At 38.0% G+C, this 144179-nt stretch overlaps 6 protein-coding genes and 1 long non-coding RNA gene across 8 annotated transcripts; 4 read left to right on the forward strand and 3 right to left on the reverse strand.

The window, feature by feature from the left end:
• Nucleotides 1-3328: 3328 nt before the first annotated feature.
• Nucleotides 3329-5311, forward strand: LOC121982927. Its single transcript, XR_006112333.1, has 2 exons — nt 3329-3522; nt 5093-5311. It is a non-coding gene; the product is annotated as an uncharacterized LOC121982927 (long non-coding RNA).
• A 330-nt stretch (nt 5312-5641) lies between these two features.
• On the reverse strand, nt 5642-13006 carry LOC121980683 (polyadenylate-binding protein RBP47-like). The gene is made up of 6 exons (XM_042532835.1): nt 12610-13006; nt 9146-9599; nt 6610-6677; nt 6401-6531; nt 6205-6301; nt 5642-6079 (listed from the first exon to the last, which is right to left on the reverse strand). Exons 1-6 carry the CDS (start codon nt 12925-12927, stop codon nt 5915-5917), a joined length of 1233 nt encoding a protein of 410 aa, XP_042388769.1. The 5' UTR covers nt 12928-13006; the 3' UTR covers nt 5642-5914.
• Nucleotides 13007-35939: 22933 nt separating this feature from the next.
• On the forward strand, nt 35940-37041 carry LOC121982928 (cyclin-dependent kinase inhibitor 7-like). 2 transcript variants are annotated; one of them, XM_042535930.1, is made up of 4 exons: nt 35940-36240; nt 36335-36378; nt 36455-36634; nt 36794-37041. In XM_042535930.1, the coding sequence occupies exons 1-4, from the start codon at nt 36007-36009 to the stop codon at nt 36870-36872; spliced, it is 537 nt and encodes a 178-aa protein (XP_042391864.1). In that variant the 5' UTR covers nt 35940-36006; the 3' UTR covers nt 36873-37041. The 2 variants fall into 2 exon arrangements, with proteins under 2 accessions (XP_042391864.1, XP_042391865.1); XM_042535931.1 differs by having other exon boundaries at nt 36110-36245.
• A 3574-nt stretch (nt 37042-40615) lies between these two features.
• LOC121980684 (60S ribosomal protein L26-2-like) lies at nt 40616-41957 on the forward strand. The gene has a single exon (XM_042532836.1). The coding sequence runs from the start codon at nt 40690-40692 to the stop codon at nt 41143-41145; it is 456 nt and encodes a 151-aa protein (XP_042388770.1). The 5' UTR covers nt 40616-40689; the 3' UTR covers nt 41146-41957.
• Nucleotides 41958-42939: 982 nt separating this feature from the next.
• Nucleotides 42940-43809, reverse strand: LOC121979680 (proline-rich protein 36-like). Its single transcript, XM_042531669.1, has one exon. The coding sequence runs from the start codon at nt 43807-43809 to the stop codon at nt 42940-42942; it is 870 nt and encodes a 289-aa protein (XP_042387603.1).
• Nucleotides 43810-76439: 32630 nt separating this feature from the next.
• On the forward strand, nt 76440-78397 carry LOC121979681. Its single transcript, XM_042531670.1, has 3 exons — nt 76440-76615; nt 77544-77665; nt 77735-78397. Exons 1-3 carry the CDS (start codon nt 76440-76442, stop codon nt 78322-78324), a joined length of 888 nt encoding a protein of 295 aa, XP_042387604.1. The 3' UTR covers nt 78325-78397.
• Nucleotides 78398-94051: 15654 nt separating this feature from the next.
• On the reverse strand, nt 94052-95604 carry LOC121980685. The gene is made up of 4 exons (XM_042532837.1): nt 95448-95604; nt 94987-95195; nt 94836-94899; nt 94052-94713 (listed from the first exon to the last, which is right to left on the reverse strand). The coding sequence occupies exons 2-4, from the start codon at nt 95154-95156 to the stop codon at nt 94432-94434; spliced, it is 516 nt and encodes a 171-aa protein (XP_042388771.1). The 5' UTR covers nt 95157-95195; nt 95448-95604; the 3' UTR covers nt 94052-94431.
• Nucleotides 95605-144179: the final 48575 nt, after the last annotated feature.

Here is a 144179-nt window from a genome sequence, read left to right on the forward strand (position 1 = left end):
GTGAACCTCTGGCACATGACCAGACTCTCTACCCAATACTATGAATAACTAGGAAAACGTAAGTGTCGAGCGGAGATAAATTACGAAAAATAGAAATACAACACTTACCCCAGTCGGCATCTAAGTATGGTTGTCTACGAGCGCCCCCGGAGACATCATCGTTGCACGGGCTCAAGCGTTAGCCAAGATCTGTGCAAGCGGCCCCTGGATAATATTTAGTGCTCGGGGGCTCAGGATTCAGCGCTAGTCGACTCGCGCCATTCTTCAGTCGGCAGATGGAGAACCGTCCTTATATGGCGCTGGCCGCTCGGGGATGACTGGGTCGATGTCACTCATCCGGACAGTCGATATGAGGACGTCGGACGGATGCTTGATTTCTTGACCTTCGATGGTGGGGGCATGAAAGCCACTGGCGGCGCGCAGACAGTCCCTTGCGGTAGACCGGATAATGATGGCATCCGATCAGACGACGTGGGGGTCGTAGTCTCTTGAACTGGTGCGGGGGTCGGCGTTTCAACCCGTTTGGCGGATCGCACCACCGAGGATGTGGAGGGTGATGAAGGCTCCGCCCGACGCCTCTTACGCCTAATCAGCGGCTCCCCTGAGGAGGTCGTGCCAGACACCCCCTCAACTTAAACGACCGAATGTCGTTCGGAGGGGAGTGGTGATCCGCCAGTCACTCCACCACTCACCAAGACTAGAGCCGCTTCGCTCTCGTCTTGTGGGTCTTCCTGAGAGCCGACCGACTACAGACCGTGGCTCTCTAACTCCTCCACAATCATCTGCAAGTTTAGCCTTGCCGGCCAGACACGCACGTAACATAACTTCGGCTGCAAAAGAGGAAGAAAAATCAGTTAGAATCAAAAGGAGTGAAGAAGTTGCATACCTAGGTTGGACAGAAGCCGAGTGCGGATCAGACTCAATCCGAAAATATAGAGGACACCCTCCAATAACAACTTGTGGATGTCATACTTCTGACCGACCAACATTGAAACTGCGTTGAGGTAGTCCGATCGACTCTTGTACTGTTTCAAGGGAGGTTGACTCGCCACTTCAAGCTGCCAGTAGGTTGGGAAGTCTGGCTGCTCGGGAAGGCGTATAAAAAAGAAGTATTCCCTCCAATGCTTGTTGGAGGTCAACATTTTGTCAAAGAAAACTAAGCTCACTCGGGCTTGGAAAAGAAAAGTCCCCAGCTCGGACAATTTCGAATAATAAAAATAGTGAAAATTCTGAGAAGTGAGAGGAATGTTGTGCAGGTAGAACAGAATAACTACCCCGCACAATAGCCGAAAGGATTTTGACACTAATTGATGAAGGGAGATGTAAAAGTATTTACAAACGGCGGGAAAGAAGGGATGAATAGAAAACCGCAGACCGACGGTAAACTAATCCCTAAAGAAGGTAAGACAACTGGGCGGTGGAGAGTTTGGCCGATCGGAAGGAGAAGGAAGAACAATTTTGTATCCAGAAGGAAACTCAAACGCGTCGGTCAGACTCTCAGCATCGTCGGCGTCAAACCTGGACTCAATAGAGGTGCACTAAAGTCAGGGACGCCGACAGGCGGCTGTGAGGAACACAAAGGCAATGAAAGGATGCGAGGGGAAGGAAGTCTACTGGAATATCGCCGGAACACAGACAAAGAAACACTGAAAAACTCGAAGACGGGTGCGATTGGAAGGAAGCTTACTGGTAAAAGGTCGCCGGAGGAGCAAGAGAGGAGAAACGTCACCGGAGCACAGACTGAGTTATCGCCGAAGAGCTCGGAGACAAAGATACGCAGGAGGAGGAAGCAACGCGCATGAGCTTATAATCCTCGGGGCCGGCCGACCTGAGCCATCCGATCTAGGTCGCGGAAACCCAGGCAGGGATCGGGCCGTTGAATTTGAAGCGTCAAACGTCACATCGCCAGCAGATATCCGCCTGTCACGTCAAGCGTGCGGTGGCAGCGGGCGGGACATGTGGCGCCTCGCCACGGGCCGACATTAATGAAGGCAATTAAGGAGGCATGGGATCGCACTCAGCCATTATGAGTCGGGATTTGCACGATCTCCCATAAATATGGCTGACGTAAGCCCGGATCGCGCTCACCCAAAGAAGCCCAAGAAAATATTTCCAAGTATGGATGTTCATTGTGTTGATCAGCTTAAGGGAGTAGACCTATGGTCGAACAACAGTGTTCAACAGGCCGGTCGGCGGAGAATAGTCACATAGCCGACCGTTGGGCCACGTTAGTCCGATCAGAAACCAAGGAGTGTCGAAGTCGATCGGGTGGAAAACTTCCCAGATAATTTTGTCCAGTTAATCAGACTTGCAACCTCTTTCGACTAGACTTGAGGAGGAGGCATGTGATGCAGTGATGAGAGACCCCACCCCGCGGAGGATAGTGGTCACAGTAGAGGTCAAAATCAAGGCGGTCAACGCGCAAATAGCATCGGCCGGTCCAGCGAGCATGCCCGACAGGGGGAGAAGGTCCCAGTCCAATCCCACCTTCGATACGGGGAGGTGTCAAATGACAGATGCTCAATGAAGTATTGAACACCGAACGGAGGAGGAGATGGTGTGCTGAAGCCGAGCAGAGCGACTACCCTGCTCGCCTAGACCGTAGGACTCGACAAACAGAGTGAAATTTTGACCGAGCGGACGAGATACAAATAGTATATTTTTATTAGAATCAACGAAAAATATCCAATTTACTACCTCAAAATTTATTGAAATAATCACTGGTATAGTTACCAGTTATGTCAACTAGTAGGTATAATTCAATTATGAATTGTAACAATTACCAATAAATACTTCCACTCTAATGACACTAATAAATTATATTATAATAGTGATAATTCATAGCTACTATAATATAAATATTTTATTTTATTTTTATCAAAACTAGTCAATATTATATTATAACAGTATCTCAACTCTAACTAATAATTGTGTAACAATTATAATTCATACCTCTTGTAACATGAAGATTTCATGTTTTATCAACAATGAAAAATATTGGTCTATATGTATTATCCTAATATAGGAAATTTATTTCTAATTAATACTAATGAGTAAATTATAGTTATTAGTTGCAGTTGTTATAATTGTGTAATTATAATGACATCGATATTGATTTGACTTAATATATGTCACATCTCGATAAAAGATATATAATGGTGTAAAAACTAAAATTAATTTCGGAAAGTAAAACGTGAAGGCATATCATTTAATTTTATTTTTTGCCTTTTGTTTTGTACCTATAAAATTTCTCATGTATATATTAATTTAAATGAATAAACAAAAAAATAAATAAATATGAGAAAGCAAAAAGGGTAACGACACTTTCAGGCTCCCGCTCTTCCTCGAGCCTCCACGGCGATCTCCGCCGCCCCTTTCGCCGGCCTACTTCGGCGGCGCTTAAGCTTGCACGCCTCACTCAGATTGTCGGGGTCACTCTATTTTTCTGAGCCTCGTCTCTCTCTAGCCGCCACCGGCTGCAGATCTGGCCGCGCCGCTCCGATGCTTCCGTTTCTCCCTTGGGTAAACCACATTTCCCCTTTGTTGGATCTGGGATTCGAAGATGTGTAAAATAATTTTTGGAAAAGATTTTTTGCGACGTTTTCTCTCTTCTTCGGCCTCTGCTATTCTTTGTTAGTCTCGCACTCTCTCTCTCTCTCTCTCTCTCTCTCTCTCTCTCTCTCTCGGGTCCCGCCGATCTTCCACCTAAAACCCTAATCCTCCGCCCTAAATCGGTTGCGGCTTCCGAGTTCTGCCCGAAGCACCAGCTGGTCTCCCAGAGGATGCTTCCACTCTCCCGGCCTCCCAAGCACACGGGACTTCCATTAATCGCGGATTTCATTTACACCAGCCTCAAGAACTTAGTTTATTCGCCATCGAGATTCGTTATAGTAGTTGCTTCTTTCTATCTATCTATCTATCTAAAAAGGTGTTTGATGATCCTAAAGACCTCACCTTGGGCATTCAAGATCATGTATGAATTGGAGAAGACATTCTAAACACTCACTGAGGGTTATTTAGATCCCAATTGACTAAAAGTGTTTGATGATTTTCAATTGTCAACGCAGTCAATTGAAAACTGAGTGTTGGGTGAACACAAAGCAACTTGATGTGACCCCAATTACTATATTTTGATACTTCTATCTATTCAATCCTCAGTCAACTTGGTGCGACCTCAACTGACTATATTTCCTCAAACACTTTTTCACAAAAATGCTTCATGTTTAGAACATTGTCTATTTTTCATAATTGGTCTTGGATGTCCAATGTAAAGAGCAACTACTTTATGAACAAAAGTGTTTGATGGCTAATGTGTTTAACCTCGTTCAAATTGTTGTAGGACGTAAAGAGGCAAATTTTGTGCTGCAAAAAAAGTAATTCAGTAGACAAACATCCTAATTAGCCATCAAAGAGGAATAATTATGGCATTTTAAATACTGAAAATCTGTATTACATAGAGTTATTCAGACTCATGCCACATGATCATGGGCATAAAGTTTCCATTCGAGTTATGCAAATTTTTTACTTTGGTAAATTGAAGGGTCCAGACTTTGCATATGTTTGTTGTCGCGAGTATCGGGTCAGTTTATTGGTGGGGTGGCAAGGTAGAAATAGTTGGATATTGCATCATCTCTCACCTATTAACCTTGTTGTTAATGTTTAATGTACTACTTCCATGGATAGTTGTTACATTCATCCACTCATCTTGAGTTTTTTGAGCTAAGAAAGCTAGTACTACTTTCAAAGAACCTTTTTGGATCTATGGTTGTTATCTTGAACATGTAAGCTAGTACTACCTTCAAATTTGAATTTTACGAGCTAATATTGTGAAAGTACATTTCTAGTTTGAGTCTAGATCTGAAAATTTGTTGTTTTAACTTCCTTGCAACCTCTAAATACTAAAGATATCCAGTGTTGAGCAAACAGATTTGGAGGAATTATTGATAATAATGACTCGAGAATCTCTTCTTGGTTCCTTGACGGAACACATCAAGTCAATTTATGAGTTTGAGTCCCCATCTTGAACATTCTAACCCTGTTTACATTCTCAACCCTTGATTGTATCGTTAAACTAATCCTAAGATTGTTGTAGGATTCCTGAAGCCATTGCATCACCTATCACTGGTGGTCATACCAAGTGCCTTGAGTGGAATAGGGACAGCACTAGGGAGAACTTAGAAGTGATGCGAACCCGATTATGAGACGGTATGAAATAGCTTGGGTGCGACGAAGAGTAACTTTCCTTACATGTTCTCTTGCCACTCTTTAATTTATTGATTCAAATATTTGGTTGCTTCTGCATTTGGCTATTCGTTTGATGTTTGATCCAAAATTCTAATCCACTGAACCAGCTAGGCTTTCATCTCTCGAGCTACCCAAATTGGGCCAATTGGTTCGGTTCAGGAAGCACCAAAAATCGAAAGTTCTGAAACTTCCTGGTGTTTTATATCATTTAAATCCTAAATTCTGAATAAAATAAAACATAAATAGCTTAAAATACTCTACCAAGAAAAAAAAAACATAAACAATTTCTGCAAATATTCAATACCAGAAGCATTAACAGAAAAAACTTGTGTTCTCTAATCTATTAGCAATCAATTGGTCCATTGCATGCAATGATGAAGTAATTATGGGCTCCATGTATAAAATATTTGGTAATTACTTTGATTCAGGAACAATGTTTCCTTAAACTAGCAAACTATCTATTAATCTATTGGCATACACTTCCACACAAACAGATGTCTAATTTAGTTATGACCAGTGACAAAATCTTTGCGAGAATCTTCAGTTCAAACTCTTTTTAAGTGCATAAGTTTACACGACACACAATAGGGTTCTTCTGACTAACTCACCAATTACTGATCACAGCTACAACTGTGCTTTGCCTTTGAAGAATCAGCAAGAAGTATTCTTCTCAGTTCACTTGCTGTTGGTTTCCATAAAATGCATAAGCGCCATACGGCACAGCATACATGGAGGGGTAATGAGCAGGTATGCTATATCCATCGTACGTCTGCCCCCCATACGTCTGCCCCCCGTAGTAGGCTCCACTCCACCTCCTGCCTCGTTCAACTCTCGACTGTAAAAGTAACAGAGAAGGAATCAAGAGATTAGATTGTTTGGGCTTGAAATAACTACACATTTGGATGGAAAAATGACGGTATTATTAACTACTTGATTTAGAGTGTGGAGTCAAAAGGTTACCTGTTTATTAGCAGGGTTGCGACCCCATGATAGACGAACTGTTTGCTTGCCGATAGTTGTACCATTTAAATGTTGCATTGCTTCTTCAGCATTGTTTCTGCACGGATTCGAGAAAGTGAACTCAGATAATAACAACGTATGTTGAGCTTCTTGCTCTTATGTTTGCAATGCTCAGAACTAAATCAGTGATACGCACCTGTGGACAAAAAGAACAAAACCACATTGTTTTCCCAGAGGAATTTTAACAGAGGCGATTTCGCCATACTGAGAAAAAGCTTCTTTCAAATCATCTTCACTGACATCTGGATCCAGCCCTCCAACAAATACCTTCACCAAGACAACAAAATGTAAAATCAAAATGCAAAAACAATGCACATATGTGTTGTGTAGTGAAAATCTTCTTACTGTTGTATTCGCTGAATCTACATCGGATTGGGACCCAGCTGAAGATACACCATTTGGTCCAAAACCACCTAAAGCATCCAGGACTTGAGATTAAGATGGCTTTCACTTAAAAAATAATTAGGATGAAATATGAAACTAGAATCTGAAGGGGTTACTTGCAAAGTGAGCCCTTGTACAGAAAAAAAAATGTAAAATAAATGAGTGAAGATAAGATTTAGTCTATTGATCTATAAATAAGTATTGAAGCTACAGAAGGAACTGTTGATACAGTCCCAGATGACTGAGTTAGGATGAGTCAGTAATACACTCAACAGACACCTAGGTATGGACTCGGTGTCAATATTTTTTTTTTCCTAAAACACAAGCGATCGTTTCGATCTAATTTCTGTTAAACATAAACAAACAATAACCTCAAGTCATTTAAAAAGGTTGCAATCTACAAGCATTTAGAATGGATGGAGACTTTTCCTTGTTCTTCATATAACCTTTTTCCATTGTTTTTTCCCTCTAGGATCACAAGCAAACAACAAATGATTAAACCAACTCAGCCATGATCACTTGTCTGAATGGATTTAATGAATCACTTTCATGCATTCTCTGATGTGGATTTAACAGCAAATAGAAAGGTAATCATTTCCAGACAATTTAATCAAATGGATGGTTTGATAACAAATTCGTAATATTAATGATGCAAGAATAATTAGGAGGTTTTTTAGTAGATCCTTGTAAGATTTTATTCTGATTAGTAATAGCACACTAGGTTAACATAGATTTTGCTTTGGGTGATCAGATTAGGTCATTCATTACAATGTTTTTAATATAAAAGGTCATTGTTAGGGCCTTGAAGAAAATCCCAATAGGTTTCGTGATATAACACGGAAAAACAAAAGGACAAAGAAAATAAACTTTTTAAAATTGAAAATGATTAGACAAGAGGAATTGAGGTTTCTTATCTATACACCTCATAACCTAATTTCAAAAAACTAGCTAATAAATTACTTATTCCCTAAAATTACTTATTCCCCTAAAGTAAGACTTCAATAAACTGAAGATGATTAAACAAGAGAGATTGGAATCAACCTATTCCTTAAAATGTCTCAATCCCCTAGAACAAGATTGAAATGTACCTAGTATATTATGACTGATCAAAATAAAAACTTAAAATATCTATAAAAGTAAAACTTCTATAATTAATCGTATGTCTCACAAGAGGAAATAATTATGGAACAAACCTAAATCATAAACAACTAAAAAATATCTTTGAAGGCACCAAGAATGAACTAAACTTGGCAATACAAATTTATTCCTAAATTTTGGTAATAAATAACATACTTCCTAAGACCTTGGCAATAACATAATCTATTCCCTATTTAATTTATTCTCCTACATCAAGATCTAAATTTACTAATTTATTACAAATAATCAAAACTAAATAGTAAAAATTCTGAAAAACTTAAATTTTAAAGCATTCCAATTGTTCTTGCCTCTGGGATGTTGATTAAGAAATTAATACAGAGATGAGCATCTAATAATGCATAGAATGACTGAAAATTTATCATGATAGTATGGACATATATTCAAAAAAGACCATGGATTTTAAGACAGGTTTTGTCAATTAATATAACAAAAAAATTTAATTGATTGAAATATTATTAGTGATACGGACTTATAGTTCAACGGAAATGTAGGATTCATATAGCCAACTCCTAATAGTTGGGGCTTGATGATGACGATGGAATTTTACAATTTACATATCTGAAAGTGGTTATTTGCTTACAGATTGTGAGATAAGAAGATTAAAATGGCTGCAGACATTTATTTATCTTGTATCATACTTCTGTGACTGAATTAGAAAATTTACCCACAACTAGGAATTCGTTTAACCTTGAAATGTTCTACACCACTGAATAACATGTCAAATTCATTTAAGATCATGTTTTAGGTGTCTGTATGCATTCAGTTCAGCAGAAGCATAGGTTGTTTGAGAGGTTGTTACATTATGCTGATTACAGAACTCGCAGGTATATGGATCAAATCCTCACTAAGCCATTTGGCAGTAACATCATCTATCACACTATGGCATAAGGGATGAAGCCGTGAAGAGAAATGCTGTCTCTTCCATCCATTTGATGTTTCCTATTTACCTTTCCAGAAACTGGCTTGCGGTCTCTTACTATAATATTTTGAGAACTACCAGTTAAATCACTTTGTAACACAGAATTCAGAAAGCTGAAACATTTGATCTACAAGTGTAGCAAATAAATAAATCATACAAATTGAATTCAGTAGTAATTAAGAAAAAAGAAATAGTAACATTTTGGTAGAGCATAGTCCATAACTACTAAGCATGTGATTGAAGACCTCACATGCAGTACACAAAAATACATAGCAGGTATATATGATTCAGCGTCTAACTACATTACTTAATGCTTAGAAAAGTAATTCAACAACAAACTAAGATCTAAAGTTCTGAACTATGTTTATTGAAGGAAAAAAGGAAACCTCAAATGAAGAATATTAGTTCAGTCACACATACCAGAAGATTTTCTAGGAGTAGCAAGGCCAACACGCATAGGTCTAGTTGAACAATAAACACCATTCATCTCAGTAATGGCAAGCTTTTTTTCATTCTCATCCCCAAATCTAACAAACCCATAACCTTTTGAACGCCCAGTATTTGCATCAATAACTACTTTTGCGCCTTTTACTGAGGAGTATTTTATAGAAAATGTTTCATACAGAAGTGTATCTGTAACATCAGAAGCTAAATCGCCTACAAAAATAGAGTGATCAGAAGCAAGATCTGAGCGCTTGTCACCCATGCTAAATGATGCCCAATTTAGCCGGAATGGCTGGTCTGTGTTTGGCATAAGATGACTGCTGAAATTCTGAAGAATATTTTCAGCAGTTGCATGTGAAAGAAACTCCACAAACCCGTAACCCTCTGATTGTCCAGTCTGCTTATTGCGAATAACTTTTATGGAGACAACCTGCACGACGTGTAACAACACAAAATGACTGAGTATAATCTGATTCACTATACATGCGGCATTAAGAAAAGATTCATTTTTGTTTAAATTTGGGTAGGTACATGTGTAACAACACAAAATAACACGAATATACTCTGATTCCCTATACATGTGAGTGTAAGAAGAAACAAAGATTGGAATAATGTATCTTCTTGTACTAGGGGAATAATAAGAAATTTCCATTTTCATTTAAATTTGGCCTGGCAATCCCTTGACAATTAACTAATGTCCACTCTACCAGAACTTGTCTGTTTACACAATCAGCAGCAAGAGGAGCTTAAGAAAATTGGGTATATTGAGATTCTAGATAACTATCATCAGTTCCCATATAGACCAGCTAATACAGATTAGGAAAGGCTGTACACCAACCTTGATTTAAATAAGATTAAATTCTTATTTCATGCAAGCTATTCAAAAAGGAAAAAAAAACACTTTTCCTAATTCCATTTGAGTGGACACCATCGACGGTGAGCCTTGACGCAACGGTAAAGTTGTTACTTTATCACCAAAAGGTCACAGGTTCGAATCCTGGAAACAACCTCTTGCAAAAAGTAGGATAAGACTGCGTTACAATGGATCCTTCCCCACGACCCTGCATAGCAGGAGTTTCGTGTACCGGGCTATCCTTATTTGAGTGGACACCAAGATTTAAAATTAGTTTTGCTGCAAATTTTGATCATACTAAAGAAATTACAGAATCCACTCAATTTGTGCTAATTAGCAACATATCATGCACACTAATTTTGTATTAGACTGCATTCATGTTATGTAAAACTCACTTCTTATCTAAAAGAAAAGAATAACACTCAAGTTAAGAGGCAATTCGCCAAGTTTCAACCATTATTACCTTGTGGTATTTGTTGAAAAGGTTCCTGGCAATAGAATTTATTAACAAAACACAGATTGGGATTGAAAGTTAAATCATGCATAACTGAGTGGAAAACACTTACTGTGTTGTTTATATAAGATGGGAATATGATGAACGTACATAAGAAAAACAGATTTGTTAGCTTCAAAAACAGGCAAACTTGAAAAGACGGTTCTCTATCAAGGCACATATATTCCTTTACAGAAACCATGTTAAAAGAAGAATAGCATTTAAAAATTCTAGCCATTAGGTACAAAAGATAGGGACATAAGCAGTATCAATTTTCCAAAAAAAACCTCTTTCTCCTGAGTCCTGAATATGATTTCCAGACTTTAATCTTAGTACAATACATACCCTCAACCTGATTTAAACTACACAGCAAAATTAGAGGCAAAATGAGGACAATGCTATTGATAACAGTAGTTAACCCAGCAAGGATGAAACAAATAAATGATACGTTACCACTGCAATCATTATACAATAAGGCACTTTTGAAGAAAGTTGTTGGGACGAATGGGTAGTATCAAAGTCAAACTGTGGGAGACACAACTCAAGGAAGGCAAACAATTGAGAGGTTAGTAATTAACTGAAGCTGTCATAACCGTGCAGCCACTTATATGTTTGGAATCCATCTAGCAGTTAGCTTATCTTATCTGGTTTGGGCATGTGTTCAACTAGCATTACGTGGGTAACATTTGAATGCGGGGAGCAATCACCCTAAAGCATGCTTTTCATTCTGAAGATCCTATCGCAGTATGAATACTGAATCTTGGACTTGCAACTTGACTGTGAAAAACATAGTGGGATAGTTACTTTGACTAGGACCAAGGAAAAAGGCAAAGGAGAGGGTTCTGTCGTCACAAGAAGGAAACTCATGACTTCCATGTCTTACACCAGTGCCATTTGAGTAAAACAAGTAAGTTTGCTGCCAATGTCATATGTGATGAAAGGGAACCAAAGAGATGAGCACTTTAGATAGTTGTCCAGTGAAAGACTATAACTTATGAGAGGTATATCCGATCCAATTGAGTTAGATAACAAGATTCAAAATCTGAGAGAGTAGTGCCAACAAGCAGGCAAAGGCATACAACTGCACAATCAAGATTACATTGGAACTCTTCATAAAAAAAAAAAGATTACATTGGAACTCAAACAACAAGCGAATGAACCATTCAATTTAAGGGAGCAAAATCAGGTGAGAAACCATTCTTTCTATTGTCTCAACAACAGATGTGGCAAATTGATGAGCTGGTGATGTTTTCTTCCTGTTATTACAAAGGATCTCCCATCTAGTCAAGGTAATAAAACACACACGAGACCAAGAATAAATTCTCAAAGAAAGCAAGTCCTGTTGACAGTTCAGCTTATCCACTTTATTTGATAGTCATCATTGAATATGTAGAAGCTAATTAAGAAGTACTATTTTAAAATAAACCCACAATATTCTCACAATTATCACAGATGACAAAGCTCTAAAGTTGAAATTCTTAAATGTATAGCCAAAAAATATATATTTCACTATTCTTCTTATTGTTGCCTTCCAATCCCCTAATTACTGAATGTGCTGCATTGCAAAAAGAACTAGCAGGAACATTACCAATTGTAACATGTTTATGTTCAGTTTATCTTCTAGGTTCAACCTTAATCAGCTACCACTAGCTAAATTTGTTAGAGATGAATTCAGAGCACGGAATCCTACATCAATGGGCATTATGTTTTCAGGAATTAATATGACATATATGAAATTACATCAGATCCAATCCAAGGAAAGTAATGCAAAGGGCTATGATATCTGAATCTCAAAATTTACCTAATTGATATTTCTTGTTATCAAATCTAGCGATTGTTTGCTTAAAATTTAAGAGTTCTATAAAACTTGTAACAGAAATTACGAAACTGTCCAAATTCCATGCAAAAGCACTTATATTATTTTTCCTATACACCTGATGCATGGAAAGTAAGAATACCTTAACCAACTCTCGTAGGGGAATCGAACGGATCAGGAAGATCCAATCCGTCATAAACACATCCATTATTAATAAGTGACCTTTTCATCAAAAGAGAAGAACGACGCCATTAGAGGACGAAAGGATAAATCCTAACCTCGCCGGTGTGGCCGAAGCAGCTGTGGAGGTAGTTCTCGTCCATCCAGTACTGGAGGTCCCCCACCCAGATCGTCCGTTTCTCGTCATCCGCCACAGCTTCCCCACCTTGTTGGTAGCGGTTCGATTTCGAAGGAGGGAGAGGAGGAGTCGGGGTCTGGTGGTAGGGCACAAAAGCCTGGCCGTAAGGGGGCGGAGGAGGCGGCGCCATCATGGGATGCTGCATGACCATCGCCGGCGCCGGGTATCGAACCGGAGTCCAAGCCTGTGGAGGAGGTGTCGGTGTCCACCGTGGATCTACGCCACCTGCCGATTGCATCTTCGCCGCCGTTGCGCTAAGGTCGGCGAGCGAAGCTGAGCCGCAATGAGAGGGAGATTAAGCAAAGAGATCTCCCGGAAGGTGATGAGAAGGGCTTAAATAGGGAGGCGGCTCTGAGGCGAGGTATGATAATGGCCGTCCGATCAGAAGATATACATCACCAATGCCGTTGATTGTCGCACGTGACCCGGTCGGCGTTCAAGGGCCGCGGTTTTTGACCAGATCCGCGTCCGTAACGGACTGCAATAAATTGAGATAACAAACGTACCGGTTTAATATGTGGCGACAGCGCCAGCGGCTCGTTTTAATTATATAACGTGGTTGCCGGTTTAATTAGGTATTACCTCGAGCTCAAGCGTAACTCGAGTTTGAACTTGTCTTTGTAACGATTAATGATTATAAAATTTTGTACTTAATACAGATTAAAAAATAAAAAATTATATTTATTTTAAAAACAAATAGAGGTTTATAAGGACTATATTTTATTTTATTTGTATAAATTAATGATTTTAACTTTTAAATAACACTTTTAACTAAATTATGCGCAATTAAAAATTGACCATGTAAAAAATGAGTAATCGCTTAAATTTATTTAAATATTGAGATTAGAATCTTTCTTGTGCATTTCCTTTTTTACCTTCTTATTCTGTTTTTAAATTTGAAAACAATATTTTTTTTCTATTTTAAATGGTCATTAAAATGTTTAAGTACAATATATAAGTTTCTTAAAAAAACAAGATATATATGTTTTAAGATTGAGATTTTTTTTTCTTTAATTCGATCATTGTAATATTGAACTTGCTTCAAATATAATCAAATATTTTATTCCTTTTTAAAATCCACCTATTAATATTAAAAATAATTAATAAAACTCAATAATAATAATAATAATAATTTAACATATATTTTAATAATTTAAACTTGCTAATTAAAAATATTAAATAATAAATAAATTGCGACCCTCAAATCCAAGCTCGAGTTGGAGTTGCCCATTACTCTTTCGAGATTGAGATGAGCCCAACCGCATGCTTCCGGCTCGATCTCGGCACCTCTAATTTGGATGGCCTGCTATTGTTCTAGTTGGGCTTTCTCAATTAGGCCCATTATAAGCCCATTGGTTGATCTAAGAAGCTACCTTCTCTCTTCTACTAAAACGTTAGGCACTACCAATGAAGAATTCTTAGTTGAGCTCTCTTATTCAAAGTTTAGGCTTTCTCCTACTCATTCAACACCCTGTTTTAGCTGTTAAATTGTTTCGCCAAACGACTTGATGTAAAATAATTCGCGTCAAAATTATGTTAAAATCGAAGAAGATGATAATTGCTCTATAAGTCATTGAGCCATCTTATAAATGTGAAGATTTATAAACATGCCCACCACTTAATCAACTAAAAGAATAGCTCTACTTCGGGCTAACTAAAATTATGCATAGCATGCAAATCGCTTGGTGCATGATCGCGTGAAAGAGGTGTTTTTCATCTGCATACGAATTCACTTTAAGATTTGCGTGCGAATCGAATCTAAAAGAAGCTAATTGGGATAGGACCGCAAAAACACTAGAGATAACCTATTTCTCATGTCTACTCTTCAAGTTCAAGAGTTTTACCGCTTTCTATCGATGTTCTCTTCTTTTCATGTTACATGATCAAATTATTCATGCACGGTAAAGAATGCCTTCGTGCGAAAATATTTTCAATCTTTGTCGTTCACTTGAGGACGTCAATGTTGGTGAATATTTTATATAAATATTTGCATTGTAATGTTGATGGTAAATGTTATGCTATTTTGATGTAAACATTATAAATATATGCGTACAACTTCAATGAAAAATTAGGAGTACAAGTTTGAAAAATAGAGACGGATGAATACATTTTCATTGCAATCTAGAGTTATCGATATTTTAAAAGTAGTCTCTAAGTTAAAGACCGAATAATAAATTTTCATCGCTAATTTAGTTCTTGGGTCATCTTAGACCAAGTAAATGTGATGTGAGTTATAAACATATCTCCTACACTATCGGCTAAACAGAATAGAGGACAACTTTACGAATTGATAACTTCACTTTGTGCTAAAATTATGTTTAACATACGAATCGCTTTGTGCATGATCGTGTGAAGAGGTGTTCTTTCAGCTGCAAGTGAATTAGCATTCGTGTGCGAATCAAATCTAAAAGAGGCTAATTAGGATAGGACCACAAAAATACTAGAGAGAACAAAACAAGTAGATTCTATTATTTATCATGTCTACTCTTCAAGAGCTTTAGTAGCTTTCTATCCCTGTTCCCTTATTTCTATGTAATATGATCCAGTTATTCATGGGAGGGACATCTTCGTGCGAAAATGTTTTATCTTTGTTGTTTACTTGAGGACGAGATATGTCGTTGAATATTTTATATAAATATTTGCATCATGATGTTAGTGGTAAATAAATTTTTATTTAATGTAAATATTATAAATAGAAGTAAAAGAAGGTGAGTTTCATCTCAAATTTAGAAATTGATATACAGTTAGATTATATGTATTTATTTATTTATTTATTTATAATTTTTAAAATAATTATTTTTTTCTTTTCTATTTAGGGTTTAAGTTTCTTTAACTTAAATATATAAAATTTTATACTTGGTATTTCTAATATTCTTTTTAAATTTAATAATAAAGTTAACTTTTTCTCTGATATAATTTTTCTGCTACCCCCGTTGCTATTTTTCGTTTTTGCTATCGTCTCCTACTACTGATGTCGTCTCCTATTACTACTATTGATTTCAATGTCAACATTCTTTTCTGTCGATTTCAGTGTCGACGTCATTTTTTATCGATTTCGACTCTGATACCCTTTTCTATCGATTTTGGCCCCAACGTCCTGTGATGTCGATGTTGGCACCGACGTCATTTTCTGTCGATTTCGACACCAACACCTATGCTACCGATTTCTACGTTGATGTTTTTTTTGTCTCGGATTCTTCGTGTGACCACAGATCATCCCGACATCAGTTTAACCCCTTTGTCTGCTCTGCATCTTTTTTAGGATATAATATTAGTCAAAAAGGATATCGTTGCTTTAATCTTGTTAGTCAAAAATTGTATGTTTTTTTATCATGTTGTGTTTCTTAAGTATATTTCATTCTTTTCTATTCCAGCTAGTTCACATAATATGACAAAGTCAGATCTTCTTTGCATTGATCCTTTCAATATCGACACTGAGGAAGCTTCACCTATAGCTCTTACTAGTAGTTCAACTGAATCTGGTACTTTGGTTTCCGAGATATCCGCTCCACATACTTATATATCCTTCTGTCATTACCCAATCATCTCCTAAGGTTATGGATGATTCTTCTCTCCACCGTCATCAATCTACTCGTGTTCATAAGTATATTAAACTATGAAATTTTGCTTATTCTTATTATTCTCATTCTTTTGCTTCATTTATTGCATCTGTTCATTGTCTTTCTGAGCCTGTATCCTATAGAGAAGCTATTCGTAATACACTTTGGTAGAATGATATAGTTGAGAAATTAACTTCTTTGCATCAAACTCATACATGGGATTTGGTATCGTTGCCACCAGAAAAATATACTATTGTTCTCGTTGGGTATATAAGATCAAAACTAAATATAATAGATCTATCGAATGATACAAAACTTGTCTTGTTGCAAAAGGTTATTCTCAGGAAATATGATATGGATTATGAGAAAACATTTGCTCTTGTTACAAAAATGATGAATGTTCCTACTCTCATTGTTGTTACTTCCATTTGTCGATGGAGAATATCTCAGATGGATGTCAAGAATATATTTTTAAATAGTGATCTTCATGAAGAAGTTACACCTCCTCCTGATATTTCACACTAACCTAATGAAGTTTGTAGGCTTCATAAAGTGTTTTATGGTCTCAAATAAGCACCTCGTGCTTGGTTTAAGAAGTTCTCCACATTTAATATTCCGCTTGATTTTCATCCTAGTAATCATGATTCAACATTATTTGTTAGATGTATGAGTGCAAATCATATTCTTTTATCATTATATATTGATGATATGATTATTATTAGTGATGATTCTGATAGAATTAGTTCCTTAAAGTCTGAGTTACTTGTTGTTTTTCTATAAAAGATTTGGGTATACTATGCTACTTTCAGGGCATTCATGTCGCTTATGTGGTGCAATAAACCTAAGTTTGATCGGGTACGATCATGGTTTTGATGTGTGTGTTAAAAAGTTTAAGTTAGATTTTCATATGGATTTGATATATGTGCTTGAGTCATGCAAGACTTGGTGAACCACACATGAGAAACTTAGTGCGGCCAAGTTTGGTATGTACATCCTATGGCTCGAGTCCTTGAGATCGGTGAAAGATGGTGCATTTGAGGGATCGTCGGATGAGGAGCAATGGAGTGGGTTGAGGGAGTAGATGTTAACGCATTGTGAAAGATGGCACAGAGAGGAGTCACGGGCTCAAGTGCATCTAAGGGACGAAGGTCGAGGAAGAGGGCTTCAAGGGTGACTCCGGAGAGGATGAGTGTGAGTGAATACAATGTATCAGTTGACTTATACTTGTTGGTGTGGTTACCACTAACGGTCTAATTCAAGTTTTGATGAATGATAAAATAGGTTAAGTTAGTTTCATTGTTATCTAATGTTAGGACCAAAAGTAGCTAGAGGGGGGGGGGGGTGAATAGCTCGTCGCGTTCGCTCGGTGCTCGGCGTTGCTTGTTCCTTCAAAGATGTGCAGCGGAAAATACAGAAACAAACACACAACGCTAACACGGTTGGTTTTACTTGGTATCCACATCACAAGAGGTGACTAATCCAAGGATCCACACCAACACACACACACCCTCCACTAAATAAAACTCTCCTTTATGGTAACTACCAAGGGCGGAGAAGCCCTACAAGACTCAATACAAGAAGAGAGGGAAAGGATACAAGAAATACAAGCTTACAAGCTTACAATGAGTATAAACCCTAACCCTAGCTTCTCTTCTTGCCTTTGATCCGCCTCTTGACTTGGAAAGCTTCCAAGATCCTTCAAGAACTGGCGATCTGATCTTTGAGAGCGCTGTGGAGGAGCTGGAGTGAATTGGAGAAGCGATGCCGCAGCCATCACACGCCTGCAGCTATAAACGACGCCAACGGTCGGATCCCGATCGATTCGAATGTTCCCAATCAATCGGGGAGGCTTTGGATCGATCCACGGATCGATCCAAAGCGCCTTTGTGCTCTGGAAACGCGCCTGGATCGATCCACGGATCGATCCAGCGCTTATCGCTCGAAGCAGCCGCGTCCCAATCGATCCACTGATCGATTGGGACCTCTGGATCGATCCACGGATCGATCCAGAGGCTCTCTGTTCGCTGGGACAGGTCTGGATCGATCCACTGATCGATCCAGCACTTGATTTTTGTCCAAAACCAAGTCCTAAACCTCCCAAACCAACATCCGGTCAACCTTGACCTGTTGGTATGTCATGCCTAGCATCTAGTCACTCCTTTGACCTGCTAGGACTCCCTTACCAAGTGTCCGGTCAATCCCTTTGACCCACTTGGACTTTTCTCTGTGCCAAGTATCCGGTCAATCCCTTTGACCTACTTGGACTTTTCTTTCATGCCAAGTATCCAGTCAATCCTTTGACCTACTTGGACTTCCCAGCACCAGATGTCCGATCATCCTTGATCCATCTGGATTTTCCCTTCACTCACCGGGACTTTCACCTAGCTTCACTCACTAGGGTTTTCCATCCGCCTAGCTTCACTCACTAGGACTTTCACCGGCTTCACTCACCGAGGATTTCCATCCGCCTAGCTTCACTCACTAGGACTTTCACCGGCTTCACTCACCGATTTCCATCCGCCTAGCTTCACTCACTAGGACTTTCACCGGCTTCACTCACCGGGATTTCCATCCGCCTAGCTTCACTCACTAGGACTTCCTTGGCTTCACTCACCGGGACTTTTCTTCCTGGCTTCACTCACGGGACTTTTCTTCTGGCTTCACTCACGGGACTTTCATCGCCTAGCTTCACTCACTAGGTCTTTCATTTTGCCTAACATCCCAGTTAGGACTTCCCAGTCAAGTATCCAGTCAACCTTGACCTACTTGACTCTTCTTCAATCAATATCTTATTGTCAAACATCTAAACCCAAACCAAGACTCAGCTTGGTTACCCAGGTCAACCTTGACCTGAGGGATATTGCACCAACAATCTCCCCCTTTTTGATGTTTGACAATACCACAATAACACTTACAATCCCATATGTAAGTTAGGCTAATCCCATAGCCTCCTTCTTCATGCCACTAGGTAATGAAAGCATAAATTAAGCTCTTCATTCTCCCCCTAAGAGGGCAAACTCCCTCTAGGTAATGAAAGCCTAACTTACTCCCTTTCATGAGTCCTTTCATGAGTCCTTTCATTCTCCCCCTATGACCTTCCCATAGGTAATGAAAGCCTAAACTTAACCATACATTCTCCCCCTATTGGCACACATCAACCCATCGTTGGACACACATCAACCTATGCTCCAATTCTGGGCACACTTTAACAAATCCATTTGTTGAAGACTCTCCCCCTGAAGAGTTGCTCATCGTTGTTCACAACATCACTCGTTGTGATCAACACGATAATGAAGGTCTCATACCCTTCATTTATCCTTAACTTCTCCCTCAATGTAGACAACTACCCAACCTTGAGCATTATCTACCACTTGAGTGTCCACTTGAAATAATGAGGATATCCGCTCCCCATTTCTTCCCATTTCAAGTTTAAATGCTCAACCTTGAGCAAGTTCACAACAGAAGGTTAACCACCTTCCAAGGTTCATGAAAAATAATTTTCATGTCTTTAAAGAGTCCCTCCCCCTAAAGACATGGTGGTAACTTCTGTCATTGCACCAACAATGACTTGGAATCCCTAAACCTTTAGGAAACCCAAATTTTAGAAGTTTTGAGGTTTAAATGTTCAATATTTGAAACAACCACAATCTAAACTTCTACTTAGTCTTCGTTAGCCAATCCATCCTTGTTTTCAACATGAAAACACCCTTTGTATGTATACAAATGTATTTAAGGGGTTTGGAATGGTTACCTAGACTCAAAGAGCTTCAAAGATGCTGAAATCAGGCCCTCCCAGCCAAAACCAGCAACTTGGATCGATTGAAGTTGGGTTCCAATCGATTGAACCTTTCTGAATCGATCCACTGATCGATTCAGACTCCCTGGATCGATCGGCTGATCGATCCAGCGAGCTTCTGCTCGCGGGAATTGCCGTTTGAATCGATCCATGGATCGATTCAGGAACTCCAATCGATCCATGGATCGATCGGAGCTCTGATAGTCGCTGAAATTCCATTTCAGTCAACTTCAGAAACCCCTAGAAAATTCTATAAAAATCCAAAAATTATGAAATTTCGTGTAGACATTATTTAGGGCATACTTAATCATGGAAAAATAGCTTTCTATGAAAATACATCATATTTTCAAAGATTGACACAAACTTGAAAACTTGCAAAAACTTTAGTGGTTTTCTTCAAGTTTGTGTCTAACTATTCAATGGTGATTACTATCAAAAGATAGCCTTCACCAAGGTTTTCCAAAAACATTTTAAAAACATTTTCAAAACCAATATCCCATCACATTCCTTGGGCTTAATGCACATGACTTGTACATTAGCTTTCCCAATGATGGGAAAACACATAACTATGTGTTTTGATGAACCTAAAACTCAAAAGAATGCACTAAATCAACATCTTGAGCTTTGTTCATCATCCTAACATCTCACTAGTATATAATATGCACTAAAACACATACAAGTCACCTTATAGTCTTTGTGAGATGTAGATTTTGGTTTTTGCCCTAATCTAGGGATCATGCATATTTATCTAGGTATTTTAGAAATATTAGACATCCACCTAGGATGTCACTTGTCAATAAGTGTCGTTAAATGTCATTTGTCCTTAATTACAAGGAAATAAACTTAATGCATGATTATGTTATGGCATACATCAAAAGAAAATAATTTTCAAAAGAAAATATCCTATTACTACATGATGTATGAATGTCATGACATGGTATTTTTGGATTTTTCATAATAAAACATGAATGCAAAACTAGACATGATGTCATGGCATATTATGGGCAAACAATCATGGCAAGATTTAGCATAAATAAAATATACCTAGATTAACTATCTAAGTATCCTTAAAGTCTTAGCTAAACTTACAACTTACACCTAGATTGCCCTAAAGTGCTACAAGAGAATGCCAAAGCCTAAATTTGGCATTTCTAATTTCCTTGATTTAATGTATGCCAATTGAAAATAAACATGTCCTCAAATGTTGGCATATTCCATTTTTCCTCAAGAGTAGCACTTTTAAATTTAAGGCCCGGATTGCCTTAAATTGCCTAAGAACATACCAAAATCTCAACTTGATAGTTCTTATGAATTTCCCAATATGTGCCATTTAAGATTAAAATCAATTCTTCCACCATTAGACACATTTTACTCTTTCAAGGAGTAATCAATAGGTCCATTTCATTTTCAAAGGTTAACTAAAACCTTGAAAATGCTCCTTGAGTGTCAATTTCCTCAAAGTTGGGTTAACTACCCTTCTAATCGGAGTTGACACTCTCTAACCCATCTATGGAGTAGAGAAGATGCTCCTAGGAACCTAACACCTATTGGTGCTCCTTGGATGCTCTAGGTACTCACTAGGGATAACTTCCCTAGATACCTTCCTAGTGACCTTGTTGGGCTTCTTAGAAGCCTTGGTCACATTTTCTAGGTCAACTCTAGGGATAGCCTCCCTTGTAACCTTGTTCGTGACTTTCTTAGACTTCTTAGAAGTCTTAATCACTTTGGTTGCAAAGATACTTCTAGGGATATCTTCCCTTGTATCCTTGACTTGACCTCTAGACTTAGGATTCGTTCCATAACTATATGGAACCCTATGATAACTAGGCACATCCTTCTTAGCTTTTGGTTTGTATCCCAAACCTTTATGGCCATTGGATGGCTTTGATTTTCCTAAACCTAAGTTATGCTCACTTTGCCCTAATAGGATATTTTCCATCATTTTTAGGGTCTTCTCCATTTTATCAAGTCTTGACCTCAAGACTTGATTTTCTCTCACTAAGTCCTTAGTATTTGATCCATGAGCATTTTTGTTTCTAGGCTTGTATCTTACATCCTTAGAGTTATCGCCTAGGTTTTTACCTACATTCCTAGCCTTAGGGATAGTAGTTTTGGCATGTAGGGCCACATGCTTTTCCTTAAAGCCCTCATGCTTCCTATTCTTATGGTAAATCGCATTAAAATGATAAAAATTTGACCTAGCATGCTTTTTACCATTTTGCAAGGGAATAGGCTCAATGAAAGTTACCTTCCTTTTTACCTTGGAGGCTCCCCCTTGACTAGTGCCTCCTTGAGCCTTGACCATCTTCTTCCCCTTGGGGCATTGACTTCGGTAATGCCCTTTTTGTTGACACAAGAAGCACACAATGTGCTCCTTGCTCTTCTTTGTCCCGGGGGTGGTCTCCTTGAGCTTCTCCTTGCCCTTTTTTGCCATTTGGCCCTTCTTCTTGGCCAATTTAGGGCACTTGCTCTTGTAGTGCCCACTTTCCCTACACTCAAAACATATTATATGATTTTTATTTTTAATTGAAACATTTATACCTTCTTGTGTAGGAGTGGTGCTTTCTCCTCCATGTGATGTGGATGTAGGGGCTTCCTCTTGATCCGATAGTGATGCTCCTCCATTTGATTTTTCTTGACTTGTGGAGGTGGAAGCTTCTTCATCCTCTTCATCTCTTGACCCGGATGTAGAAGCTTCTCCTTCTTCTTGATCCGGTGTCACCAAGGATTACTCCCCCTCAATCCTAGAAGTGGAGGCTTCATCATCTTGAATATGAAACAAGGAGTATGCTCCCTCCTTGTTCCCTTCGTTGCATTCCCTTGAGGATGAAGCTTCTTGGATTTCCTCTTCTTCGGAGGTTGAGCATCTCTCAACCTCGGAGTCCTCCTCTTGGTCTTGATCCAATGAGTCGCCCTCTTTGGATTCTCCTTGATTTGATACAGTGGAGGGGATCTCATGAATTCTTGCCAATTTGCTCCAAAGCTCCTTGGCATCTTCAAACTCTCCAATTTGTTCCAAGATGTTGCTTGGCAACAAATTGACCAAAAGCTTGGTCACTCTGTCATTGGCCTCACATCTTTGGATTTGGTCTTTGCTCCACTTGCTCCTTTTGAGTACTTTGCCCTTGGAATTTGTGGGAGCTTCAAAACCTTCCATGAGAGCAAACCATTGCTCTATCTCCATCATAAGAAAATTTTCGATTCTTGATTTCCAAGAATCGAAGCTTGTAGATGAATATGGTGGAGCCACCCTTGTGTCAAATCCAAGTCCATCTTGGAATTGCATCTTGAAGTTGAGCTTGATAGAATCTTGAACTTGAAGAATTTGCTCCAACTTCTTCACCCTCTAGCTTTTCTTGATATGTTTGCCCCTTCCGGCGGTGATTCCGGTGAAGAGCAACCTTGCTCTGATACCACTTGTTAGGACCAAAAGTAGCTAGAGGGGGGGGGTGAATAGCTCGTCGCGTTCGCTCGGTGCTCGGCGTTGCTTGTTCCTTCAAAGATGTGCAGCGGAAAATACAGAAACAAACACACAACGCTAACACGGTTGGTTTTACTTGGTATCCACCTCACAAGAGGTGACTAATCCAAGGATCCACACCAACACACACACCCTCCACTAAATAAAACTCTCCTTTATGGTAACTACCAAGGGCGGAGAAGCCCTACAAGACTCAATACAAGAAGAGAGGGAAAGGATACAAGAAATACAAGCTTACAATGAGTATAAACCCTAACCCTAGCTTCTCTTCTTGCCTTTGATCCGCCTCTTGACTTGGAAAGCTTCCAAGATCCTTCAAGAACTGGCGATCTGATCTTTGAGAGCGCTGTGGAGGAGCTGGCGAGTAATCTGGAGTGAATTGGAGAAGCGATGCCGCAGCCATCACACGCCTGCAGCTATAAACGACGCCAACGGTCGGATCACGATCGATTCGAATGTTCCCAATCGATCGGGGAGGCTTTGGATCGATCCACGGATCGATCCAGAGCGCCTCTGTGCTCTGGAAACGCGCCTGGATCGATCCACGGATCGATCCAGCGCTTATCGCACGAAGCAGCCGCGTCCCAATCGATCCACTGATCGATTGGGACCTCTGGATCGATCCACGGATCGATCCAGAGGCTCTCTGTTCGCTGGGACAGGTCTGGATGGGACAGATCTGGATCAATCCACTGATCGATCCAGCACTTGATTTTTGTCCAAAACCAAGTCCCAAACCTCCCAAACCAACATCCGGTCAACCTTAACCTGTTGGTATGTCATGCCTAGCATCTAGTCACTCCCTTGACCTGCTAGGACTCCCTTACCAAGTGTCCGGTCAATCCCTTTGACCCACTTGGACTTTTCTCTGTGCCAAGTATCCGGTCAATCCTTTGACCTACTTGGACTTTTCTTTCATGCCAAGTATCCAGTCAATCCTTTGACCTACTTGGACTTCCCAGCACCAGATGTCCGATCATCCTTGATCCATCTGGATTTTCCCTTGCCTGGCTTCACTCACCAGGACTTTCACCTAGCTTCACTCACTAGGGTTTTCCATCTGCCTAGCTTCACTCACTAGGACTTTCACCTGGCTTCACTCACCAGGATTTCCATCTGCCTAGCTTCACTCACTAGGACTTTCACCTGGCTTCACTCACCAGGATTTCCATCTGCCTAGCTTCACTCACTAGGACTTTCACCTGGCTTCACTCACCAGGATTTCCATCTGCCTAGCTTCACTCACTAGGACTTCCTTCTGCCTGGCTTCACTCACCAGGACTTTTCTTCTGCCTGGCTTCACTCACCAGGACTTTTCTTCTGCCTGGCTTCACTCACCAGGACTTTCATACTGCCTAGCTTCACTCACTAGGTCTTTCATTTTGCCTAACATCCCAGTTAGGACTTCCCAGTCAAGTATCCAGTCAACCTTGACCTACTTGACTCTTCTTCAATCAATATCTTATTGTCAAACATCTAAACCCAAACCAAGACTCAGCTTGGTTACCCAGGTCAACCTTGACCTGAGGGATATTGCACCAACATCTAACACTCTAATCGAGTGTGCAGGAGAAGTCCAGACTGGTCGACGTGCTGACCTAATGTCTGCACAAAGTCCAAACGGGTCGATGGGCTGACCGGATGTTTGGCACGAAATCCAGCTAGGTCGACAGACTGACCGGATAGCTGGCACAAAGCCCAGACGGGTCGAATAGCTGACCAGACGTCTGGCAGGTAAGTGAAGGAAAGTCACTGGAGGGGAGTGACTATGAGGACACATTCCCGGGAAGGGAACTTAGGTGTCGATCCGACTTAGAACCATTTTGGAACTCTAAGTCAAGATCTTAACTACATTCCGATATCGGAAAGAAGGAATCTAACTAATATTCTAATTGTTTAACTTAAACTGTGCAAACACCTTGTTTTACAGGATATTTATTTGCCTCCGGACTAACGTTTTCTTGCAGGAAGGAAGCTGCTGGAAAACTGGGGTCCGGGCGCCCGGGATGGATCCAAGTGCCCAGGATGGATACAGGCGCCTGGAGGTCCGGGCACCCGGAGGTGAAAAATTATCCTCAACATCATTTTGCCGTGTGGAGCTCCCTGGTTGGCTCGGCTATGTCATAATCAGGGCGCCCTGAAGGTTCCAGGCATCCCGAACCTCCTATATAAGGAGGGTCAAGGCTGAAGCTCCAACATCAACTCACGACTCGATCTCTGGTGCTCCTGTGACGCTGCTGACAACACTTTGCTTTTCATTCTTCTTTTTCTTGTCAGTATTTTTTATTTATTAGCATTCGTGTATGTTGGAACCCCAAGGTGTTTTGATGTGATCAAACAAGCTAAGTTAGGTCCTGCATTTATTTAACCCTTGTGTCTAAGTGTGCAGGAGCTTAGGAACACAGGAAGTCGAGCGGAAGACGCGGCTAGCGAGAAGGACGGCACCGGGAGAGAGCCGACGGGCTCGGTGCGTCCGAGGGACGAGGTGACCGCGGAAGAGTACACCGGTGGACGAGAAGAACGTGCGCGGCGTTCGAGGGACGAGAAACCGGGAAGGAAGGCTGCTCGAGGAGAAGGCCGGAACTTGGGTTCGGGTGAGCCCTATTCCGGATGGCCGAGATCACCCAAGCTAGCGGAGCCGGAGCGAACAAGACCCGGACCGAGACGAGCTGAACCGAAGGCGAAAAAGTCAACATTGTTGACTTTGGGCTCCAGGGCGCTCGGAGCAGTCCGGGGCGCACGGAGCCCTCCGGGGCGCCCGGAACCCTCCGGGGCGCCCTGAGCAGTAAAGTTGACCAGATTGAGTTTTGACTCGATCTGAACGTTGGGGGATAAGTTTTATCCCCCCCAGGGCGACCGGAACCCTTCCAGGCGCCCCGACCAAGGCTATAAATATAGCCTTGGTCCAGAAGCTTCAGAATAATTAACTTGTAATCAATTCTTTCTGTGCTTTCAATTCTGTTCTTTTCATTTGTGCTGTCAACGTTGTAAAAAGGCTACTCCGCCCAGAGGAGAATCAGATAGTGCGCTTACATTCCTTGGATTAGCAATCCCCTGATTGCAAACCAAGTAAAACTCTGGTGTCTGCTTTTCTTTACTTAGTCTCTTTTATTTATTTATTACAAGTGTTCATTATATAGTTGAAATCTGAGAAAGGTTCGAGTTTACCCCTCCCCTCTTGCCGGCCTCCAAAGGGATCAACAGTGTACTTTAAGTTGTAAACATTTTTCGAATTGCTAGTAAATTGCCTATCGAAAGCACCCTTGTGTGCGGGCCTTGGAGTAGGAGTCGCCAAAGGTTCCGAACCAAGTAAATCCTTGTGTTCTCTTTGGCTTGTTTACTTTTCCGCTGTGCTTACTCTTTCCAAAATTTTTAAATTGCTATTCACCCCCCCTCTAGCGAAACTCTACGATCCAACAAGTGGTATCAAAGCTGGTACCACTCTGATTTGGTGCAACCACCAATCAGACAGGGGGTGTAATTTTCTTTCCTTTTCTTTATCGGTTTTCAATTTTTCGTCTTAATTCCAAAGTGGTATTATTACCTTTTTGGAAATTCTTTTCGTTGCTATTAATCTGATTTGGTGCAACACCAAATTAATTTTTTAGTTTACTTCTTCTTATCCCGCACTACTAATCCAAGACCTAGTCTTGAGACGTTCTTTTGTCTATTTTTTTCGTTTGTGTAAGATGTCTCAAATCGAAGGCTTCAGTACAGTACAACCTCCCCTGTTCAACGGGGATGATTTTTCATACTGGAAGAAGCGGATGGAAGTGTATCTGAAGACGGACTTCGACCAATGGTTTAGCGTCACCAGAGGCTACAAGGTGCCGGTCGACAACTTTGGAATTCCACTAGAGCCGGAATAGTGGACTCCAGATATGAAGAAGAATGCTTCAATAGATTTCAAAGTCCCCAACAAGCTACAATGCGGGCTGACGAAGGAAGAGCTGAACCAAGTAGGACCTCACCAGAATGCGAAAGAACTTTGGGACAAGTTGATCGAGCTACACGAAGGAACGAGCAACGCCAAGGTAACGAAACGTGACTTGTTTTTAAATAAATTATTTAACATTAAAATGCAGGAAGGAGAAACGACAAGTCAGCTCCACGCAAGGATCAAGGACATCCTCAATGAACTCCATGCAATAGGGCATCAAATGGAGAACCAGGACTTAATAAGGTATGTCTTGAACGTTTTTCCACGCAATAATTTGTGGGCATTTATCGTGGATGTCTACAAAATTTCTAAAAATTTATCCAAACTAAAATTAGACGAGCTTTTTTGTGAATTTGAATTGCATAAGCAAACTAATGTCGGGACCGAGAAAGTTGTAGCTTTAGTTGCAGGTTCCTCCAATGAGAGATCTAAAAACAATCCTGAACCCGAAGAAGATTCTGATCAAGAGACTGAAGATGAAGAGTACCTGGTGAACCTGGTAAGGAAGATGTTCACCAGGAGAAAGAACAGCTTCAGCAAGAAGGACCTGCAGAAGATCAACTCTCCAAACGAACCAAGAAATGTGACCTGCTTCGGATGCAACAAAAAGGGTCACTACAAGAACAAGTGCTCGAAACTGAAGAGCGACAAGACAAAGGCATCCAAGTAGAAGGCTCTCAAAGCGACTTGGGACGATGACTCAGATGAATCGGAGGCCGAAGATAGAAGCACCAAAATCATCTCGCCCTGATGGCCCTCGAAGAAGAATCGAACGAAGAATCGGAAGACGGGTTCGAACCCGAATCGAGCCACGAGTCCGTACTCGTTTCCGAAGGCCCCGCCGAGGTAAATGTTAATTTAAATAAAAAATTCTTTAAAATTATTTCGTGCTTGAATAAGAAATTGATGACATTAGAAAATGAAAATAAAATGCTCCTTGAGGAAAATCAAATCCTCAAGGAACAAAGCACAACATCAAATCCAACTCAAGATCTAACACTTGAGGAAGAGAATTTATCACTAAAAATAAAAATTAACAAATTAAAAGAAATGTTAGAAAAATTTACAACTAGATCTAAGAATTTAGATCTAATATTAAATAATCAAAAAGTAATTTACAACAAAACTGGACTTGACTACAAGTCAAGTTCGAATAAAACATTTAAATCGCTAATAACCCAACACAAACAATCAAGGAAAGCTTGGGTTCCGAAAGCGTGCTTAACCACGCAAATAAGACAAACTTGACAAGATCGAAAAACCAAAAGAAATACAAAGTCGAATCATAAATCCGAAACCTAGAATCGTTATCCTCTTGTGTTTGGTATTTCAAGATCTAAACAAAAGAATAAACTAGTTATGATGCGGAAACTAATAACTAGTTATACCTTTTGTAGCTTATAGACCTCACGATCTTCTATCGTATTTCTCTTCTTATCTCGGACGTCGTGTGGGCGATGATCTACCGAGACGAGAATCCACCCAAGCCTCCTTCTTCTCCTTGCAAGTTTCGGCCACCAACAATCTCCTTGAGATGAAGAATTTTGGCCACCAACCAAGCTCCAAGGGATGCTGAGAAACAAAACCTCCTTTCTCTACTTCTTCTCCAAGCAAAATCCGACCACCAAAATCTCTCCAAGACTAGATGTCACCGACCACCAAAGAAGAAGAGAAGAGGAAGAGAGGAAGGATGAGGGCAGGCCACCACCAAGGAAGAGAGGAGAAGAATAATAGATGTGTTGTTAGGTGAGACACCTCTACCCTTTCTTTTATATTCCTTGGTCTTGGCAAATAAGGAAAGTTTTAATTAAAACTTCCTTAATTTCCTTGCCAATGAAAGGAAAATTTAATAAAAAAAATTCCTTTTATTCTATTAACAGTCGGCCACCTCAAATCTTCAAACAAGGAAAGTTTTAAACAGAAAATTAAAACTTCCTAATTTGTTTCCAGAAATTTTTAAAATAAAAATTTCTCTTTTAAAAATTCCCTTCATGGTTGGTTATAAAAGGAAACTTTTATAAATTAAAATCTCTCTTTTAAAACATGTAGATGGTTACAAGAAAAGTTTTCTTCAAAATTAAAATTTTCCTTTTCAACTACAAATAAGGAAAGATATCAAATCTTTCTTTTAATCTTTTGTAGAAAGCTATAAAAGGAAAGATTTATAATTTTTAAAACTCTTTTTTAAAACCATGAGGATAGTTATAAAAAGGAAAGTTTTATCAAAAATTAAAATCTTCCTTTTAGCTACAGATAAGGAAAGATATCAAACTTTTCTCTTAATCCTTTGTAAAAAGCTATAAAAGGAAAGATTTATAATTTTTAAAACTCTCTTTTAAAACCATGGAGATGGTTACAAAAAGGAAAGTTTTATCAAAAATTAAAATCTTCCTTTTAACTGCAAAAAAAGGAAAGATATCAAACCTTTCTCTTAATTCTTTGTAGAAAGCTATAAAAGGAAAGATTTATAATTTTTTTAAAACTCTTTTAAAACCATGACTTCCACACAAGAAAAGATTTAAAATTTAAAACTCCTTTTAATCTAATGTGGCCGGCCACCCTACTTGGACTCCAAGCTAGGGTCGACCACTACTTGAACCCATCTAGCCTTGGTTTGGCTGGCCCTAGCTTGGGCTCCAAGCTAGGCTTGGCCGACCACCTTAAGGTGGGTAAGAAGTTGAGTTTGGGTGGATATAAGACTTTATAAATAAGAGGTCACGACAGGGACCGAGAGGAGGAATTTGTTTTGGTCTCCTGATGAACTTGAACTTCCCGTGTTCGTCCCGAACACCCAACTCGAGTTCATCAATAATAAATCATACCACTAAAGAATTATTATTGAACTACCGAACCAATCCCATATTACTATATGGGCTCCTTCTTATCATGAGTGCGTTAGTCTCCCTGTTTTAAGATATCGAATGTCCATTAATTAAATGAGTTACTGACAAATCACTTAATTAATATCTAGCTCCAAGAGTAGTACCACTCAATTTCATTGTCATGCCGGATTAGGTCCATCTGCAGGGTTTACATGACAATCCTTATGAGCTCCTCAAGGGGACATTATCAACCTAGATTACTAGGATACATTTCATTCTATAATCAACAACACACCATATAAATAATATCATTTCCCAACTTATCAGGCTTATTGATTTAACGAGCTAAATCGCACCCTTTGATAAATCAAAGAAAATAACTATTAAGTATACGTGCTTGTTATTATATCATGATTAAGAGTACGCACTTCCATAATAATAGAGGTATCGTTCTTTTATATAGTTAGTATAAAAGAATACTACCTCAAATGGTCCTGCTCAATACACTCATAGTGTACTAGTGTAATTTATTAGTCAAGATAAACTAATACCTAATTACACTACAACTACTCCAATGGTTTATCTCATTCCATCTTGGTTGTGAACAACTGTTTATAATTTATAAGGAACTAATAATATGAACTTCTGTGTGTCTCCTCACACCATGTTATATTCAATATAAATTAAATGGACAACTACACTTAGCATAAATGTAGGCATTTGACCAATGTGATTCTTATATGTTTATACAAAAAGCTAGATTTTTAGTATATATTCTAATAAAGGGAACTTAGGCGCCGATCCGACTTAAAACCATTTCAGAACTCTAAGTCGAGATCTTGACTAGATTTTGGTCTCGGAAAGATGAAATCTAACTAATACTCTAATTGCTTAACTTAAACTGTGCTAACACTTTGTTTTGCAGGATATATATTTTCTCCGAACTAACGTTTTCTTGCAGGAAGGAAGCTGCTAGAAAACTGGGGTCCGGGCTCTCGGGATGGATTCGGGCGCCAGGAGGTTCGAGCGCTCGGGAGAGATCGGGGCGCCCGGAGGTGAAATATTATCCTCAACGTCATTTCACCTCGTGGAGCTCCCTGGTTGGCTCGGCTACATCATAATCAGGGTGCCCTGAAGGTTCCAGGCACCCCGAACCTCCTATATAAGGAGGGTCAAGGTTGAAGCTCCAACATCAACTCACGACTCGATCTCTGGTGCTCCTGCGACGCTGCTGACAACACTTTGCTTTTCATTCTTCTTTTTCTTGTCAGTATTTTTTATTTATTAGAATTCATGTACTTTAAGTTGTAAATATTTTTCGAATTGCTAGCGAATTGCCCATCGAAACCACCCTTGTGTGTAGGCCTTGGAGTAGGAGTCGCCAAAGGCTCCGAACCAAGTAAATCCTTGTGTTCTCTTTGGCTTGTTTACTTTTTTGCTATGCTTACTCTTTCGAAAAATTTTAAATCGCTATTCACCCCCCCTCTCTAGCGAAACTCTACGATCTAACAATACTGATACCAGTCGACTGGTTCAAATTCACAATAGCACAAAATGGTTCTGTGCTTAACGGTTGTGAAGAACAGTCGGCTGGTAATGGTACCAATCGACTGGTAATGACACCAGTCAATTGGTAGAAAGTCGTTGGCAAAATCCCAGATTCTACGAAGTGTCATTGGCTGTGTCCAACAGCTACACCAGTCAACTGATGCAGAAAATGAGTTGATTCAAGACCAAGTCTTTCCTCTTTATTTAAAGGTAGGGATGTAAATGAGTCGAACCGAACCAAACAGTATTAGGCTTGAGCTTGGCTCGTTTAAGTTATATTTAGGCTCGAGCTCGAATCGAGTTTTTATCATAAGGCTCGAGCTCGGCTCGTTTTAGAATTATCAAGCTTGCGAACAGTTCGAGCTCAGCTCATTATTAGCTCGATTAGCAAAGTTAACGAGCCTAACTCGTTAAGCGAACTCGAGCTCGTTTTCGGGCTCGTTTAGAGTTCATTTTTTGGCTCATTTTAAAGCTCATTTTAAGGCTCGTTTTAGAGCTCATTTTTTTGGCTCGTTTTAGAGCTCGTTTTTATAGCTCGCGAGTTTATAAACGAACATGTTCACGAGCTCACAAGCCAAATATCCTTAAGTTCGAGCTCGACTCGATAAAACTGTCGAGCTCGAAATCGAGCTCGAGCTCGGCTCGATAAGATAAACGAACGAATTCGAATGAGTTTTTTTACCGAATCAAGCTCCGAATAGCTTGCGAACCGTTTGGTTCATTTACATCCCTATTTAAAGGAGATTTGAGGGATAAAGAAGGTTACTCATACCTATTGAATAACTCTTAAGTCATTGCCTCAAACTCCCAATGGCTACACTTTTCTTCCTACTCTAATTCTCCATCTTATAAATAAAAAGAGTGTCTTGTGAGAGGTTTCACGCCACCGAGAAGGAGTAAGTTTTAGCCAGACATTGTCAAAGGCTAATCTACCGACAGATTAAAGGATCATCTACATCAAGGATAAGCTATGGAGTAGGAGCAAACTATTTTTGAACCACGTTAAACAATCTTATTAGAGTTTGTTTTCTCTTCTTACTTTTTTTTATTATTATTCCGCTACACACTTACGAATTGTAGGAAGACAAACAGTTTGGGGTAAACAATTATTCAACCCCCTTCTAGTCGGGCCAACGATCACCAACAGCTTATTCCTTGAAAGATTATATTTTATCCAATCAAAGTATATATCTGATCTGTTTGAGCATGCATATCTTACTGATAATAGAGTCGTTGATACTCCTATTGAAACTAATGCTCGATATTATTCATATGATAGTTCATCTTTGTCGGATCCTAGTTTGTACAGAACTATTGTTGGAAGCTTGGCTTATCTCACCATTACTCGTCTAGATATTGTGTGTGTAGTTTATGTGGTTAGTCAATTTGTCATTGTACCAACTATAGTCAATTTGTCGTTGTACCAACTACAATTCATTGGATTGTTGTTTTTTCATATTCTTAAGTATCTCTGGGGATCTCAATTTCAAAGTCTTTTATTTCCTTCTACTTCATCTCTAGAGCTGTGTGCATACTTTGATGCTAATTGGGCTGATGATCATACGGATCGCAAATCTACTACCGGCTTTTACATTTTTCTTGATGGTTTCTTCATTTACTTGAAGAGTAAGAAACAAGATATTATCTCTGGATCTCCCATAGAAGCTAAGTATCGTATCATGACCTTAACTACTTGTGAGATAGTTTGGTTGCTTTAGTTGCTTGCGGATATCGATATCTCTCTTCATCAACCTATTCTGTTATATTGTGATAATCATAGTGCTATTCAAATTGCGCGCGATTCAATTTTTCATAAGCGGACAAAACATATTAAAATTGATTGTAATATTACTCGTCATCATCTTCATATTGGCACCATCACATTATTTTTTGTTTCTTCAAATATACAGATTGTTGATATGTTTACCACGATACATTCCACCTCACGCTTTCATTTCTTGTCTTACAAACTCTCAATACTTTTAGTTGTAACATCGTGAGTTTGAGGGTGGATATTAGATTATATTTGTTTATAGCTTTTAGGGTAATTTAGTCTTTTTATTTTTCTTTTTCTATTTAAGGTTTAGGGTTTCTTAATTTAGCTATGTAAGACTTTATACTTTGTATTTCTAATATTCTTTTTGGATTTAATAATATGACTAACTTTTTTCTCTTCTTAATTTCTACATATATACCCTCTTTCCCATCCCCGCACGGTCAAATGCCCTTTAAGGGTCCTAGTAGGCTTTGGCTTTTTCCGATTTGCTTGACTACAATGATCGCTAGAGAGGAAGGATCCACTTCCAAGTGGACTTTCTTTGGCCTCAACATCTGGCATTTCCTGACGCAGTACTGACCCTAGCAAGATATCCAATGCCGAAGGTGACACTCGGATAACATTTCAATCGTGCTAGAGATATGGCCCAACGACTATCGTTAGTGGTCGTTACCTTTCTGCTTGTGTCCAGTTTATGGAGGAGAATTCACTCATGCAGTAACCTATGTGGCTCGCCTAGGCGTGATAGCGTACATCGATATATATTCCCTCTTATCGACTACATAATGTTCGAGCTAAAGTAGGTAAAGATATGATTTTCTTCTCTTAAGTGGAGGTTGTTCTTCTCTCTTACGTCGTACATGTGAGTTTCGTCTCTCTCCGTCCCCGGGGCTATGGTGTCGCGGTAGGATATCTAGGTTGTTACCTAAACACTTGCGGTTCGATCCCCAGTTATGACGTATTTATAGAAATTTTTTCTCCAAATGAGGGGTGCAACCAAAGGATATTATGTTTCTGGACTAGTCACTGAGTGTGCTTCCTGATTTACCCTGATGATTAATAGAAAACTTTCATAAAATAATGTCAATCATCACAGAAATAATTAATAAAACTAAATAAGATTATCATTTAAAAGTAGGTTTAAAAATAGGTGAAGATATGATATTCTTCTCTTAAGTGGAGGTTGTTCTTCTCTCATACGTCGTACACGCAAGTTTTTTCTCTCTCCGCTCAGAACTGGCCTGACCATCCGAGGGCCACTTCGGCAATATCAACCCCCACTGATACACTTTTAACTCATAGGATACCAAAATCCAACTAACCGGAGGAATAAAGGATAAATTCAGCCACAACTCCCAAGAGAAAGGGAGAAGAGCGGCCCAAGAGCGAGTAAAAATATAATATCATCAGTTGCTAATTTTATAATCGATATTCTTAAAAGTAGTCCCTAAATTAAAAATCAAGTAATAAATTTCCGTATTAATTTAGAAATAGATATATTAAAAATGGTCTTCACCTTAGAGATCGAATTGTGTACTTCATTTCTTTAAATTTAGCAATCGAATTCAATTTTACTATCAACAAAAAAGTAATCAGGGACTCTTTCTGCAGCTACTCTGTCACTAAATGCATTTAGCGATATACTAGCAATTGAATATCATGAAATACCGCGGACACTTTTAGTGGACCTAGCAAGGGGTCTGTATGTAATTCTACGAGAAGAAAGCTGAATTGGCTCTCAAATGATTGGAGCTTAGGCCAGCAGTCCCAGCAACCATATAACTAACATGTTGGAGGATCCAAAGCTTGTGCAGTAGCCATTGGCAATTGGTCCCCCAGTTCAACCACGCCACTGTTTAGAGGAGAAAGGCAAAAGAGAAGAACCTGCGGTCCATGCATCAGTACTCTGTTACCAAACCACAAGAGTCCTCCCCCCAACCGGGAAAACAGACAACAAGGGGAAAAAAAGGGCAAGACAATGGCCAGCTTGTTTTTCACCCTTCAGTTCAGGTGGTCCACCGACGTCTGCTGAAGCCATGGCAATGTGTCACTTGAGACCCCTCTCCTTCCATGAAAGATGTAGCATACATCTCTCAGCTGTGGATTCGTGTGTCCTCTACTCCTTTGCATGGAGAGGAGGAGGTTTCCACTGGGTCCTCCATGAATTTGGAGTTTGGTATTTTGGGATTGGGGTTTAGGAGAGGGAGAAAGGAGCTGAGCAAGTAGGCTGGAGGCCCACGTGGTTTAATTGGGCCCGGTTAGGTACTAACGGCGCCGTTTGAATTCGAAAGCCGCCGTCAAGTCGGATGGGCGTCTGTTACATAAACGCGGAAGAACGCGATGGGGAGGCATTCGAAGCGTGGTAGGGAGGGATCGGGGAAGCAGCGGGAACGATGGAAGCGACGGGTGCGAGGGCGGCGGTCGAAGGGCGCCGGCGCTCGAAGAGGAGGAGAACGATGGTGATGGGGGAGGAAGGAGAGATCGAGATCTCGTCGACGTTCTTCGAATGCCGGAGCCGTCGTGGCGTCGTCGTCGTCGAGCCTCCGATCTCGAGATCCGAGGCGGACGCCGACCGCCGATGGCGTGGCTCCGGCAATGTCTGCTGCGAGGCGCTGAGGTCGGGGGAGGTGAGGTTGTTATATTTGTTGTGGCCCTTTGCTTGTGATCTGTACTTGTTCTCAGCCTCTCTGTTCTCTCTTTGTGTTTATCTCGATCGGCCAGGAATTGGACGTGCCGAAGCTTTTTTTGGGAAGCAAGCGAGAAAGGTTTTGCTCGATTCTTCTCTTCAATTTCGGCTCCATTTCCGAGTTTTATAATTTGATTCCGTCGGAATTCTCGTAGGGAAGAGATAACAGATTCGAGCAGCGACGACGAAAATCAGGAAGCCGGCTTCGATCTGGAACCGACGGCTGAGCGGGACTCGCATCGGAGATGGCCTGCGGAAGCGATGCCGACGGAGGCGGAGCTCGAGGGTTTCTTTGCGGCGGCGGAGAGCGAGTCGCGGCGGCGATTCGCCGAGAGGTAATTTTAATTAATTAATAGAAACTCCCACTCACTTCCGTGCAGGTTAGCCGGCGATTCCCCGTGCTCGTTCTAGCAAGTTCAGAGCTCGATTGGCTAACCTGAGCCGCACGCCATCTGTCAATCTGAGTAGCGTTATTATCTTCCACTGTGTCGCAGGTACAACTTCGACGTCGTCAACGACGCGCCGTTCGCCGGACGCTTCGAGTGGATTCGGTTAGCACATGGGGACGAGTGAAAAGCCGGAGAAAAGAAATTCAAAAGGGGCAAAAAAAAAAAAACATGAAATTAATAAAGTTGATTCTCTTTTCCAATTTCTTTTCTCTCAATTTTCAAGAGGTAAAAAATGTCCTCATCTTAAAGTTAATTTTTTTTCCATCAAATAAAATAGTGAAATATAAAGCTAATAAATGCTTAATATAATAACATTTAGCAAATTTTTTATTTAAATTTTGGTGCAAGCAAGAGAAGGATAAAAGTTGACGTACATTAATTTATCTTAAAAGTCGTTCGAATTTTTAATACAATGCTTTTTTGAGTGTGTGGGAAAAGGAGTCTGAAATGTTACATAAAAGGAAAAGGTAGCTGGAAGTGGGAGGAGGAGAGGGAGTTGATTTGTATGGCATCATGTGCCCACGTGATGTGATGGATGAGGCATATATGTCACCGAACGGGCCCCATGCATCTCTCTCAAATTTCTAAAATGTTTAAAATGTTATTAATTATTTTTTTTTCAATTACTTCATTTTAATATTCCCTTTTGACAAAAGTAAAAAGATATCATTTTAGTTTTCTTTGTTTGTATTTTATTATCAAAATAGTTTATATAGTAATATAAAATCATAAAATAGATACATTAGTCTTACTGGTCTATTTTGACAATAAAATAAAAAAACTTTTACATTTGATATAACAAACAGTAGACAAAAAACTTTATTATATTGTGAATATTAAATATATTAAATATGGATGGATAGTCATATATCTACAGTGAAGTTAGAATGATTTTAATATTAAAATGCAAAACTGAATAAGTTGATTTGAATCGTTAATTTCCTAATAATATTAGAAGTGAAAAGTGATGAGCAATAAAGCTACCGTTTGACCTATTTATATATGGATTTATATAAAAAAGATTTCTTTTTCAATTTTCCAATAGTTTTATAAAAAAATAGGGATATAAATAATTATTTATGAATGTTTTTTCCGTAAATTATTTTTTAGATATTCTTTTTATTCGAACGGAAGAATTTTTCCTTCCTCTCTCGTATATTATATTTCTCACGCTGACAGTGGACCCTACGCGGCCGCTTCGGCCGCCCTTGACTTAAAAATAATTGACCATTTATTTAAATATTTAACGGTTATTATTTCTTTTTTTTTTCGCTTGAAATTAAAATCAACCCATTACTAAATAGCTGGCCAAAGTTTATCAATCAATTAAATCATGTATATATAAATTTTAAAATTATTAGATTACATACTCAATTTTATTTTTATTCCTCCGTATTTCCTTGTGCATATCTCTAATCAATTACTATAATGTAGAAATCAATTTGGAACACTAGCAATAAACAGCGTCAAATCAAATTTTTTAATCATTTCGATTGAAATATTATTTTTATAAGTTAAATACGTATTAGAAACATGGGACATTACTATTACGATGAACTGAATCGATTGTTAATTGAATAGGATGGTCGTGAGCGACTATGGATTATGGAAGGGTAAAAGCTGAATTGGGTACGTAATTTTTTAATTTTAAAATTTAGATTTAGATATTCGATAATTTTAACTATGTAATTCAGTAATTTGCGGAAACTAAAATTCACAACCCCGGCTACCAATTTTTTTCCTTTCTTCCACCATCCGCGGTTCAGGGTCAAGTTGGCATAAAAAGGGTTCTGCACTCCTTCGTTCCCACTTTACTACTCATGGCCCGACGTCACGGCAGCGGCGGAGGCGGAGACCCATCCCCGGGCCCAAACGGATGGGATTTCCGATGGCAATCCGGTGAGCATGGGGGCCGCGGAAGCGCGTGGGAGTATTTCTGGGGCTACGGCTCCTCGCCCGGTGGTGGATCTGCCGGTTTCGGCTTCGGGCGAGGATCGGCCGGCCAAGCGGAGAACGGTGCTCACCAGTTCGGGTTCGGATGGGGCGGCGGCCGAGGAGGAGGAGGAGGAGGAGGTGCCGGTGGTGGAAGCGGCGGAGGCGGGGGATTCGGCTTCGGATTCAGCGGCGGAGGTGGAGGGGGAGGATGGAGCGGCGGGGGATCCGGATTTGGGGGCGGTCGCGGAGGCGGCGGCGCAGGCTACTGGAATGCTCCGCCGCGGAGCAGCCTACCGTGAGTGTAGTTCTTACATAGTTACAAAAATATCCCTTGTGTGTGATATTGTGCTAAAATAATAAAGAATAATGAGGATGTATTTGTAATTGCAAATATCTATTGATAGGATTATGTAAATGAGATTAAGGCTGTCTTAGGTCTTAATCATAACTCAGTACTGATATAATTATGCTTAAGGGTTCTTATAAGGCCTTGATCCTAAATTAAAAAGCTTGTTAAAATTATTTAACTTGATTTATAATGTAGAAGAGATTTTTTTTAATCTACATGACGGTGTAACGATTAGACTCTTCAATTGATACCTAAATGATCTAAGGTTTAAGTTTTAATTATAGTGCACTACGGAAGATTTTCTCTCTCGAAGCGAACCTAATAATGTTGGTTATTTAGATGAATTTCTCTGAGTTTTTTTTAATTTATTTTAATAGTTTGTGGGAAATTTTCATTGGATTAGATTGATCATTTTTAAGATTAGTTGGCTCAAAAAGTTAGATACCTGAATTATAACAAAATTTATTACCTCAAGGTAATTATACACTGGTAGAATATTTTCATAATTTTTCATGCATAAAAGAATTAAGTCATAGTTTTGATGAAGTAACGGATAAATTTTTTGGACTGATATCATATGTCACTCATTACAAACAGTTAACGATTTATCTTTGACAGCAAATGACAAATTTTCATGAAATCAAAATAGTCACCTCATAATCAATCTATGTAAGTTGAATGCAAACTTAAAAAACAATGGGGCAGGGGGAGGGGGTTCCCCTTTGTGCAAACTTTAAAAAAAAATGGGGCAGGGGAGGGGGTTCCCCTTTGGGCTATGATGTCTATCAGTCAAGTTAGATATAACATATTATAGAATTAATTTTCTCCGATGGAAAGATAATTTTGGAGTACTAATTATGAAGTGATAAGTCTATATCCTCCCTAGCACACTACATTAGTGGTGGTACGGGTGTAATTAAAAGATGTTGGACTTTTAGATTGGTCATCGTGTGCATTTCCTAATTTATCCTGATAACCAATAGGAAACTTCCATGAAACTAAATCGATCATCTCATAAATAATCAATGAGATTAATTAAAATTATCATACTATTATGTAGTTATAGGACATTTATATAATTTCTTAAATACCCGCACAATCTCTCAAGGTGGTAAAAAGGGGTCAACACGGAAGAGGTAAATCACGGACGGCTACTAACCTTTGGAATAGTGACTAGCACATGAGGGAGACATTTACCTCGATTTTATCGAGATTCAAATTTCAGACTTCATGATGACAACACCTCATGCGCTAGCTGCTAGATCCATCCAAGAAAACACCCGTACAATCTCTCAAGTACCTATAGTTCGAGTCCGCGCTACGGGATATTTTTTTTTCTCAAATCTCAACTGTTAGGTGAAAATTCTTTCATACGGTCTAATTCTTTCATACATCTAATTAGTTATTCCTAGAATTAATCCGGCCGAAGGGGTGAATATACGGGCCAGCTAAAAAAAATACAAGCGGTGGTGGTGGTGAAATCTAATTAAAATCGTAAAATTTGAAAAATCAGGGGCATTTTCAAAATAAGGAAGTTTCTACTAAACCCTAGGTCAAACTTCCCTATATAAGCCCATCATTTCTTCCCGACCAATCCACTCAGCCGTTGCTTGCCCTCCCAATCTAGTCGTCTCCGCAGTCGTTGCCGTCTGTCGCCATGAAGTTCAACCCGAGGGTTTCGAGTTCCCGAAGGAAGTGCCGGAAGGCCCATTTCACGGCCCCGTCCAGCGTCCGGCGGGTGCTCATGAGCGCGCCGCTCTCTACCGATCTAAGGAACAAGTACAGCGTGCGGTCCGTCCCGGTGCGCAAGGACGACGAGGTGCAAGTGGTGCGCGGCACCTACAAGGGCCGCGAGGGCAAGGTCGTGCAGGTCTACCGCCGGAAGTGGGTCATCCACGTCGAGCGCATCACCCGCGAGAAGGTGAACGGGTCTACCGTCAACGTCGGCATCAACCCCTCCAAGGTGCTCATCACCAAGCTCAAACTCGACAAGGACCGCAAGGCCCTTCTCGATCGCAAAGCTCGAGGCCGCGCGGCTGACAAGTCCAAGGGCAAGTTCACGGCAGACGAGGTTGCTGCCGGCGGTGCTCCTTCTCTCCAGGAGATCGACTGATCTCGCCCATCTTGATCGGTCTTCCCCCTCTTGCATATCTACATTTTTCTGCTGCATTTTCTTTCGATGTATTGATATCTAGGATGATTTTTGGATTTGAGATTCTATGAAGCTCTAAACTTATCTTGTTTAAGCTAGCGCCTTTGCTACGTTCTTCCTAAGATTTTGTTTGATTCTAGATATGTTAATTTGTGCGATTCTTCTCTTTCATATCTATTGCACTTATCTTGAATTTTCTAGGGTAAGTAATTTCCTAGAAATGTTTCTTCTTACCTAGCTTTGCTCTCTTCTTGAACTTGAAGCTTACTACTAGCTGTTAGGATGAACTTACCGAATAGCTCCAGGACAATTTATCAAATTGATTGGTTGCTAAGGCTAGAAGTTATTGACATTGCTGTGGATTCTGTTAATTACTTAGTTTCTGCTACGACCAGCATCTTCTTGCCATGATATTTGGTTGGCGCTCTAACTTTTAATTGATCATGGTGAATCATTTAGAAGACTGTATTTTCCCCTAAGTTTTGAACATTGTAGGAAGTTGCATCTTTGTTGATGGTATGGTATCACACCACTTAGAGAAGTAGATATTTAAAATCCTTAAGTGAAGTTAGTAAACTCATCTTGCCTCTAAAACCTTATAATTAGCTCAGATTCTCCATTGTTGGCTATGTTGTAGTTTGATGGAATTCAGAATTGGAGGAAGAAGAGGGGTGATCTGTCTTCTGAATCGCTAGACTTCAAGGAAAGCCAAGAAGAGAGACCTGAAAGTGCGAGAAAGTCTCCGATCAACGATACTTGCTAGGCCGCTAGAAGAAACAAGAAAGGAAATGGAGTGCTAGGCCGCTAGAAGAAACAAGAAAGGAAATGGAGTGTTAGATGGACGACCGGAGGTGCTCCGACTTGTCCACTCCGACACTCAAGTCCATGGTGTAGATTTGGAAGAAATGATAGATGAACAGTAGATTTGTGTAGATGTAAGTAAAGGTCTCTGCATACCTTGGCCTACTCGGGAACGGAGCTTTTTATAACATGAAGGAGCGAGATGTCATATTGTGGCTGTCAAAGTGAAAGATGTGCTTCTGACAATATATTGTGGCAAAAAGGCGAATATGCTCGCCCCCAGTGTCCCCGCCAATCCGTCCCAAGGCCAACACGGAGGAGGTAAATCACGGGCGGCTACTAGCTTTTGGAATAGTGACTAGCACATAAGGGAGGTATTTATCTCGACTTTGTCGAAATTCGAACCCCAGACCTCATTGTAGCAGCACCTCATGTGCTAGTCACTAGACTCATCTGAGGGGACGCTTCTGACAAGATATTGTATCTTGGTATGGAGGATGTCCAATCACCGTATTTGAGGGTATTATCACTGATGTTTGGAACTGTAGGAAATTGTGGGGATCATGCTATACTAACCATACCACTCCATGTGTCATGTCGGTGTACGCATTATTGAACAACGGGATATTTGAGCTTGGAAAAGACATCTGGTCGCAAAGACATCTGGGAAAAACAACGGGATAGGTGAGTTGGAGCGCCCGAATGATAAAGTCGATTGAAGATAAGCTGGATGCTCGCTTTGCGGAGCTGAACGGAGAGCAAATCAATGGGGCTGAATGGAATGTTGGATTGGGATCGACTCGGTTTAATGAAGAATTGAATCGGGCTCGATGGGGTTGGCTGTTCATGTGGACTGTGGAGATCCGGTGATGGAGGGTGTGTGATGGCAGCGTGAGGCTGGCTGCTGCGACAGGATCTGGCCTGTGGGAGCAGCCTCAGCATGCGGAGGGCTGGCTAGAGATCAGCCGACAGAGGGCTAATGTGGAGCGAGGAGGTCTGCGGTGAAGGTGGCATCACTTGTGATGCCGCAGAGGTCAGCGAGGAATGTGGCGTCCGAAGACGGAGGAGGGAGCGATGTGCTTCGATGGCAGTGGGGGCGATGCATGGAGTCCCGGAGATGGCAGCCTCGAGGTGGAAGGGGAGAGAGTGTTGGAGAGGCGTGGCCGGCGGCGGAGCACTGTCAAGGCATGCGGCTAGAGGTGGCGGCGGAGCACTGTCAGGGTGTGCCGCTAGAGGTGGCAGCGGAGGTTTATGGATAGTGGTGAGGGTGGAGATCCGGCTGGACGGCGGTGAGGGAGGATAGGAGGCTACGAGGGAGCCAGGGAGATGACAACATTGTAATGGGGGAGGCGAGGGAGGTTGAGGGAAGCGGCGTGGAGACAAGGGGTCGACTAGATAGGACAGTGAAGCCCTCGATGAAGGCAGTGTGAGCGTCTGAGATGTCGAGAGAGAGAGAGAAGCCTCGACGGATGGCAGCTCGTGAGTGGATAAAAAGGGAGTGTTGGCATTTGACAATGGCATTGGAAGAGGTAAGATGATGGGGCCATGTATTACAGCATGCAATATTCGAGGACAATTCTGGTGTTCTTTTGAAAGCTCGATCAGGCGTGGCATGTTGAACTGGTCACCAAGGACTCTCGGGTTGAACTTGCAATCTAGTAAATGTTGTCTTTGATCAAATTGGAGAAGGAAATGCCATTTGTTTTTCCACATCAACTGTCTTTTTTGGGAACCAGTTGGATTAGTAAAGACACAGATGGAACTCAGCTTCTGATTGTTCAACGTGGAAACCTTAAACTTAGTAGATGTTTTTTTCACTGCCATTTGTTAATCTCATAAAGAATAAGAATAAACACTACTTGGTGAAGGAATATAAACACTAGTCCCGTGAACTCAGGAACAACGCAAAATTGGGGAAGGCAGTGCCCTTTCTTTTTCCATATCAAAAGTCGGGTTTTCTGAAGGACCAATTGGATTAAAGAGTAAAGAGACTCGGGTTGAACTCAGATCTTTGGTCGGTTCAACTCTGAAACCTGCAACCTTGTAAATGTTGTTTCTACGTCTTTTTGATAAGTGTTAGAAAGAATGGAGCATAAACACTAGTAGATGCGGATTCATGATGTTTGAACAAATCGAATTGGAGAAGACAATGTCATTTGTTTTTCCACATTAACAGCTTCACATCAATTTCTTCGAATAATTAGCAAAATTAGATATAATCGCTTACAATATTGGATAAATTTACTCCATGCAATCACTTAAATACTGGTTAAGTTTATTCTAATATAACATTACATTGACATGCCAGATCTCTGCACTAATGGCAAGGTAATGGAATACTTCGACTCATGAACCCTAAAACCATAGAAAACATACATGGACTGCCAAATAGTGTGCATACCTTGCTCCCATTAGAAAGCCTCTTCTTATTATCATGGTGCTCCTTCAGGGACTACTGCTGCGAAGGCAACCATCTGATTTTGCTGGGGCCACGCCGGTTGGGAAGTGACCTGAGAGTCGTGTCGCTGTGGATGGCTGACGGTGGTAGGAATCAATTGAGGTTGCAACGCAGAAGTTGCAGTTGATGCTGTGATATGCCTCGTTGAAGATGGTAATGAAGTTGTATCACTTTAAGTTGAGCTGGCCTGCTGCCCAATTGAAAGGCGTGGTATCATGTACAGGCATGTAGAACATTGGAATTTGGGAACTGAACGGGTGAGCTTGCGGCATTTGCGAGGGGTAATAGGGAAGCACAGGTAGACACATAATCAGATGGTGTATATAATGGGCGTTCGCCAGGCATGAGCTGTGGCTTCTGTAGATGATGAAGATGGAGGTGAGTTGCTGCTGATGATGCAGTTGCACCGATTGAATCGTAGGCATCACATAAACTACTTTAACTGAAGGCATCTTTTGAATCGAAGTTTTGAACCTAGTGCATGGCTCTAAGCGAAGGAATCAAGATGGGATTAAAAACACATTTGGTAGAATCCAGTAATTGGAAGAAAATTCATACCTTGATGCTGGATTGGAGGTGATAGCATCGTTTTAAATAGGATTTGGTGACTGCTTAGTCTTGATTGTGACTATTTTGGCCGGAGGTCGTCATGTGATCTGACGTATATGGAGTTTCTCCCAAGCGCTTAGCCTCACTTCCCTATTTGCTAGCCTTCTTTTCCAAGCACTCTTGACTCGCCAATCTTCTTTCCTGAGCACTCGGCGTTCATCGAACATCGTCCCTTTCGGATTCAAGAAGGCCACTCGGATCTATGCTCTCGAGCAGTCATCGTTCGTCCAACAACGTCTCACTCGGAATCGGGAAGGCCACTCAGGTTCTTCGCTCCTAAGCATTTGGCTAATCGAGCGCTTGGCTTTACTTCCAGACCATTGAGAATCCTCTCTTGAAGCGCTCAGCCTTCATCCAATAGAATTCCACTTGGACTCGGGCCATCTCTCGAGTACTCGGAATCGGGAAGGCCACTCAGGTTCTTCGCTCCTAAGCATTTGGCTAATCGAGCGCTTGGCTTTACTTCCAGACCATTGAGAATCCTCTCTTGAAGTGCTCAGCCTTCATCCAATAGAATTCCACTTGGACTCGGGTCATCTCTCGAGTACTCGGCCTTTGCCCTGCGACATCCATTTAGACTTGAGTAGGTCATTCGGAGTCGACATTCCCGACCACTCAATATTCATCTTGTGATTTCCCATTTGGACTTAGGAAGTTCAGTTGACTATCAGTGACAACCTACTATTCGATCTCAATCTCAAACAACTTGTGCACACATAGCCAATGACCCGACAACCTCCGACAACTCGTGCAAAAAGTGACACCTGACCAACGACCCAATAATGTCAAAGGTACAATCCAACAGTTGCTGTCCTAACTGCCCTTCAAGCGGCTAGTTGGTGGGCATCGTCTCGCCCGTATGATTGCCTATGTGGCTCATAGAAATTGATTATCTTAGAAGAAAGCAAAGAAGGGATCTGTTCTAAATTATCATCATGCATTACAAACTCCTCTCTCGTCAATAATTCTTCAAAGAACTTCACCCCAAATTTTTGAATGAGTTCAAGTTTCTTTAGACAAATACCATCTTCCCAAATCCCAAATATGTGACTAGTCATTTTCCTTTTGTTCACCATATTATGAAATAGTTTTGTATTTCTCTCCCATCTCCAGCCCAGTTAACATCAGCTATTTGCTTCCAGAACATCTCCATATCTAATTGTTCAAAACATCTCCATATCTAATGTTTTGAACAATGAAGCTTTTAATTTTGAACAATGAAGCTTGATATTGAGCCAATTAATATTGTTTTCCACAGTAGGAGCATCATCATATATCTTTTCAGTTTCAATTAACCTTAGCCTCTACCAAATTGGCATTGTCATGTATATCACTAAACACATTTTTATTCTACCATTTTAAATGAGCTTTTAATCTCATTAATTTAATCTACAATTTCTGTAGACCACCCCCTGAAACTGCACTACAAAAAAAAAAAAGGCATTCTGGGACAAAATTGGGGATGAATTTTATAAAAAAATTCGTTGCAAAAATTTTTGGGATAAAATCAGGGATGAAAATTTTTTAATTTTCGTCCCAAACTGGTTGATGCCAACTTTTGGAACGAAATATGGATTGTTGCAAATTTAGGAACGAATTTGGGGACGAATTTGGCGACGAATAAAATTTTCGTCCCCAAATTCGTTGTAAAAAAGTATACAAATTTGCAACGAAAATTATTTTTGTTGCAAACTTAGGAACGAATTTGGGGACGAATTCACATATTTTTAGGGCAAATTTGTCTCTATTTTTGCAACAAATTTGGGGACGAATTCGGTGACAAATTATATTTTGTTGCCAATTTTGTCCCTAATATTGTAACAAGTTTGGGGACAAATTCGGTGACAAATTTTTTTTTGTTGCCATTTTTGTTCCTAAGTTTGGAACGAATAATAAATTTGTTGCAAATCTGGCAACGAATTTGATAACAAAAACTTGTCCACGATTTTGAAAATCATATAGTAAATTTTCGTCCCAGAATTCGTCCCAAATTCTAGGACGAATTTTGGGACGAATCCACAAAATTCGTCCCAGATTCTGGGACGAATTCTGGGACGAAAATAATTTTGTCCCAAATTACGATAGCATTGGCTCAAATAATTTTCGTTGCCAAATTCGTCCCTATATCAAATATTTTTTCCAGATTCAATTTATTTCTACAATACAATCCATTAATACATAAACAAATTCAAATAACAAATAATATGTATTCAACACATCCTAATTTAACATTTTAACACATCCTAATTTAACATTTCAACATATCAACTCATAATTCAAGAAATATAAAGATTCCAACAAAGTTTACAAGATCCATCCAAGCTACTAGAAAATATGATACAAAGTTTACAAGATCCATCATCCATCCAAGCTACTAGAAAATATGATACAAAGTTCAACAACCCAATGTTTTAAAAGTCCATCATCCATCCAAGAGCACTAAGAATACATATAGTCATCTTCGTGTGCCACAAAAATCTTTGATCCCCATCAAATCTCCTTTGCCTACATAATAACAAACAAATAAACCAGATCAAGTGTAACAAGAAAGCTTTTAAAAATTATACGATATGGCCATGTAACAAGAATAATTGTATACAAGACCCATGATATGCATAGTTTACATTAATTAACACAATGTTTTACTGTGTAAACATGGACATATCATACTTGTAGTATCCATGCAGGGCACCAGTTCTTTTAAGATTTGTTATCATATTTTTTTAATCATACACATTTTGAGAACAGACCCATGATATGCATGCATTGTTCAAAGGTCATGAAATTTATTTATTTCGCACTCCATTGGCTTAGTGAGGTCTTCATCAATCAATTATCAACTTGAATTCATTAGAGGATAATGAATTCATGTTCACAAGATCAAAATAATTTTTCATCTTCCATTTTCGCTCTCCAAGCTTATACAGTCAGATTCTAAGAGCAAAGTGAATCAAAAGAAAAACATATTTTTCTAACAGAAATCGTAAGCCTCACCTCTCCGCCGCTACCGAGTGCGGCATCCATCGAACATCTGGCGATCGCAACACCAAATCCATCAAAACTACAAGTATGTATAGTTTTGTCTTTGGTTGGTATTTAATGTAAACTAAAGGATGTTTAAAATAAGTGTTCATTTCATTGTGTTAATTAGTTGACAATTTCATATGAATAACTTTAGCACATTTTTAATAACTCTTTGCAAAATATTAAGATAGGAGGATGGATCGTTATCTAGTAAAGAATTTTAGAATAGTGTGATGTAATTCTAGATGAAATATAGAACTTTTATGTATCTATATAGTTTCGAGACTGTACATAGATCAAATTCAGAACTTTTATGCATCGTTATCATTGAAGACAAAACAAGAAAGAGCAGCTTATCAAAAAGAAGGCACACAATTAAACAACTATTTAAAGCTAACTTTAACATAATTATTTAAAGTTAACTTTATATAATTAAACAACTATAACATAATTATTTAAAGCTAACTTTATATATAGATCAGTAAATGCATATTAATGAACTTAGGAATACCGAAAAGAAGTGAACAAATACAGCTATCTTCAACTACGCTGAGATCACACCAAATTGAGACCTGTACAAACAACATTATCAAATCAGGACAAAAATAAAGTCAGATTATTAGAGACTCCATTCATATTGCCTACTTATGCTTTAATTTTGTTACTGGTACACAACTAAAAATCATATAGATTAGTCTACGTCAAAGATAAGTCATCTCATACATTGACAGTGGAACAGTGCAAGACTTAACCTACAAATGACAGAGTTGAAAAATTAAAAAACCATTGATTAATGTGTAAAGCAGTAAACATGAGAAAAAAAATTCATTATACATTATTAAAATCATCAAAAATCATCACCGCCATCATCGTTATCATCGTAGGCATCATCATCATCGTCATTGGGAGGATTCTGACTTTGAGCGGAGCTCAACTGAAGGTGTTCCATGATTAATTCTTGTTGTCGGCGCATATCTCTAATATCTTTCTCCAAATTAGCTCGTTCTTTGTCTCTTTGCACCCTTTCTTGGTCTCTTTGCGATATTATTTCCTTCAGATGGCTAACCTCATCAGTCAAGGTATTTATTTGGGTCGTAAGTGCTGATGTGGAGGAAGAAGTTCCAACTAATCTTTGGGTTCTACTCAAGGAACCCATCCCTAATATCCTTCCCCCTTTTGGTCCTCCACTGGCCTCTAACCATAAACTCAAATTATTGCCAACAGACTCATCAGACCCCTGACTATCGTTACCAGCTTGTGAGCATGTTTGGGCTAGCTCGAGTTGATCATATTTTTCCTATTTTGTAAAACACATACGATATTAATTAGATATAATAGAAACACATATAATATTAAGACAATAATGGTAGGTAACTAATTAAATTTAAATCATATATTAAGGTAAAATAAATATTAAATCCAACCTTGACTGCTTTTGCTCTCGCCCCACTCCATGTGTCATCCTTTTTTTTAAAAGTGCGAGTGAAAGTATCAATGAAAGAAGGCTCCTTCCCTCTCTCCTTGGTCTAAAAAAAATATTATTTCAAATAATGAAATAATTTGATATATATTAAAAATTTGTGAAAGAGTGAAACAATTACCATTCTCCGTCTATGCTCATCTATGTTAATGGAGCCTCCCGCATATATAGCACTTGAGTCACCAGAATTGTGAGATTGATTCATTCTATTCAGGTCACTCCTTTGTTTACTTTCCTCTGTTGCCCAAAATAAAGTGATCCTCTCCCAATTTTCTTCAGTGATGAAGTTTGGCTTTTTCCTCCGACTCTTTGCGTGACTTAGTACATGTCTAATGTGATCGCCACATTTCTTTTTAAATATTCTTCGTATCTCCATTTCGTCATTCGGGTCCCAATTATTTAAGCGCTGAAATAGAAATTTATTTTATTATATAAAAACTGTAAAATTGAAGTATACTCAAGAAAATATACTTTGAACTCGCTCCACCAAAGTTGTTTTGTGGCCGATGGAGTGCTTGAATATGTCAAAGATTCCCCTCCCCAATGGTTGTTCACGATTCTATTTATTTCTTGAACAACTAGTACCGGATTTTCAAAGCTGCATTAAATTACAAAATAACGATGTTAAATAATTAAGATAGGTCTAACAAATAAAATATTTTATAGTACTTACGAATCACCGATGGGGACTAAAGGAGCTCTATCATTCCTAAACTTAGCAAATGAGTTTCTTGCTGAGTCAGGAGGATCTGAGTGGACAGGTAACTGCTCTGGGTAAGGTACTTGTGGTGGCGAATATGAAACCGGTGCAGAAGGTACATGAGATGGGCCCGGCTGATGAAGGGGTGGCATAGGTACACTGGCAGGGGAATATGATGCCGGTGGAGAAGACACATGGGATGGGCCTGCCTGAGTAGGGGGTGGCATAGGTTCACTGGCAGGTGATGGATGTGTCTGGTCCTGTGGTCACTGTCTACGTCCACCACGTCGAAATATATCCTGGAAATTTCAATAATTTAATAAAGGTAATTACAGAATTGATACATAACAAAGGATAATTTAAAACTTACTGTAACGCCCCGGCCCGGGCGGGCCCCCCCGGACCGAACCAGGAACGACACCAGAATTACCTATCGGTTTGATGACTAGCTCCACATACCACCGGAGGTCCTTTCAGCGTGCTTTGTCCTCACTCGCACGCACCCTGGAAAACTTCCCAGGAGGTCACCCATCCTCAGATTTCTCCAAGCCAAGCACGCTTAACTTTGGAGTTCTTAAGTTTGGACTTCCGAAAAGGAAGGTGCACCTTGGTGATATGGATAGTACCATCTAACCTTTTAAGTCATACTTAACCAGAATCTCAGAACCGGGGTATTACAATCACCCCTACTTAAAGACACAACGTCCTCGTTGTGTAACCACAAATCACACCACAAACAAATCCCAGAATCTCCCTCGCTAGGTGGTGCCCTGGGTGCTCCTACCACAGGCGCACTCACGGTCGCAAGGTCGCTCTGATACCATCTGTAACGCCCCGGCCCGGGCGGGCCCCCCCGGACCGAACCAGGAACGACACCAGAATTACCTATCGGTTTGATGACTAGCTCCACAGACCACCGGAGGTCCTTTCAGCGTGCTTTGTCCTCACTCGCACGCACCCTGGAAAACTTCCCAGGAGGTCACCCATCCTCAGATTTCTCCAAGCCAAGCACGCTTAACTTTGGAGTTCTTAAGTTTGGACTTCCGAAAAGGAAGGTGCACCTTGGTGATATGGATAGTACCATCTAACCTTTTAAGTCATACTTAACCAGAATCTCAGAACCGGGGTATTACACTTACCATTATTATGTAAAGATTATGGAAAAGGGTGGAGGGGAAATTTATGAAATGTGACCTCTGATTACCTGTAGAAACAAATACAATGTGTTAACAGATAAAGTAAATCAAATTATAAAAGAGACAGTATATACAATAAAATATGGAAAATTTCTTTAAATAAACTAACAAAACTTACCCATCATTAAAAATCAAAGTCATCATTGTCATTATCATCCTCCTCCTCCTCTTCCTCTTCCTCTTCCTCCTCCTCCTCCTCTCCTTCCTCCTCCTCCTCCTCCTCATCATCATCAATTTCACTTCTATCCACGTTGATTACTACACCGTTGGGATCTCGTAAAGTTGGAATAATATATTTCTCAGTCTGAAAGGTGTTTGAAACTTCCTCTTGTTGATATGCAATGTTTTCCCAACGTGCCTCAATTTTTTTTCGTGCTTTAGTTTTACAAACAGCCCACCAATCAATCTTATCGCATTTCAAACTCGGATATGAAGAATAGAATACTTGAATTGCTTGTTGTGCCAACACAAATGGTTCATATCTCTTATAAAATCTCTTATGATTTATTTCAACTAAATTATAATGTGGATGCACTTTCATCCCTCTAACAAGGTCAAACCAGTGACACATAAATAATATAACTTGCATTTGTGGTCCCGGATATTCTACTTCTATAATTTCATCCAACAAACCATAAAAATCATTGCTTGCACCTCCTTCATTGGATGACGATATGCACACCCCACTATTCATGGTATTCTTGCACATTCCATAGTCTTGAGTATGAAAATTATATCCATTTATGAAATATGCTGGCCAAGTGCGTACGCATGAATTTGGACCCCATGACAGATGGATTAGCCATTCTTGCTCAAGGTGAGCTTGATTAGCTTGAACCTAAGGTCAAAACACAAATTATTAAAAGTATGCATATGTATCAACAAATTATAGATTTTTTACTTACATATGATTTGAACCATGCAGCAAATTCTTCTTCACAAAATCGATCGAACTCTTGTGTCGATAATTCAGAATATAAGTTGGTAAATATCCTACTCAAAAAAATATATTGTTACACAAACAATTGGAAAAATAAAAAAATAACAATAAAAATATATACTTACTCGTAATATGATGATACTTCTGGACAATTTAGTAAAATATATGTTTGGGCCGCCCGCCATTCTTTACCAGTTAAGTATCTTTGTTTACATGGTCCACTTGGTCGACCAAGTAGTTAAAAATTGAAAATGAGATAACATTTGGATCAATAGGACCCTCATCATTTCTGTCCGCTCTTCGCCTTTTGCATTGAACATGAGGTTCAAAATAATATGATGCAAAAGTGGTGACTTCCTCCACAATGTATGCATTAACAATTGAGGCTTCAACTCGTGCTTTATTTTTCACCTTTTTATTCAAATGATATAAGAATCTGATGAAGATATATAAAATTATATTAAATATATATATATAAATGATCCAAGAGTAGAAGTATTTTTTTTTTCATTCAATCAGTCGAATTATACAAATAAGACACTCTACCTTTCAAATGGATACATCCACCGAAAATGGACGGGTCCTCCAACTTTGGCCTCATATGGCAAGTGAACCAAAAGATGCTCCATGGAGTCAAAAAAAGAGGGTGGAAATATCCTTTTCAAATTGCACAAAATGATTGGAATATCTCTCTCTAACTTCTCCATGTGTGAACGTCTCAAAACTGTTGAGCAAATATCATGTAGGAAAATACTTAACTCCGTAATCGCTCCCCATACAAATTGTGGTAAGAGTTCCTTAAAAGCAATAGGAATCAGTCTTTGCATTATGATATGACAATCATGACTTTTCATACCAATTAACTTCCATTCTTTCAAATCGACACATCTTCCAAGATTAGAGACATACCCATCTGGAAATTTCAAAGATTTCAACCATTCACATAGGACACGTCTTTGATCCTTATTTAATGTATAAATTGCCTTTGGCTTTGGTCCCCTACTATTTTCATCGATATCAAGAGTGGGTCTTTTACATATGAGTCGCATATCTTTTCTTGCATTGAGATTGTCTTTTGTTTTTCCGGTGATATCCATCACAGTATTTATCAGATTATCAAAAACATTCTTCTCAATATGCATTACATCGAGATTATGATGTATCAAATGACTAAACCAATACGGTAAATCCCAAAATATACTTCGTTTAGTCCATTTATGTGTACTCCCATATTTATATGTTGTACCATATGGTTGTTCAATAACAGAGGGAAAGTGATGCACTCTGTACCAAATATCTTGACCTGTCAATTTCAATGGGGGAAGTGTTCTTTCGATCCTATTTTTAGTGAATTCATCTTTATTCTTTCTGAACTTATGATTTGTTGGTAAGAATTGCCTATGACAATCAAAATAACTTGGTTTCTTTCCGTGTTTCAATCTGAATGACTTTGATCTCTCCATACATATTGGGCATCCCAAGATCCCAGCAGTACTCCAACCTGATAGCATACCATAAGCTGGAAAGTCATTTATGGTCCAAAGAAGAGCAGCCTTCAGTATAAACATCTGGTTAGAATGAACATCGTATGTAGGAACACCTTCATCCCATAGTTGTTTAAGTTCTCCTATCAGAGGTTGCATATAAATATCTATTAACTTCTTTGGATTTTGCGGACCTGGTACAACCAATGTTAAAAACATATAAGGTGTTTTCATGCACATCCCAGGTGGAAGATTATACGACGTTAAGATAACTGGCCAACAAGAATAATTTCTTCTTGATTTACCAAACGGAGCAAATCCATCAGCACAGAGACATAATCTAATATTTCTAGTCTCCTTTGCAAAATCTGGATATGTTCTATCAAAATTTTTCCACGCATCTGCATCTGATGGATGACACATTAAACCCTCTTCTGTTTGATGAGTTGCATGCCAAGTCATGTGTTCCGCAGTTTCCTTTGATGCATACAATCTTTGTAACCTAGGAGTTAAAGGTAAATAAAATAACTGGTTGTGTGCTTTACGTCGTTGTTGACTCCTTCTGGTTGTCTTATACCTATCTTGATTACAGAATTTACAAACCTCTACATCTGCATCATCTCCTCAATATAACATACAACCATCTCTGCAAACATCAATTCTTTCAACTGGAAGACCTAAATCTTTCACCAGTTTTTTCATACTGTAAAAATCAAGAGGCAAATTGTGATCACGTGGCAATGTATCGTCAAACGCTTGAACAATATCATTAAAACAATCTTGCGACATATTATGATCTGCATTTATATTTAATAATCTGGATGTGAGAGATAATTTAGTCTGGCTGTCACAACCGAAATATAATGGTTCATTTGCAGCACACAATACTTCTTGAAATTTGTCATATATTTCATCCAGACCTGGTACATCAGGCTCTTCCAACGGCAATGTATTAGTGGCAAACATTTGTTCACTTGTTGGAGGAAAACTAGAAGTTGCACCAAGCGTCTCGGGAATATAATTCTGACAACTTGCATCAATTACCATCCTCTGATATGGATTGAATTGTTCATAATAACTCTGATCCCCACTAGCAGAGGCTTGAAAATTCCGTCCATAATCCTCATCAGATATGAACGGTTCGCCATGACTTGTCCAATTATAATAATTCAGAGTAAAACCAAATCTACAAAGATGTTCTTCAACTTTATCGGTGGGTAAAAATTTTCCATTGTGACATTTTCTACACGCGCACCTTATCTTATTGCCATCCATATACATAACTTGACTAGATGCAAAATTTAAAAATTGCCTCAATCCAGTGATAAACTCAGGAGTTAACCCCTGACGATTAGGCAAATTTTTTTTATACATCCAACTTCGCTCATTCTGCATTTTACCTGAATTCAACTATTCATGTTAAACATTATTAAAAGTTACTATAGATAAATCTTATCATTGAAGACAAAACAAAAACAACAACTAATCAAAAAGAAGGAACGCAATAAATCAACTATAATATAATTATTTAAAGCTAACTTTATATACAAATTAGTAAATGCATAATAATGAACTTAAGAATACCGAAAAGAGGTCAACAAATGCAGCTGTCTTCAACTACACTGAGATCACGCCAAAATGAGACCTGCACAAACAACATTATCAATTAAGACAGTAATTTTTGAATATTAACTTAAATTTCAGAATTAAGGTCCACGGCGGCAGCCATACGCCGTCCAGCTATCGCCTGGCAGCGGCCAGCCACACGCCGGCCATGCAGCGGACTGCCGGCGGCCAGACAGGGACTGCCGGAGGCGGCAGTCCAGGCAGGGCCTGCCGGAGGCCAAGCAGGGCATGCCGGAGGCCAGGCAGGGCTTGGCGCCGGCGGCCAGGCAGCGGCTGCCGCCGCCGGCCATGCACGCGGCTGGCGGCGGCGGTCCGAGGGCAGAGTGCTTACCCGGAGATCAAGCGATCGTCGCAGATCACGCCGTCGTCGGTCGGAGATGTGGCCGAAACCCTGGAAATCGCAGCTTGGGAAGGGGGAACGGGGGAGAGAGAGGGGAAAGAAGTGAGGGAAGGGAAAAAGTATCGGGTGAGTTCTAGATCTAGGGTTTATTAGGAACAAATATGTTTTGTTCCTAAATTCGTCCCTAAGTTTGGGACGAATCCATGGATTCGTCCCTAAATTTGGGACGAATCTATGGATTCGTCCCAAATTTTGGGACAAATCCTGGATTCGTCCCAAAATCTGGGACGAATTCAGAAATTTGTCCCAGAATTTAAATTTTTTTAAATAAAAAAGGAACAAAATCAAAAGGAATAAATACGGACCTAGAGACATCGGAATTTGATAAAACAAGTTTCTATATGCTCGTCTCGTTGTCTTGATCGTAAATCTATCAATAAAAATATTTTTTACCAAATATATATATTTTTGGAATATTTTAATCCCAATTTGACCTAATTTGGTGTTAAAAATTTAAATCACTAAAAATATTAATTAAAAATTATGGATGATGACGTATTTATGATCAGCTCAACGATACGGATGCATAGAAACTTGTTTCATCAAATTCCGAGGTCTCTAGGTCTATATTTAAGCATTACATGTTTCTTTTTTTAAAAATAATAATAAAATTGGACGCCTTAAATACGGACCTAGAGACATCGGAATTTGATGAAACAAGTTTCTATGTGCTTGTCTCATTGTTCTGATCGTAAATCTATCAATAAAAATATTTTTTACCAAATATATATATATATATATATATATATGGAATTTTTTAATCCCAATTTGACCTAATTTGGTGTTAAAAATTCAAATCACTGAAAATAATAATTTAAAATTATGGATGATGACGTATTTACGATCAGCTCAATGATACGAATGCATAGAAACTTGTTTCATCAAATTCTGAGGTCTCTAGGTCCATATTTAAGCCTTACGTGTTTCATTTTATTTATTTAAAAATATTTTTAGTTTTGGGACGAATTCTGGATTCGTCCCAAATTTTGGGACAAATTCTGGATTCGTCCCAAAATTTGGGGAGAATCCAGAGATTCGTCCCAAAAATTTAATTATTTTTTTTAAAAAAAAAAATAAAATTGGACGCCTTAAATACGGACCTAGAGACATCGAAATTTGATGAAACAAGTTTCTATGTGCTCGTCTCGTTGTCCTGATCGTAAATCTATCAATAAAATTATTTTTTACCAAATATATATATATATGGAATTTTTTAATCCCAATTTGACCTAATTTGGTGTTAAAAATTCAAATCACTGAAAATAATAATTTAAAATTATGGATGATGACGTATTTATGATCAGCTCAATGATACGAATGCATAGAAACTTGTTTCATCAAATTCTGAGGTCTCTAGGTCCATATTTAAGCCTTACGTGTTTCATTTTATTTATTTAAAAATATTTTTGGTTTTGGGACGAATTCTGGATTCGTCCCAAATTTTGGGACGAATCCAGGAATTCGTCCCAAAGTTTGGGACGAATCCAGAGATTCGTCCCAAAAATTTAATTATTTTTTAAAAAAAAACAAAATTGGACGCCTTAAATACGGACCTAGAGATATCGGAATTTGATGAAACAAGTTTCTATGTGCTCGTCTCGTTGTCCTGATCGTAAATCTATCAATAAAAATATTTTTTACCAAATATATATATATTTGGAATTTTTTAATCCTAATTTGACCTAATTTGGTGTTAAAAATTCAAATCACTGAAAATAATAATTAAAAATTATGGATGATGACGTATTTATGATCAGCTCAATGATACGAATGCATAGAAACTTGTTTCATCAAATTCCGAGGTCTCTAGGTCCATATTTAAGCCTTACGTGTTTCATTTTATTTATTTAAAAATATTTTTAGTTTTGGGACGAATTATGGATTCGTCCCAAAAATTTAATTATTTTTTTAAAAAAAAAAACAAACTTGGACGCCTTAAATACGGACCTAGAGACATCGGAATTTGATGAAAAAAGTTTCTATGTGCTCCTCTCGTTGTCCTGATCGTAAATCTATCAATAAAAAATATTTTTTACCAAATATATATATATATGGAATTTTTTAATCCCAATTTGACCTAATTTAGTGTTAAAAATTCAAATCACTGAAAATAATAATTAAAAATTATGGATGATGACGTATTTACGATCAGCTCAACGATACGAATGCATAGATACATGTTTCATCAAATTTCAAGGTTTCTAGGTCCATATTTAAGCCTTACGTGTTTCATTTTATTTATTTAAAAATATTTTTAGTTTTGGGACATATTCTGGATTCGTCCCAAATTTTGGGACGAATCCAGGAATTCGTCCCAAAGTTTGGGACGAATCCAGAGATTCGTCCAAAAAATTTAATTATTTTTAAAAAAAAAAAAAATTGGACGCCTTAAATACGGACCTAGAGACATCGAAATTTGATGAAACAAGTTTCTATATGCTCGTCTCGTTGTCCTGATCATAAATCTATCAATAAAAATATTTTTTACTAAATATATATATATTTGGAATTTTTTAATCCCAATTTGACCTAATTTGGTGTTAAAAATTCAAATCACTGAAAATAATAATTAAAAATTATGGATGATGACGTATTTACGATCAGCTCAACAATACGAATGCATAGAAACTTGTTTTATCAAATTTCGAGGTCTCTAGGTCCATATTTAAGCCTTACGTGTTTCATTTTATTTATTTAAAAATATTTTTAGTTTTGGGACGAATTCTGGATTCGTCCCAAATTTTGGGACGAATCCAGGAATTCATCCCAAAGTTTGGGACGAATCTCTGGATTCGCCCCAAATTTTGGGACGAATACAGAGATTCTTCCCAAAAATTTAATTATTTTTAAAAAAAAAACAAAATTGGACGCTTTAAATACGGACCTAGAGACATCGGAATTTGATGAAACAAGTTTCTATGTGCTTGTCTCGTTGTCCTGATCGTAAATCTATCAATAAAAATATTTTTTTACCAAATATATATATATATATGGAATTTTTTAATCCCAATTTGACCTAATTTGGTGTTAAAAATTCAAATCACCGAAAATAATAATTAAAAATTATGGATGATGACGTATTTACGACCAGCTCAACGATACGAATGCATAGAAACTTGTTTCATCAAATTTCGAGGTCTCTAGGTCCATATTTAAGCCTTACGTGTTTCATTTTATTTACTTAAAAATATTTTTTGTTTTGGGTCGAATTCTGGATTCGTCCCAAATTTTGGGACAAATCCAGGAATTCGTCCCAAAGTTTGGGACGAATCTCTGGATTCGTCCAAAAATTTGGGCCGAATCCAAAGATTCGTCCCAAAAATTTAATTGTTAAAAAAAAAAAAACAAAATTGGACGCCTTAAATACGGTCCTAGAGACATCGGAATTTGATGAAACAAGATTCTATATGCTCGTCTCGTTGTCCTGATCGTAAATCTATCAATAAAAATATTTTTTACAAAAAATATATATATTTGGAATTTTTTAATCCCAATTTGACCTAATTTGGTGTTAAAAATTCAAATCACTGAAAATAATAATTAAAAATTATAAATGATGACGTATTTACGATCAGCTCAACAATACGAATGCATAGAAACTTGTTTCATCAAATTTCGAGGTCTCTAGGTCCATATTTAAGCCTTACGTGTTTCATTTTATTTATTTAAAAATATTTTTAGTTTTGGGAACAATTCTTTTTGGGACGAATCCAAGAATTCGTCCCAAAGTTTGGGACGAATCTCTGGATTCGTCCCAAAATTTTAATTATTTAAAAAAAAATAAAATTGGATGCCATAAATACGGACCTAGAGACATCAGAATTTGATGAAACAAGTTTCTATGTGCTCGTCTCGTTGTCCTAATCTAAATCTATCAATAAAAATATTTTTTACCAAATATATATATATTTAAAATTTTTTAATCCCAATTTGACCTAATTTAGTGTAAAAAATTCAAATCACTAAAAATAATAATTAAAAATTATGGATGATGATGTATTTACGATCAGCTCAATGATAAGGATGCATAGAAACTTGTTTCATCAAATTCCGAGGTCTCTAGGTCCATATTTAAGCTTTCGGACACTAATTTACAACCGTTCAGTACAAAACACCTTTCTAGTTAGTATCAATCAATCGATGTTTTAAAAAATATCTACATAGAGACATCATAATTTGATGAAACAAGTTTCTATGCGCTCGTATGGTTGTCCTGATCGTAAATCTATCAATATAAATATTTTTTACCAAATATATATATTTTTTGGAATATTTTAATCCCAATTTGACCTAATTTGGTGTTAAAAATTTAAATCAATGATAATATTAATTAAAAATTATGGATGATGACATATTTACCATCAGCTCAACGATACGGATGCATAGAAACTTGTTTGATCAAATTCCGAGTTCTCTAGGTCCATATTTAAGCCTTACATGTTTCATTTTATTTATTTAAAAATATTTTTAGTTTAGGGACGAATCCTGGATTCGTCCCAAATTTTGGGACGAATCCAGGAATTCGTCCAAAATTTTGGGACGAATCCATTGATTCGTCCCAAAAATTTAATTATTTAAAAAAAAAAACAAAATTAGACGCCTTAAATACGGACCTAGAGACATCGGAATTTGATGAAACTAGTTTCTATGTGCTCGTCTCGTTGTTCTGATAGTAAATCTATCAATAAAATTATTTTTTACCAAATATATATATATATGGAATTTTTTAATCCCAATTTGACCTAATTTGGTGTTAAAAATTCAAATCACTGAAAATAATAATTTAAAATTATGGATGATGACGTATTGACGATCAGCTCAATGATACGAATGCATAGAAACTTGTTTCGTCAAATTCTGAGGTCTCTAGGTCCATATTTAAGCCTTACGTGTTTCATTTTATTTATTTAAAAATATTTTTAGCTTTGGGACGAATTCTGGATTCGTCCCAAATTTTGGGGCGAATCCAGGAATTCGTCCCAAAGTTTGGGACTAATCCAGAGATTCGTCCCAAAAATTTAATTATTTATTAAAAAAATAACAAAATTAGACGCCTTAAATACGGACCTAGAGATATCAAAATTTGATGAAACAAGTTTCTATGTGCTCGTCTCATTGTCCTGATCGTAAATCTATCAATAAAAATATTTTTTACCAAATATATATATATATATTTGGAATTTTTTAATCCCAATTTGACCTAATTTGGTGTTAAAAATTCAAATCACTGAAAATAATAATTAAAAATTATGGATGATGACGTATTTATGATCAGCTCAACGACACGAATGCATAGAAACTTGTTTCATCAAATTCTGAGGTCTCTAGGTCCATATTTAAGCCTTACATGTTTTATTTTATTTATTTAAAAATATTTTTATTTTTGGGACGAATTCTGGATTCGTCCCAAAAATTTAATTATTTTTTTAATAAAAAAACAAACTTGGACGCCTTAAATACGGACCTAGAGACATCGAAATTTGATGAAACAAGTTTCTATGTGCTCGTCTCGTTGTCCTGATCGTAAATCTATTAATAAAAATATTTTTTACTAAATATATATGTATATGGAATTTTTTAATTCCCATTTGACCTAATTTGGTGTTAAAAATTCAAATCACTGAAAATAATAATTAGAAATTATGGATGATGACGTATTTACGATCAGCTCAACGATACGAATGCATAGAAACTTTTTTCATCAAATTTCAAGTTCTCTAGGTCCATATTTAAGCCTTACGTGTTTCATTTTATTTATTTAAAAATATTTTTAGTTTTGGGACATATTATGGATTCGTCCCAAATTTTGGGACGAATCCAGGAATTCGTCCCAAAGTTTGGGACGAATCTCTGGATTTGTCCAAAATTTTAGGACGATTCCAGAGATTCGTCCCAAAAATTTAATTATTTAAAAAAAAAACAAAATTGGACGCCTTAAATACGGACCTAGAGACATCGAAATTTGATGAACCAAGTTTCTATATGCTCGTCTCGTTGTCCTGATCGTAAATCTATCAATAAAAATATTTTTTACCAAATATATATATATTTGGAATTTTTTAATCCCAATTTGACCTAATTTGGTGTTAAAAATTCAAATCACTGAAAATAATAATTTAAAATTATGGATGATGATGTATTTAAGATCAACTCAATAATACGAATGTATAGAAACTTGTTTCATCAAATTTTGAGGTCTCTAGGTCCATATTTAAGCCTTACGTGTTTCATTTTATTTATTTAAAAATATTTTTAGTTTTGGGACGAATTCTGGATTCGTCCCAAATTTTGGGACGAATCCAGGAATTCGTTCCAAAGTTTGGGACAAATCTCTGGATTCGTCCCAAATTTTGGGACGAATACAGAGATTCGTCCCAAAAATTTAATTATTTAAAAAAAAAAACAAAATTGAACGCCTTAAATACAGACCTAGAGACATTGGAATTTTATGAAACAAGTTTCTATGTGCTCGTCTCGTTGTCCTGATCGTATATCTATCAATAAAAATATTTTTTACCAAATATATATATATATGGAATTTTTTAATCCCAATTTGACCTAATTTGGTGTTAAAAATTCAAATCACTGAAAATAATAATTAAAAATTATGGATTATGACGTATTTACGATCAGCTCAACGATACAAATGCATAGAAACTTGTTTCATCAAATTTCGAGGTCTCTAGGTCCATATTTAAGCCTTACGTGTTTCATTTTATTTACTTAAAAATATTTTTAGTTTTGGGTCGAATTCTGGATTCGTCCCAAATTTTGGGATGAATCCAGGAATTCGTCCCAAAGTTTGGGACGAATCTCTGGATTCGTCCAAAAATTTGGGATGAATCCAGAGATTCGTCCCAAAAATTTAATTATTAAAAAAAAAAACAAAATTGGACGCCTTAAATACGGACCTAGAGACATCGGAATTTGATGAAACAAGTTTCTATATGCTCGTCTCGTTGTCCTAATCATATATCTATAAAAAAAAATATTTTTTACCAAATATATATATATTTGGAATTTTTTAATCCCAATTTGACCTAATTTGGTGTTAAAAATTCAAATCACTGAAAATAATTATAAAAAATTATGAATGATGACGTATTTACGATCAACTCAATAATACGAATGCATAGAAACTTGTTTCATCAAATTCTGAGGTCTCTAGGTCCATATTTAAGCCTTACGTGTTTTCATTTTATTTATTTAAAAATATTTTTAGTTTTGGGAACAATTCTAGATTCGTCCCAAATTTTGCGACGAATCCAGGAATTCGTCCCAAAGTTTGGGATGAATCTCTGGATTCGTCCCAAATTTTTAATTATTTAAAAAAAAAAAACAAAATTGGATGCCTTAAATACGGGCCTAGAGACATCGGAATTTGATGAAACAAGTTTCTATGTCCTCGTCTCATTGTCCTGATCGTAAATCTATCAATAAAAATATTTTTTTACCAAATATATATATATATATGGAATTATTTAATCCCAATTTGACCTAATTTGGTGTTAAAAATTCAAATCACTAAAAATAATAATTAAAAATTATGGATGATGACGTATTTACGATTAGCTCAATGATACGGATGCATAGAAACTTGTTTCATCAAATTCTGAGGTCTCTAGGTCCATATTTAAGCTTTCGGACACTAATTTACAACCGTTCAGTACAAAACACCTTTCTAGTTAGTATCAATCGATAGATGTTTTAAAAAATATCTACATAGAGACATCATAATTTGATGAAACAAGTTTCTATGCGCTCGTATGGTTGTCTTGATCGTAAATCTATCAATATAAATATTTTTTACCAAATATTTATATTTTTTAGAATATTTTAATCCCAATTTGACCTAATTTGGTGTTAAAAATTTAAATCACTGAAAATATTTATTAAAAATTATGGATGATGACGTATTTACCATCAGCTCAATGATACGGATGCATAGAAACTTGTTTTATCAAATTCCGAGGTCTCTAGGTCCATATTTAAGCCTTACGTGTTTCATTTTATTTATTTAAAAATATTTTTAGTTTTGGGACGAATCCTGGATTCGTCCCAAATTTTGGGACGAATCCAGGAATTCGACCAAAATTTTGGGACGAATCCATTTATTCGTCCCAAAAATTTAATTATTAAAAAAAAACAAAATTGGACGCCTTAAATACGGACCTAGAGATATCGGAATTTGATGAAACAAGTTTCTATGTGCTCTTCTCATTGTCCTGATCGTAAATCTATCAATAAAAATATTTTTTACCAAATATATATATATATATGGAATTTTTAAATCCCAATTTGACCTAATTTGGTGTTAAAAATTCAAATCACTGAAAATAATAATTAAAAATTATGGATGATGACGAATTTACGATCAACTCAATAATACGAATGCATAGAAACTTGTTTCATCAAATTCTGAGGTCTCTAGGTCCATATTTAAGCCTTACGAGTTTCATTTTATTTATTTAAAAATATTTTTAGTTTTGGGACGAATCCAAGAATTCGTCCCAAAATTTGGGACGAATCCAGAGATTTGTCCCAAAAATTTAATTATTTTTTTTTTAAAAAAAACAAAATTGGATGCCTTAAATACGGACCTAGAGACATCAGAAGTTGATGAAACAAGTTTCTATGTGCTCGTCTCATTGTCCTGATTATAAATCTATCAATAAAAATATTTTTTACCAAATATATATATATTTGGAATTTTTTAATCCCAATTTGACCTAATTTGGTGTTAAAAAATTCAAATCACTGAAAATAATAATTAAAAATTATGGATGATGACGTATTTACGATCAGCTCAACGATACGGATACATAGAAACTTGTTTCATCAAATTCCGAGGTCTCTAGGTCCATATTTAAGCTTTCGAGCACTAATTTACAACCGTTCAGTACACAACACATTTTTAGTTAGTATCAATCTATAGATGTTTTAAAAAATATCTACATAGAGATATCATAATTTGATGAAATAAGTTTCTATGCGTTCGTATCGTTGTCCTGATAATAAATCTATCAATATAAATATTTTTTTACCAAATATATATATTTTTGGAATATTTTAATCCCAATTTGACCTAATTTGGTTTAAAAATTTAAATCACTGAAAATATTAATTAAAAATTATGGATAATAACGTATTTACGATCAGCTCAATGATACGGATGCATAGAAACTTGTTTCATCAAATTCCGAGGTCTCTAGGTTCATATTTAAGCCTTACGTGTTTCATTTTATTTATTTAAAAATATTTTTAGTTTTGGGACGAATCTCTGGATTCGCCCCAAATTTTGGGACGAATCCAGAGATTCGTCCCAAAAATTTAATTTTTTTTTTTAAAAAAAAATTGGACGCCTTAAATACGGACCTAGAGATATCGGAATTTGATGAAACAAGTTTCTATGTGCTCATCTCGTTGTCCTGATCATAAATCTATCAATAAAAATTTTTTTCCTAATATATATATTTTTGGAATATTTTAATCCCAATTTGACCTAATTTGCTGTTAAAAATTTAAATCACTGAAAATATTAATTAAAAATTATGGATGATGACGTATTTACGATCAGCTCAACGATACGAATGCATAGAAACTTGTTTCATCAAATTCCGAGGTCTCTAGGTCCATATTTAAGCCTTACGTGTTTCATTTTATTTATTTAAAAATATTTTTAGTTTTGGGACGAATCCAGAGATTCGTCCAAAAAAATTTAATTATTTAAAAAAAAAAAACAAAATTGGACGCCTTAAATACGGACCTAGAGACATCAGAATTTGATGAAACAAGTTTCTATGTGCTCGTCTCGTTGTCCGGATCATAAATCTATCAATAAAAATATTTTTTACCAAATATATATATTTTTGGAATATTTTAATCCCAATTTGACCTAATTTGGTATTAAAAATTTAAATCACTAAAAATATTAATTAAAAATTATGGATGATGATGTATTTACGATCAGCTCAACTATACAAATGCATAGAAACTTGTTTCATCAAATTCCGAGGTCTCTAGGTCCATATTTAAGCCTTACGTGTTTATTTTATTTATTTAAAAATATTTTTAGTTTTGGGACGAATCCTGGATTCGTCCCAAATTTTGGGACGAATCCAGGAATTCGTTCCAAAGTTTGGGACGAATCCAGAGATTTGTCCCAAATATTTAATTATTTTAAAAAATAAAACAAAATTGGACGCCTTAAATACGGACCTAGAGATATCGGAATTTGATGAAACAAGTTTCTATGCACTCGTATCATTGTTCTGATCGTAAATCTATCAATGAAAATATTTTTTTACCAAATATATATATATATTTGGAATTTTTTATTCTTAATTTGGTGTTAAAAATTCAAATCACTGAAAATAATAATTAAAAATTATGGATAATTATGTATTTACGATCAGCTCAACAATACGGATGCATAGAAACTTGTTTCATCAAATTCCGAGGTCTCTAGGTCCATATTTAAGCCTTACGTGTTTCATTTTATTTATTTAAAAATATTTTTATTTTTGGGACGAATCCTGGATTCGTCCCAAATTTTCGGACAAATCCTAGATTCGTCCCAGAATTTGGGACGAATCTTTGATTCGTTCCCAAATCTGGGACGAATCCAGTATTTGTCCCTAAATTTGGGACAAATTTTTATTTCGTTCCAGATTTGGGGACGAATTTAGCAACGAATATTTTTTATGTTGCAAACTTGAAACGAAATTTTTTTGTTGCAAGTTTTGTTGGTTATTTGGGTCGAAATTTATTTTCGACCCTAAATTTGTCCCAATTTTGGGACAAATTTTTTTCGTTCCAAACTTTTGTCCCCAAAGTTGTATTTTTTTGTTGTGCTGGCAGCAGCCAATTCAATCGAACAGTCAAAAGGAAATTGTGATGTTTTGTCCACATTTCTTGGAATCTAAATAAAGACAATGAAGAAGAACTTGAAAGCTTAATCAATAGAGGACAATGGTGAGATGAGGGCTGTATTGAGATGCTCCACCTTTATCACAACCTCCTTATTACTCTCAGAGGTAGAGATCAAAACTCTATTTAATCTCTTCCAAATCTATTATTTGTCCAAGTGTACTTATCTCCCACAAAACCAGTATCCAATAGACCTGATAACATTATGAAATTGTTGAAATCATTCGCTGCTCCTATTTTAGGCAAAATCTTATCAGATCTTTCATTTGCATCTTTTATCACATTAAAATTCCCTCCCACCAACCAAGCATCATCCGAAGCAGGTTTAATTTCTAGTAACTTTTCCCACAAAACCCTTCTATCCACACAACTACATTTAGCATATGCCACCGTTACAAACAAAACATATAAGAAAGATTCATATGTAAAAACTGTGAAGTTAACTTAATATGTAAAAATTACTAATGTGGCAAAAGGTGATTCGCTTCCGTCAACCCGTCCCTAAGCTAACATGGAGGAGGTAAATCACGGGTGGCTACTAGCCATTAGTGCAAATGGCCAAGATATGAGGGAGGTCATGCTCGGTCATGCCGAGTTTCGACCTCAAGACCTCATATGACAATACCCCATGTCTTAACCATCGCACCGCCCCGAGGGGACAAATATCAATGTAAAAACTGCTCATGATCGATCATAATGTTGCAATCAATGTTAACATCATGAAGGAACAAATCTTCCCTGAACAATTTGCAATAGCTAAATGGAGGCCCAATCTTCTTGTAATCGTAATCTCGTCCAAGGAAATAAAAGATTCAAGAATTCCTATAAAATTCAAATGGTGATACCTCCTAAGAAAGTGCACTCTCCTAATAGATATCTCATTTCCAATTCCTCTAATATTCCATATTAGACTAGCCATATATCAAAATTCCACAGATGTGGAAGCTCTCAAAATCTTTGCTTTACTTCTAGTCATCCTTTGATCCATTCCTTTAATACCATTCAAAACCTTACTAATAGCTCTCACTGTCCCTAGATTTTTGTGAAGCACTTCTTTGTATATAACCTAGATTTAAGCTCTCCATCTCCTCCAATTCCACAAATTCCACAAATGACTTGGAAATTCTCATGCTCTTCCTCCATATCAGCTGAAACTTCACCATCACCTTGCCCTGTATCATCCAGTATCATATTACCAAAATCCTATGCCAAAGACTCCCCCTGAGTTGCATCCACCACAACCTTCTGCCCCTGAGCTCTCCCCTGTATGCATGTCTCTCTGTAATTAACTTTTTTAGCAGCCTTTGACCTCTTTAAAATACTCACTGCAGGATCAACATTAACTAGTTTGTTCCCTTGAAACTCCCCTAACATATCCTTCTCTTGAAGCAGCCTCTGATCCCCCTCTTTGCCAACCAAACACATATCATCCGTCTGTCACCCCACACTATCCTCCTCTAAACTATCTAGTACATGAAAAGAATCTTCCACCACAAAATCTTGCTTCAATCCAATTCCTTCATTGAACAAAATAGTATCATCAAGAGCCTTCATCCTCTGTTCAACACCCTGCTCATTAGTCGACTATCCCCCAGTTTTGTCACCCTTATTAAGCTCCTTCAACATGGGCCTCTCGCAAAATTAATATGTTTCTCATTGAGCCAACACTCATTCTCCGAATGACCCAAGATGAAAACATTGTAAATAGTATTTACGCAATCTTTTATACAACACCTTTTGTAATCTCCTTTCAGTTCTAATACCAATCCAAAATTTTTCTACCCTTGGCTTCAACACAAATTCTCGCCATTGACAATCGTGAACCATCTGCTGTAGCTTCATCCAGTTTAAGTGACTCCCAACAATGCTAACAATTGCCATATTCTCTCAGGTTCAATCTTAAGTATACAAGATCAGTTGCCTATGTGGCTCATATGACTGCTTATGCGGACCTTCTATCTCCGCAGCTATATAAGGCTTAGCGAAGGTAAGTAAATGTACGATGGTTTTTTCTCAAATGCTGAGACAACTATTCTCCACCAACCATCTCTCTTCTCACATATTTCCGCGAGTTTCATGTCATAGTCCAACATTAACTTGATTGTCGGAGGGTTGCATTGGCAACACCAGCCCCCCACTGATGCACTTTGATTCGCAGGCTACCGGGAGTACATCGGACGATGATCAAAATCTCCGCTTCGAAAGCGGAGGAGGAGGAGGAGGAGGAGGAGGAGCCTAAGTGGGTGAAAAAAAACACCATCCCAATCCAAAGCAGAGGCGAAGAGGCGAGGATTGGGCGGAGGTTGGTGTTGGTGGGCAGCTTAGTTTGCATCTTCAAAACCCTCATAGGCTCTTTGGCGGGAGGTAGAGTTCCGGCAATTGGTTCAGGATAGACAGTAGGATCAATTGTGGCAATGAAAAAAAAAAAAAGATAAATCTAGTTAGTTCCATTGACTAGTCCTGAGATAATCGCCATCACCAGAATGGCGGGCGGTCAAGAAAAGCTCCGTATTTTTTGGTTGTGCGCAGGGAAAATCAATTGTGGCAATGGAGATGAGCGAGAGATGGCGCCGAGGAAATGGATCCGAATGAAGAAGCCTTATGGAACATGGGTGAAGTGGGGGAAGGTTTGGTTCTCCCGGCCATGGCGCCCGAGCTTGCCGAAGGAATCGAGGCGAGGGAGGACGGGCTGATCAGGTTCTTGCTGTCGGCCCCTGCCGTTACAGTGCGAGTTGATCGCGGAATCAGTCACCATCGAGGAAAAAGAGCCAGGGGATGCCCTCCATTCTTGAAGGCTTCAACGAACCGAGTCTCCATCCTAATGCGACCCATCGTATCAAATTGTGCAGCGCATACACGTTTAGTTAACTGACTAAGAAATAAAAATATTTTATTATCTTACTATTTTATTAAAAATCTCACTCCTTTACTAACTAACTTTGGTGAAGCCTAAAATACATTTACGTTAATATACTTTTTTCTATTTACACTAAAAATAATTCTAAGGTTTATTAGTAATTCCACAAGCGAAATAATCAGTGATCTAGAGTTCAACATTAATTTTCTCTGGTTCTTTTATATAAAAAAATATAGTTCTCTTTAGTCCCATATCTTAGAATTGACAACACTATGATCAAAGAAACTTCTATAAATATTTTAGGCCGACGATGTTAAAAAATATACTTTTCTTAGTTTTTTTTACTAAGATAAATATAATATTAAATTAAAATAATTTTTTACATAGGAAAAATTCAAACAATTCAGATTTTCAAAAACTCAAATAATTTATATATTATTATATTACACACGTAATGCGTGTGCACGATCACACTAGTTATTATTAAAAATTACTCTTTGTCAATTACTTTTAGCAAGAAGTTTTTAATAGTACTATGGATTTAAAATTCTATTAAAAAAATGCTTATTTACAGCAACTAGTGCACGTTAAAGGAAGCACCAATTTTTTTTTTTTAAAAAATAACACTAAATATTCACGGATAAATGTGTAATATATCATCCTTCCCGAAGCACCAATTTTTTAAAAAAATAACATTAAATATTCATGGACAAATATGGAATATATCATCCTTCCCTATATATATATATATATATATATATATATATATATATATATATATATATATATATATATATATATATATATATATATATATATTTATTTATTTATTTATTTATTGTGATTGTGGGTAGATGCCCATGTGGCAGGGTTAACCGGCACCTACCACATGGGCAGCTGCGTAAAAAAACGATGGCGCACAAATGGGGTATGCAGCGGAACATCTCGTATGTGTATGTATATATATACACATGGGACACCAAGAATACTTTCGGAAATGAGTGAGACGTCCCAATTAATTTTTGGATGCTTTAATTTATCTTAATCATTCACATGAGCCATGAGCTATGTGTATGCAGATTATCATCATACTTTCTATATAGAGATATTTTTTATTTTACACATCCTGTGAGTATCTAATTTTTTTAAATAATTAATACTATAATTCAACCATTATCATGCCAATCAAATTTTGCATACACGATTTAGGGGTTAGATTATAATATTAAATAAAAAAAATTTTAAAATACAAAAATTAGATAATATATATATAGAATGATACCTTGCATAATTTAATTGCCTTATACTATCGTGAACGACATCTAATGTGGATGCTTTGACATAATTAAAAATGAATTTTTTCTCTTTTATTTATATATAATTCTCTTCTCTTACGTATATGTAAAGTGATACTGATATCTAGCAATCATCCTCACGTAAGTACTAATCTTTAAAGATAATATTGTACTTATGGTGGCTAACTTGTTCAGTTGGCTGATGATTTTAACATGCATGGTGTATGAAGATTTGTAAAGATTTGATTGAAAATCAGCATTCGACTCTTCTGACAAAAGAGTAGCTGAAAGAAAAGAGTATTTATTTCGAATAAGTACTATCTATCTCCTCTCTAAATGAAAATCATCGAGAATAAGAAACAAGGTTTTTTTTTTAAGGTCAGCATCAACATTCACGTTACTTTATATGCGGTGTTGATTTGTATAATAGTACTACTGTTGGTGCTAGTCGTTTAATGACCAACACGAGCCTTGCTTGATTTCAAACCTTGTTTAAGACTAGCATCAACCTTGGCTAATTTCAAACCCTATTGGTGTTGACCTTTAAATACTAGAACCAACACTGGTGTTGATCTTGAAAGACTAGTACCAATATTAGTTTTTACAAATTAACACCAACATTTGATCCTGATTTACGCAAAATAATACCGACATAGTGCTAGTTTGTACACGTTGGTGCTGGTTTACATAAGGCTGGTGTTGGTTTCAAACCATCCCTAGTGCTAGTCTTTAAAGACCAACACCAACGCTAGTACTGGTCTTTAAGACTAACACCAACGCGATGTTGGCTGGTGTTAGTTTCAAATTAGCGCTAGTGCTGGTCTTTAAAACCCGCACCATCTTGCATGTAGGAAAGAAACTTGGCATGTAGGAGAGAGAAGAGAATTGTATGTAGATGAGACATAAAAATAAAAAAAAATCATTTTTAGCCGTGTCAGAGCATCCACATCGGAAATCACCCACGGTTGTGCAAAGTAAGTTGTGCAAGGTATACGCCACTACTAGAATTAAGGTCTTTAAGGACACACATAAATGTCCTTATAGTATACTTTTAGTGACACTAAAGCTATGGTGACACCACCAAAAAATGTATTGAAATACGGTGTTAGCATAGACCCTCTAGTATTCCTGACATTTGTATAATGTCATTATAAAATATTTATACTAACTTTAAAAGTGTCTTAATTATAGGAATATAATGACAATCGAAAATGTCACGAAAAAAATATTTCATGGACATTGATGCATACCTTTTTATTATCTAAATAAGGACAAATATAAATGTCACCTAAATTAATTTATATTGACAATTATAATATTTTAAATTTTTATATAAGGACAATAAAATATGTTAGTAATGATAATTTATAAGAGTATTTTAAACTGTCATCTTATATAATATATAATGACATTATTAAATATCAATTATAATATTTTATAAAAGCATTAAATAGAAACATTTAGAATACACCATAATAAATTACTAATATTTATTAAGAATACAAAACATTCATCACATAATAGAAAAAGTTATACATCATCACAATTTTTCATCACAATTCACCACAATAAGAATAGAAACATTTTACATCCAAAATATCCAATTCATTCACCATATCATCACAATTCATCCCATCATCACAAAAGTACAAATACAATACTAATGTAAAAGTATTGAATCCAATGCTAACTTAATACTAACAAATCATTGATTTTTAAAGCTAACAAAGTCTTATAAAATAAAAACTCAACTAATTTACTATCAACTATCTTCAACCATCATATGCAAAATCCAAGTACCTGTCACCTACAAATACGATCAATAAATTTGTATAAGTAAATTATACAATGAAAATATAAATCTAATAAATATAATTTAAAAGATTAAAAATCATACCAAACAAGAAACATATAAAGGATCATTCTATAATTTGTCCTTGAATCTTTATCTAATAAGACACAAGTTAAAGATAAATGAAATACAAATTCTCTTAAAACGTTGTCTTGTAAGCATTTTCATTAATTATTGAAAGAATTATGAACGTCAATTTAATTGAGGCTTGAGTTTGCCATGATGACTGAAGGAAAGAATTCCTACATGAAATCCAAATAAAATCTTTCTGTACGCATTAGGCTCCATTGTTTATTAAACAATATCTCTATACTTATCATTTTTCATGTGCTTATTAATTGTTATATATATATATATGAGTTTTTTACTTGTCTTTTGACATTACTGACAATGTTTTGAGTGATAGAAGGAAAACTTGGATCAAGAAAGTAGTTGAATTGCAAACATACGCCACCTCAAAGAGTCTAAATGGTATTTGATTTGCATGAGTAAACAAATTTAGCATCAGTTAACAAAAAAAATTATATTGACAAAGATTTTTATCAACTAAGTTTCTTGAGATATTTTTCAAACTGATGATGACAACTAAATTGAAGTAAAGAACTAAGTTTTCTATATAATGTGTGTAAAAATGACCAACTTGGGATCTTGGTAAGATCAAATATTTTGTGAAACTCTATATAGTTTCACTATTTAAAAAAAAAAGATTAACTACATGAGAAAGTACCCAAATTATTCTTCAAACAATCACAATTTAAGCTATTTTAGATAGCCTTCATCAACTTCCATAATATAATCATTCTACCTTTGAGTGAGTAGTAACTAGTCAAAGACAAAAACAATTCTAACTTCTTCCATGATGCATTTGTTGGAGCAATCCCAATGGTTCGTGGGACCATGTGTTTTGGTGTTTGGGCAAAGGGTTTAAGTTAGGTTTACCCTTGTTATTTGATATGTGTACTTGAGTTGTGCAGGACTGTAGGTGACACATATGACTCAGGTTGACGGCTTCGGGTCCGGTGAAGGATGGAGCATCCGAGGGACCATGGACAAGGCAGCGAGGACAAGGGCCGAGGGAAGCGACTTCGAGGCATACGCGAAGGATGGCATTGGAGACAAGCTGCGGGCTTGGATGCATCCGAGGGACGAGAGCCAAAGGAAGTAGGCTTGAAGGCAAGAGGTCAAGGCTGCAAAGAAGAGTCAAATGAGTCGTGAGGGTACGAGTGCATGAGAGATTGTACTCGGAGTAAAATCCTAGTTTTAGGGTTTTACTGTAGCGGCACTGTAGCAGTTACTGTAGTGCACTGTAGCAGTACTGTAGTGCACTGTAGCAGTTGACTGGTGTATGGACCAGTCGACTGATGCACTGTAGCAGATAGCCGTTGAGAGAGCCGTTGGGCTGGCATCAGTCGACTGGTGCAAGGACCAGTCGACTGGTAACGGGCAAATCAGGTTCTGATTTGTTCCAAGCTCTATAAGAAGGAGCTTGGTATGGCCGGCCAAGGCGACGAAATTAGACTTGGTTAAGGTCTAATTAGTAGTCTACAAGTGCTCAAGTGTTTGTGGAATCCAAGAGGTCTTGGTGTGTTGTGGTGAGGTTTCTCCATCCACAAGGAGCGACTTGAGATAGCCGGAGTTTCCGGGGGCTAATCCACCGAAGGATCGAGATCGTCCACCTTACGGACAGCCGTGGAGTAGGAGCATCATCTCCGAACCACGTTAAACGAACGTGTATTGGTTTGCTAGTTCTTTTCTTTGTCTTTAGCTTTCGTATTCGTAATTAGTATTTGTATTTCCGCTTGCGCACTAACGAATACGTAGGAAGCGAGTTATTGGGGGTGCCGTCCATTCAACCCCCCTTCTAGCCGGCCACCGATCCTCCAACAGCATTAGATATTGACAAGTGTGAGTAAGGATCAAGATTTTGGAATATCCTTTAGCAACATGGCAAGTTTAATATCTTTAAGTAAAACGGCCATATAAAAATATTTCTGCAACAAGGTCAAAATGTTATCTAGCCAAAAATTTCATTATGTCTTCCTTCACATGTTTGTTGATAACAATTATTAAATCACATAAATTATTAAACCTAAGAGAAGGCAATTAAGGGGCAAGTGTTGGTACCGTTGCAAATATTCCCTCAGGGCAGGTTCGCTTGGGCACGGGGCATCCGGATCTACCATGATCTACAAAATAAGCATGCATGAACAATAACACACTGAAAACTGGATGGTAATTAATTAATCAGTGGTCATAAAATACCATGACTTGATGTAGATCAAGAATAAGAAATGTCTCCATAAATTTTACATAGAACCAAAAGAAAATCATTACAAGAAGAAATAAAATTTACAAAAAAAAAAATAACATTGCCAAATATGCATGTCTCCACAATCTAACTAAATGTAGACGATGAAGTGCTAGTCTACAGAAGCATTATTATGATCAAACTATAGGCCAATATAGAGAAATAAAAGAAATAAGACGAATTCCCAATGAGAGCATCTAACTTTACTGTTTTTACAAATCACACGCCTTTCTTAATCTTTTTCCCCTAAAATCATGCTATGGTATCTCATAATTTACCTAAGCTAAGAAAAATTAATGGAAAAAAACAAAAGGTAACAAGGAAATACTCAAGCACCTACCAAGTATTTGCGGCATTGACAAGCTCACCATTGTCGATCTCTTCTTTGATCTCTCGAGCCATAATAACAGAGTTATTAAGCATGTAGATTATATGAGGCAGCGAGAATCGAGCATAATTAAAGAAAGGCTTACTCTACTTGTTTGATTTTTCTGTATTGGTTGCATCGAGCCTCAACATGTCTCGGAGCAGAGGCCCCCATGAGAGATGCATGGCGATTTGAGGTTACTTTCATTGCTTAGTTGAAAGAAAATAGATCGATTGAGAATTCGAGATACCACGTAGTCCTTAGGTGACATCCAGTTATTCCCCAGTGCAACACCTGCTCAATCGTATGCAGGAAAACTGCTGAATCATTGCCATCTTTTTGTACAATGTGACATGAAGCAGATGAAGAACAATTTTGATTTTACCTTCGAGCTTGAGCTTTAGTTGTCTAGCTCTGATGGCGTGGAGAACTCACAAGGCTGTTGTCACGGCAAACCGGCCGCAGTAAGACTGCCACGAAGAAGAGGGTTTTGTTCTTCGCTGCATGGCTGCGTTCCCATGGTAGAGTTTCTTCAGAAGTGCAGTCAAGTTTGCCGCCTCCCAATTGCTCTTCTCTAGCAAGCTCTCCTCCTCCATGAAGCTGAACCCTGTGCCCACTGGATTCTCCTGAGTAATTCCCATTTCATTAATGGAGGAGGAGCAAGTGGTTGACGGAGGAATGAGATCGACATGGAAGCTTACCATGAAGAGGAGATCGGCCTTTTGCAGCCATGTCGAGTTATGAGGCTTGAGGTTGGTGTCCATCGGTCCAATCTCTTGGAAATTGCCAATCCTAACTCCGAACGCACCCTGTTTTGTGCAAAGAATCCTTCTTCATATCATTGATTCACGTCGTATGCTTCCTAGCTTCCGTCTCTTTTGCCTCTACCATTCCTGCAATTGTAAAGGTTTTAAGGTTGCGGAGGAATCATGGCAGAGGTGGTGCTGCAGAGGAATCGTGGAGGAGAAGCGGAGAAGCGGAGAAGCGCGATGGAGGTCGGCGAAGGTTGTTCTCTGACTGGTCGAGATAGGAAGGTGTCGGCTGGCAGCGCCGGCGACAGCGATGCGTGGGCGATGAAGAGTAAGAACGACGGCAACAAGTGCTGGTTAGGGTTCAGAAAAAAAATCGGCACAATAAGTAAGAAAAAAAATAGAATGAGAAGTAATTAGGTTATTAGGGTGTTATATACGGTGACATAGATAAAGGTTGTCATGATAAATAGTCTAATATGATGTTTTAATTTTTTAAATAATTATTTTTGATAAATGTCATTAAAAACTATTTATAATGACATTTTAAATTAAATGTCATTAAGAAAGTGTCCTAATAGACCATATTTATAGTAGTGCGCAAAGCAACACCACTATTGGTATAGATCTTTAAAGACCCTACCAATAATGGTGCTGGTTTCAAACCAGTGCTAGTGCTGGTCTTTAAAGATCAGCGCCAATATTAATACTGGTCTTTAAAACTAGTACTAACATGATGTTAACTAGTGCTGGTTTCAAAACAATACAAGTGTTAGGTCTTCAAGACTAATACTATCTTGCATGCAGAAGAGAAGAAAATTGCACTTAGATTGAGAGAGAATAAAAAAAACTTTGGATATAGCCTAAGGTCGTGCAGGGTATAGGAATACCACATATATTGCTGCTTGCTCACTATAAGCCAGACTTAAAAAGAAGAGCATGCTGCAACTGCATTCCTATCGAAGTAAGGGGAAAAAAAGAGGAAAAAGCACAAATAAAATAAAGAGTGAGTTTGTCTTAGAGTACATGTTCTCTAGCGCACGGTGGACAGTGTGAATAATAACTCGTAGGGTACTACCCTTTTCCATATTATAGAGCAGCCACGACCCCATGCAGAGGCCTAATGCTGGCCTGCACACTTCACGCAGAGCCCCAGTAGAGGTTGCTTGCTGTTTGAACTCTCAAGGAGACAAGGATCAAGGCCATGAACAAGCACGGAGAGTCCAAGCTCCTCAAGATCCAGGCACCACCCTCTTGTTAATTTCCTTTTCTTATCTTCTTCAGGAAGAAGCGATTAAGAAAATTTCCTCTCTCTGTTTTGTTCTCGCAGACACTCATCTTGAAGGTGATCATACATTGCGATGGCTGTAGGCTTCAAGTCAGGAAGATCCTCCACAGAACTGAAGGTAGGAAAATTTTTGTGTGCCCTTTCTGCCATAAAAACATAGTTTGGATCTTAGAAGTATCCGATGCAGGAGTCTTCTCGGTGAGCATAGATGTTGAGGAACAGAAGGTTACAGTTTCAGGGGATGTGGACGCTGCGACTCTGATAAGGAAGTTGAACAGAGCAGGTAAGCACGCAGAGCCATGGCCTGTAAAGGCCAGCAAGGAGGATCAGAGACCAAACCAACAGAAACAAGGGAAGAAGCCAGTTTGCAACACCGTGAAGAAACAAAGCCACAAATCCTTCAGAAACCAGAAGCACGAGCTTTCTTCATCCAGCTCCGATGATGAGTACGACAGTGACGATGAAGAAGACGACGACGACGACGACTATGATCTACGATCACTCAACAGCCAGTTGATGCAAATTGATCAGCAGCGGTTCCCGATGATGGTGAACATGCAGCAGGCCTGCCAGACACAGTCGCCGTCCATGGTGATGCAAGAGAACGGGCACCTACAGCCACAGATGATGTATCTGAGGTCTCCGGCAATGGCCGCCGCCTACACGGGGTACTACTGCTACCAAAGCCCTTGCTATCTGAACGACCAAGTAGACGACGGCTATCAGTGTTACTATGCTTCCGGCAATGGAGATAGCAATGTTTGCAGTATCATGTAAAAGAATGGATGCTCCTGTATCTTACTCTTCGTGCTGTCTTGTGGCTTTCTGAAAGTGATGTTGCATCGAGCTGTGGAAGATGATTGCTATGTTATGCTTTTCACTAATCTTTATGGCATTTTTTTTTAATAATCTAGTTTAGGCGCTTGATTAACTCCGGAGATGGAGATAGATGGTGTTGCTAGAAATGTCAATGAAACAAAAGGAGACTTCTTTGTGTATAGTTTAATTTAACATTAGAAGCTTAAAAATAATAATCTCAGTTAGCCGCATTGACTATCTTTGAGGGTAATTGATTCGGTCTTATGGAAGTTTTTCACCAACTGCTAGGATAAATCAGGAAGCGCACTATGGTTGATTTATATTATTGTACATGCATTAATAATGTAAATAAATACACAGGGAGAGATTCTCTCTCACGCGTGGATTCGCAAGGGGGTGCAAATCCAGAGCCTGGATTGCAATTAGTTAATTCGGTTAATTTGATATTAATTTTGTATAAATTCTTTTTATTATTATTTTAAACAAATTTAATTAATTCGGTGTTAACTGAAATAACTAATTCGGTTAATTCAGTTTTAGTAAAACTTTGATTTGATTCGGTTAGTCAACACTAAATCGGTTTTCGGTTAATTCGATTAATTTATGGACCGAATTAACCGAATGCTCACCTCTAATTGCAATGAATCAAGTTGACTTATGTGTGAGACGACCTGCGCACGTCGAATGTTGGACCAGTCATGACAAATTGAGCAGGACGGGTTCATAGACAGTAAATGACTTTAATTTGTGACCAAGAGCAAAGAGAGAGCTAAGAGCAAAGTTTTTCTCGGTGATTTACCCGTGATAGCAATCCGATACTTTCTCAGTTGGCCACGAACAACCGGTGCTTGGTGAACCTCAAAGCACAGTTGAAGGAGGACAAATCTATTTTAAGGAAATTGCTTGAAAGCAGACCTTGACGTCTTCTTTTCAGCATGCGGGAGTCTGCAGTCGGGATTCTGCCTCAACATCTTATTTTCAGCACTCGAGAGTCTGCAGTCTTCTACAACTCGGACTCTCAAGTCGTGAGCTTCCAGTGGGGACTCTTTAGTCGGGAACCTCTAGTCCGGACTCCGTACTTAGTAGTCTTAAGTCGGAAGTTTGTACTCTAGAGTCTGCACTTGGATTCTGCACTCTAGTTCCAGCTAACTTAGTCATTTCAAATAACTCTTCCTTCCCTATTTGATAGTCTGAGATTATTAGCTCATGTCAATTCAACAAATAAGTCTAATTTAATTTTGTAATTTCAATTCGGACTATTCTATTTTCAACACGATTGTCCAACGGATCTTTCCTTAATTTGTTTATCAGATAAATACATAGCATAACTTAGGCACATTCAAATCTTAACTTTTAAGTATTCATCGCATTTGATATTCGAAATCTATTCCTTTTATTATCCCTCTGAGTGTTGTAGCACTGTCTTCGTAGGGTTCTCTCATGGCTTCTTTAGTTAGTGCCGCATTTGTTACCTTTCAATAAAAGTGCATTGCACTATAAGAAGAAAGGGAGAAAAAAAAACAAAAAGAAAAAAGAAAATAAGGGAAGTGATCATATTTCTCTTACGGAAGATATTTTTATTTCAACGTTGTCAGAGAAATTACTCCGAAACGGTTAATTCAACTTAGTAAAAGAATTTATCAAGTAGTTAAGATTATTTAAACTTTATCAAAATCTCTCCGGTGAATTCACTGTAAATTTTTTTTTTAGCAATCGATTAATCATTGTTATAAGAGTTTTATAGTGAATTTGATAATGTTAAAGCGATTTTAATAAATTGATTAAAAAAACAATATAAAAATACTCAATATATAGGTTTTTTAAACTAAGTTGAATTTATTATTATTTTTTTAAAAAGGATGCCCTCTTGGCGATTAGGGCTTTACAAATCAATTACTAGGAACACAAGTGCAACTATAAAGATAAAAGAATTCTTGAAATAATAATATGTGTAAAAATCATTTCTGCGAATGGAAATGTATTGACAAACAAAAGATGTCAACATGGTCAGATTTGATTCCCGATTCAGAAAAAAAAGCCAATATAAACCTCACAGTCATAGAGAAGGTGTCAGAGCTCAACAGCATGTCTTTGTAATTCACTGGGGGACAGATTGTTGCAAACACCCAAATGAGAACAGATTATTCCAGGGCATGTCCCTACTTGCAAGCTTTTCGAGCATGTTCGAACTCCCAAGTCATTTTGAATTATAATTCAATTATGTTTGAATTATAGTTCGAACAATTCGAAGCGAGTTTGAGTTAAATTTTATTTTAAGTCAAAATTGAACTAAATTTTTTTATATTTTTATATTATTCGATTCGATTGGGTTTATTTATATCTCTAGTGGTGACAATGGAGGGATGGATATTAAAATAGAAAAAAAAAATAGTGGAGAGAGAAATGAACAAATGATGAAATTGACTTGTGCTCCGGGAGCTCAGTTAGACAGGGAAGAAGGATTAACAAGCTAATCTAGGATTAGATTGAAGTTTAGGGTTAAGAATGCAATTAATCCATGTAATTGTTGTTTAAAGGGGTTCGATCGGAGTCCACTAGGACTTGACTATATCTGTTTCGCTATGCAGTTTGGAGCCACACCTGACTTAAATGTCCTAAACCAATCACATCCTCTCGATAAGTTAATTTCAAATTCAGTAGGTTTATTTTGGGGCCACTCCGAACCCTAAATGTCCTGATCTTATATCCATCGATAGAATCTACTATTCATCATATAAATTGGTAGAGATGATTTCTACACCTAACTAAAACTAAAATCAACTTCAAATATCCCTCGGGCATGGTGCAACGGTAAGACATTTGGTGGATTATAGAATAACATGGTTTGAAACCCAATTGAGACAATGACGACAAACTTTATAATAGATTTTTGACCGTGGAGGTCGACTGCTAGATGAATTACCATGAGTACTTCCAAATTTATCCGATGAATGATTTAGGAGAGCATTGCTCACCTAGGTCGGTAAAGATTTGGATACCTAAATTAATAAAATAAAATAAAATCAACTTCAGACCTCTAATGAAAGGAAATGATAGTCCGTCGGAGAATTATGAAGAATCACCTTCGACACCTACATCATATTCTTGAAATTTCAAGTAGTTGGAGGTGTAAATAAGTTTTAGAAGATTTCTTATGTTGGAAATGTGAATGGAAATAAAGAGGTGAATAAAGGAGACTCCATTATGAATGAGACTTAAGTTTCACATTGAAAGTTTTAAGGCTTTATGATTCGTATATAATGTATCACAAGCATTAATGTTATGAACATATACATGGACAAAGTTTCTCTCATGCATGGGCTTGCAGAGGGTGCAAATTCAAGACCTAGATTGAACTGAACTAAGTTTATTTGTGTGCAAGCACGACCTGGACACGTCAAATGACAGATTACCCAACCTTTTGCCATGTGTTTTCTCTTTTTGCTATCGCTTAATGCAAAATCCGTAACCACCGACTAGGGGCTAACATTTCAAGGCTGGTGAGAAAAGACATTGAATGACATTTATTCAGCGATTTACTTCAGCCAAAGGTCTTCGCCCTTTATAAGGTGGAGACCCTGAGCAAAGGAAGAAGTGGAGAATAATAGAGATTCTTCCACCTTCATTCCCCAAACTTTCTCTCTGCAATACATTTCGTTCGATAGAATTTTCGTGATAGCAATCGGGTACTTACTTAGTTTGCCACGAACAACCTATGTTAGGTTGCAATCGTGGTTTCTTCATTATATCTTGGGAAACAGATGTCCATTGTAACCTTAAAGCATCGCCGGAGGGGACGAATCTATTTTAAGGAAACTACATTGAACGCATGCCTTGACATCTCTATTTTCGAGTATTCAGAAACTCATTCGGACTCGAGATTACTTCCCAAGTACTCTGCATCACTTTCCCGGCTGGGTACAATGACACATTCTCCAGGCTCTAGCAACATTCGACAGTTCAAGAGCCTCTTTTGACTCGGCACTCGGCTTGCCCTTGAAGCACTCGGCCGACTTAGCACTCGACTAACTCAGTTGACTCAGTGACTCAGCCAAGGTAGCTCATCCATATAAGGCAGCCCAATCTTCTAGGTAGCTCAGTCATCCCAAGCAACTCATTGTTTTTTGCTTGACAGCTTGAAATTATCAACTCAAGTCTTCTCAAAAGATAAGTTGAAGTTAAATTTCAATTCAGCAATTTCCCTCTATTTCTCATAAAGTTTGTCCAACAATATTAAAATAAACTCGTTTCTAATGAGATGGCCGCAGAAAGTGTAGAGGTTTAACAAACTCAACACATGATGACCCCCTTTATCCCAATTGAAAAAATATTATAATCAATCATAGGGAAAAACCAGAGAAGTTCAAGGTTGAACTTCAAAAGATGGCAGTAGAAAATACTCTTCTACTTGACCACGTTGAATCTGACTCGATTCTTGATCGAGGAACCTCCCAAGCATGCTAAGAATGTTATTGATGTCTAGACCATTAGTGCAGTGGAGGCATGCGCTCATTCTGAGTTTCTATGCTGAAACTACATCCTCAATTGCTTTGTCAACTTGCTATATGCTATGTATAACATGAAGATAATGACTACTTGTGGGAGTCCCTAAATAAGAAGTATAAAATGGAGGATGCAAGGGCCAAGAAATTCATCGCGAGTCAATTCCTAGACTACAAGATGATTGATTCCAAGACTATAATCAACCAAGTCCAAGAGCTTCAGACGATCTTACATGAGATTCACACAAAAGAAATGATGTTGAGTGAAACCTTCCATGTGGCAGCTATTATAAGAAGCTGCATCCCGGCTAGTAGGACTTCAAAAGCTATCTGAAGCACAAGTGGAAGGAGATGGATGTGGAGGAACTCATTGTTAGACTTTGCATTGAGAAAGATAATAAGATTTCAGAGAGAAAGTTGTTCTGTTAGGATAGTGTGAAAGTCAACATGGTCAAGACTCGAAATGGAAGAATCTCAAATCTCCAAGATAAGACATAAATAAGAAGAAATTCTATAAGAAGTGCTTCAACTGTGACCAAATCGGTCACAAGTCTTTAGAATACAAGAAACTAAAGAAGCACGAGGTCAACCTGAACGAGGGACTAAAAATGGACGTCCTCTGTGTCGTGGTCTCCAAACTAAACCTGGTGGGTTCAAATCCGCAACAATGATGGATTGATACCGGTACCACTAGACATATATGCTGCAACAAAGAACTACTTCACATCTTTAAAGAAATCAAAGTGAGGACAAGTTGTTCATGGGGAACTCAACAACCTTGGATATCATTGGCCAAGGAAAAATAGTGTTGAAGATGATCTTGGACAAGGAGTTCACTTTGAACAATGTATTGTATGTTTTAGAGATTCGAAAGATTCTAGTTTCCAGACAACATGACTTCCTTATTATTTTTGAGTTGGACAAAGTTGTTCTGTCTAAAATGAAATGCTTGTAGGAAAGGGTTATATAATCAGTGGGTTATTCAAGCTCAGTGTAATGACTATTAGGCCTAAGGATAATAAAATTGAAAAATCTTCTATTTATATGCTTGAGTCTTCGTGTTTGTGACGTGATAGGCTATAACATGTTAACTAAGATGTGCTACGTAGACTAATTAACATGCAAAGCATATCTCTATTCTACCTTGACCTAAAACATAAGTGTGAAACTTATGTTGAAGGAAAAATGACTGGGTTATCCTTTTAACATGCTAAAAGAAACAACGAACCACTCGATATAATTCACACCAACATGTACAATCTAAAAGTTACACTGACACATGGTGGGAATAAATACTTCATCATTTTTGTTAATATTTGTATATATTCTCAAAAATAAAGATGAAACTATAGAGAAATTCATTCTATATAAGAATGAGGTTGAAAACCAACTTAATAAAAAGATTAAGGTGGTTCTAAGTAATTGAGGTGGTGAATATATATCACCTTTTGTTGAGTTATGTGTTGAACATTAATCAATAAAATGATGTTGCTAAGTGAAAGAATTGCACTCTAAAGAAAATAATGAATGCTCTACTATTAAGCTCCGGACTACAGAGTACATGTAGGGGAAAGTTGTTAATAGTTAATTACCTTTTAAATAAGGTGTTCCAAAAGAAAATAGATAAGAAAAAATAATAAAATAGGTAACATTGAACCTTGGGTGACTAACCCGACCCCATGGAAGTTTCCCACCAGCTGCTAGGGTAAATCGAGAAGCGCTCATGGCGAGCGACCCAGAAGACCAACATCTTGTGGCTACGCACACCATTTAGAGGAAAAATTTCTATAAATGCACCGTACTTGAGGATTGAAAAATTACCAAGATGAGATGGTTGATGGACCTATAACATAACAGTAAAGTATTATCAAATATATACTCAATTATAAACTATTAAAAAAATAAGCTAAATGACTAAATGGGAATTACACAATGTTTTAATCAGAAAACTTTATAGGTACTGTTTATATTGTTTTCTTTTAATCAGTCATCTTTTTAACTAATTCTAACTAAGTTTAATCAGGTACTGTCTGACAGGTACTTCCATATTGTTGTTAGATTCCCACCTAATTCTGACCAAGTGCTAATGAGATTGATTTGCATATGTTTGAATGATTAGGTTTTAGAAGAGCTCCCACTTGAAGCTGAAATTGCCAAGGGCTATACTGTAAATGGTAATCCAACTAACCTTCCAAGGGCACATGGAATTCCATCACCTTTTTATGCAACTAATATGCCAATTCAATTTTTAGTGGGTAGATTAAAGTATTTCTACGGTTGTTTCTTCTACCAAATAATTCAATTCTTCAGTGAGCTCAATATCTTTGAGTTGGCACTAGTTCTATTGTTTTGCTTCTTGTATAGTAATTCTTTTCAACAATAAAATATTGCAAAAAAATTCTCAGTAATGCATGTTAGGATCGGTGTGGTTGGCAAGAGGGGGTGAATTTCCTGCATAATAATAATGATTTTTTGAAATAGTAAGATACATGTATAAAAAAAATTGATAAACTAAAAAGAAAGAGGGTATCGATTTTTTACTTGGTTACAACCGAGAAGGTTGTTAATCCAAGACTCTGAAGCACTACTCAAAATTCTCCTTTCGTCGTAGGCGGAGAAGCCTCTTACAAGAGTTAAAAGCACACAAAGTAGTAGAACACTTAAAAAAAACTTGTATACAAGTGATTCTAGACTATTGGGATCACAACTATATTTATAGCCCTATTTAGGGTGCCTGGAAGGGTTCCAAGCGCCTGGAGGGGGATAAAATTTTATCCCCATCACAACGGCTCGTGCCACGTTGAGTTTGGATAAAAGTCCTGGTCTGAGCGTCCGGAAGGGTTCCGAGCGCCCAGACCAAGAAAGTCAACATCTTATTGACTTTCGGTCCTAGTGTTCCATTCCGGTTCAGCTCACCTTGGTCTGGGTCTGCCGCTCTGGTTCCGCTCACTTGGGTGATTTCGCCCATTCAGAATAAGGCTCACCCGAACCCAACTTCCGGTCTTCGAGTAATCTTTCGCTCTGGCTTCTTGTCCCTCGGAAACACCGCGCGCCTCCTTCTTGTTCGCCTGCGTACTCTTCCGCAACACCTCGTCCCTCAGACGCACCGAGCCTGTCAGCTCTCTTTCGTGTCGTCATTCTTGCTAGCTGCATCTTTCGCTCAACTTCCTATACTTTTAAGTTCCTACACACTTAGACACAGGGGTTAAATACCAACAGAATATAACCTAACTTGGTTGATCACATCAAATCTACATTGGGGTACTAACAATCTCTCCCTTTTTGATGTAAACAGATCCAAATTAAGTTAGGGTAAACCTCAAAAATAACAGTTATAATTTTTTTTAAAAAAATTACAAGTAAAAAAAATTTAAAAATATGTACTGACTATCCTCCCCCTAGACTTAATCTTCACTACTCCCCCTTTTGATCACATTAAAAATAGGGTACTCTTAAAATGACTTTGGAAAAAGTAAATATAGAGTCTAAGGAGAAAAAAAAATGAAAGGTTAAGCTTCAAAAACTCTGGTTTTATTAACAAGTTTTTTAAAAAAACTTTAAATGTTAAAAGGATTTAACAAGGGTAAAAATTTGAATTTTAGGAAAAAAAAATTCACACACAAAAAACTTACATTTTGATAACTAATTCATAGCAAATTTTCTAACAAAAATTTTGATAAGCAATTTAAACTATTAGTTAAATGTTTCACAGTAAGTCAATTAAACATTCAATTTAATAATTGACTTCTAAACTGTGGTGAAGCACTAGACCTTCTTGGTTATTGGAGCATCTACCACTTCTAGATAAAACCTTTTAAAGAATTTAAATATTTAATTTTCTTTATAAAAGCCCTAGGTCTAACTTAAAACAGGTCATGCATCAAAAAATAATTTTAATTTAAGTATGATTTTGAAACCCAAAATAGATTCCTTCTTACCGGATTTATCAAAAACTTTCTAGAAACATACTTCTATGATATTATTCTAATTTGTCCCTTGTGATATTTAAAATACTAATTTAAGATTTTATAATTTTTCCAGATATTTTGATTATCATATGCAAAGTTTCTTGATTTTTTAATTTGGCCCTTCAACTTTTCATTTTCATCTTTTAATTTATCATATATTTCTAGGGGGCATGTTTTTGCTAGGATTGTTTTTAATTCCAAAACTTCCTTTTTCAAATTAATATTTTTCATTTTTAGTTTACATAGGGATCTGGCCATGGATTTAATACCTGAATATAACTGGTTAAGGGATAGTAAACATACCTCACTTACCAGATCTGTTCTGAAGTTTGTTTCTTTCTCCTTGCTGTTATTTCCCTTTGAGGAGTCTCCCCCCTCATCTATGCTTTCCTCTTGGTGGCTTGCCATCAGTACAAGTCTAGCATACTACTCCAGATATAATTCTGATGATGACTCATCCCACATTGCTTTCAAAGTTTTTGTTTTGTTGTGGTTGGTCCCTTCTTGTTTTCCTTCTTCAGCTTTGGGCAGTTATCCTTAATGTGCCCCTCTTCATTGCAGTTATAGTATTTTTCCTTCCTTGCTCTTCTTTTCTTTGCATGCACTTGATTAAACTTTTTAGTTTTAAAAAATTTCTTGAATTTCCTTACCATATATGTTGTTTCATCATCATTGAAGGAGTTGTCGGCGTATGATTCATCCTTCTTGGCTTTTAGAACAATGTTATTTGATTTCTCTATTTCCTAAGAATCTATACAACGAGACTCGTGAAGTTTAAAAGTTGAAAATAAGCTTTCAAGAGTACATACCTCAAGGTCCTTAGAAATGTAGTAAGTATCTGCTAAGGTTGACCATTCTTGAGTTCTCGAAAAGGAGTTAAGTGTATACCTTAAGGAGTCAAGATTTGTTACCTTTTCTCCGAGGTTATTGAGCTGGGTGATCAGGTCTTTGATTCTTACATGGAGTTAGGCTACCTTCTCTCCCTTGTTCATCCGGAGGTTCGTCAGTTGGCTTCGGAGGATATCTCACTTAGCCAATTTGGATTCCGAGGTACCTTCGTGAAGCTCCAGGAATTTCTTCAAGAGATCTTTGGCGGAGTCGTAGCTTCTGATCCGGCTGACCTCCTGGAGCGGAAGAACGCTGAGTAGATGGAACTCTATTTTTCCATCAGCCACAAAGTCGGCTTGCTCCTTCTTCGTCCATGTGTATTCTTCTTTCTCAGCTCTGTGTTGATCTGTAGGTGCTACAAAATCATATTTTATACTTAAGAGAATTTCAAAGTTGGTTTTGAAGAATACCTCCATGCGCTTCTTCCAAGTTGCGAAGTCTCTCTTAAATTTCAACGGGTAGATGCTGGATCCAACCAGTTCTTTTACTTCGAATGGCGGTTAGTCCTTTTGAAGCGGATCTGACTCTGATACCAATTGTTAGGATTGGTGTGACCGGCAAGAGAGGATGAATTGCCTGCATAATAATAACAAACACAAACCTTTCTCGATCTTTTGAAATAGTAAGATATTTGTATAAAAAGAATTGATAAACTAAAAAGAAAGAGGTTACCGATTTTTTACTTGGTTACCACCGGGAAGGTTGTTAATTCAAGACTCTAAAGCACTACTCAAATTCTCCTTGTCATAGGTAGAGAAGCCTCTTACAAGCGTTGGAAGCACACAAAGTAATAGAACACTTAAAGAAACTTGTATACAAGTGATTCTAGAGTACTAGGATCAGGGCTATATTTATAGCCCTGTTCGGGGCACCTGGAATGATTCCATGCGCTTGGAGGGGGATAAAATTTTATCTCCATTGCAACAGCTCGCGCCACATCGATTTTGGATAAAAGTCCTGATCTAGGCGCCCGGACTAAGAAAGTCAACATCCTGTTGACTTTTGATCTCGGTGTTCCGCTCCGATTCCTCTCACCTTGGTCCGAGTTTTTCGCTTTGGTTCTGCTCGCTTAGGTAATTTCGACCATCCAGAATAGGGCTCACCCGAACCCAACTTTTGGCCTTTGAGCAATCTTTCGCTTTGACTTCTCGTCCCTCAGAAACTCCGCACACCTCTTTCTCGTCCGCTCGCGTACTCTTCTACAGCAGCTCGTCCCTCCGACGCATCGAGCCCGTCGACTCTCTTCCATGTTGTCCTTCTTACTAGCTGCGTCTTTCGTTTGACTTCTTATACTCTTAAGTTCCTGCACACTTAGACACAGAGGTTAAATACAAACAAGACATAACCTGACTTGGTTGATCATATCAAAACCATCTTGAGGTACTAACAATGCATAATATGGCTACTAGTAAAGCATTATTAAATATATACTCAATCGTAAACTATTAAAAAATAAACTAAATGACTAAATGGTGTAATTTGTTTGAAAAATAAATACTAGTAGTAAACTAGGCCATCTAATCAAAGATTGTGAACTTGTATGAAAAATAAATACGTGAGAAAGTTATGATGCTAATAATGGTGGAAATTGAGTCTCAGTCATACTGAAACTACCAACAGAGCTGCCAATTGCTGACATGGAATTTATAGGCTAAAACAAGAAAATAAAATATAGTCTTAGATAGTTATAACATAAATTATTTTAGATTAACATAAGTAAAATAAATATCAACTTGATGATTGATTCAGTCACATTATATGCTAGCCACATTGGAAATAGTTTGATCTACATCCCGTGTTATAAAAAAATGGAATGCTTTAAGTTGTTCAAATTTAATAACAAATAATACCAAATAAACAAAAATTTGGAAGATATGGAGTAGAAACCATTACAATCGTTGAAGCTTGGTTTGTTTTTCTCGTTGCTTTTTTTTTCCTTGAAATCTTCTTTAACCCACCTTTCAACCTCTTACCTGACACCGTTTTCTTCTTCATTTTAATCCCTTTCACTCCAGTAGGGTTTCCTTCACCATAATCAAATTCCTAGAATTCTTGGCTCACTTTTGATTGTTAGACATTTAATTCATTAACTTGTAACTTATCATCCACTATCTTACACAAGCTCAACATTGACAACATTTTGATAAATGTGCCAAATGCACAAAAGATGATGTGTTTCAGGCCATCTAAAAGCTAACACCTTTGCCATTGCTGCATTTTGATCTATAAGAATAGTAGTTGGTTTTTTTCACCCATAGCTCTAGTTAATGTATCAAACAACCACTCAAAAGTTAAACTGGTGTCATCATATAATAAAGCTACACCAAAAAGTATGGATTGTTTATGATGATTAACACTTACAAACAACACAATTGGTTGACCTTCATTGTTCTTTTTGTAGGTTGTGTCAAAACAAACAACATCTCCAAAATTAGTATAATCAAATCTCATCTTAACATCAGACCAAAAAATATTAGTAATCAAATCATCTTCATCAACTTGAATAGCATAAAAAAATTAGGATCATCGAACTATATTTTCTGCAAATACACTATTACACCCTTGTATCCTCAACTCTCATGTTTATTATTCTTTTGGATCACAAGTAGTTTTTGCAATCCTCAAGAATAAATCCTAAATTCTCCCTCCCACCTACTTGCCTCATCATAAGATCATGAAATGCTTTTGGAGGGATTCTCACATCACTTGTCATCTCAATCTGTATCGCTGTAGAAGAAGATATATTTCTATGACTTCTATAGAGGTGCACTTTGTTTGGACTTGAGAGATAATGATTATTCTCTTTAACAAATTACACCACGGTAAACTTGCTTTTTTTTATTACTAATCTTCATTTTAGTCTCACAATCAAATCTTGTTTTATCACGACTTACTTTGGCATAAAGATCTCGTTTATCTTTTCCTCTCTTACCTTGTGTACAATAATAAAAAAACTCTATCGAGTAATTCACCCGATTTATCATTGTGGATTTTACCTCTCCTTATGCCAAATCTAACATTTTTAGTATATATCAAATAAAATTGATATGCATCTTCTTCTGTCTCAAATTCTAGCCACATTTATGGTATATTCAAATCCGTTTCAATGTTTAAGTCTATAACAGCACACAAACAAATCAAAATGTCTAAAAAGGAAAATTCAATATATTGAAGCTCAATACATTCCCAATATGAATCTTATTACCTTCATTGATACATTCCTGATTATCTTCATTTCCTTCAAAATTCAAACGACGACAACTCGTAGATTCACCCTCCATGATAATTAATTTGATTCTACAAAAAAAAAAATAATGAATTTAAGATAAAAAAACAACGAATTTAGGGCTAAAAAAATAACGACAAACGAATTTAGAGTGTTGATAATGTTCATTCTTGTTTGCTTGCATTTGGGTTCATACAAATTGATCAATCAGATTTAATGATGACAATCTAAAATTGAGCATACGTGGCTCAGACCACACACATAACCAAGTTTGAAGATCACCTGAGCGACAACATAGGGCATGTGAGAACACTTCCATACAATAAGCGTATAAGATTTTACAATCCAAGGCACACACAGTATGGGGAAAACATAGGAGATGTCTGCTATACTGGACTAGAGAACAATGCATCAATGCTCTTCCAACATCATACCAATATATGAAAGGGAAATACACCATGACTTCCTTGAGCTTGATGAAATAGTCTCTATTTATTTTCAGGTTTATAGCATAAAGATTCCAGAAAGATAAAATATAGAAATCCTCCGAGGCTAAAATTAGGGCAAAGGATGAGATTAGGATGAAATAGTACTTGAAAATTAGCCCTAACGACGACAGAGTGGTCTGATCTAATCGGGTTCATGACCCTCTTGATGCCAACAAAATAATAATCAAATATTAGCATCAAATACCATAAAAATAAACTAATTTGCAATTAAGTCCAAAATCGATACAATGCATAAAATGTGATGTAAATATGAGCTTTATCTATGAAAACTACATCAAACCATGAATGTATGAATGAAAATAATACAATAAAATCATGGTTATCATGGAGCTTAGGCCGTCGAGGGTCGAGGGTAGGGCGAGGCCTCGAAGGAGTTGGAGAACTAGGTCGTTGAGGGCAGATCGCGGTGGTTTTTGCTCAAGGAGGTCACAGGAGGAGCGCGAGAGGTTAAGGAGTCTGCAGAGAGGTGGTTTTTCGTCGCTAGTGGATTACGGTGGGTTTTGCTCAAGGAGTCCGGCGAAGGTGTCGGATCGGGAGAGGTTAGGGCTTCGCACCTTCTCTGCGCTTCTGCGTGCGTTGTGTTTCTGCGTGCACGTGTTTTGCGCGTGATCCACCTTTTATTCGGGTTTTGTGGTCTGGGGGGGACCAGGGAAGACGAGTCCATAGGATCCTCACTGATTAATTACAACGCTAGTTGAGACAACTAATGGATGAGGCTACATACTTTTGACAATTGAATTATTTTGTCCTACGAGCTATGGAAGCAAGTATAATCTTTGTATGATCCCTCACAACACTCTTCCATGTGATATCGAACTCTTGCATAAGCATATGTTAAAAGTGTACTTAACATTTGAATCTTCAGCAATTTACCAAAAGGTATATTTAAGTTTTCGAATTTACCAAAAGGCGCATGCTACTTTATTATTTACCAAGTGGCGCACTTTTTTACAATGTTTTTCTCATTCTACCCTCCTAAAAAATTTAACTATTTTTTTTTTATATTTTCTCTGCCATTTCTCTTTCTTCTCTTTTCTCCTATGCATGCAGCGCCTCTTCTCTTTCCTCTCATTTTTTTTTCTTTCCTCTCTTTACAATGCTCTTCTTACGCATGCATGCATGATAACGTAAACTTAAAAAGCCTCCTGAGAAGCTGATTTTTCTAAAGACATTTAACACCTCTGAGAAGTCAAAATAAGCAATGGATAGTACTATTTAATTTCTTACAACCCCAGAAATTCATAGGAACTGAAATGGCTGCAATCGGAGCTCTCTAGGTCCATCAGTGAGTTTCGACCTCTAGGGTTGCAAGGAGTTCAAATATGTTATCCATTATTTATTTTGGCTTTTTAGAGGTGTTAAAATATAATAAGAAAATATCGTTAAAATTCTTTAGTTGAGCCTGATATGGAATCATATCAAGCCCAATATGAGTCTAATATGGAATCATATTAAGTCCAACGTGGACAATTTTGATGATTCTTCTTTATTACATTTTAACACCTCTACAAAGCTAAAATAAACAATGGATGACATATTTAAACTTCTTGCAACCCTAAAAAATAACTGGAATTGAAATGGATGCAATCGGAGCTCTTTAGGTCCATCAGTGGGCTTCGATCAAAACTCATCGATGGACCTAGAGATCTCAGATTGCATCTATTTCAGTTCTTGTAGATTTATGTGGTTGCAAGGAATTTAAATATTCTATTCATTATTTATTTTGACTTCTCGAGGGTGTTAAAATATAATAAAGAAGAATCGTTAAAAATCTTCACGTTGGGTTTGATATGTATCATATTAGGTTCAACGTGGAGAATTTTAGCAATTATTTCTTATTACATTTTGATACCTCCGAGAAGCCGAAATAAACAGTAGATAACATATTTGAACTCCTTACAATCTCAGAAATCTATAGGAACTAAAATATATGCAATCTGAGATCTCTAGGTTCATTAATAAGTTTTGATCGAACTCCACTGATGAACCTAGGGAGTTCTGATGGTATCTATTTCAATTTTTATAAATTTTTAAATTTTTTTTAATAAATAATAAAATAATATAATTTTTTATAATAAATTTAAAAAATCTAAATGCATCTTTGATAAATTTCCAAGGGCAACACAGATTCATATCGCAACACAGATTCATATCGACGTGTCATCATCACCGCTGCAAATCATGTTTACTTATATAGTAGATGCTATATCAAAGAAAACATTGGAATTTCTTTATCACTTACTCAACTTATCAAACATTCCCTTCTTTCTCCAACCAATAGCTGTGCACAAGGTTAAGACAAAGTAGAGGAGCATCCATCAGCCATTACCATTGAGCATGGGGTGGACACCTGCATCAATTCCATTCTGACTGCTTCAATTATTGGTGGAAAAAGGAAGAGGTCCATTCAATCAGACACACCAATCAACTTAGAAAAAAGCTATTTAGCATGTCATACATGCATCATTGTGCTCTAACACTGTCATCAAACACAACAACTCTGGCTTTTGGACCATGCCTTTGAATTTGTCCACAAATGCTGTTGAAGCAGATAAGAACCAGAGTTCCAAGCTCATCACAGACTCCAAAGACTTTAGAGAACACAATTCAAGCATATATTTGTTTTTCCTCTTTATACATGGTGAATATTTACACAGTTCTGGGACAAAGCTAGGATTTTATTTTATTTTTACAAGAATCGTTCTGAAACTGAAAACAAAAGGTGGATGTTGCATCGTCTGCTTCTCTCGCTCATATTTTGTATGTACATAAGAGCTTTCCGTTACGAACGGAAAGATTGGTGCTGGAAAAATGGAGTTTTGCAGAATACCTCAGAGCTCCTATTACTGACTTCAAAAATTCTGGTGATTTTGTGTGGTTGCTATTGCTGAGAGCCTAATTTTTTGGGGTTTTGATCGGTTGGTGTGATTTGGTGGCGCAGAGCTTCAAAAAGAGATGGGGTGAGGATTTTTCTAAGCCACGGCGGTGATGCTGCTACAGCTCCGGCGGCTGCGGTTGAGGCAGTCAAAGCCCTCCACGCGAACAGCCGCCGGCACCAGGCCGAACTTGGCGAGGGCGAAGCCATGCTTGGGGGGCATCGACGGGCCGGGTTGGGTTTGAGGTGAGGAGGCGAAGGGCGCCGGCGGGCGGTCATCGCCGAAGCGGGCGTCGTGGACGACGGGGTTCGACGCGCGGATCGGAGGCGAGCCACAGAAGAAGGGCGGCGAAGAAGCTATTTGATTCTGTTCTCCACCCTGTAACCAACAATTTAAATTCGATATGCTAAAAAGGAAATTCCATTTTTTTCGATGGAAAGAAATCAAAAAGTTCGAAAACGAAGATAGAAGTTTTCCATGGGAATCAAGAGAAAATTTACCTTTGATTGAAATATCTCAAGGAGATCTGCTCCAGCCTTCGAATCGGAGAAATCCATTTGATGACTGAAGAAGAAAGAAAAGGTAGATAGGTGGAATTAGGAGATTCGCGAAGAAGAAACTAGGGTTCAGAAGAAAGTAGACAAAAGGTACCTCGAGCGCCACCGAAGAGGCCGTTCGGGATCAGCGACGGCGGCGAACGTACTGAGCCGCCGAGGCTTGGGGCAGAACACCGGGGTCCTGCGCTCGGCGACAGCGAAGGCGGCCCCGATCTCTTCGCAAGCAGCAAAGGCGTTCGCCTGTTGCATCACGCAGTGATTCATGTTTTGCTCCGATCCCTTCGAGTTGCGCGATTGCAACGCCTGTACACAAGAAATCCACAGAATAAGCAACAATCCACGCAATAAATTAAGAAAACAAGGCTTCCTCAACCCGAGAACAGGAAAAACTCTAAAAATCATCTAAATTTCACCCCAAAAACCACTCGTTTTCTCAGTAAAATAACCAAAATATCCCTTGAATGTGCGGAAAATTTCGTCCTTTCTCATGAGCAAACTCGGATTTTAGATCAAAGAAACCAGGAAATCAAGCAGGATAAAAAAAAATTCCATTACCTTTGCTGCCAGCACCCTACTCGCGACAAAAGAAGACGGTGAAAATCTCAGCAGTATAACGAGGCGAGGGAAGAAGAGGTGGGAGGCCAAGGGGGTCGATCTGGAACAGATTTATATGACGGAGACGAAGAACAGCAGGAATAAACGAATAAATAAATGAGCTGGAAAGAAAAAAAAGAAAGAACGAATAAGCGTGGGAAGCGGATGACCGGGAACCGGCAACGAGCCGTAATAAGAGCCACTGAAATTGGAAACTAAATATTTGTTTTTTTGTCTAATTGGTTCGATATTTTTATTACTAATATAAATTATTTTTATTCGCCCTTTTGGCACACTCTAAATTTAAATTTAATACTTAAATTTATGAACTTTTTATCGAACCAAATAGTAAACTTTTTAAAATACTTTCTCCTTTTAAAACTACCTATTTTATCCCTTTTTTGTTTTTTTTTTTATTTATCACAATCCCGATTGGGGTTATTTTTTTAAAAATAAGTAGAATCTTTTTAAAAGATCAATTTAATCTTTAAAAAGTTATTATTTTTAATATATTAGATAAATTATTATTTAAAAATATATTAATCATGAGACAAACTCATATTATTTAATTTTATGATATTCCGAACTCTTTAAATCCATGAATTAATTTTAATCGAAATAGATTGATAAATCTAGAGAATTTGGAATGATATAAAATTAAGTCTTATATGTTAGTATAATTATTTTAATTATATTCATAGCCTCAAATATCAATTTGAAATAATATATTAATATTAATAATTTTTTAAATATGAATTATTTTTTTAATTATTAAAACAAATTATGGATTAAAGTGGTTTCTATAATTATGAACTGTTAACACTAATGTATTAAATATTTTTTAAAAAATCATTAAAAATTTAATTTGTTTTAAAAATTATTACTATTAATATATATAGATGGTGTTAAATTAATATTTTAGAGAATATATATAATCAAGAGAACTAGAATATGAAATAAAATACTATATGTTCATTTAATTTTTTTTATTATATATATATTTTTAAATATGATATCATAAATATTGAGAACAGTAATTTTTTAAATATAAATCAGTCTTTAAAAAAAATTACATATTTAAAAAAATAATAATAGATTGGATAAATGAGAAAGAGGTAAAATAGAAATTGGGTACGTGATTGTGACTTTATAAGTAACGTGATTTAAGTATTTTTAAAAATTTATTGTGATGAAAAATTATAGAACTTTATTCATCAGCAAATAAGAGTAAATTGTAGAAAAATCTTTAAATATAACTTTAATTTTATATACAGTCTATCTTTAAAAATTTTTATTTTTACTCCTGTAAAATTTTATTTGTTTCAACTCGTTTATGCAAATATCTTTATCTAATTGTTAATTGTACTTTTTAAGTACAAAAAGTTTAAAAATAAATATAATTACTCTTAAATTCAACACTTTAATTAGAATCGAGTATATTTTCTATCAAATTGAACGTTATTTTTTTTTGCTTAATATAATTTCTCCTAAATTCAACACTATCTAAAGATAATCTAGTATATTTTCCATCCAATTGTTATTTAAAAGAATCTAATATATTTTTAATTTAATTAAGGTGTAAAAAGAATCATACTCAATTTGATAGAAGATATACTAAATTCTAGTATAATGTACTGAATTTAAGAGGAATTATATTTATTTTTTTTTTGACTTTTTATACCTAAAAAATATAAGAGTTAATTAAGTAAATTGGTATTCATTATGTTATATTTGGTTAGGGAGTAGAAATAAAATTTTTGGAGGATATTTGGAGGAGATATTTCTCCAAATATCCCCTATTATGCTTGGTGATTGTATTTTAGGTGGCATGTAAGTGGGCCCCACAAGAGACAATGATTACTTTATTTTTATTTTTTTTAGCTTTTAGTTTAGGTGGCATGTAAATGATTTATTTTTATTTTAGTTGGTGAGATATTTTATTATATAATTTGAGATATTTAAGATTAAGATATTTGGTAATTGAAAACAATAAATATTTGGTTGAAGGAATATTTGATTATGAGATTTGGGATAATTAAGTAGTGGGAATCACAAATATTTTTTTTTAAAAAAAAATATTTAGTATTATTATGGATACTCTATCAAAAATGGACATTCATTAATCCTCACTTGAAAGAAAAAATAATTAATTAATTAATTAAAAATAAAAGAATGAGAATACCAAATTCAAATCTCAAATATTTATTGGTAAATTTTAAAATTATTAAATTAGGTATTCAATTTTATTTTTCCCCGGATCGCTCGCTATAACTAAAGTGTCACAATTCATTTGGAAACAATTTATCATTAATATTCTAAATCGATTACTGTATTGCTCTCACATTACTTATTGAGAGCACGCAAATAATATATATCCTTTTTTTAATTAAAACATAATTGTTTTTCAAGTTAAGAAAAACTGATATTCATTAGTCCTCTCTTAAAAAATTAATTAATTAATTAAAAGTAAAAGAATGACAATACCAAATTCAAACGACAGATAAACGATAATTTTAAAATTATCAAATCACGAATTCAATTTTATTTGTCCCCTTCGAATGGATGGCTACGAACTTAGCGTGATAATCCATTTGATACAGTTTATCAGTATAATAATGGTTCGGTGGTAAGATTGGGCCCGCCCGGTAGGAGATTAAAGTGGTCAACATCTTAGGTAAGCATTCGATCGGACGAACTACCTTTCCGATCAACAGGAAGAGTAGTCGGTCCGACACTTCGACAGCTCGATCAGACACCGAGCTTCCGACGCTCATAAAGCTCGAAGCAGGAAGGGACGAAGGCCGAGCGGCCACCCCGCTCGGCTAAGCAATGGACGCAGTCTCGACCCGGCAGACAGGGTTCTCTCGCTTGGCAGGGCGGAACCGAGTAGCAGGTCATCGGTCGAGCGGACGCTCGGCCCCGCTATTGTATCACCCAGACGACAAGCTGGCCGAGCGGCTCTCCCGCTCGGCCCAATAACAAACAAGAGGAGCGGTTGACGCTATCTTCTTAGGGACCACCGATGGGCTGCATGGTCGGCGGCATGGTCGAGCAAAGAATCGTACGGTGGAAGCTTCCACTGTCACGTCAGAGATATGCTAGGGATGTTCGAGTATTACGTCAGGCAAGCTTTTTTGACATGTCTTTTCCAGGTATGCTTTGAGAAGCGTGCATGTCTCGGGAAGTATGTGCGCGCCTCTCGGTAGCCCTATATAAGGACCCCCAGGCTTCGACGGAGGTATGTTCTGTTAGGATGTATACTAAAAACCTAGCTTTTGGTATAAACATTTATCTAGAAATAAGAATCACATTGGTCAAATGTCTACATTGATGATAAATGTAGTTGTTCAATTAATTTATATTGTAAATAACATGGTGTGTGCTGTCACACACAGAGGATCATGTTATCAGTACCTTATAAATTATAAACAGTAGTTCACGACCAAGATGAAAAGTAACAAACCATTGGAAGGTCACAGTGTAATTAGGTATTGGTTTATCTTAACTATATAATTACAATAGTATACTTAGAGTGTATTGAGTAGAACCATTAGAGGTCGTTTCTTTTATACTGACTTTATAAAGTAACAAAGACCTCAGTTATTATGGAAGTGTATGCTCTTAATCCTAATATAATAACAAGCACATATATTTGATATTTATTTCTTTAATTTATCAATGGGTGAGATTTAGTTCGATAAATCAATAAGCCCAATAAGTTGGGAAATGATATCATTTATAGTGTGTGTTGTTGATTATAGAAGGAAACTGTGTCCTAGTAATCTAGGTTGAGAATGTCCCCAAGAGGAGCTCATAAGAATTGTCATGTTAAACCCTGCAGGTGGACTTAGTCCGACATGACGATAAGGTTGAGTGATACTACTTTTGGACTAAGATATTAATTAAATGAGTTGTCAGTAACTCACTTAATTAGTGGACATTCGACATCTTAAACACAGGGAGACTAACACACTCATAATAAGAAGGAGCCCAAAATGTAATTTGGGATTGGTGCGGTAGTTCAATAATAGTTCTCTAGTGGAATGAATTATTATTGATAAAATTAAGTTGTGTGTTCGGGGCGAACACGGGATGCTTAATTTTATCAGGAGACCAAAACTAATTCCTCCTCTCGGTCCCTATCGTAGCCTCTTGTATATAGAGATTTATACCCACCACATACCCACCTTCTTACCCATCCAATGGGTCGGCCAAGCTAGCTTGGAACCCAAGCTAGGGCCGGCCAAGACCAAGTGGATGAGCCAAGTTGGTGGTCGGCCAAAGTTTGGGTCCCAAGCTTAGGTAGCCGACCACTAAAATATTAAAAAGGATTTTTATTAAAATTATTTCTTATGTGTATATCATGGTTTTAAAAGAGAGTTTAAAAATTAAAATTTTCCTTTTATAACTTTCTACAACAGATTAAGAGAAGAGATTAATCTCTTTCCTTATTTGTAGATTAAAAAGATGGTTTTAATTTTTGGTAAAAACTTTCCTTATTTGTAAATCATCTACATGTTTAAAAGAGAGTTTAAAATTTGAAATCTTTCCTTATTTGTTGATTAAAAGGTGGATTTTAAATTTTAAGAAAACTTTCCTTTTTAACCATGTTCATGATTTAAAAGAGAGTTTAAAAATTAAATATTCTCTTTTATAAGTTTCTACAAGAGATTAAGAAAAAATTTGATATCTTTCCTTATTTGTAGATTAAAAGAGATTTTAATTTTTAGAGATAACTTTCTTTTTATCCACATGTTTAAAAGAAAGATTTTAATTTATAAAATTTCTTTTTTACCAATCATGAAGGGATAAAAATTACTGGAGAAATTTTTTAAAAATTTCTGGAGACAAATTAGGAAGTTTTAATTAATTAAAACTTTCCTTGTTTTGGGGAGAAGAGTGGCCGGCCAAATAAATTGGAGAAGAGAAAATTATTTTTAATTAAATAAATTTTCCTTTTCATGGCAAAAGAATTAAGGAAGTTTTTATTTAAATTTCCTTATTTGCCAAGACCAAGGATTATAAAAGAGGGGGTAGAGGTGCCTTCATGGTGAACGACTCTATTATATTTTCTCCCTCTTTTCTTCCTTGGTGTGGCCGACCCTTCTCCTTTTCTCTCTTCCTCTTGTGTGGCCGAAATCCTTTATCTCTTGGAGCTTGGAGGAGGTGGCCGGATCTAGCTTGAGAAAGAAGGAGAGAAAGCTTGCATCCCTTGGAGCTTGGTTGGTGAATAAAGTTCTTCTTCCTTTAGAAGATATGCTTGGCCGAAACTTGAAGGAAGGAAGAAGAAGGTACCTTGGTGGTTCTCGTCTCGGAAGATCGTTGCCCACACAACATCCGGGATTAGAAGAGGAATACGGTAGAAGATAAAGAGGTCATTATCTACTAAGTAAGGTATAACTAATATAGTTTTCCGCATCATGTTAGTTTTATCTCCATGTAAAAATACCAAATACAAGAGGCATGCGATTCTAGTATTTCGAATTAGTTTTCGATGTTGTGTTCTTTTATTTTTATTTTCCTTGTGATTTGATTGTTCCTTTTGGTTGACCTAAAGTTATTTAAGGAAATTAAATATTAGCTTTCCTTAAATGGCTTTGTCTAGGCGGTGGTGGTTGTTCCCATATTCAAGAAGGCCATGTGCCTCGCCATGCAGTCCTGGAAGCCAATTTTGGAAATTAATATTTAATGGAATTAATAACCTAGGTGATTTAGATCGAACGTGTTAAGTTCCGCGGGAGATCCAAGTCTAAACCTAAAAGAACAAATAAATTAAACTTAGGATCAAACGTGTTAAGTTCCGCAGGCGATCCGAGTTTAATTTAAAAGAACACATGGTAGCTAGGAAAAGGTTCAGACCTTTGTACAAAATTTTTATACAGTGGAACCATTAGGTTTTCCGAGTAGCAACCAACAATTTGGTATCAGAGCTAGGGTTTTGCCTCTGTGTATTTGGTATTAGTTTAATTATGCACATGTCATACATAATTTAGGTAGGATAATAGTAGGATATGCTAACTTTGTGGATGCAGGATCCAACTATTATGGCTTATAGATATTGTGTGTGATTGGACCCTTGGACATGTCAAGGGCATTTTATTGTGTGTGCATGATTGTATTATAAAATACAGCAGGAGCTGTATTTAGTTTTATTAGGATTTTATTTTTTGATCTAGATACATGTACATTCTTTCGAGGAATATAGGATCGAAAAATGTAAAATTCTATTTATGTCGCGGATCGAATCTTGCAAGGCATGGAACCTTTTGAGGATCTGAGGCGCAGCGGAACAAGGAGCAAGATGGATGCACAACTAGACCCGGTGGCGGTGGCCAAAGATGGCAGCAGCTAGGGTTGGCGACACACGGAGGACAACAATAGATAAAAGCCATAATAGTTGAAAAATTAGTTTTTCTATTTATTGCTTTTTATACTGTGCTGTGTGTGCTTGTTAGTATAGTCAAAATTCCTCACTTTAAATAACTAAGTGGAAGAGAGATTTATTTTTAAATAAATTCCACGGTCTCCATTACTGGTTTATAAGTGATGCAACAAGCTTGCGCGTTGGCTCTGAGTGCCTTCCTCCATATCGGATGAGTTTGTTTGCGGATCACTAGATTAAACTTCCATTTTGGATGACTATAGGAAGTTAATTAAGAGCGTGTGATCTTCCCCATCGGAAGGGACACAATCTTATTAATGGACTTAGTGTCAAGTAATGATATACACTTAGGCACGTCTAATAGTATCCTCCCCATCGGAGTCACTGCTATTATTTGTGTGACCGAAGAAAACCAACTATTAATTTGTCAAATAAATAGGTTGACAAGATAATAAAATTAAAAACCCCTCTTACAAATGTTTGATTTTGTATACGTCCATACTATCGTGGCATACAAAATTCACGGTGTTTGAGGTAATTTTATTTGTCATAAAGAGTTATTGACAAGATAATTAATGGGTAAACCCCTCCTCTTACAAATGTTTAATTTTGTATACGTCCACACTATCGTGGCATGCAAAATTCACGGTGTTTGAGGTGTTGGTGAATTTAAATAATATTGTTTGAGGAATCAATGTTATTTTAAATTCAAAAGTTTTGACCAAATATTTGATCAAAGACATATTAACTATTAATTTCATTCGTCATAAAGTAAAGTTGACGAGATAATAAAATTAATGGATAAAATCTCCTCTTTGATTTTGTATACGTCCACACTATCGTGGCATACAAAATTCATGGGAATTTTAAGGAGTTGATCTTGACCAAATATTTTTGTGACTCTTAGGATTTAAAACATTTGTCAATCCCCTAGTTGTTATACTATAGAAAAGACTTAGTAGTCCCAATTGTAATGATTGGAAATAGGACTTGGACATTAAGGTAGACTGTCTTCTTAGAACTAAGAACAATATAGATGTATTTAATTCATTAGTTGAAACATGTCTAGTGGTGTTATCTACCAGAACCTGGAGTGTAGATACAGATGTCATTAATCATGTCTGCAATTCATTGCAGGGTTCCAGGAAACCCGACAACTAAATGAAAATAAAAACACCGTCCACATGAGCACTACTGCAAAAGTAGCAGCTGTTGCAGTGGGAGAGGTTTATTCTCTAATAGGAATAAAATATGGATTATTAGAAATTATTTTTACATACTAAGTTTAGAAAGAACCTGATTTCAGTTTCTAAACTATTATAGAATAGATATTGTGTCTATTTTGATAACAAAGTTGTTATCAAGAAAAATAGGGAAGTTATCTATTCTGGTATGTTGGTTGACAATTTATAATCCAATAACTCCCACGATGCAACAAATGGAAATTAGTAACACATCTTCTAACTTTAAGAGAAAGCAACCTTCGGAAATGAACCAATTATATCTTTGACATCTAAGGCTAGGTTATATTAAGTTGAGTAGGATTCATTGGTAGCTGATGAACTTTTGGGTTCATTAGTAGTGGAAATCTTTCCAACCTGCGAGTCTTACTTTGAAGGAAAAATAACCAAGAAGCTTTTAAGTCTAAGGGGTATGGAGCCAAAGATATGTTAGGATTGGTTCATTCTGGTTTGTGTGATCCTATGACTATCCAGGCAAAAGGTAGTATTGAATATTTTGTCTATTTTATAGACAACTATTCAAGATACAAATACATTTACTTAATGTGCCGCAAGACTAAGTACTTTGATTAGTTCAAAGAGTACAAGGCTGATGCGGAGAAACGTTAAAGTAAAAGTATCAAGTCACTATGGTAAGATCATAGTGGCAAGTACCTCTTGGGACAATTTAGGAGTTACTTATTAAAAGTAGGGATTCAATCCCAACTAATTGCACCTGGTACACCCCAACAGAATGGTGTAGTAGAAAGAAGGTATAAGGCTCTTATGGAATAATTAGATCGATGATGAGTTATTACCAAATTTGTTTTAAGGATATACACTGGAAACGGAAGTGAACATAATACCTTCTAAGTCAGAACTCTCTACTCCCATAGAATTGCAGATTGGGCGTAAGTCTAGTCTGAAGCATATTCGGATTTGGGTGGTTTAGCACATGAGAGACACTGATAAAGTTGGACAGGAATTCACTTGTTTGTGGGTTATCCTAGAGAAACGAAAGTAGGTTTATAGTCTAAAAAAAATCAAAAGGTCATTGTTAGCATCAATGACTGATTTTTAGAAAAGGACTATATAATAAACCACAAGCCCATAAGTAAATTTGTTCTTAAAGAAATTATAAAGGACATGTCTAATCTAGTACCAACTGTACAAGATGAAATATCACAAGAAACTACAACACGTATCACAATTGATACACAATTATAGATAGTGCATCATCGTAGTGGGAGGGTTGTCAAACAACCAAAAAGATTCATGTTTTGGGAGAGTTTTTGGACTTGATCCCAAATGAACATGAGCCTGATCCTGGAAATATGATGAAGCACTCCAAGATAAAGATGCAGCATCTTGGCAAAGAGCAATAAATACAGAATTAGAATATATGTATTCTAATCAAATCTGGAAGCTTGTAGAACCACCAGATGGTGTAAAAGCCATTGGCTGAAAATAGGTCTACAATAGGAAAAGATGGATAGACAGGAAGGTGGAAACTTTCAAAGCAAGACTTGATGAAAAAGAGAACTTTTTCACTGGTAGCCATGCTTAAGTCTATCCGGATTCTTTTATCTATTTGGCAAGTGGATGTCAAGACAACATTCCTTAATGGAAGTCTTGAAGAAAGCATCCATATAAAGCAATCAGAAGGGTTCATTGCAAAGAGCAAAGAGCATCTTGTGTGCAAGCTCAATCAGTCTATGGACTGAGGCAAAGCTTCAAGGTCTTGGATATCTGATCTAATGAAGTAATCCAGACCTATGGATTTATTCAGTGACATGATAAGTCTTGTGTAATACAAGAAGTGTGATGGAAACGTGGTGGTATTTCTTGTACTATACGTAGATGACATTTTTGATAGTTGGAAACAATATCAAAGTGTTGTCAGAAGTAAGAGTATGGTTGTCCAAACAATTCGATATGAAGGACTTGGGAGAATGTATATATTCTTGGGATCTAAGTAATAAGGGATCGCAAGAAAAGAATATTTTACTTATCCCAAGCTTCATATATCGAAAAAAATCCTTGCTCGTTTTAAGCATACAAAACTCCAAGAAAAGGTTTCTTACCTTTTAGGCATGGAGTAGCTTTATCTAAAGAGATGTCTCCGAAGACATCAAAGTAGATAGAGGAAATGAAGGCAGTTCCTTATACTTCAGCTGTCGGAAGCCTAATGTATGCTATGCATGAGATCAGAAATCTGTTTTGTCAAGGGCATAGTTAGTAGATATCAAAGTAACCCTGGACAAGGACATTGGACTGCAGTAAAGCATATATTGAAGTACCTTAGAGGCACTAGAGATTATATGCTAGCTTACAAGGCAGTTAATTTGGTCCCTGTGGATTGCACGGATTTTGACTTCCAGTCGGATAGGGACAATAGTAAGTCAACCTTGGGGTTTTGTGTTTACTTTAGGAGGTAAAGTCATAACTATGGAAGAGTGATAAACATAGGTGATTTTTCTATACTCCACCATAGAAGCTGAGTATATGGCAAACCTCTGAGGTAGTCATAAAAGCTGAATGACTTGATAACCTCAAGATAGACTTAGATATGATTTCTGGTTTGTTTAAAGATTATTACAATTGTAATAATAGTGGTGCAGTAGCAAACTCGAAGAAACCATAAGTCTATAAGGCAAGTAAACACAATAGAGCGCAAGTACCACCCAATACGAGAAATCGTATAAATGAGGAGAAGTTGTTGCTGCCTAGATTGCATCAGATAATGACCTATAGATCTTTTCACTAAGGTCCTTAAGGTAAGAACTTTTGATGGACATGTTTAAGGGTTGGGATTCAGATTTATGGCAGCAGATATGGCCGCTTAGTCTTTTAGTATAAGTGGGAGATTGTTAGGATGTATACTAAAAGCCTAACTTTTGGTATAAACATTTATCTAGAAATATGAATCACATTGGTCAAATGTCTACATTTATGATAAATGTTGTTGTTCAATTAATTTATATTGTAGATAATATGGTGTGTGGTGTCACACACAGAGGATCATGTTATCAGTACCTTATAAATTATAAACAGTAGCTCACGACCAAGATGGAAAGGAACAAACCATTCGAAGGTCACAGTGTAATTAGGTATTAGTTTATCTTAACTATATAATTACACTAGTACACTTAGAGTGTATTGAGTATGTAAAAACCAACCTTCTTACTACTACTACTACCTAAGAGTGACCGTTACTTAACTACTAACTCTACTTAACCGGTATGATTAAAATCACAAGAAAACCCTACCGAAAATTTTTGGCAAAATCTCCCCTGTACCGGTGACCTTAAACTGACATACATACATAATATACACAGCCACAAGCGGCTGGAACATGTAACAGACTCTCACACAGTTTAATAAATCCAAAACAAAAGAGAACAACACCAGAAATCATCACACAAGATTACAATTCTTCTACTATGTCCTAATCACATCAAAATAACAAATACTATCTCAAATACTCCTAACATAGCAAAAGACAATGGAAACTAAAATAAAACTTCTTTCCTAGTCCCAAGGCTTCCATATGTTAGGACCTTCGGATGGCTAGAGAGGGGGGGTGTGAATAGCCGACCCCAAATTCTCGTTTCTTCCTACAATTTGAGTTAGCGCAGCGGAAATAAAAGATAGAAACGAAACGGGAGAATATCAAACCTCAAACACGACGATATAACGAGGTTCGGAGATGATACTCCTACTCCTCGGCGTGTCCGTAAGGTGGACGAATCCTATCAATACGTCGGTGGATGAAACCTCGGAAAACCGGCTAATGAAAACTCCTTCTGGGTGGAGAAACCTCGCCACAATCTCTCTTGCAACAGCAAGATCGGAGTACAAAGATATAGCAAGAAGCAAGAACAATATGAATGTAAAAATACTAGTTTGCTTGCCTTCTCGTCGACTGTTGATGAAGCAGCAACTTCACGGATGCCAACCACAGCAGCAACTGTTGTTGGAGACCCAGCGGAGGGAAGCTCACACGAAGCTTCAGCAGTAGAGAGCTCAACAAAGCTCAGATCGCAAGGAGGAAGAAGAAGAAGAAGACTAGCATCAGTAGAGGCCCTCCACAGATTTATATGAACCTGCGAAGAAGACAGAAATCTAGCCGTTGTGCCTCAACGGCTAGGCCTGGACCGATCAGGCCATAGCCTGATCGGTCCAGGAAATCTTTGATCGGTCTGTGGACCGATCAGGCCCTAGTCTGATCAGTCCCCAGACCGATCCCAACTCTCACAGAGAGGGGTTGCCGAGCCCTGATCGGTCTGTGGACCGATCAGGCCATAGGTGGATCGGTCCACAGACCGATCCCCCTATTGTTCTCTTCTTACTGATCGTTCACCAGACCGATCAGATAACCCACAGAGAGCTACTGTGTGGTTATTGATCGGTCACGAGACCGATCAGATAACTAAGGTATCACTGGATCGGTCGACAGACCGATCCAGTGCCTCTGTTGGTTTTAGCACTTTCCAGCCCTAAACCCTAATGTCTTTCTGGTCCAGAGAACGAGCTACCGAGCCCTCTCTGACCTAGTCCAGAGAACGAGCTACCGAGCCCTCTCCGACTTCCACGTCCGGTCCAGAGAACGAGCTACCGAGCCCTCTCTGACCTAGTCCGGAGAACGAGCTACCGAGCCCTCTCCGACTTCCACGTCCGGTCTAGAGAACGAGCTACCGAGCCCTCTCTGACCTAGTCCGGAGAACGAGCTACCGAGCCCTCTCTGACCTAGTCCGGAGAACGAGCTACCGAGCCCTCTCCGACTTCCACGTCCGGTCCAGAGAACGAGCTACCGAGCCCTCTTTGACCTAGTCCGGAGAACGAGCTATCGAGCCCTCTCCGACTTCCACGTCCGGTCCAGAGAACGAGCTACCGAGCCCTCTCTGACCTAGTCCAGAGAACGAGCTACCGAGCTCTCTCTGACTCCATCCAGTCCAGAGAACGAGCTACCGAGCCCTCTCTGACCTAGTCCAGAGAACGAGCTACCGAGCCCTCTCCGACTCCATCCAGTCCAGAGAACGAGCTACCGAGCCCTCTCTGACCTCCCATGCCAAGCTTTCATACTTGGACTTTTCCCGTGCCAAGCTCCCTGCTTGGACTTTTCCGTGCCAAGTCTCCATACTTGGACTTTTCCCGTGCCAAGCTCCCTGCTTGGACTTTTCCGTGCCAAGTCTCCATACTTGGACTTTTCCCGTGCCAAGCTCCCTGCTTGGACTTTTCCGTGCCAAGTCTCCATACTTGAACTTTTCCGTGCCAAGTCTCCCTGCTTGGACTTTTCCGTGCCAAGTCTCCATACTTGGACTTTTCCCGAATCAGGTCAACTCAAGTCGGGTCAACCAGGTCAACCTTGACCAAAGGTTGCACCCACAATCCCCCAAGTTCCTATTCTTGTCAAACATCAAAGTATCAATTCTCCATTCTTGTCAAACATCAAAATATACCTCGAGTCAGGTCAACTCGAGTCGGGTCACCCAGGTCAACCTTGACCTAAGGTTGCACCAACAATCTCCCCCTTTTTGATGTTTGACAAAAACCATAATCAAGTTAGGTTAACCCGATAACCTAACTTAGGTTTTCCAATAGTTCTCCAATGTTCTTCCTCGAACATTCTCCCCAAACTCCAATGTTCTTCCTTGAACATTCTCTGGACATTCTCCCCATTTTTGACACACATCAAAAGGGGTGAATCAAGGTCAAGAGTTTCTTTCTAATGAAAATCCCATACCTTTCATTGAAACCCTTAATTTCCCCCTTGATACTAAAATCAACAATCAACTCAGTGATAATCCCATATCACTCATCCTCAGAAATCTTGACGAGTAAAAACTCCCCCTAAAAGTCAACTCCCCCTTGACCAATAGGTAAAACTCACCCTAAAGGTCAACTCCTCCTTGACCATTGCACCAACAATGTCTTGGAGAGTTTCAACTCTTTAGAAATCTAAAACACCAACTTCCACAGCTGAAATTTCAGACAACAGTCGAAAACCAGCATTTTGGCACGCTCTGATCGGTCACCAGACCGATCAGGACTTCATTGGATCGGTCACCAGACCGATCCACACTGCCCTGGATCGGTCCAGTAACCAATCCAGACTTCCCTGGACCGATCAGGATCTCCTCTGATCGGTCCACGACTCTCTGATAAGGATTTCTGATTTTTCTCCCGAAATTCAGAAACCCCTAAAAAATTACAGAAAATTCCAAAAATTGTAAAAATTTGAGGATACATTCCTCATAACATATATTATCATGGAAAAATAGTTTTCTATGAAAATAACTCCCATTTTTTAATCTTGATACAAAGTTCGAAAAACTTTGAAATAGCTCAAGGTTAATCCATCTTTGTATCAACTTGCTCAATGATGAATGCTATCACTAGAAAAGCTTCATCAAGGTTTTTCAAATCAATTTTGAAATGATCTTAAACCATTCAATTTAGGACCACAATCTTAGGGCTAATGTACATAATGTACATGACTTGTACACAAGTTTTCCCTATGATCCTCAAATTCGAATTAGGCTCATCTAGGTACAAGAACTATGCACCTTGATCCTAACTCATAATCCTAATATCTCACACACATCTAAGGTGTATCAAACACATCCAAGTCAATTTTGATGTGAGATATGAGTTTAGGTCATCTTAAGCTAAGTTCTCATGCATTTTCTAAACAACAATTAGATCTCCATATCAAATTGTGTTTTTATCCTTAAATCAATTTAATTGATCATAAATGCAAAAGATGATGACATGGCATGAAATAATATCATAAGTGGAAACATGTGCCAATGCCATGATGTCATGGCATAAAGTGTGAAACTTAAATAAGGCATGACATATAACTAACCTAAGTATTATCATGACATTTCAAATGATAATAAAATAAATATGATGTCATGACATGGCATATGACAAACAATGTATGGTAAATAACATATAAAGGTATAGAAAATACCTAAATCTAGCCTTAGTTGCCATTTTTGATAATTTTGATCATTTTGCCATAAATTCTATATTCTTAAGTGTAATAGACCTAAAATCATATACTAAAGATTTTTAGATCACTATGTGCCAATTAGATTGACCCTAGAAAACTCCTCAAATGTGGTTGGCACATCCTAATCACCTTAGGAATAATTTTTAATTTCATTTTCAAGGCTTGAACACACCTTGAAAATTCCTAAAATGTCACCTTTTGCCATGAGTAGGTTAACTACCTATCCAATTAAGGTTGGCACACCCTAAACCATCTAGCGTGAAGGAATCACGCTCCTAGGAACCCAATACCTATTTGAGCTCATTGGGTTCACTAAATATTCACTAGGGATGACTTCCCTAGCAACCCTCCTAATGACCCTCCTAGGCTTTAAAGCCTTGGTCATTTGAGACTCATCAAGATCAACTCTAGGGGTGACTCCCCTTGTGACCTTGGTGATGGTCTTCTTAGCCCTAGGTCTTGTTCCATAATCGAATGGAACATTATGGTAAGCGGGCTTGACCACTTGAGACTTAGGTTTGTGACCCAAACCTCTCATGTCCTTGGGCTTTGATTTTTGACCCTTAGACCCTAGAGTTGACTTCTCCAAATTCTTAAGAGCCTTTTCTAAAGTGTCAAGTCTTGACCACAAGACTTGATTTTCCTTCTTTAATACCTCAAGCTTTAATTTTTCATTTTTCTTTGAGGTATTCCTAGGCATATGTCTAGTTGTTTTGGGATTCCTATCTAGGTTTTCCTTAACCTTGGATGAGTTAACTCTAGGGTTGGCATTTCTAGCATTGTCCTTATCTAGGCTAACATGTTTGGCACCTAAGGACATGTATCGATTTTTATGGTTATAATGCTTATCACTATTGACAATTGCAATAAAACTACTAGCATGTGTCTTATTAGAAATGCAAGAATATGCCTGAAAGGATACCTTAGGGTTTGCCTTAGCTCCCCCCATAGATGTGCTTGGTCTCTTGTCCTTGTGAGGTTGCCTCCTCCTTGGACATTGACAACTATAATGTCCCCTTTGCTTGCATTGGAAGCACACCACGTGCTCCTTGCCCTTGCGTATCGGGACTCCGGCTTCCTTGACTTTTGGTGCCGGTGGAGTCTTCCTAATCCTCTTTGGACATTTACTTTTGTAATGCCCATATTCCCTACACTCAAAGCACATTATATGTAATTTACTTGAAATTAAGTTGCTTGAGTTACCTAGGGTTGAGGATGGATATAAGCTCTCTCCTTCATCCCTTCCGGAGGTAGAGGCTTCTTCTTCTTGCTCCAGTCTTGAAGAAGAACTCTCCTCCTCTTCTTCCTTAGATGTTGAGTAGCCCTCAACTTCTAATTCCATACCTCCATGATGTGAGCTACTTGGCTCACTTGACTCCTCTTCATGACTTGAATTGGAGCTCTCCTCATGGAACTTAGCCAAGTTGTTCCACAACTCCTTGGCATTGTTGTATCTACCTATCTTACACAAGATATCATTAGGTAATGAAAATTCAAAGATTTTCGTTACCTCGTCGTTGATTATGGATTGGTGGATTTGTTCCTTCGTCCACTTCTTCTTCTCGAGAGGTTCTCCTTCTTTATCCACCGGAGGAATAAAACCTACTTGTACACAATTCCAATTTACTAGATTAGTCATAAGAAAATACTTCATTCTTACCTTCCAATACGCGAAGTCGTCGCGATCGTAGAAGGGTGGAATTGTGACGTCTTCTCCAAGTTGATCCATTCTCTAGCTCGTGCTCCCCCGGGTGTTAATCCGACGAAGAGCGACCTTGCTCTGATACCACTTGTTAGGACCTTCGGATGGCTAGAGAGGGGGGGGGGGTGTGAATAGCCGACCCCAAATTCTCGTTTCTTCCTACAATTTGAGTTAGCGCAGCGGAAATAAAAGATAGAAACGAAACGGGAGAATATCAAACCTCAAACGCGACGATATAACGAGGTTCGGAGATGATACTCCTACTCCTCGGCGTGTCTGTAAGGTGGACGAATCCTATCAATCCGTCGGTGGATGAAACCCCGGAAAACCGACTAATGAAAACTCCTTCTGGGTGGAGAAACCTCGCCACAATCTCTCTTGCAACAGCAAGATCGGAGTACAAAGATATAGCAAGAAGCAAGAACAATATGAATGTAAAAACACTAGTTTGCTTGCCTTCTCGTCGACTGTTGATGAAGCAGCAACTTCACGGATGCCAACCACAGCAGCAACTGTTGTTGGAGACCCAGCGGAGGGAAGCTCACACGAAGCTTCAGCAGTAGAGAGCTCAACAAAGCTCAGATCGCAAGGAGGAAGAAGAAGAAGAAGACTAGCATAAGTAGAGGCCCTCCACAGATTTATATGAACCTGCGAAGAAGACAGAAATCTAGCCGTTGTGCCTCAACGGCTAGGCCTGGACCGATCAGGCCATAGCCTGATCGGTCCAGGAAATCTTTGATCGGTCTGTGGACCGATCAGGCCCTAGTCTGATCGGTCCCCAGACCGATCCCAACTCTCACAGAGAGGGGTTGCTGAGCCCTGATCGGTCTGTGGACCGATCAGGCCATAGGTGGATCGGTCCACAGACCGATCCCCCTATTAATCCCCCTATTGTTCTCTTCTTACTGATCGGTCACCAGACCGATCAGATAACCCACAGAGAGCTACTGTGTGGTTACTGATCGATCACGAGATCGATCAGATAACTAAGGTATCACTGGATCGGTCGACAGACCGATCCAGTGCCTCTGTTGGTTTTAGCGCTTCCCATCCCTAAACCCTAACGTCTTCCTGGTCCAGAGAACGAGCTACCGAGCCCTCTCTGACCTAGTCCGGAGAACGAGCTATCGAACCCTCTTTGACTTCCACGTCAGGTCCAGAGAACGAGCTACCGAGCCCTCTCTGACCTAGTCCGGAGAACGAGCTACCGAGCCCTCTCCGACTTCCACGTCCGGTCTAGAGAACGAGCTACCGAGCCCTCTCTGACCTAGTCCGGAGAACGAGCTACCGAGCCCTCTCCGACTTCCACGTCCGGTCCAGAGAACGAGCTACCGAGCCCTCTCTGACCTAGTCCGGAGAACGAGCTACCGAGCCCTCTCCGACTTCCACGTCCGGTCCAGAGAACGAGCTACCGAGCCCTCTCTCACCTAGTCCAGAGAACGAGCTACCGAGCCCTCTCTAACTCCATCCAGTCCAGAGAACGAGCTACCGAGCCCTCTCTGACCTAGTCAGGAGAACGAGCTACCGAGCCCTCTCCGACTCCATCCAGTCCAGAGAACGAGCTACCGAGCCCTCTCTGACCTCCCATGCCAAGCTTTCATACTTGGACTTTTCCCGTGCCAAGCTCCCTGCTTGGACTTTTCCGTGCCAAGTCTCTATACTTGGACTTTTCTCGTGCCAAGCTCCCTGCTTGGACTTTTCCGTACCAAGTCTCCATACTTGGACTTTTCCGTGCCAAGTCTCCCTGCTTGGACTTTTCCGTGCCAAGTCTCCATACTTGGACTTTTCCCGAATCAGGTCAACTCAAGTCGGGTCAACCAGGTCAACCTTGACCAAAGGTTGCACCCACAATCCCCCAAGTTCCTATTCTTGTCAAACATCAAAGTATAACTTCTCCATTCTTGTCAAACATCAAAATATACCTCGAGTCAGATCAACTCGAGTCGGGTCACCCAGGTCAACCTTGACCTAAGGTTGCACCAACACCATAGTCTTGGCATCACACATCCTTCGAACACCTCCTTGTCGCCTTCCTTTCTATATCTTTTCCTTTCCTGTATCTGCAGTAAGAGGAAATGCAATCTATAAGCAAAATTTTCTTAGTAAGCGCTATCTAACTCACAAAATCATGAATGTGCATGTATACGAAAAGAACTAGAAACTATATGCTCTAAAAAGAAATAAAGCATAAACATAACTGCTCATGTCAAACTAATAGCAAAGAAAAGCTAAGAAATCTACTCATGTAATTCTAATAGCTAATCATGCTGCTCATCTAATAGGTAAACATGAAAAAATACTCATCTACTAGATAAACATGGTAGAATAAAGAACTAAACTTGCTGATTTTTAGAACAAAGTGAAACTTAATTCATTTGTTCTAAACTTATTCTTTAATTCACTTGTTTAAAACTTATTCTTTAATAGTTTACACTTATGTAAAACTTGCTTTACTTGTTCAAAAACTTATACTTATAATACTTCAAAATAGTAATCAACTTCTTCTTGGGCCCGACAACTGTACTTATTTTTACTTTTGTAACGACCCGACCCATTTGGCGACCCATTTGGCGGCCCATTTGGCGACCCTCGGGTCGTCGACCATCGACCGTCGACCGTCGGCTGTGCCGTTACTACTAGGTTATCTAAACCTAGGGGCTGTTGGAACCCCAAGGTGTTTTGATGTGATCAAACAAGCTAAGTTAGGTCCTGCGTTTGTTTAACCCTTGTGTCTAAGTGTGCAGGAGCTTAGGAACACAGGAAGTCGAGCGGAAGACGCGGCTAGCGAGAAGGACGGCACGGAGAGAGAGCCAACGGACTCGGTGCATCCGAGGGACGAGGTGACCGCGGAAGAGTACACCGGTGGATGAGAAGAACGTGCGTGGCGTTTGAGGGACGAGAAACTGGGAAGGAAGGCTGCTCGAAGAGAAGGCCGGAACTTGGGTTCGGGTGAGTCCTATTCCGGATGGCCGAGATCACCCAAGCTAGCGGAGCCGGAGCGAACAAGACCCGGACCGAGACGAGCTGAACCGGAGGCGAAAAAGTCAACACTGTTGACTTCGGGCTCCGGGGCGCTCGGAGCAGTCCGGGGCGCCCGGAGCCCTCCGGGGCGCTCGGAACCCTTCCGGGTGCCCGTACCTGGATTTTGACCAGGATTGCGTCAAACGCGATCTGATCGTTGGGGATAGAATTTTATCCCCCCCAGTGCGCCCGGAACTCCTTTCAGGCGCCCGGACCAGTACTATAAATAGAGTACTGGTCTGCATATTCAGAACAACGAACTTGTAATCAATTCCTTCTGTGCTTTCAATTCTGTTCTTTTCATTTGTGCTGTCAACGTTGTAAAGAGGCTAATCCGCCCAGAGGAGAATCAGATAGTGCGCTTACATTCCTTTGATTAGCAATCCCCTTATTACAAACCAAGTAAAACTCTGGTGTCTTCTTTTCTTTACTTAGTCTCTTTTATTTATTTATTACAAGTGTTCATTATATAGTTGAAATCCGAGAAAGGTTCGAGTTTTATTTTGTAGGGAAATTCACCCCTCCCCTCTTGCCGGCCTGCAAGGGACCTACAAGTGGTATCAGAGCGAGGTTCTTCAGGAGGACTAACCGCCGATCGAAGCAACAAGATGGCCGGACCAAGCATCGTCCCACCAAAATTCGAGGGGAACTTCGTAGACTGGAAGCGTCGTATGGAGGTATTCCTAAAAATAGATTTTGAAATTCGGTTTATTATGAAATATGGTTTTGTAGCTCCAATAGATAAAGATGGAAAAGAAAAAGAAGAGAGCGATTGGACAAAGAAGGAGCAGAATGAGTCGGTAGCAAACAACCGTGCAGAACATCACCTGCTGAGCGTGTTACCGCCTCAAGAGGTCAACCGCATCGGAAACTATTTATCTGCTAAAGAACTTTAGGAGAAGTTCTTGGAACTCCACGAAGGCTCGTCCGAAGGGAAGCTCGCTAGAAGGGGCATCCTCCGCAACAAACTGATGAACATCCGTCTGGAGAAAGGTGAGAAAGTAGCCGGTCTACATGCAAAGGTAAAAGAACTAGTTACTGGTCTCGAAAACCTTGGTGAAACGGTAACAAACCGGGACACTATACGCTACGCGCTCAACGCGTTTCCAAGAACTCTGGAGTGGACATCAATCGTCGATGCTTACTACATCTCAAAAGACCTGGAGGTAAGTACTTTAGAAGAGTTGTTTTCTACCCTTGAATTACACGAAACTAGATATGCAGAGATATCAAAGGACACAACCCAGACTATTGTTGGTTGCTACTTGGAAAACCTAGAGGTTCCACTGTACAAAAATTTTGTACAAAGGTCTGAACCTTTTCCTAGCTACCATGTATTCTTTTAAATTAAATTTTGGATCGCCTGCGGAACTTAACACGTTTGATCCAAAACTTAATCTATTCGTTCTTTTAGGTTTTGACTTGGGTCTCCTGCGGAACTTAACACGTTCGACCCAAATCACCTTAAGTTATTAATTCCATTAAATATTAATTTCCATAATCGGTTCCCAGTACTGACGTGGCGAGGCACATGGCCTTCTTGGATATGGGAGCAACCACCACCGACTAGACAAAACCTTTTATAGAAAGCTAATATTTAATTTCCTAAAATAACTTTAGGTTAACCGAAAAGAACAATCAAATCACAAGGAAAAGAAAAAACTAAAGAACACAACATCGAAAAACATATTCGAAATTCTAGAATCGTAAGTCTCTTGTATTTGGTATTATTTCCAAAAATAACTAGTATGATGCGGAAAGAAAAATTACTAGTTATACCTTTTAGAAAGACCTCTTGATCTTCTACCGTATTCCTCTTCTAACCTCGGATGTTGTGTGGGCAACGATCTTCCGAGATGAGAAACCACCAACCACCTTCTTCTCCTCCTAGCTAGGTTCGGCCACAAAAAGCTTAACCAAGGATGAAGAACAAAATACCAACCAAGCTCCAAGAGATGCTAGCTTTCTCTCCTTCTTCTTCTTCTTCTTCTCCAAGTAGTATCCGACCGCCACAAGAGCTCCAAGCCTTTGAGAGTTTCGGCCACCACAAAAAGGGAGAGAGGAAGAGGATGGCCAGCCACTCCAAGGAATAAAAGAGGGAGAGAAATAATAGAGGTTGTTTCTTGTGAAGGCACCCTCACCCCTTCTTTTATATTCCTTGGCCTAGGCAAATTAGGAAATTTAATTACAATAAAATTTCCTTAATTTCCTTAACATGATTTAATTGAGAAAAATAAAATAAATTTCCCAATTTAATCTCTAATGGTCGGCCACATTAAAAGAGATAAATTAGACAAGTTTTAATCAACAATTAAAACTTCCTAATTTGTTTCCGGAAATTTTTTAAATTAAAATTTCTCTTTAAAAATCTCTTCATGGTTGATAAAAGGAAATTTCTATAATTTTAATTTTACAACATGTGAATAATTTTTAAAGAGAAAATAAAATATCTCACCAATCTACAAATAAGGAAAGAGATCTAATCTCTTTCTTTAATCTTTTGTATATCTTTTACAAGAGAGATATTTTAATTTTAATTCTCTTTAATAAATTATATCTCCCACATAATAAAAATTTAAATTAAAATCCCTTTTTAAATTAATATGGCCGGCCCCTCTAGCTTGGGTTCAAGCTAGGGCCGGCCACCCCAATTTATACCTAGGCCGGCCCTAGCTTGGTTCCCAAGCTAGCTTGGCCGACCCCCTATTGGTGGGTATAGAAGGTGGGTATAGGTGGGTATAGTACTCTATAAATAAGAGGCTACGATAGGGACCGAGAGGAGGAATTTGTTTTGGTCTCCCGATAAAATTAAGCATCCCGTGTTCGCCCCGAACACACAACTTAATTTTATCAATAATAATTCATTCCACTAGAGAACTATTATTGAACTACCGCACCAATCCCAAATTACTTTTTTTTTTGGCTCCTTCTTATTATGAGTGTGTTAGTCTCCCTGTGTTTAAGATATCGAATGTCCACTAATTAAGTGAGTTACTGACAACTCATTTAATTAATATCTTAGTCCAAGAGTAGTACCACTCAACTTTATCGTCATGTCGGACTAAGTCCACCTGCAGGGTTTAACATGACAATCCTTATGAGCTCCTCTTGAGGACATTATCAACCTAGTATCTCTAGGACACAGTTTCCTTCTATAATTAACAACACACACTATAAGTGATACCATTTCCCAATTTATCGGGCTTATTGATTCATCGAACTAAATCTCACCCATTGATAAATTAAAGAAATAAATATCAAATATATGTGCTTGTTATTATATTAGGATTAAGAGCACACACTTCCATAATAACCGAGATCTTTGTTTCTTTATAAAGTCAGTATAAAAGAAACGACCTCAAATGGTCCTACTCAATACACTCTGAGTGTACTAGTGTAATTATACAGTCAAGATAAACTGATACCTAATTACACTACGACCTTCTAATGGTTTGTTCCTTTCCATTTTGGTCGCGAGCTACTGCTTATAATTTATAAGGTACTGATAACATTATCTTCTGCATGTGACACCACATATTATGTTATCTACAATATAAATTAATTGAACAACTACAACTAAATGTAGACAATTTGACCAAATATGATTCTTTATTCATAATGAATGTTTACAAAGCTTAGGCTTTCAGTATACACTCCAACAATCTCCCACTTATACTAATGACTAAGCTGTCATATCTTACATCTGATTCCCATTCCCTCCACATGCCGATCAAAAGCTTTCGCCGGAAGGGCCTTAGTGAAAGGATCTGCCAGGTTATCTGCCGATGCAATCTTGGCGATGACAACTTCTCCTCGCTTCACGATATCTCGTATCAGGTGGTACTTGCGCTCTATATGTTTACTTGCCTTATGAGCTCGTGGTTCCTTCGAGTTTGCAATCGCTATTATCACAATAAATTGTGATAATTTTGGGCAAACCAGAATCACATCTAAGTCCATTAGAAAGTTCCGAGCCATACCGCTTCTTTAGCTTCCTCGGAGGATGCTCTCCTTCCATGGTTGAGTCCGATACGCATTAACACTCCTCCATGAAATGGCTCCACCTCCTAAAGTAAACACATAGCGATGTAGACTTACTATTGTCCCTATCGATTGGAAATCAAATGTAACCCACAGGGAGCAAATCGTCTGCTTGGTAAATTAGCATATAATCTCTAGTCCTTCTCAGGTACTTTAATATATGCTTTACCGCAGTCCAATGTCCTTGTCCAGGGTTACTCTGATATCTGCTGACCATGCCCACGGCAAAACAAATATCAGGTCTCGTACATAACATTGCATACATAAGGCTTCCTACAGCCGAGGCATAAGGAATTGCTTTCATGTCTTCTATCTCCTTTGATGTCTTAGGAGACATCTCTTTAGATAGAGTTATTCCATGCCTAAAAGGTAAGAAACCTTTCTTGGAATTCTGCATGCTAAAACGAGCAAGGATTGTATCTATATATGAAGCTTGGGACAGACACAACATTCTTTTCTTGCGATCCCTTATTACTTTGATCCCAAGAATGTGTGCACACTCTCCTAAGTCCTTCATATCAAATTGTTTGGACAACCATACCCTTACGTCTGATAATACCTTGACATTGTTGCCAATTAACAAAATATCATCTACGTATAGTACAAGAAATACCACCACGTTTCCGTTACACTTCTTATATACACAAGACTCATCCGGACTTTGAATAAATCCATATGACTGGATTACTTCATTAAACCGGATGTTCCAAGATCTTGAAGCTTGCTTCAGTCCATAAATGGACCGATTGAGCTTACACACTAGATGCTCTTTGCCCTTTTCAATGAACCCTTCTGGTTGCTTCATATGGATGTTCTCTTCAAGACTTCCATTAAGGAAAGCTGTCTTGACATCCATTTGCCAAATCTCATAATCCATATGAGCAGCAATGGATAAGAGTATCCGGATAGACTTAAGCATGGCTACCGGTGAAAAGGTTTCCTCATAATCGATTCCCTCTTTCTGAGTGTACCCTTTCGCAACAAGCTTAGCTTTGAAGGTTTCTACCTTCCCGTCTGTCCCTCTTTTCCTTTTATAGATCCACTTACATCCAACGGCTTTTACACCATCAGGTGGTTCTACAAGCTCCCAGACCTTATTAGAGTACATAGACTCTATTTCAGAATTCATCGCCTTTTGCCAAGATGCTGCATCTATATCTTGGAGTGCTTCGTCATATGTCCGGGGATCAGGTTCATGTTTACCCGGGATCAAGTCCGAAGACTCTCCCAAAAACATGAATCTCTCAGGTTGCCTCACAACCCTCCCACTACGACGAGGCACTGTCTGTGGTTGTGTATCATGTGTGACACGTGTTGCAGTCTCTTGTGGTACTTCATCTTGTACTGTTGGTACTAAAGTAGACGTGTCCTCTCTTAGTTCTTCTAAAACAACTTTACTACTGGGCTTGTGATCCATTATATAGTCTTCTTCTAAAAACTGGGCATTGGTGCTAACAATGACCTTCTGGTCTTTAGGACTATAAAATAAACCACCTTTCGTTCCTTTGGGTTATCCTACAAACACGCGAACTTCTGTACGAGATTCTAACTTATCAGCATCTGGTTTCAGCACATGTGCTGGACTACCCCAAATCCGAATATGTCTTAGACTGGGTTTTCGTCCATTCCACAATTCTATGGGAGTAGAAGAAACTGATTTAGAAGGTACTAATTTCAGAACATACACTGCTGTTTCCAGAGCATATCCCCAAAACGAATTTGGTAATTCTGAATAACTCATCATCGATCTAACCATCTCCATAAGAGTCCTATTCCTTCGTTCTGCTACACCATTCTGTTGGGGTGTTCCAGGTGCAGACAATTGGGATTGAATCCCAGCCTCTGATAAGTAATTCCTAAACTCTCCTAAGAGGTATTCGCCACCACGATCAGATCGTAGTGTCTTGATACTTTTACCTAATCGTTTCTCCACATCAGCCTTGTATTCTTTGAACTTATCAAAGCACTCGGACTTGCGGCGCATTAGGTAAATATATCCGTATCTTGAATAATCATCTATAAAAGAGATAAAATATTCAAAACCACCTCTTGCCTGGACATACATAGGACCACACAAATCAGAATGAACCAATTCCAATACTTCTTTGGCTCTATATCCCTTGGCCTTGAATGGCCTCTTGGTCATTTTACCTTCCAAGCAAGATTCACAAGTTGGAAAATTTTCCAACTCTAATGAACCCAAAAGTCCATCGGCTATTAGCCTCTGAATCCTACTTAAGTTAATATGACCAAGCCTTAGATGCCAAAGATATGCTTGGTTCATTTCCGAAGGTTCTTTTCTTTTATTTGAGTTAGAAGATGAGTTATAAATTTCCATGTTTTGCTTTGTGGAAGAAATTGGATTTAAAGTATACAAATTGTCAACTAATGTACCAGAACAGATAATCACTTTATTTCTCTTAATAACTACATCGTTACTGAAAGAAACTGAATATCCATCTAAAAACAGTTTAGAAACTGAAATTAAATTCTTTCTAAAACTGGGTACATAAAAATAATTTCTTAAAACCAAATTCCTATTTCTACTAAAAGATAAGTAGACGTCTCCCACTGCAACAGCTGCCACCTTAGTAGCATTGCCCATGTAGACGGTAATTTCTCCTTCAGATAGTCGTCGGGTTTCCTGGAACCCCTGCAAGGAATGGCAGACATGATCAGTGGCTCCCGTATCTACACACCAGTGCTGGTAGATAACACCGCTAAACATGTTTCAACAACTAGAGCATGAGATATACCTTTGTTTTGGTTCCTACGAGGACAGTCCGGCTTCCAATGTCCTGCCTGCTTGCAGATGAAGCACTTGCCCTTCGGCTTCTTCACTCCAGCTTTAAATCCCGTACTCTGAGACTTATTCACTTTCTTTGCTGAACCGACTTGTTTCTTCTTCTTCTTTCCTCTCGGCTTAGATGTAGAACCATTTTCAGCATAGTGAATTTGAGCATTATGACGAAATAATCCTTCTGCTGCCTGAAGTTCTGTCAGTAGTTCCGTCAATAAATATACCCTTTTATTCATATTGTAATTCAGGCGGAATTGCTCAAAACATCTAGGTAGTGTTTGGAGGATCATATCGATCTGGGTTTCCCCATCAATTTCTCCTCCAAGGATCTGTATCTCGTTCAGATAAGCCATCATCTTTAGGATATGATCCCTCACTGGAGTACCCTCTTGCATGGTGGTTGTCATTATCTTTCTCATGGCTTCTTGTCTAGAAGCCCTATCCTGATGACCAAAGAGTCCTTGAGATTGTTCATAATATCATAAGCTGTTGGTAAGTCTTGATGCTGATGTTGCAATACATTTGACATTGAAGCCAAAATGTAACACCGCGTCATCTCATCTGCTTTTACCCATTTCCTATGATATTCAATCTCCTCTTGGGTAGATTCACCAGTAGGTGCTTCAAGGCAAGGCTCAGTCAGTATAAATTTATAGCTTTCAGCAGTAAGAACAATGTCCAGGTTCCTTTTCCAATCTATGTAATTAGGTCCAGTAAGTTTATTCTGTTGAAGTATGATGGACAGTGGATTGAAAGTCATCCTAAGAATCACAGATAACTTTTGGTCAGAACTCTAAATTTAGAATAATATTGATTCCTCAAACAATACTATTTTAAATTATCCAACACCTCAAAACACCGTGAATTTTGTATGCCACGTTAGTGTGGACGTATACAAATTCAACATTTGTAAAAGGAGGGTTTTATCCCATTAATTTTATTATCTTGTCAACCTAACTTTTTGACAAATAAAATTAATAGTTGGTGTCTTTTGGTCACACAAATAATAGCAGTGACTCCGATGGGGAGGATACTATTAGATGTGTCTAAGTGTAAACCATTACTTGACACTAAGTCCATTAATAAGATTATGTCCCTTCCGTTGGGGAAGATCACACGCTCTTAATTAACTTCCTATAGTCATCCAAAAATGGAAGTCTGTTCTAGTGATCCACAAACAAGCTCATCCGTTATGGAGGAAGGCACTCAGAGCCAACGCGCAAGCTTGTTTGCATCACTTACAAACCAGTAATGGAGACCATGGGGTTTATTTAAAAATCCCTCTCCCACTTAGTTATTTATAAATGAGGAATTTTAACTATGCTAGCCTACTAAACATGTAAACTAACATATACACACAGCACAATATAAAAGCAATAAATAGAAAATCTAATTTTCAACTATTATGGCTTTTATCTCTAGTTGTCCTCCGTGTGTTGTCATCCCAAGCTACTGCCATATTTGGCCACCGCCACCGGGTCTAGCTGTCGCATCCATCTTGCTCCTAGTTCCGCTGCGCCTCTGGTCCTTAGAAGGTTCCACGCTTTGCAAGATTCGATCCGCGACATAAATAGAATTTTACATTTTTGATCCTATATTCTATAAAAAGAATGTACATGTATCTAGATCAAAAATAAAATCCTAATAAAACTAAATACAGCTCCTGCTATATTTTAATACAATCATGCACACACATATAAATGCCCTTGACATGTCCAAGGGTCCAATTACACACATAATAACTAAAAGCCATAATAGTTGGATCCTGCATCCACAAAGTTAGCACATTCTACTATTAACCTGCCTAAATTATGTATGACATGTGCATAATTAAACTAATACCAAATACACAGAGGCAAAACCCTAGCTCTGATACCAATTGTTGGTTGCTACTCAGAAAACCTAGAGGTTCCACTGTACAAAAATTTTGTACAAAGGTCTGAACCTTTTCCTAGCTACCATGTGTTCTTTTAAATTAAATTTTGGATCGCCTGCGGAACTTAACACGTTTGATCCAAAACTTAATTTATTCGTTCTTTTAGGTTTTGACTTGGGTCTCCTGCGGAACTTAACACGTTCGACCCAAATCACCTTAATTCCATTAAATATTAATTTCCATAATCGGTTCCCAGTACTGACGTGGCGAGACACATGACCTTCTTGGATATGGGAGCAACCACCACCGACTAGACAAAACCTTTTATAGAAAGCTAATATTTAATTTCCTAAAATAACTTTAGGTTAACCGAAAAGAACAATCAAATCACAAGGAAAAGAAAAAACAAAAGAACACAACATCGAAAAACATATTCGAAATTCTAGAATCGTAAGCCTCTTGTATTTGGTATTATTTTCAAAAATAACTAGTATGATGCAGAAAGAAAAATTACTAGTTATACCTTTTAGAAAGACCTCTTGATCTTCTACCGTATTCCTCTTCTAACCTCGGACGTTGTGTGTGTTGGTGCAATATCCCTCAGGTCAAGGTTGACCTGGGTAACCAAGCTGAGTCTTGGTTTAGGTTTAGATGTTTGACAATAAGATATTGATTGAAGAAGAGTCAAGTAGGTCAAGGTTGACTGGATACTTGACTGGGAAGTCCTAACTGGGCCCTCAGGTCAAGGTTGACCTGGGTAACCAAGCTGAGTCTTGGTTTAGGTTTAGATGTTTGACAATAAGATATTGATTGAAGAAGAGTCAAGTAGGTCAAGGTTGACTGGATACTTGACTGGGAAGTCCTAACTGGGATGTTAGGCAAAATGAAAGTCCTGGTGAGTGAAGCCAGGCAGAAGAAAAGTCCTGGTGAGTGAAGCCAGGCAGAAGGAAGTCCTAGTGAGTGAAGCTAGGCAGATGGAAATCCTGGTGAGTGAAGCCAGGTGAAAGTCCTAGTGCGTGAAGCTAGGCAGATGGAAAACCCTAGTGAGTAAAGCCAGGTGAAAGTCCTAGTAAGTGAAGCTAGGCAGAGTGAAAACCCTAGTGAGTGAAGCTAGGTGAAAGTCCTAGTGAGTGAAGCTAGGCAGATGGAAAACCCTAGTGAGTGAAGCTAGGTGAAAGCCCTGGTGAGTGAAGCCAGGCAAGGGAAAATCCAGATGGATCAAGGATGATCGGACATCTGGTGCTGGGAAGTCCAAGTAGGTCAAAGGATTGACTGGATACTTGGCATGAAAGAAAATCCAAGTAGGTCAAAGGGATTGACCGGACATCTGGAGAAAGTCCAAGTGGGTCAAAGGGATTGACCGGACACTTGGTAAGGGAGTCCTAGCAGGTCAAGGGAGTGACTAGATGCTAGGCATGACATACCAACAAGTCAAGGTTGACCGAATGTTGGTTAGGGATGTTTGGGACTTGGTTTTGGACAAAAACCAAGTGCTGGATCGATCCGTGGATCGATCCGATCCAGTCGATTTCGATCATCGAGCCGCTCTCGATGATCCACGGATCGATCCGTGGATCGATCAGAGGTCAATCGATCGGTGGATCGATTGGGGCCTGGATAAGCGCCGGATCGATCCGTGGATCGATCAGCGTTCCTGCAGACGCTCGGATCGATCCGTGGATCGATCCAAAGCCTCCCGATCGATTGGAACATTGAATCGATCGGGATCCGACCGTTAGCGTCGTTTAAAGCGGCGAGCGTGGTCTTCGGCATCTCTTCACGAGCTCTTCTCAGATTCATTCCGGCTCCTCCACTCTCTACAAGCACGTGATCGCCAGTTCTTGAAGGTTCTTGGAGGCTTTCCAAGTCAAGAGGCGGATCTATTGCAAGAGGAAGAAGTTAGGGTTAGGGTTTTTACGGCATATCTTGTAAGCTTTTGCTTAACTTGTATTTCCCTTTCTTCTTCTTGTATTGAGAGTGTTGTAGGGCTTCTCCGCCTTTGGTAGTTACCATAAAGGAGTGTTATTCATAGTGGAGGGTGTGTGCGTTGGTGTGGATCCTTGGATTAGTCACCTCTTGTGAGGTGGATACCAAGTAAAATCCTAGTGTTAGCGTGTTTGTGTTTGTTTCTGTATTTTCCGCTGCACATCCAACAAGAAACAAGCAACGAAGAGCACCGAGTGAACGCGACGAGCTATTCACCCCCCCTCTAGCTACTTTTGGTCCTAACAAGTGGTATCAGAGCGAGGCCGCTCTTCACCGGAATCATCGCCGGAAGGGTCAAGCATATCAAGAAAAGCTAGAGGGTGAAGAAGTTCGAGCAAATTCTTCAAGTTCAAGACTTTATCAAGCTCAACTTCAAGATGCAATTCCAAGATGGACTTGGATTTGACACAAGGGTGGCTCCACCATACACATCCACAAGCTTCGATTCTTGGAAATCAAGAATTGAAAATTTTCTTATGATGGAGATAGAGCAATGGTTTGCTCTAATGGAAGGCTTCAAAGCTCCAACAAACTCCAAGGGCAAGCCTCTCAAGAAAAGCAAATGGAGCTTGGAGCAAATTCAAAGGAGCAAGGCAAATGATAAAGTGACCAAGCTTTTGGTCAACCTATTGCCTAGCCACATTTTGGCTCAAATCGGAGAATTCAACGATGCCAAGGAGCTTTGGAGCAAATTGGCAACAATCCATGAAGAACCCTCCACTGTACCGAATCAAGAGGAATCCAAAGAGGGCGACTCATTGGAGCAAGATCAAGAGGAGGACTCCGAAGTTGAGAGATGCTCAACTTTCGAAGAAGAGGAAGTCCAAGAAGCTTCATCCTCAAAGGAGTGCAATCAAAAGAGCAAGGAAGGAGCATATTCCTTGTTTCATCTTCAAGAGGATGAGGAAGAACGTGAAGCCTCCACCTCTAGGATTGAGGGGGAGCAATCTTCATTGACACCGGATCAAGAGCTAGAAGAATCCTCCACATCCGTGTCAAGAGAAGATGAGGATGAAGAAGCTTCCACCTCCGCAAGTCAAGCAAAATCGAATGGAGGAATATCTTCGGATCAAGAGGAAGCTTCTACCTCCGGATCAAAAGGAGAAGATGCCACCCCTACAAGCAAAGGTATAAACATTTCAATTAATGATAAAAATCATATCATATGCTTTGAATGTAGGGAACATGGGCATTACAAAAGTAAATGCCCTAAATTGGCCAAGAAGAAGGGCCAAGTGGCACAAAAGGGCAAGGTGAAGCCCAAGGAGACCATCCCCAATACAAAGAAGAGCAAGGAGTATATTATATGCTTCTCTTGCAATCAAAAGGGGCATTACCGAAGTCAATGCCCCAAGGGGAAGAAGATGGTCAAGGCTCAAGGAGGAAGCTCAATTCAAGGGGGAGCCTCCAAGGTAAAAAGAAAGGTAACTTTTATTGAGCCTACTCCTCTACATTATGGTAAAAAGTATGATAGTTCAAATTTATATCATTTTAATGCTATTTACCATGAAAATAGAAAGCATGATAGTGTTAAAGAAAAACATATAGCTTTTCATGCTAAAACTACTACACCTAAGGCTAGGATTGTAGGTAAAAATCTAGGCGAAAACTCTAAGGATTTTAGATACAAGCCTAGAAACAAAAATGCTCATGGGTCAAATACTAAGGACTTAGTGAGAGAAAATCAAGTCTTGAGGTCAAGACTTGATAAAATGGAAAAGACCCTAAAAAGGATGGAAAATATCCTATTAGGGCAAAATGAGCATAACCTAGGTTTAGGGGTACAAAAGCCATCCAATGGCCATAGAGATTTGGGATACAAACCAAAGGCTAAGAAGGATGTGCCCTCTTACCATAGAGTTCCATATAGTTATGGAACAAACCCTAGGTCTAGTGGTCAAGCCAAAAATACTAGGGAAGTCATCCCTAAGAGTATTTTTGCAATAAATGTGACTAAGACTTCTAAGAAGTCTAAGAAAGTCACAAACAAGGTCACAAGGGAGGTTATCCCTAGAGTTGACCTAGAAAATGTGACCAAGGCTTCTAAGAAGCCCAACAAGGTCACTAGGAAGGTATCTAGGGAAGTTATCCCTAGTGAGTACCTAGAGCATCCAAGGAGCACCAATAGGTGTTGGGTTCCTAGGAGCATCTTCTCTACCCCATAGATGGGTTAGAGAGTGTCAACTCCGATTAGAAGGGTAGTTAACCCAACTTTGAGGAAATTGACACTCAAGGAGCATTTTCAAGGTTTTTGTTAACCTTTGAAAATGAAATGGAATTATTGATTACTCCTTGAAAGAGTAAATGTGCCAAATTGGAGAAGTATTGATTTTATCTTAAATGGCACATATTGAAAATTAATAAGAACTATCAAGTTGGGTTTGTGGTATGTTCTTAGGCAATTTAAGGCAATCCAGGCCTTAAATTTAAAAGTGCTACTCTTGAGGAAAAATGGAATATGCCAACATTTGAGGACATGTTTATTTTAATTGGCATAAATTAATCAAGGGAATAAGAAATGCAAACTTAGGCTTTGGCATTTTCTTGAAGCACTTTAGGGCAATCTAGGGTTTAAGTTTTAGGATTAGCTAAGATTAATGATACTTAGATAGGTAATCTAGGTATATTTTATTTATGCTAAACCATGCCATGATTGTTTGCTCATAATATGCCATGACATCATATTTTATCTTATTTGGATTTTGCATTCATGACTTATCATGAAAAATACAAAAATACCATGTCATGCCATACATACATCATGTAGTTATAGAAATCTTTCTTTTGAAAGCTATTTTATTTTGATGTATGCCATAACATAATCATGCATTAAGTTTAATTCCTTGTAATTAAGGACGAATGGCATTTAACGACACTTATTGACAAGTGACATCATAGGTGGATGTCTAACATTTCTAAAATGCCTAGATAGATATGCATGATCCCTAGAATAGGGCAAAACCAAATTTTACATCTCACAAAGACCTCTAAGGTGACTTGTATGTGTTTTAGTGCATATTATATACAAGTGAGATGTTAGGATGATGAACAAAGCTCAAGATGTTGATTTAGTGCATTCCTTTGAGTTTTTAAAATTCATCAAAACACATAGTTATGTGTTTTCCCATCATTGGGAAAGCTAATGTACAAGTCATGTGCAATATGCCCAAGGAACATGATGGGATATTGGTTTTGAAAATGTTTTTAAAATGTTTTTGGAAAACCTTGGTGAAGGCTATCTTTTGATAGTAATCACCATTGAATAGTTAGACACAAACTTGAAAAAAAAAACACTAAAGTTTTTGCAAGCTTTCAAGTTTGTGTCAATCTTTGAAAATATGATGTATTTTCATAGAAAGCTATTTTTCCATGATTAAGTATGCCCTAAATAATGTCTACACGAAATTTCATAATTTTTAGATTTTTGTAGAATTTTCTAGGGGTTTCTGAAGTTGACTGAAATGGAATTTCAGCAACTATCAGAGCTCCGATCGATCCATGGATCGATTGGAGTTCCATGAATCGATCCATGGATCGATTCAAACGGCAATTCCCGCGAGCAGAAGCTCGCTGGATCGATCAGCCGATCGATCCAGGGAGTCTGAATCGATCCGTGGATCGATTCAGAAAGGTTCAATCGATTGGAACCCAACTCCAATCGATCCAAGTTGCTGATTTTGGCTGGGAAGGCCTGATTTCAGCATCTTTGAACCTCTTTGAGTCTAGGTAACCATTCCAAACCCCTTAAATACATTTGTATACATACAAAGGGTGTTTTCATGTTGAAAACAAGGATGGATTGGTTAACGAAGACTAAGTAGAAGTTTCGGTTGAGGTTGTTTCAAATTTTGAATATTTGAACCTCAAAACTTCTAAATTTGGGTTTCCTAAAGGTTTAGGGATTCCAAGTCATTGTTGGTGCAATGACAGAAGTTACCACCATGTCTTTAGGGGGAGGGACTCTTTAAAGACATGAAAATTATTTTTCATGAACCTTGGAAGGTGGTTAACCTTCTGTTGTAAACTTGCTCAATGTTGAGCATTTAAACTTGAAATGGGAAAAATGGGGAGTGGATATCCTCATTATTTCAAGTGGACACTCAAGTGGTTGAAAATGCTCAAGGTTGGGTATTTGTCAACATTGAGGGAGAGGTTAAGGATAAATGAAGGGTATGGGACTTTCATTATCGTGTTGATCACAACGAGTGATGTTGTGAACAACGATGAGCAACTCTTCAGGGGGAGAGTCTTCAACAAATGGATTTGTTGAAGTGTGCCCAGAATTGGAGCATAGGTTGATGTGTGTCCAACGATGGGTTGATGTGTGCCAATAGGGGGAGAATGTATGGTTAAGCTTAGTCCTTCATTACCTATGGGAAGCTCATAGGGGGAGAATGAAAGGACTCATGAAAGGGAGTAAGTTAGGCTTTCGTTACCTAGAGGGAGTTTGCCCTCTTAGGGGGAGAATGAAGAGCTTAATTTATGCTTTCATTACCTAGTGGCATGAAGAAGGAGGCTATGGGATTAGCCTAACTTACATATGGGATTGTAAGTGTTATTGTGGTATTGTCAAACATCAAAAAGGGGGAGATTGTTGGTGCAATATCCCTCAGGTCAAGGTTGACCTGGGTAACCAAGCTGAGTCTTGGTTTAGGTTTAGATGTTTGACAATAAGATATTGATTGAAGAAGAGTCAAGTAGGTCAAGGTTGACTGGATACTTGACTGGGAAGTCCTAACTGGGCCCTCAGGTCAAGGTTGACCTGGGTAACCAAGCTGAGTCTTGGTTTAGGTTTAGATGTTTGACAATAAGATATTGATTGAAGAAGAGTCAAGTAGGTCAAGGTTGACTGGATACTTGACTGGGAAGTCCTAACTGGGATGTTAGGCAAAATGAAAGTCCTGGTGAGTGAAGCCAGGCAGAAGGAAGTCCTGGTGAGTGAAGCCAGGCAGAAGGAAGTCCTAGTGAGTGAAGCTAGGCAGATGGAAATCCTGGTGAGTGAAGCCAGGTGAAAGTCCTAGTGAGTGAAGCTAGGCAGATGGAAAACCCTAGTGAGTAAAGCCAGGTGAAAGTCCTAGTAAGTGAAGCTAGGCAGAGTGAAAACCCTAGTGAGTGAAGCTAGGTGAAAGTCCTAGTGAGTGAAGCTAGGCAGATGGAAAACCCTAGTGAGTGAAGCTAGGTGAAAGCCCTGGTGAGTGAAGCCAGGCAAGGGAAAATCCAGATGGATCAAGGATGATCGGACATCTGGTGCTGGGAAGTCCAAGTAGGTCAAAGGATTGACTGGATACTTGGCATGAAAGAAAAGTCCAAGTAGGTCAAAGGGATTGACCGGATACTTGGCACAGAGAAAAGTCCAAGTGGGTCAAAGGGATTGACCGGACACTTGGTAAGGGAGTCCTAGCAGGTCAAGGGAGTGACTAGATGCTAGGCATGACATACCAACAAGTCAAGGTTGACCGAATGTTGGTTAGGGATGTTTGGGACTTGGTTTTGGACAAAAACCAAGTGCTGGATCGATCCGTGGATCGATCCAGGCTCTGGATCGATCAGTGGATCGATCCAGACCTGTCCCAGCGAACAGAAAGCTTCTGGATCGATCCGTGGATCGATCCAGAGGTCCCAATCGATCAGTGGATCGATTGGGACGCGGCTGCTTCGCGCGATAAGCGCTGGATCGATCCGTGGATCGATCCAGGCGCGTTTCCAGAGCACAGAGGCGCTCTGGATCGATCCGTGGATCGATCCAAAGCCTCCCCGATCGATTGGGAACATTCGAATCGATCGGGATCCGACCGTTGGCGTCGTTTAAAGCCGCAGGCGAGCGTGGTCTTCGGCATCTCTTTACGAGCTCTTCTCAGATTCATTCCAGCTCCTCCACATCTCTCTACAAGCACGTGATCGCCAGTTCTTGAAGGTTCTTGGAGGCTTTCCAAGTCAAGAGGCGGATCTATTGCAAGAGGAAGAAGTTAGGGTTAGGGTTTTTACGGCATATCTTGTAAGCTTTTGCTTAACTTGTATTTCCCTTTCTTCTTCTTGTATTGAGAGTGTTGTAGGGCTTCTCCGCCTTTGGTAGTTACCATAAAGGAGTGTTATTCATAGTGGAGGGTGTGTGCGTTGGTGTGGATCCTTGGATTAGTCACCTCTTGTGAGGTGGATACCAAGTAAAATCCTAGTGTTAGCGTGTTTGTGTTTGTTTCTGTATTTTCCGCTGCACATCCAACAAGAAACAAGCAACGAAGAGCACCGAGGGAACGCGACGAGCTATTCACCCCCCCTCTAGCTACTTTTGGTCCTAACAGTGTGGGCAACGATCTTCCGAGATGAGAAACCACCAACCACCTTCTTCTCCTCCTAGCTAGGTTCGGCCACAAAAAGCTTAACCAAGGATGAAGAACAAAATACCAACCAAGCTCCAAGAGATGCTAGCTTTCTCTCCTTCTTCTTCTTCTTCTTCTCCAAGTAGTATCCGGCCGCCACAAGAGCTCCAAGTCTTTGAGAGTTTCGGCCACCACAAAGAGGGAGAGAGGAAGAGGATGACCGGTCACTCCAAGGAATAAAAGAGGGAGAGAAATAATAGAGGTTGTTTCTTGTGAAGGCACCCTCACTCCTTCTTTTATATTCCTTGGCCTAGGCAAATTAGGAAATTTAATTACAATAAAATTTCCTTGACATGATTTAATTGAGAAAAATAAAATAAAATATCCTAATTTAATCTCTAATGGCCGACCACATTAAAAGAGATAAATTAGACAAGTTTTAATCAACAATTAAAACTTCCTAATTTGTTTCCGGAAATTTTTAAAATTAAAATTTCTCTTTAAAAATCTCTTCATGGTTGATAAAAGGAAATTTCTATAATTTTAATTTTACAACATGTGAATAATTTTTAAAGAGAAAATAAAATATCTCACCAATCTACAAATAAGGAAAGAGATCTAATCTCTTTCTTTAATCTTTTGTATATCTTTTACAAGAGAGATATTTTAATTTTAATTCTCTTTAATAAATTATATCTCCCACATAATAAAAATTTAAATTAAAATCCCTTTTTAAATTAATATGGCCGGCCCCTCAGCTTGGGTTCAAGCTAGGGCCGGCCACCCCAATTTATACCTAGGTTCCCAAGCTAGCTTGGCCGACCCCCTATTGGTGGGTATAGAAGGTGGGTATAGGTGGGTATAATACTCTATAAATAAGAGGCTACGATAGGGACCGAGAGGAGGAATTGGTTTTGGTCTCCCGATAAAATTAAGCATCCCGTGTTCGCCCCGAACACACAACTTAATTTTATCAATAATAATTCATTCCACTAGAGAACTATTATTGAACTACCGCACCCATCTCAAATTACTTTTTTTTTTTGGCTCCTTCTTATTATGAGTGTGTTAGTCTCCCTGTGTTTAAGATATCGAATGTCCACTAATTAAGTGAGTTACTGACAACTCATTTAATTAATATCTTAGTCCAAGAGTAGTACCACTCAACTTTATCGTCATGTCGGACTAAGTCCACTTGCAGGGTTTAACATGACAATCCTTATGAGCTCCTCTTGAGGAAATTATCAACCTAGTATCTGTAGGATATAGTTTCCTTCTATAATCAACAACACACACTATAAGTGATACCATTTCCCAATTTATCGGGCTTATTGATTCATCGAACTGAATCTCACCCATTGATAAATTAAAGAAATAAATATCAAATATATGTGCTTGTTATTATATTAGGATTAAGAGCACACACTTCCATAATAACCGAGGTCTTTGTTTCTTTATAAAGTCAGTATAAAAGAAACGACCTCAAATGGTCCTACTCAATACACTCTGAGTGTACTAGTGTAATTATACAGTCAAGATAAACTGATACCTAATTACACTACGACCTTCTAATGGTTTGTTCCTTTCCATTTTGGTCGCGAGCTACTGTTTATAATTTATAAGGTACTGATAACATTATCTTCTGCATGTGACACCACATATTATGTTATCTACAATATAAATTAATTGAACAACTACAACTAAATGTAGACAATTTGACCAAATATGATTCTTTATTTATAATGAATGTTTACAAAGCTTAGGCTTTCAGTATACACTCCAACAACTATGGCGCTGAACGCAACCAACAAGGATGAACCTGAGTCAGACTCCGAAGATGATCAAGAAGCGTACATGGTAAGGAACTTTAAAAAGTTTTTTAGATCTAATAAATTTAAAATGAAGAATAAAAAGAATCAAAAAGGTAGAAGAAAGGTACGGTGCTATCAGTGTCAGAAGGAGGGACACCTAAGGGAAGACTGCCCAGAACTCAAGAAGGTCAAAATGAAGACACCCAAGAAATACAACCTAAAAGCAACTTGGGATGACACTTCTTCATCTGAATCAGAAGCTCAAGAATATGCGGGGATTGCACTGATGGCAAGCCACGAAGGACAAAGTACATCAGAACCCAGCGTCGATGAAGGGGGAGCGACCTCAGATGGAAGTAGCGAAGCAGGGGGAGATTCAAGCTTCAAGTCTGATATGGTAAGTGAGGTATGCCTCTTACCCCCTGATGAACTTTACTTTGGTATCAAAGCTATGACTAAATCCATGTATAAATTAGAAAATAAAAATGCCAAATTAGAAAATGAAATTTTAGAAACAAAGAGAATTTTGATAAAATCATGTCTTATAGAGGATTTTGAAAAATTGAAAATTGAAAATTGAAAATGAAAAACTAAAAGAAGAAATAAATATATTGAAAAAATCCAATGGTTCAAATATTTCTATTTTTAAAAATTATAGAGGTTTAAATTGGTATTATAGATTTCATCAAAGTCAAATTAGAAATATATCAAAAATCTATGTACCTAGGAAATACTTGGTTAATCCTGTAGGTAGGAACCTCTACTGGGTTCCAAAAACCTGTTTAATTTAAAATTAAAATTAGACTTAGCATTTTCAGCAAGGAAATTAAACAACTAATTTCATTATGAGGCTTTGTCTAAGGAAGTGGTTGTTGCTCCAATAACCAAGAGGACCTAGTGCCTCGCCACGACCTGGAAGTCAAGTATGGAAATGAAAAGTTTAATTGACTAAACTGAAAAAACATTAATTTAAATTACTTAATGCTTTAAAAGAGTTATTCAATTTGTGTTAAAAAATATTTAAAATTTGTTTTCTTAGAAATTTTTTTTAGAAATTTTTATGAAAATTGACTTAGAATTGTTTCTTAAGAATATTAACTTAGAATTTTTTTTTAATAAGAAATTTTTTTTTGGGAATGTTGAGATAAGTTTAGAACTTAAATTTTTTTTAACACTTATGACTGTTTTTTTTTTAAAAAATGTTTTTACTTAAATTTTTCTCGAAAGAACACCAATTTTTTTTTCACCTTAGATATTTTTTTTCTCAAAGTTTTTTTTTGAATTAACCTTAGACTTGTTAATAACCCCAATTTTTATGTGATCAAAGGGGGAGAAGTATGTTAAGTCTAGGGGGAGGTAATATATTTTTTCATTTAAAAAATATTTGGACTTATTTGAATATAAATTGTTTTTATTGCATATGTTTACCCTAACTTAACTTGGGTTGCTCACATTAAAAAGGGGGAGATTGTTGGAACCCCAAGGTGTTTTGATGTGATCAAACAAGCTAAGTTAGGTCCTGCGTTTGTTTAACCCTTGTGTCTAAGTGTGCAGGAGCTTAGGAACACAGGAAGTCGAGCGCAAGACGCAGCTAGCGAGAAGGACGGCACGGGGAGAGAGTCGACGGGCTCGGTGCGTCCGAGGGACGAGGTGACCGCGGAAGAGTACACCGGTGGACGAGAAGAACGTGCGCGGCGTTCGAGGGACGAGAAACCGGGAAGGAAGGCTGCTCGAAAAGAAGGCCGGAACTTGGGTTCGGGTGAGCCCTATTCCGGATGGCCGAGATCACCCAAGCTAGCGGAGCCAGAGCGAACAAGACCCGGACCGAGACGAGCTGAACCGGAGGCGAAAAAGTCAACGCTGTTGACTTTGGGCTCCGGGGCGCCCGGAACCCTTCCGGCGCCCGGACCTAGATTTTGACCAGGATCGCGTCAAACGCGATCTGATCGTTGGGGATAGAATTTTATCCCCCCAGGGCGCCCGGAACTCCTTTCAGGCGCCCGGACCAGTAATATAAATAGAGTACTGGTCTGCACATTCAGAACAACGAACTTGTAATCAATTCCTTCTGTGCTTTCAATTCTGTTCTTTTCATTTGTGCTGTCAACGTTGTAAAGAGGCTACTCCGCCCAGAGGAGAATCAGATAGTGCGCTTACATTCCTTGGATTAGCAATCCCCTGATTGCAAACCAAGTAAAACTCTGGTGTCTGCTTTTCTTTACTTAGTCTCTTTTATTTATTTATTACAAGTGTTCATTATATAGTTGAAATCCGAGAAAGGTTCGAGTTTTATTTTGTAGGGCAATTCACCCCTCCCTCTTGCCGGCCTGCAAGGGACTTACAGGGACGACTATGGGAGCCCAACCCAAGGACAACTGAGAGTCCAGTATAGTTCCACTGATAAAAGTAAAATACTTGTTATCTTTTAATACTTCTAATATATAATGTCTCGGCATTTTAATAAGCACCTTGTGTGCCAAAAATCCCTAAAGTCCTGACTTTGGGATTACTTAAGGCCTTGGCCTTTTCTTTCTTTTCTTAATCTTTTTTATACTTTTCTTATAAAAGTATGCTTCTTACAAAACTGAAATGTTTAAACAAATTCTAACACTGCAATGCTTAAACAAAATCTGCATACACGTTTAAATAGAAATCTGCATATTAAGCTTAACTAAAATCTGCATATTAAGCTTATCTAAAATCCGCATACTAAGCTTATCTAAAAGCTGCATACTAAGCTTAACAAAATCTGCATACTAGCTTATCTAAGATCTGTATACTAAACTTATCAAAAATCTGCATCTTAAGCTTATCTAAAATCTGCTACCACACCTAAATCTATTCCTTCTAATCTGTCCGGAAATTCTGCAGTCAACCCAAGGAATACAATGCACACTAGGAACCTTCTTTAACACTTTGAAAATCCATTTTATCTACTACAAACCGAAACCTCACAGCAAGCTTCAAAAAAACTGTTTGTGCATGGTAGAATATAGGCTACAATTCTAATTGTTCATGATACATACAACATGGTTGCTGGACAAAAAGATGAAACTCCAAACCTAGCATTCTTCACATGAACAACACAATTGGTTTCGTACTCATTACTGATTGGAATGCCTTTGGAACAGCTAACGATAAACTAGAATTGTATGCTTTCTTAGGGTGTATACTGATCTAGATGCATAAAGCAATCCCAGGTGTTAGTTAATTCTAGTTTCTTCATTAACCATCTTATAACTCACACATCAATTCCAATTGTCCAGCAAACTAAATCCAACTCAGAAAACAACCAAGATATCTAAACTACACTAAAGTTCTGCATACTACGCTACAAAAATCTGCTAGCAAAACTTATGAAAATCTGCGTACAATACTTATAAAGAAAATCTGCACTATAAATACATGGTTGCTCATGCTTATTAAAATAGCAAGGAAAACTAACTGTATACTCCAATTTAAAGAACTATTAGAAGCAATGGACACATATATGCATTTATATCAAATAGCAATGGACACATATATGCATTTATATCAAAATCCGGAACATGAACAAGGACTATCCTGCTCACGGCAGCCACAAAAGGAAGGACACCAAACTGCAGCTAAGGGAAAAATGAAACTTCATGCTTACTGGAATAACCAACAGAATCCGTAAGGGTTAATATAAGTTCACAGCAGTAGCTAAGGCTCTAAACAAAAACAACATCTAATAAAATTGTTCTTATCAATTTTAAGCTATCTGAGACTTGGTTCAGGTGGTACCAATTGGTAAGTTTCCATGGCAGCAAACTAATAAAGTTAAGTTATAACCACTAATACTCTAAACATCGCTTATCTAATGATTTGCGCTCTTAAACTCATCTCTTGCAAGCTGCTACACACCCAATCAAATGAAATGCAGCCACCCACTGCTGTACAGAAGGAAAGACCCGAAATCCAAATCCTGAAGAACCCAATGAACACATAGCAATGTGTACAATTACAAATAGTATAGAATTTGCTACTGGAACCCAACAAAAGTAGCAATCCTGCTTCAGGTTTAGTACTACGGCAAGGAGCAAAGAAAAACCAATTTACCAAAAACCTACATGCTCCACATACTAATCCCCCTCATGTTCTTTCTTTGAAACCCACGGCAGCAAGCCTTAAACAACAATCTCCATAACAAAATTCAGAAACAAAACGAAACAAAACTCCTGGAAATCCGAAATTCCTCACGGCACATTCACAAATCAAGAGATACTCTAAATCAAAGGCTCGAAACTATCTTACCGCAGGTGAGGAGCGACTTACACTTCGTTTCTTGGACTTACACTCCGAATTAGGCAGCTAGGGCTTCGGGAGAACTCGGGCTCTTGACCTCTCCTTGCGCCCACTTGCTCTTCTCGACGAGGGGATCACGAAGGTGAAGGAGATCCTCAGAGTTAGCCACTCACCGGCGCCAGAGACGTGCCCTAGCCTTTTCTCTGTTTCCGTCCGAGAAGAGGAAATCGCGGCGTCGGGAGCAAAGAGGAGGAAAAGATTTTTAGGGTTCGGGAAAATAAAACAATTCCTTTTTAAAACTAGGGTTTCATTATCAACTATACCTTAAATAATTTTACTATCTATTCTTAAACAAAACCGCCCGCAGCACACTTGGTTTGCCAGGTTCTAACCAAGTCAGAGATCTTGGCTTCGATTCCTTAGCCGCACACTTTTATTTCCAATTTTTTTAATGTTCCTAACTACTAGTTAAATATATATCGCTCCATATATGATTAACAAAACATCCGTAGACCAGATGGTTGGGCTGAGTTCGTTAAGACTCGGGTTCGGGTCCGTGATCTTGGGTTCAAAACCCGGCTTCAACATATATTATTATTATTATTATTATTATTTACTTCTTCCTCTTGGTAAAAATACCAAACGAACTCCAAAAATTATGTAAAAATACTCTAAAAATCTAGAGAATTTTTCTATAGCATTTCAAAATATTTTTGAATTATTTTTGGAGCTCAAAATGAGGAAATTTGGGTCGTTACAATTCCCCACACCTTAGAAAAAGTTCGTCCTCGAACTTAGAATAATTCTAGATCTCTCTGTCTCATACTGTCCTTACGCTCCTAAATAATTTTCTCATGCTTCTGGTTTTAAATAACTTTCACTAATGGTACTCTTTGTTCCTTAGTCTCTTAACTTCTCGGTCCTCTATCATTCATATCGAATCATATCCATTATTGGTCCTTGGAAGGCCTGTTATAAAGTCTCTGGAGACCATAGGTGCACTGGTCACATCAAATGACATGACTACAACTTCGTAGTGTCCATATCGGATACTGGAAGCTGTTCTGGACTCTTCATTCTCCTTTCACTTTCAACTGATGGTTCCTAGAACGCAGATCGATTTTAGAGAACACTATTGCCCTCTTTAGCTAATCAAATAGATTATCTATTCTGGGAAGAGGGTACTAGTCCTTAACTGCTACTTTGCTCAGTGCTCTAAAATCTATGCACATCCGCATAGATCTGTCTTTCTCCTTAATGAACAACTCTGGAGCTCCCCGCGGTGAATGACTAGGGCGGATGAAACCCTTGTCAAGTAGCTCCTGAATTTGTTCTTGTAACTCTCTTAGCTCTGCTAGAGAAATTCAATACAAAGCTTTTGAAATTAGGTTGGTGTCAGGAAACAACTCAATTTCAAACTTTACTTCTCTGTTGGGAGATAGTCCAGGTAGCTCTTCTAGAAATACCTCTGGATATTCACAGACTACCCGAACATCTTCCTGCTTGGGCCTTTCTTGTTATCATTGTCCTTCTAGTTCTAATTACTTAACTGGGGCTTCTGACTCCCCACTGTCTTGTCCTCTATCTTAACATCTAGTTATGCCAAGAATAATACTTGATATCTTCTCTATCCTTTCTAAACATACTTATGTATATATGAATATAAGAGAAACAAAACTAAAATTGTCTCTATTCTTTCTAAGCATATGTATCAAAACATAGAAAATTAAAACATGAATTTTCTTCTTTCCTAAGCACATATAAGCAGATACTCTATACTGCAAATAATAAAGAAAGCATAAAAGAAAATTAAATACTTTCTTACTTGAAGATGACAAGGATGGTGCTGATATGTGATGCTAGAGAATGGGAACTGCTCTAATACCAACTGCAACGACCACCCTTCTTACTACTACTACTACCTAAGAGTGACCGTTACTTAACTAATAACTCTACTTAACCAGTATGATTAAAATCACAAGAAAACCCTACCGAAAAATTTCGGCAAAATCTCCCCTGTACCGGTGACCTTAAACTGACATACATACATAATATACACAGCCACAGGCGGCTGGAACATGTAACAGATTCTCACGCAGTTTAATAAATCCAAAACAAAAGAGAACAACACCAGAAATCATCACACAAGATTACAATTCTTCTACTATGTCCTAATCACATCAAAATAACAAATACTATCTCAAATACTCCTAACATAGCAAAAGACAATGGAAACTAAAATAAAACTTCTTTCCTAGTCCCAAGGCTTCCATAGTCCTGGCATCACACATCCTTCGAACACCTCCTTGTCGCCTTCCTTTCTATATCTTTTCCTTTCCTGTATCTGCAGTAAGAGGAAATGCAATCTATAAGCAAAATTTGCTTAGTAAGCACTATCTAACTGACAAAATCACGAATGTGCATGTATACGAAAAGAACTAGAAACTATATGCTCTAAAGAGAAATAAAGTATAAACATAACTGCTCATGTCAAACTAATAGCAAAGAAAAGCTAAGGAATCTACTCATGTAATTCTAATAGCTAATCATGCTGCTCATCTAATAGGTAAACATGAAAAACTACTCATCTACTAGATAAACATGGTAGAATAAAGAACTAAACTTGCTGATTTTTAGAATAAAGTGAAACATAATTCATCTGTTCTAAACTTATTCTTTAATTCACTTGTTTAAAAATTATCCTTTAATACTTTATACTTATGTAAAACTTGCTTTACTTGTTCAAAAACTTATACTTATAATACTTCAAAATAGTAATCAACTTCTTCTTGGGCCCGACAACTGTACTTGCTTTTACTTTTGTAACGACCCGACCCATTTGGCGGCCCATTTGGCGACCCTCAGGTCGTCGACCGTCGACCGTCGGCTGTTCTAAACCTAGGGACGACTATGGGAGCCCAGCCCAAGGACAACTGAGAGTCCAGTACAGTGCCACTGATAAAAGTAAAATACTTGTTATCTTTTAATACTTCTAATATATAATGTCTCGGCATTTTAATAAGCACCTTATATGCCAAAAATCCCTAAAGTCCTGACTTTGGGATTACTTAAGGCCTTGGCCTTTTCTTTCTTTTCTTAATCTTTCTTATACTTTTCTTATAAAAGTATGCTTCTTACAAAACTGAAATGTTCAAACAAACTCTAACACTGCAATGCTTAAACAAAATCTGCATACAAGTTTAAACAGAAATCTGCATATTAAGCTTAACTAAAATCTGCATATTAAGCTTATCTAAAATCTGCATACTAAGCTTATCTAAAATCTGCATACTAAGCTTAACAAAATCTGCATACTAAGCTTATCTAAGATCTGCATACTAAACTTATCAAAAATCTGCATCTTAAGCTTATCTAAAATCTGCTACCACACCTAAATCTATTCCTTCTAATCTGTCCGGAAATTCTGCAGTCAACCCAAGGAATACAATGCACACTAGGAACCTTCTTTAACACTTTGAAAATCCATTTTATCTACTACAAACCGAAACCTCACAGCAAGCTTCAAAAAAACTGTTTGTGCATGGTAGAATATAGGCTACAATTCTAATTGTTCATGATACATACAACATGGTTGTTGGACAAAAAGATGAAACTCCAAACCTAGCATTCTTCACATGAACAACACAATTGGTTTCGTACTCATTACTGATTGGAATGCCTTTGGAACAGCTGACGATAAACTAGAATTGTATGCTTTCTTAGGGTGTATATTGATCTAGATGCATAAAGCAATCCCAAGTGTTAGTTAATTCTAGTTTCTTCATTAACCATCTTATAACTCACACATCAATTCCAATTGTCCAGCAAACTGAAACCAACTCAGAAAACAACCAAGAGATCTAAAATGCACTAAAGTTCTGCATACTATGCTACAAAAATCTGCTAGCAATACTTATGAAAATCTGCGTACAATACTTATAAAGAAAACCTGCACTATAAATACATGGCTGCTCATGCTTATTAAAATAGCAAGGAAAACTAACTGTATACTCCAATTTAAAGAACTATTAGAAGCAATGGACACATATATGCATTTATATCAAATAGCAATGGACACATATATGCATTTATATCAAAATCCGGAACATGAACAAGGACTATCCTGCTCACGGCAGCCACAAAAGGAAGGACACCAAACTGCAGCTAAGGGAAAAATGAAACTTCATGCTTACTGGAATAACCAACAGAATCCGTAAGGGTTAATATAAGTTCACAGCAGTAGCTAAGGCTCTAAACAAAAACAACATCTAATAAAATTGTTCTTATCAATTTTAAGCTATCTGAGACTTGGTTCAGGTGGTACCAATTGGTAAGTTTCCATGGCAGCAAACTAATAAAGTTAAGTTATAACCACTAATACTCTAAACATCGCTTATCTAATGATTTGCGCTCTTAAACTCATCTCTTGCAAGCTGCTACACACCCAATCAAATGAAATGCAGCCACCCACTGCTGTACAGAAGGAAAGACTCGAAATCCAAATCCTGAAGAACCCAATGAACACATAGCAATGTGTACAATTACAAATAGTATAGAATTTGCTACTGGAACCCAACAAAAGTAACAATCCTGCTTCAGGTTTAGTACTACGGCAAGGAGAAAAGAAAAACCAATTTACCAAAAACCTACATGCTCCACATACTAATCCCCCTCATGTTCTTTCTTTGAAACCCACGGCAGCAAGCCTTAAACAACAATCTCCATAACAAAATTCGGAAACAAAACGAAACAAAACTCCTGAAAATCCGAAATTCCTCACGGTACATTCACAAAACAAGAGATACTCTAAATCAAAGGCTCGAAACTATCTTACCGCAGGTGAAGAGCGACTTACACTTCGTTTCTTAGACTTACAATCCGAATTAGGCAGCTAGGGCTTCTGGAGAACTCGGGCTCTCGACCTCTCCTTGCGCCCACTTGCTCTTCTCGACGAGGGGATCACGAAGGTGAAGGAGATCCTCGGAGTTAGCCACTCGCCGGCGCCGGAGACGTGCCCTAGCCTTTTCTCTGTTTCCGCTCGAGAAGAGGAAATCGCGGCGTCGAGAGCGAAGAGGAGGAAAAGATTTTTAGGGTTCGGGAAAATAAAACAATTCCTTTTTAAAACTAGGGTTTCATTATCAACTATACCTTAAATAATTTTACTATCTATTCTTAAACAAAATCGCCCGCAGCACACTTGGTTAGCCAGGTTCTAACCAAGTCAGAGATCTCAGCTTCGATTCCTCAGTCGCACACTTTTATTTTCAATTTATTTTACTGTTCCTAACTACTAGTTAAATATATATCGCTCCATATATGATTAACAAAACATCCGTAGACCAGATGGTTGGGCTGAGTTCGTTAAGACTTGGGTTCGGGTCCGTGATCTTGGGTTCAAAACCCGGCTTCAACATATATTATTATTATTATTATTATTATTATTTAATTCTTCCTCTTGGTAAAAATACCAAACGAACTCCAAAAATTGTGTAAAAATACTCTAAAAATTCCTAAAAATCTCTAGAATTTTTCTATAGCATTTCAAAATATTTTTGAATTATTTTTGGAACACAAAATGAGGAAATTTGGGTCGTTATAGAATAGGACCATTAGAGGTCGTTTCTTTTATACTGACTTTATAAAGGAACAAAGACCTCAGTTATTATGGAAGTGTATGCTCTTAATCCTAATATAATAACAAGCACATATATTTGATATTTATTTCTTTAATTTATCAATGGGTGAGATTTAGTTCGATAAATCAATAAGCCCGATAAGTTGGGAAATGATATCATTTATATTGTGTGTTGTTGATTATACAAGGAAACTGTGTCCTAGTAATCTAGGTTGAGAATGTCTCCAAGAGGAGCTCATAAGGATTGTCATATTAAACTCTGCAGGTGGACTTAGTCCGACATGACGATAAGGTTGAGTGGTACTACTTTTGGACTAAGATATTAATTAAATGAGTTGTCAGTAACTCACTTAATTAGTGGACATTCGACATCTTAAACACAGGGAGACTAACACACTCATAATAAGAAGGAGCAGAAAATGTAATTTGGGATTGGTGCGGTAGTTCAATAATAGTTCTTTAGTGGAATGAATTATTATTGATAAAATTAAGTTGTGTATTCGAGGCGAACACGGGATGCTTAATTTTATTAGGAGACCAAAACCAATTCCTCCTCTCGGTCCCTATCGTAGCCTCTTGTATATAGAGATTTATACCCACCACATGCCCACCTTC

Source organism: Zingiber officinale, chromosome 5A (assembly GCF_018446385.1).
Source record: "Zingiber officinale cultivar Zhangliang chromosome 5A, Zo_v1.1, whole genome shotgun sequence".
Taxonomy (NCBI): domain Eukaryota; kingdom Viridiplantae; phylum Streptophyta; class Magnoliopsida; order Zingiberales; family Zingiberaceae; genus Zingiber; species Zingiber officinale.

Bases quoted from the DNA above. Each gene is read 5' to 3' on its own strand.
- LOC121980685 (XM_042532837.1), bottom strand. From the start codon at position 95,156: ATGAATCACTGCGTGATGCAACAGGCGAACGCCTTTGCTGCTTGCGAA. The intron at 94,900-94,986 runs GTACCTTTTGTC...TTTCTTCTTCAG, and splicing joins CCTCTTCGGTGGCGCTCGAG to TCATCAAATGGATTTCTCCG. The intron at 94,714-94,835 runs GTAAATTTTCTC...TGTTGGTTACAG, and splicing joins TTGAGATATTTCAATCAAAG to GGTGGAGAACAGAATCAAAT.
- LOC121979680 (XM_042531669.1), bottom strand. From the start codon at position 43,809: ATGGCAGTGAAAAAAACATCTACTAAGTTTAAGGTTTCCACGTTGAAC.
- LOC121979681 (XM_042531670.1), top strand. From the start codon at position 76,440: ATGGCAGAGGTGGTGCTGCAGAGGAATCGTGGAGGAGAAGCGGAGAAG. The intron at 76,616-77,543 runs GTTAGGGTTCAG...TATCTTCTTCAG, and splicing joins AACGACGGCAACAAGTGCTG to GAAGAAGCGATTAAGAAAAT. The intron at 77,666-77,734 runs GTAGGAAAATTT...TATCCGATGCAG, and splicing joins GATCCTCCACAGAACTGAAG to GAGTCTTCTCGGTGAGCATA.
- LOC121982928 (XM_042535930.1), top strand. From the start codon at position 36,007: ATGGAAGCGACGGGTGCGAGGGCGGCGGTCGAAGGGCGCCGGCGCTCG. The intron at 36,379-36,454 runs GTTTTGCTCGAT...GAATTCTCGTAG, and splicing joins TTGGGAAGCAAGCGAGAAAG to GGAAGAGATAACAGATTCGA. The intron at 36,635-36,793 runs GTAATTTTAATT...ACTGTGTCGCAG, and splicing joins CGGCGGCGATTCGCCGAGAG to GTACAACTTCGACGTCGTCA.
- LOC121980683 (XM_042532835.1), bottom strand. From the start codon at position 12,927: ATGCAATCGGCAGGTGGCGTAGATCCACGGTGGACACCGACACCTCCT. The intron at 6,678-9,145 runs GTATGTGTGACT...TGGATGCTTTAG, and splicing joins TACTCCTAGAAAATCTTCTG to GTGGTTTTGGACCAAATGGT. The intron at 6,532-6,609 runs GTAAGAAGATTT...GTCTTGGTGAAG, and splicing joins TAGATTCAGCGAATACAACA to GTATTTGTTGGAGGGCTGGA.
- LOC121980684 (XM_042532836.1), top strand. From the start codon at position 40,690: ATGAAGTTCAACCCGAGGGTTTCGAGTTCCCGAAGGAAGTGCCGGAAG.